The following is a 141,187-nucleotide window of genomic DNA, read 5'->3' as shown; positions in this document are numbered from 1 at the left end:
ACTGCTAGAAAGTGTAGCCGGTGCTCCATCCCAGCTTCTGAGACTTTGCCAGGCATTATCCACATATGTAAAACATTCCTCCTGTTGCATCAGGACTAGAAACTTGGCTAGATTTTGTTTTAAGTGCGCTGATTTGTGCATTGGGGTCTGGGCTTGTTGATTGGTCAGCTGTCCCTCGAACGAGGTCGGTCCTGACTCCTCCTCCACCTTCCTTTGCTGCGTGTCTGCAGATCTGTGAGAAGCTGAAGGTGGGGATCATTGGCGTGCGGCAAGAGATGGACCTGGTGAATCAGGTGGCAAAGGCAAAGGCTTGCCTGGAAGCAGGTGAATGGCTAATTGCAGAGTCTTAATGGCGAACGTCATATTTTTAACCAAAAATGTTACATTTGGGCTTTGGAGACAGGCTTGCAGAAGTGTGCTGATCTCTGTAGGAAGGTGTGGAGGCTTAGACCTCAAGTGGTCCTCTAAGAAGAGATGTTGATGAACACAAGAAGCTGCCTTCTACTGAATCAGACCCTTGGTCCATCAAAGTCAGTATTGTCTACTCAAACCAGCAGCAGCTCTCCAGGGTCTCAGGCAAAAGTCTTTCACATCACCTACTTGTCTGATCCCTTTAACTGGAGATGCTGGAGATTGAACCTGGGTCCTTCTGCATGCCAAGCAGATGCTCTACCACTGAGCTACAGCCTCCTTCTCAAAGTTAGCCCACCGGTTCCCCCATGTCTCCCTCCCTTCAAGTATTCAGCACTTCTTGTTCCTGAGATGCAGGATGCTGGGATCACTCCACCAACCCTTGGTCCATCAAAGTCAGTATTGCCTACTCAGCCCGGCAGGGGCTCTCCAGGGTTTCAGGCAGACGTCTTTCACATCACCTACTTGTCTGGTCCCTTTAACTGGAGATGCCAGGGACTGAACCTGGGATCTTCTGCATATCAAGCAGATGCTCTACCACTGAGCCACAGCCCCTCCCCCCTTGCTTTGGCAGCAAGCCAGATTGCAAAGAGCCTTCTGCCACCAGCTCTTTCCTGGGATCTGTGCAGTCCCTCTTTCCCCCCTGCAACTCAGGCCAAGAGGAGTGGAAAGGAAGTTGGGGACATCAGTTACCTTGCAGAATGTATTGATTTATTTGATATACTTTTGTTATCTATTTTCTGTCATATGCTCAAAGCGGTCACGCCTTTTTTCCTTTGCTCCAAAGCCCTGTCAATATATGGGTGCAGTTTGCAGTGGACATACAGCCATTTGGAAGTTGAATTAGTAATGTCATTTTTGTGTTGTTCCCAGTTCATTTTTGTCTGGGACTTCCCTACAGCTTTGTCCCACTCCCATAGTTGCTTGGTCCGCTGATGAACGACTTACTGTCACATGGATGCTTCTGAAATTGTTCTCTTGATGCTGGGATGCTTTGGGTAGAATCCTATGCCCCTAATCTAGACTGGTTTAATTTGCGACAGGGGGTTATGGATACCGAGGACTGCCAAGCAGACAAATGAGTTCTAGATCAAATCAAGCCTGAATTCTCCCTAGAAGCTAAAATGACTAAACTGAGGCTATTGTCTTCTCATAATGTGACCAAAGTACAAGAGTCACCGGAAAAGACAATCGTGCTAGGAAAAGTTGAAGACAGCAGGAAAAGAGGAAGACCCAACAAGAGATGGATTGACACAGTCAAGGAAGCCACAGCTCTCAGTTTGCAAGACTGGAGCAAGGCTGTTAAAGGACATTTTGGAGGACATAGATTCATAGGGTTGCCATGAGTTGGAAGTGACTTGACGGCACTTCACACACACAGGGGATTTTTTCCCCCCTGGGAAGCAGAGTGTGGCAAAAAATCCTTGCCCAAAAGTTCCCCGGGCTCTTTCAAAGTGACCGTTTTCTGGGGAGAGGGGAAGGTCTGTGGTGTACCTGTGCCCATCTGTACAGGATTTAGGGAGGGGGATGTTGCTTTCTGCAAAGGAGATCCCTGACCGTGGGCCTCTGTTACAGACTTGATATCCGCACTGCAGAAGGCAGCGGTTGCTATGAACAATGAACAGAGGCTGCTGCTCCAGCAAAATGAGCTCCTCTCCCAACAACTGGCGGCAAAAGAGGAACTTCTCGGGGAGATGGAAGAACAGATGACACAGTGAGTCTGCATGCTGATTCCCCCACCCTGAGTTTTTAAATTAATCTTTTTCATTATGTGTGTATTTGTGGAGAAATGCCCGCAACCCAAGAAGTCAGCCCAGTATTTCATTCATCGTAACTGCACTCTCTCTGTGTGTGTATTGTGTAGTTGTCAGGAAGGAGGGAAGTGGGGAATCATAGAGTTGGAAGGGACCACCAGGGTCATCTAGTCCAACCCCCTGCACAATGCAGGAAATTCACAACTTCCTCCCCCCACCACACCCCCAGTGACCCCCTACTCTATGGCCAGAAGATGGCCAAAAAAAATCTTGCAAGATCCCTGGCCAATCTGGCCTGGAGAAAGATTGTTTCCTGACCCCAGAGTGGCAATCAACATTTCCCTGGCCATGTAAGAAAAGGCCACGAGAGCCAAACATTGATGCAACCCTTTCCTGCCCTCACTCTCATAAACTGCCTAAGTTCACAGAATCAGTGTTGCTGACAGATGATCATCTAGCCTCTGCTTAAAAACCTCCAAAGAAGGAGAGCCCACCACCTCTCGAGGAAGCCTGTTCCACTAAGGAACTGCTCTGTCAGAAAGTTCTTCCTAATGTTTAGCCGGAAACTTTTGATTTAATTTCAACCCGTTGGTTCTGGTCTGACCTTCTGGGGCAACAGAAAACAACTCTGCACCATCCTTTATATGACAGCAAGTACTTGAAGATGGTTATCATATCACCTCTTAGTCATCTCCTTCAGGCTAAACATACCCAACTCCTTCAACCTTTCCTCATAGGACTTGTCTGCAGACCCCTCACCGTCTTTGTTGCCCTTGTCTAGACATGTTCCAGCTAGTCTATATCCTTCTTAAATTGTGGTGCCCAGAGCTGAACAAGTACTCTAGGTGATGTCTAACTAGAGCAGAGTAAAGCCATTATCATCACTTCACGTGATCTGGACACTGTACTTCTGTTGATACAGCCCAAAATCGCATTTGCCTTTTTAGCTACCACATTACACTGTGACAGATGACAGGTCGATTCCCCTGAAGCAAATGGCTGTTACGGAGGCTGCTATGGAGGGACTGTATGGCTCTACACCCTGCTGAGGTCCCTCCTCTCCCCAACCCCCCCCCCCCCGGGCTTCATCCCCAGATCACCAGGGATTTCCCTGGAGTTGGCAACCCTAGGGTTCCAGCCTCCCAGGGTCCGACCTGAAGGAATGGGGGCGGGTTCTTGGGAGTCCATTCCTTCACAATATCTACCTCCCACCTTAAAGAGTTCCGCAGGGCCTGCAAGACAGAGCTTTCCCACCAGGCCTACAGTTGAGGAGGAAAAGTAGGAAGAAAGTAAATTCCTTTGAAACTGGGTGTTGGAGGAGAGTGTTACGGATACCCTGGACCGCCAAAAAAACAAATCCGTGGGTTTTAGATCAAATCAAGCCTGAACTGACTCTAGAAGCTAAAATGACTAAACTGAGGCTGTTGTACTTTGGACGTATTATGAGAAGACAAGAGTCACTGGAAAAGACAATCATTCTAGGAAAAGTTGAAGGCAGCAGGAAAAGTTGAAGGCAGCAGGAAAAGAGGAAGACCCAACAAGAGATGGATTTGACTATAAAGGAAGCCACAGCCCTCAATTTGCAAGATCTGAGCAAGGCTGTTAAGGATAGGACACTTTTGAGGACATTGATCCATAGGGTTGGCATGAGTCGGAAACGACTTGACGGCACCTAACACACACAAACACAGTTGAGGACAGCCAGGGATACCATCCTCTGCTGGCCTCCCTATTCCCCCCCCTTGTTTCTATGTTACTCTCATTATTGAGGGGCGGGGCTTATTCCGGGCACTATGGGCTAAATTAGGCGCCATCTGGAGTTCTTAAGGTTTTTAATTGGGTTTTACTGTTCAATTTTGGAATTATTACTTATATTATTATTGATGCTTGATATGTTTGATGTTACCCGCCCTGAGCCTGGTCTTGAGCGGGGAGGGCGGGTTATACGTTGAATAAATATTTACATAAATAAAATAACGTGCCACCCTGAATCAGCACAATGTAACAACAACAACAACAAAAATGAACGAACACATTAAGAGTGGAAATCTAGGCCATTCACTTGCCAGCTAGCGAAATAGCCTAAAGCTGTAGCTCTGATATGATGAAAAGGACAAAGCAAAGCCCTGTCAATGCATTTTATCTAAAAACTCACCCAACTTGCTCAGTTAAAATATATTTCACCCCCCGCACATACACACAAATCCCACTGTCCAACACTATTATCTTAAAATCAGTCACAGAAAGCAGCTGTAAAGCCAGTGACGATCCGAGGAACAAATCAGGAAATGAAAGCAGAATGGGGTGTGTGGGGGGAGGATTTCTGCTAAGCCCCTTAAGCTCCTCATTTGGTGACTTGGAAGCTCCAGTTTGGCTGGAGGCGCCCCCTTCTGACCTCCAGGCAGAAGGTGGAAAGGGAGAAGAACCTGTCCTGATCTTCTGGGTTCTTGATCCCTGGCTAGCATGAATGAGCCAAACTGAGAGCCAGCATGGTATCCTGGTTAACAGCAGTGGGCTCTAATCTGGAGAACCGGTTCGATTCCCCACTCCTCCACATGAAGCCAGCTGGGTGACCTTGGGCTAGTCACACTGTCTCAGTCCCACCTACCTCACAAGGTGTCTATTGTGGGGAGAGGAAGGAGATTGTAAGCCGTTTTGATTCTCCTTAAAAGGCAGAGAGAGTTGGCATATAAAAACCAACTCTTCTTCTGCTAAGGATAGCACAGGCTATCCCTATCTCATGAGATCTCAGAAGCTAAGCAGGGTAAGCCCTGGTTAGAACTTGGGAGGGAGACCACCAAGGAAGTCCAGGGCTGCTAAGAAGAGTCAGGCAATGCAAAGCTGCCTCTGTCCATCTCTTGTTTGAAAACCCTACAAAGTCACCCTAAGTCAGCTGAGACTTGATGGCAAAACAAAAAAAGGAAGCCAGGAAATGGGCAGATGGTGCAAATAGATTGCATGAACTGAACTCCCTGCCTTTCCCAACCACCACCACCCAAAATCTGTGTTGCCTGAGCACCAAGAGGTTTTGCCTAAGCAAGGTGGGTTTTGTTTCTCAGGATGTCACAGGATAAAGAGCTGGTAGAGCAGGAGCGGGACACCAGTCGGCGGGAGCTACGGGAGTTATTGGACTGCCGAGAGGTGAGGTGGCTGGGTATGAACGGCAAAGGGGGCAGCTGGCATGGGAAGGGGGGATTTCATGCCAGAGGAGGTGTTCTCTGCTAAGTCGGGCCCTGCCGGTCCAGGTCTGTATGGGTGGCGGGCGTAAGAGCAAAAGGAGCCGTTCTGGTTGTGTAGATCTTTGCCAGACCCCCCCTTTTTTTGTCTCCTCCTCCCGACAGTTTATAGAGCAAGAGAATCGAGTCTGCCGGAGCCATCTCCGGGAGGTGGAGGAGGAGCTGAAGGCCAGCCGTTCGGCCCTGTGGGAGCGCAGCACCCAGCTAGAGGATCTGAAAGATGCCCACCAAAGCCTTCGGTGAGCTCTCGCCTGCGTCTCCTGGGGCACAGGCCCAGCGTGGTATAGTGGTTAAGAGCGGTGGTTTGGAGAGGTGGACTCTGATCTAGAGAACCGGGTTTGATTCCCCACTCCTCCACATGAGCAGTGGAGGCTAATCTGGTGAACTGGATTTGTTTCCCCACTCCTACACGTGAAAGCCAGTTGGGTGACCTTGGGCTAGTCACAGTTCTCTTAGAGCTCTCTCAGCCCCCCTACCTCACAGGGTGTCTGTTGTGGGGAGGGGAAGGGAAGATGATTGTAAGCCGGTTTGATTCTTCCTTAAGTGGTAGAGAAAGTTGGCATATAAAAACCAACTCTTCTTCATGTTCTCTTCTTTTGTGCTGCTAGAACATCACAGGCAGCATCTTCTGTGGGTGGCAGGTGCAGGTGGGTCAGACCCCTAGAACGCCATGTAGCCCGACACGCAAATGTTCTTGTTCTGTAGATACGGTGGAGATGATAGCACATATATTGTTCCATTGCGCACATTACGATGATGCCAGAAATCGTTTATTTACTCCCCTGCTGTCTCGGTTTGTACACTCTTACACCCCCGAGGCCTCTTTGGTAGAATATCTACTGGAAGACAGGGTGACCTTTATTTCACGCTCTGTGGCAACATTTTGCTCTTGTGTCTGTTGGAAACAGAAGGCATTAATGATGAACGAAGATCCTACGGGTAAATCTTCAGACTAGTAAGCACGGATGCGATGTTGTAAGTGGGAGCTGCATGGTTTTTATCATAGGGTGTGTATTTTATATTTTGTGCTGGCCTTTGGCTGTAATAAAGATTTGGAATTTGGCCATGTAGCCTGGCAACAGCCATCCAGACGCTCAAAAGCGGCGCGTGGAAGGAAGGAATTCCTCCTCCACGTTGCTTGCCTTCTTATTCCTATTTCTTGGCAAATCCTCATTTCTTAAGAGCTTCTTGCTAGACTAAATGCTAACCCTTCTTATGGCTATGCAAGGTAGATACATGAACTTACCATATTCGGAAAGGACCTGCCCACATTCTTCTAGTTCTATTTGGTTCTCAAGCACACGTGCTCCTGGAGTATAGTTTGTACAAGGATCTAAGATCAAGTTGAAGAGCCCTGTGGCGCAGAGTGGTAAGCTGCAGTGCTGCAGTCCAAGCTCTGCTCACGACCTAAGTTCGATCCCGACAGAAGTCAGTTCCAGGTAGCCGGCTCCAGGTTGACTCAGCCTTCCATCCTTCCAAGGTTGGTCAAATGTGTACCCAGCTTGCTGGGGGTAAAGGGAAGAGGACTGGGGAAGGCACTGGCAAACCACCCCGTAAACAAAGTCTGCCTAGGAAACGTCGGGATGTGACGTCACCCCATGGGTCAGGAATGACCCGGTGCTTGCATGGGGGACCTTTACCTTTTTATTATAAGATCAAGTTATATTATTCCTCTTCTAACAGTTTGGACAAGTACCTCTGTGTCTGGGTTAATACCCTGCTTAATAAGTGACAGCGATCCTAAAGTGACATTGGCAGTGGCAAAATTTATCTCAGTCCTTATATCCCTTAAACAATAGTTTTAGAATTATGCTGTTCAAGACTGATGAATCAAGGAACTTCTAAGGAAGGAAGAGCCGCCTTTTCTTCTCCCCTCCCTCCGTCGCAGTTTGGAGCTTTACAGCCTCTGAACATGGGAGGTTTGATTTCATAATCGGGGTCGATAATCCCTCTGGCCCTCTTCCGTGAATCAAAGAAGGAAGCAGGGAACAGTCTGAGTTGGGCTGAAGGTTTGCCCAGATTTTCCTTGGCTTCAGTGGGGGGAGGTCACGGTTGAGGGGGAAAGCCCCTCCCTCAGAAAGCAGTCCCCCACCCCCAGATTTGTCTCTACACTTTACATCCTGCCTCGCCTGCACAAGTTCCTCAGGTTAGTGCTACAGACCAGAGTATGTGCAGAGTTGGCCCTTTAGACCATCCTAGTATTTCTTTCTCATCTGACTGGCACCTGCCACCTGAGGTCCTTTCACTGGAGATGCCAGGGATTTAGACTAGAAGAAGAAGAATTGGCTTTTACATGCCGACTTTCTCTACCACTTAAGGAAGAATCAAACTGGCTTACAATCACCTTCCCTTCTGCTCCCCACAACAGACACCCTGTGAGGTAGGTGGGGCTGAGAAAGTGTGACTAGCCCAAGGTCTCCCAGCTGGCTTTGTGTGTAGGAGTGGGGAAACAAATACGGTTCACCATATTAGCCTCTGCCACTCATGAGGAGGAGTGGGGAATCAAACCCGGTTTTCCAGATCAGACTCCACCGCTCCAAACCACCCCTCTTAACCACTGCACTACATTGTGTACAGACTTCCAGTGTGAAAAATGTGTGTTCTTGCACCGGCTGTTGGCTCCTACCCAGAACATAGTGATGGACCCAAGCCCACCAAGCAAATTTCTTAGCTGAACAGAGATTTGAACCCGGATTTGAAATGCGTCATTCTGCATTTGGCACTCAAGCCATTATGCTATGCTGGCTTTTGCTGCATGCTGTAAAATTGCTCGCTTTGGGTAGAAGGGATGGTTGTATTTACTGCTCCAGTCTTCTCCAATTCCACCCCCCATCAAGAAAAACTGGGGGGGGGAATGAGGGGTCTTACATGGGGTGCTGGGGGTAGAAGGGATGGTTGTGTTTAACTGCTCCAGTCTTCTCCGATTCTCCCCCCACCCCAATCAAGAAAAGCTTGGGGGGGGGGGATGGGAGCTCTTCCGTGGGTTTCTGGTTTGCCCTGTACCAGCATGCAACATGTGCCCCCTTCCCAGGCAGGAACAGGAAGCTCTCTGCAGGGAGCTGGCCGCCTCCCAAGCTGAGCTCCAGCGCACTCAAGGCAGCCTGGAGAAGTTCTGTAAGGCACTGCCGGAGATTCAGAAGGTCCAGGCACAGTTCTTGGGACTCGTGGACTCGCTGGAAGAGGAGGAGGTAGGAGCCAGGAGGGGCTCTTCCCTCCGACAGCTGCTGCCCTCCTTTCCCAGAATGCCCGCCGGGAAATGGGTGCCCCATTTTGCTCCTCACACCCTTCTCTTCCTACTGTGTTGCAGGCAACAGACGGCACCCAGCAGAGTGCAATGTGCACTCCTGCACGGCAGGCGCTGCACAGCTTGGGGTCCTCCTTTGTAGACAGCATCTTGCGTGCGGTGGCGCAAAAAGGTGCGGCTCAAAGTCTCTCCTGTCAAATGGCTCTGGATTGCCACTGCAACTTTCCGCTGCTCAGGCTTCCTCCCTTGTGGCCAAGGCTGTTCCAGTCTCCCCTCCCCGGTGTCAAATCTTAGATTGTAAACTCACATGAACACACATGAAGCTGCCTAATGCTGAATCAGACCCTTGGTCCATCAAAGTCAGAGATGTCTGCTCGGACCGGCAGCGCCTCTCCAGGGTCTCAGGCAGAGGTCTTTCACATCACCTACCTGCCCTGTCTCTTGAACTGGAGGTGCTGGGGATTGAACCTGAGTCCTTCTGCATGCTAAGCAGATGCTCCACCACTGAGCCACAGCCCCTCCCCAACTCCTGGGCAGGGGGGCACAGGGAGTGTGCTATTTTCTAATTGCTCTTCCTTACCTGTATCTCGACACGGGATGCAGCCTGACGTTGAGCTGAGAGATGGAATTCCAGAGTTCAGGCCCCAGTGGGGTGTCCTCTAGTAAGCTGCTGGCTCTCTGTCTCCCTTCCCCCCCGCATGCGAAACCTGCAGGGCAGGTTTGAGGGAGGAGCTCTGGCTCAGTAGTAGAGCCTCTGCTTGGCATGCAGAAGGTCCCAGGTTCAATCCCCGGCGTCTCCAGTTAAAGGGACCAGACAAGTAGGTGGTGTGAAAGACCTCAGCCTGAGACCCTGGAGAACCGCTGCTGGTATGAGTAGACAATACTGACTTTGATGGGCCAAGGGTCTGTTTCAGTAGAAGGCAGCTTCACGTGTTCAGTTGAACAGGCTGAATAAATGTATCCCATGAAAGACACTGTAAGAGACCAGTGGGAAGCCCCTTCTCACCTGTGCTCCCGGTCTTCCAGGTGATGGCTTTCGCGGCTGCTTCCTCCTCCATGGGGCAAATGCTACGCTCAGACTTTTCTCTCTTGGCAGACCTGGAGACTCCTGGCATGGGGAGCGAGAGCAGCGCCTTTACGAAAACCACCGCAGCCGCTCTGCCCAAACCGGCAGGTACCAGCTCAGTTTCCCTTCCCTTGCTCAGAGCTGCCATGACGGGGGGGGGGGGGAATCTTATGGTCTGGGTGGTGCAGGAGGCTTCCAACCTCCGTCCCTTTCCAGAGGTCGAAGAGAGGCTCGCGGCCGGCATCCAGGAGCTGCAGGGAGTGGCGAACCAGATTTGCCATCTGAGTGCCCAGCGCCAGAAGGCTGCGCGAGAGGAGGTGCAAAGCTTGAAAGCGGAAATGTGAGTCTTGCTCTAGTCTGGCAGGGTGCAGGGCTGGGAAGAAGGTTGCCCTGGTTACCCTTCTTTTAAGGGACAAGGAAAGAGTTCAGAGGGTCCCCCCTTCACATAATAAAAAGCTTATTCTGGCAGAGAGGCAGGGTGGTGTAGCTGTTAAGAGCGGTGGGCTCTAATCTGGAGAACTGGGTTTGATTCCCCACTTCTCCACATGAGCGGTGGACCAGGTTCGTTTCCCCACTCCATGTGAAGCCAGCTGGGTGACCTTGGGCTAGTCATAGTTCTCTTAGAGCTCTCTCAGCCCCACCTACCTCACAGGGTGTCTGTTGTGGGAAGGGAAAGGCAAGTGGTAGAGAAAGTTGGCATATAAAAACCAACTCTTCCTCCTCTTCCTCCTCCTCCTCCACTCACACACACACACCGGCCTAGTGGAATGCTGTGCCCAGTGATGTTTGGGCCCGGCGAAACCTAAAGAAATTCCGCGGAGCCTGTAAAACAGCCGTTCCGCCAGGCATACAGTTGAGGTCAGCGACAGTTTCCATCGGGCTGGCCCTCCCCTCCTCCCAGCCTCTGTTTGTGCTTTACATTATGGTGCTATTATTTGTATTGTTGTATTGTTATTGCTGCTATGACCGAAGGCGCCAGTTTTATCTGATCGTTTTATCGACAATAGTCAGATGATAATCTTTAGCATTATGATAAAATGTCACTGTTTCAGTGTTGTAAGCTGCTCTGAGCCCGGCCCAGTCAGGAAGAGCAGCCCAGAAGCCCCGTAAAATAAATAAATTGGATAAACTACCTAGAATTAATGCCTCTCTACAAATGTGCAAAGGCATGGAGAGCTAGGAGTCTCTAATTGTTAAGGTCTGTGACCACAACATGAATAAATTTGATTGATTGATATTAAGTATAGCTGTCGAGCTGTTAGACTTGCGTCTGTGAAGTTGGCTTTCTCCTTGGAAAGATGGAAAGGCAATTGTGTCCTTGGCTGGCTTCCTTCTCAACCGTCTTAGATGGCCCTAGGAAAGGAAGGGGCAGCGTGATGTTAGCTCCGTAGCTACAGGCTTCTTCCATACTGAAAAATGAAATCCCTATTTGTCCAGGATTGTCACCGCTGTGATCTGTATTGTACAGCAGACAAGCTGTATGACAGAATCTTGGGGTACTATGCAGAGTTGGGAAGGAGAAGAAGAGTTGTTTTTTTATATGCCGACTTTCTCTACCACTTAAGGAAGAATCAAACCGGTTTACAATCCCCTTCCCTTCCTCTCCCCACAACAGGCACCTTGTGAGGTAGGTAGGGCTGAGAGAGCTCTAAGAGAGCTGTGACTAGCCCAAGGTCACCCAGCTGGCTTCATGTGGAGGAGTGGGGAATCAAACCTGGTTCTCCAGATAAGCATCCACCGCTCATATGGAGAAGAAGAGTTGGTTTTTATATGCCGACTTTCTCTACCACTTCAGGCAGAATCAAACCAGCTTACAATCACGTCCCCTTCCTTTCCCACAACAGGCACCCTGTGAGGTAGGTGGGGCTGAGAGAGCTGTGACTAGCCCAAGGTCACCCAATTAGCTTCATGTAGGAGTGGGGAAACAAATCCAGTTCACCAGATTAGCCTCCGCTGCTCATGTGGAGGAGTGGGGAATCAAACCCGGTTCTCCAGATTAGAGTCCACCGCTCCAAACCACTGCTCTTAACCACTACACCATGCTGGATTATGTACAACTTGGAGTCTAACAAGGGATTGTAAGGCTTTGTCGTATGATGACATTGGGACTTGAATGCAAAGAAAGACGTTTTTCTGGGTTAGGCATTTTATTCCCTTATGTATTCCCTTATTAAGAAGATGTTTGTCATGAAAGCTTCTTTTGAAAGTGTTATCCACCTCAGAAATTGATTCATGAAATCAAGTGCCGACTAGTAAGAGACGTGAAGGAATAGGCGAGATTTACTGTGAGAAATACCAGTGGAAAGACAGAGCTTGGGTCTAAGACGTTGTCCCAGCCCTTTGTGGAACTGAAAAGGGGACCTTTGTGTTCAAGACCCCTATAAATACATATTAGAGATTTCAGTTATTGTTCTGTGTCTGTGTTATACAGATACTGTGGGCTTCGGTGGTAAATTTGGGTCGGGTCCCATGGGACGCTAAGATCATTTTACTAAGTTACTTGGAGTGGGTGCTTGACGGTACAGCTAATGGAAATGATTCTGAATTTGTTATTTGCTGCATTTTGGAACAAGTGACATTTCTGTCAACTCCTGATGGGGCATGTTAAAGGCAGACTAGTCAAGAATGCAGTTCTCCATGTCCAGTCCAATCAGAAGTTGCAGCAGATCGTTTAGAAAAGATATACACACAAAGGTATTATGTAGATAAGTTTGTTGAAGTCTATGGGACAGTAAATATTAGGATAGAATTTCATGCTTTAAGGCATTATTCGCTTCTCTTCTTAGACTTTATCGATATATTTAACCAAATGTGTATTTTAAAAAAATTACTCCTGTTGTGGAGAAAGTAGAGAACTTTCCCGTCCCAAAATACTAAAAATGGAGGGGGGCACCCGATGAAATTGAGGTGGAATAGGATAGACTCAGGAAACTAAACAGAAGGACTCTCCTCTCACTAATGTTAGCAGATAAGATTCGAGAGATCACTTTTAAGGTTGCTAAATTTGGTTGAATAGTCTATAAGAATAGGGAATCTTGGGGAAGCCATATATAGGCTTTTTAGCTATAACTTTTAGCCTATAAGATTAGGGAATTTGGGTGAGCCATATATAGGCTTTTTAGCTATAGGTTTTATAAGATATTGCATAATTCTGTGATTCTACAATTTTAAATGTTTTTTTTTTTTTACCATGAGTTAGTTGATATTCTGGAAGTTTGAATTATTGTATTGATTCTAATTTTTATTGGTGTCGGACTGTATTAAATAAATTTGATTTGATTTGACTCAGGAAACTATGCACAGCAATCTCAAGCCCAGACACCCTTTGCATCCCGACCCAACCTGCTCTCCCTTCCTCCCCGCAGTTTGCAGCTTGAGCGCCATCGGGAGACGTTGGAGGCCCAGCTGAAGGCTGACCAAGACTCTCATGATGCTGTCGTAGCGGAGCTGAGCAAGACCCTGAGTATGCACAGGCAGGTGAGCAGGAGGGCAGCGGGGGTGGAGGGGGCGCACAAGTGATGTGGGTTAATTCAGGATATCCAGGAAGGGCTTGGTGGATCCAAGACACCCCCAGCCCACCATGCGTGATCCACAGTTCCTGGGGTCATTCTCCATGTCCTGCTAAGAGGTTGAAGATGGCCCCAGGCATGGAGAGAAGGGGGGGGAAGGGGGAGGGATTTTTGCTTGCAGTGGGGCAAGGACCGCTTTGCAAGGGTTGTGGAACCTTGTGAGAAGGGGGGGCTATGCTATATTGAAAGGTTGGCACCAGCCTTTGCCAGGATGTGGGGTGACTGCAGCAGCTGGCTTGGAGAAAGGGGGGGGGGAAGGAATGGAATAGAAAGTGCTGCCAATACGTAGTCGACTTATGGTGAGCCAGCCTGGTGTAGTGGTTAAGAGCGGTGGTTTGGAGCGGTGGACTCTGATCTGGAAAACCGGGTTTGATTCCCCACTCCACATGAGCGGCAGAAGCCAATCTGGTGAACCGGGTTGGTTTCCCCACTCCTACGCATGAAGCTAGCTGGGTGACCTTGGGCTAGTCACAGCTCTCTTAGAGCTCTCTCAACCCCACCTACCTCAGAGGGTGTGGAAAAGGAAAGGTGATTGTAAGCTGGTTTGATACTCCCTTAAGTGGTAGAGAAAGTCAGCATTTAAAAACCAACTCTTCTTTTTCATGGGGATTTCAAGGCAAGAGACTAACAGAGGTGGTTTGCCATTGCTTGCCTCCTCATAGCAGCCCTGGGTTTCCTTGGTTTCCCATCCAAGTACTAACCAGGGCTGACCCTGCTTAGCTTCCAAGACCAGGTTAGCCTGGGCCATCCAGGTCAGAAGGTGGTTGGTGGGGTTATAGGTGCCCTTAAAACATGGCTTGTGGGACGAGTTTGGGTGGGTTTGGTTTACGTACGACACCTCCCTGCTGTGATCGGTGATGGGGGGGGCTGTCTGGAACAGCTGCTCTGAATGCTTTCTCCTCCACCTGTGTCAGAACGAAAAGGAGCTGCAAGTAGCTATTTGCCAGCAGGATGAGAAGCTGCAGCGGCTGATCGACCAGCGTCGGGAAGTGATGGTAGGCCCCGTGTTGGGGGGAGGGCGTTGAGCTTGCACAGACGCCTCCTGCCTGGCTCCAGTGATCTTTCCTGCCTGCCCCTTCTCCTGCCGGGCAGGAAGGGCGGCCGCAAGGCAAGCGGTAAAGCCGGTCCTTTTCCCGTCGGGCTACCAGCCCTCTTTCTTCCGCTCCCCTCTCTCCAGCACCTGCAAGAAGAGGTATCCCAGCTGAAGCAGGCTGTGCGCAAGGCCGAGACGGAGGCGGCTGTGCTGTGGGAAGAGCTGAGGGGTGCCAGAGCGTCTGACGTGGGCTGGGTCCAGGAGAAAATCCAGCTATCTCAGGAGGTGGGGAGAAGCCGTCTCGTACCGGGAGGGGGGGTGCCTCCTCCCTCTCTTTGCCTTGGGGCCCTCTCCTCAGAAGTAGGCTGCTTCTCATTGGTCTCATTTGCAACACTTGAATCAGCTAATAGTGGGGCTTTGTCACTGGGGAGCAATGGCAAATGATGAGTTGAAAAGACAGTGTGAGAAGTGATATCTAGGAAGTCGTCCATTCTACTGTGTTTACTTTGGGGCGCTGAAAATTCCTCGAAATGGCCATTTCTTTTCCTCCCCGTAATAATAACCAGTTTCGTGCTCAATTTGAGCAGACAGCGGCTGTTACCACACTAGGCATTCCCAGCGATGTATTAAGAGTTTGGAAATGTTATAAAAAATACTGTTTGCACTTTCTATGTATTCCCACCGATGTAATAAGAGTTTGAAACTGTTATAAAAAATGCTGTTCGCACTTTGTTTGGCCCCTTTAGCTGTGAAGACGTCTTCCAACCATTTTTTAACAGTGGCATCAAAAACCCTTTTAAAGCGATGTTTTTTATAACATTTCCAAACTCTTGATACATCGCTGGGAATACCTAGTGCGGTAACAGCCAGCGTGAGAACTAATATCTAGGAAATTGTCCATTCTACTTCGTTTGTGGAGTTGAAAATTCCTCAAAAGGGCTTTCTTCCCCATGATAACCAGTTTCATGCTCAATTAGAGCAGATAGTGTGAGAACTGATATCTAGGAAATCGTCCATTCTACTTAGTTTGGGGCACTGAAAATGCCTCAAAAGGGCCATTTCTTTTCCTCCCCATAATAATGTGTGTGTGTAAAGTACCTTCAAGTCGCAGCCGACGTATGGCGACCCCTTTTGGGGTTTTCATGGCAAGAGACTAACAGAGGTGGTTTGCCAGTGCCTTCCTCTGCACAGCAACCCTGGACTTCCTTGGTGGTCTCCCATCCAAATACTAACCAGGGCCGACCCTGCTTAGCTTCTGAGATCTGACGAGATCAGGCTAGCCTGGACCATCCAGGTCAGGGCCCCCCATAATAATAACAACAACCAATTCTGTGCTCAGTTCATACCGAAACCCCTGATAGACTGCTTCTGCACATGGAAGTTCCCAGTTCATTGCTGACAGGCCCTGTCCTCCCTGCCATTTCGCCTAGTCCTACCGGTCCTTCCTTCCTTCCTTCCTTCCTTCCTTCCTTCCTTCCTTCCTTCCTTCCTTCCTTCCTTCCTTCCTTCCTTCCTTCCTTCCTTCCTTCCTTCCTTCCTTCCTTCCTTCCTTCCTTCCTTCCTTCCTTCCTTCCTTCCTTCCTTTCGAAAGATTATATCTGAGATGCTGCCGTACTTTGTGGCCACATGTTATTTATACATTACGGGAAGAAGTTTGACTGGGCTGAGCTGACCGCTTTGTGGTGGCTCTGAGAGAGTGAACTGAGCCATGCTTGGCGTGGCTCATCCTCTATCGATTGGCAGTTTCTGCTGCTTAAAAATAACTTGGCAATGCAGCAGCAGGAAGCTTTGGATTTGATCAGAGCTTCAGGTGGAGGGTGGTGGGAGGGTAACCATCTTCCCCCTGACCTTCCTTCTGCAGAAAAGAACTGAACGTAGAGATGATATCTTTGCCCCGGCATGGAGGATGTATACACCTAGGACTTTATGCCTTCATTCCATTCTTTATGCTTGTGGACCAACAGGTCATACGCAAAACAAATTCGATACATTCCATAATACATAAATATTCCATAATACATAAATAACCAAGCATACAAAAATATAATATCTAAACAGTACAGTTAAAAAGAGGTATCATTAAAAACCATAGATAAAAATTTTGCCACAGCAAAGGTTACATTTGGCTCAGTATCAGCCAATAGCTTTGCAACTATATCTTGCTTTAGGGCAGCCCCCCCACCTCTGAATGTGTATTGCGATCCATTTGTCTCTGGCGAGATCATGCTTTTTACAATCTACAAAAAAAATCCAGTCACAAAGTCATTCGGAAAAGGGAACCCCTGAAAATCTGCCTGCTAACTCCCCCAATGGCAGTGCATTTACCGGATTTTTCCGTGTATAAGACGACCTTTCTTTCTTAAAAATTTAGTCCCCAAATTAGGGGGGGGGGTCGTCTTATACACGGAAGGTGGCTGTTGCCGCTGGCCCTGCCCGTGACAGGCAGGGCTGGGGGCAACAGCCACCTCTTTCCCCGCCCATCAGCTGTTGGGCAGGGAAAGAGAGCGAGCCTATAGACGCCCCCATGTATAAGACGACCCCTATTTTTTCTTAACTTTAGGTTAAAAAAATAGGGGGTGTCTTATACATGGGGGCGTTTTATAGACGGGAAAATACGGGTAATCAGGCCTTAGAGAAGAGCACTCTGTATTTGGTGACAGTTAAAAACTTACAATAAGCAGGTAGAATCTTTGGAATGGGGAGGCCCAGATGGTACAAGTATACACCTAGGACTGGGAATGTCCCCCCTCCACAGCCACCGGTCTCTGAAGTTCTGCAATGAACGTTGGCATCAACCTCAGGAGATGCTCTGTGCAGTCTCGTGCTTCAGGGATGAGTTTGGCTCGCAGTCCCAAACTAAAATGTCACATCCCCACCCCATCCCCTGGCCCACCTGTGGTGGTAGAAAGTGCCGTCAAGTTGTAGCTGACTTATGGCAACCCTGTAGGGTTTTCAAGGCACATGAACACATGAAGCTGCCTTATACTGAATCGGACCCTTGGTCCATCAAAGTCAGTATTGTCTACTCAGACTGGCAGCGGCTCTCCAGGGTCTCAGGCAGAGGTCTTTCACATCACCTACTCGCCTAGTCCCTTTAACTGGAGATGGCAGGGATTGAAGCTGGGAACTTCTGCATGCCAACCAGATGCTCTACCACTGAGCCACAGCCCCTCCCCAAGGTAAGAGAGCAACAGGTGTGGTTTGCCATTGCCTGCCTCTGCATCACAACACTGGGCTTGTGTGGTGGTCTTCCAGGCAAATACTAACCAGGGCTGACCCTGCTTAGCTTCTGAGATCTGACGAGATCAGTCTTGCCTGGGCCATCCAGGTCAAGGCCAAAGACATTTAGAGGTGGTTTGCCATTGCCTGTCTCTTCCTAGCAATCTTGGACTTCCTTGATGGTCTCTCATCCAAATACAAGCCAAGGCTGATCTTGCTTAATTCCCCAAGGTCTGATGAGATCAGGCAAGCCTGGGCCAACCAGGTCAAGACCCAGATACATTCAGAGGTGGTTTCCCATTGCCTGCCTCTGCCAAGCAACCCTGGACTTCCTTGGTGGTCTCCCATCCAAATACTCACCAGGGCCGACCTTGCTTAGCTTCCAAGATCTGACGAGATCAGGCTAGCGTGGGCCATCCAGGGCCTTCTTCCTGCCCTTTACCTTTCCTTGAAGTCTCCCACACTCTTCCCCCCACCCTTTGTGCTTGAAATCCAGGGTTTGAGGGAGAAGATACAGCCTTGCTTTTCTTTCCTCAGGTGGGGAAACTGAGGGAGCTCCTCCTGGAGAAGGGCAGTGAAAATGCCGAACTCGTAAGTAGCTATCTGGTCATGCCTCCGAGGGGTGGTGAAGAGCGTCTTAACAGAGGGTGTCTCTCTCTCTCTCTTAGTGGGCTAGCAGTTCCAGGCTGAGACCTGCTCTGCCTTCCAGGATTCCTGGACTAGCCTCTCCTCCTTTGCTCTCAGGTGCCTCTCCTTCAGGAGCAGCTGTACCAGGCAAGGCAAAGGCTGAAGAGATGCAAACAGGCCGCAGCAACGATGCAGCAGGTGAGCCTGGGGTTGCTGCAGGTCGCATGGCCTGTCCCCTTCTCACGTGCTTCTCTTCTGTATTGCCCCGTGTCTCACAGGGGCTCTGAGCGCCAGCATGGTGTAGTGGTTAAGAGCGGCGGGCTCTCATCTGGAGGAATCGGCCTTGATTCTCCATTCCTCCACATGAGCGGCGGACTCTAACCTGGTGAACCAGGTTCAATTCCCCACTCTTCCACATGAAGGCTGCTTGAGTGACCTTGGACTAGTCACAGTTCTCTCCAAACTCCCCCAGCCTCACCTACCTCACAAGGTGTCTGTTGTGGGGAGGGGAGGCCAATTGTAAGCCAGTTTGAGACTCCTTAAAGGCAGAGAAAAAGCAGGGTATAAAAACCAACTGAGGAGCCCCGTGGCGCAGAGTGCTAAGCTGCAGTACTGCAGTCCAAGCTCTGCTCATGACCTGAGTTTGATCCCGATGGAAGTGGGTTTCAGGTAGCCGGTTCAAGGTTGACTCAGCCTTCCATCCTTCTGAGGTCAGTCAGATGAGTACCCAGCATGCTGGGGGTAAAGGGAAGATGACTGGGGGAGGCACAGTCTGCCTGGTAAACGTTGGGATGTGACATCACCCCATGGGTGAGGAATGGCCCGGTGCTTGCACAGGGGACCACCTTTACCTTTAAAAACCAACTCTTCTTTGGTGAAGGGTCGGATCTGCCCACTGGAAGTTGTCATGGCTGCTAGGCTTAGATGGCTTTTGGAAAGGGAGGGGGGTGTACTTGAAAGGTGGTCTAAAAATGTACTGAATAAAGAAGCTGGACACATCCATGGAGGAAGAGGTCGGCTAGTCATTATTAACTGCAATGGAACCTCCATGTTCAGAGGGACTGTACCCCTGAAGGCCAGTTACTGAGAGATGGGATGGATATTTTGTGGGGTCGTGCTAGGGCGTCGGGCCAGTGTGGGAAACAGGATGCCGGATGAGAGGGGCCCCACCTTGGCAGAATTCACCAGGGCTCTTCAGCGAGTGACATCCTTTCTGAAGACCAGCGAGGGGCCGTTCCAGTGTGCCTCCTTTTCCCCCATCCCGCGCAGGGACTCCTCTACATGGGATATGCTGCATTCATAGAATCATAGAGTTGGAAGGGACCACCAGGGTCATCTAGTCCAACCCCCTGCACAATGCAGGAAATTCACAAGTACCTCCCCCACACACCCAGTGATCCCCACTCCCTGCCCAGAAGATGGCCAAGATGCCCTCCCTCTCATCATCTGCTTAAGGTCATAGAATCAGCATTGCTGACAGATGGCCATCTAACCTCTGCTTAAATACCTCCAAGGAAGGAGAGCTCACCATGAACACATGAAGCTACCGTCTACTGAATCAGACCCTTGGTCCATCAAAGTCAATATTGTCTACTCAGACTGGCAGCGGCTCTCCAGGGTCTCAGGCAGAGGTCTTTTACATCACCTACCTGCCTAGTCCCTTGAACTGGAGATGCTGGGGATTGAACCTGGGACCTTCTGCATGCCAAGCAGATGCTCTACCACTGAGCCGCGGCCCCTCCTCACTGCCCAAGGAAGCCTGTTCCACTGAGGAACTGCTCAGTCACCCAGTGCAAGTATGCAGCAGGGTTTTTGCATTGCAACCATGCTCAGAGCACCCGTATAATTTGAAAGCAGGCAGAGACTGGCTTCTGGCACTTTGCCCAGCACAGCTCCAGTGTGCTTTGGAGTTGGGGGACGGCAGCTGAACTCCTACCCACTCTCTCCTTCCCCTTTTCTAGGCACTCGCCACGCTTCACACAGATGCGGCCGACCTTCCTGAGCTGCACCACCTCTTGGACTTATTGAAATGAACCTGGCTGTTGGGCTTATTGTACTGTAAATAAATGTGTTTGTTGTGAGCAGCACTTGGTGCCTTTGTGTTCTGGAGTCATTGTGGTGTATCTGGGACATGTGACACAGGAACCGTGTCTTTGCTGCAGGCCTCCCAATGATGTCTCCACCCCCTCTTTGGCAAGGGCATCAGAGCCATTCTAATGCACCAGTGGTTTGTCTGGCTGGCTTAGGCCCAATAGCCGGCAGAGGGGAAGGGAGGAAGACCTTGCTAGCCAAGTGGGAATGTACAGCTGCAGAGCCAGTGTGGTGTAGCAGCAGACTCTAATCTGGTGAACCAGGTTTGATTCCCCATTCCTCCACACGGGCGCGGGACTCTGATCTGAAGAATCAGGTTTTATTCCCCACTCCTACACGGCTGGTGGACTCTGATCTGGTGAGCCGGGTGGGTTTCCCCACTCCTTCACATGAAGCCAGCTGGGTGACCTTGGGCTAGTCACAGCTCTCTTTGAGCGCTCTCAGCCCCACCCACTTCACAGGGTGTCAGTTGTGGGGTGAGGAAGGGAAGGAGATTGTAAGCTGGTTTGATTCTCCTTGAAAGGTAGAGAGAGGCAGCATATAAAAACCAGCTCTTCTTCTCTTCCTCTCCCTGCAGCTCCTGTAACACTTGGATGTGGCCAGAGGCAGGAGCCAAAGAGCTCTTTCCCCTTTTCTTTGTGTCTGGTGTCCTAGTAAGAACAGGGCCTGAGCTTTTCAGGGTTGGGGCACTTGCTTATCTGGCTTATTTCTGTGTATGTTGTGTTGGGAGCAGCTTTGGGTCCCTTGCTGGGGCGGGGGGAAAAGGCTATCAATATTTAAAATAAAATGCAATCCAATGAAGCCCTGGAGTGCTGTAGCTGCTCTTGCCTTGAGCTGATTTTTTTCTGGGCCTTGTGTAGAGCCAGCGTGGTATAGTGGTTAAAAGCGGTGGTTTGGAGCGGTGGATCTGGAGAACCGGGTTTGATTCCCCACTTCACACGAGCGGCGGAGGCTAATCTGGTGAACTGGATTTGTTTCCCCACTCCTACACACGAAGCCAGCTGGGTGACCTTGGGCTAGTCACAGCTCTCTCAGCCCCACCTACCTCACAGGGTGTCTGTTGTGGAGAGGGGAAGGTGATTGTAAGCCAGTTTGATTCTTCCTTAAGTGATAAGGGAAATTAGCATATTAAAAACCAACTCTTTTCCCTCCTCCTCCTCCTCCGCCAGGCAGGGGCATTTTGCCTTGCCCCTAGTGCAATGGGGCCCACCCCACTCCTGCTTTTTGTTTCAGGCTCATAGGTTCTGGGCCTCCTCCTGCCTCTCCCTGGAGTGTTGAAGCTGCTCTTGCCTTGAACCGGTTATTTTTTTGGGCCTTGTATCTGCATCTCCCCTCTCCCATCCCTGCAGTGTTCTCCATGACGGTCACTGAGCTCCCCGTGGGCCAAGACCTAATTACGTTCTCTTCCTCCCCTACCCCCCACCCCCTCTACATTCCGCCTCTGCTGAGTGTCCTCTTTAGACCTACCTTTCATCAGAACTTACAGGGTGTTCTAGGAGCAAACAGCCAGGCTGTGATATGGGGGGTGGCATGCTAGCCTCTGGGAAGCCTTTTCAAATTGTTGCGTCAAGCATCGTGCAGAAGAGGGTGTTGATTCTCTTTATTCTTCTCTTTAAGAAGATAGAAATGACCTATTTGTAGCCTCTGTCTTGGGTGGGGGGGGAGAGTCGTAGAGTTGGAAGGGACCACCAGGGTCATCAAATCCAGTCCAATGCACAATGTAGGAAATTCACAACTACCCCCCATACCCTCAGTGACCCCCCTACTCCATGCTTAGAAGATGTCAAAAAACAAAAAAAAACCCTCCAGGATCCCTGGCCAATCTGGCCTGGAGGAAAATTGCTTCCTGGCCCCAAAGTGGTGATTGGCACTACCCTGGGCATGCAGGAAAGGGCCACGAGAGCCAAACATTGGCACAGCCCTTCCTGCCCTCCCTCTCAAGATCTGCCTAAGTTCACGGAATCAGCATTGCTGTCAGATGGCCATCTAGCCTCTCCCTCACCACCTCCCGAGGAAGCCTGTTCCACTGAGGAACCACTGTCACTGTCAGAAAGTTCTTCCTAATGTTTAGCTGGAAACTCATTTGATTTAAGTTCAAACTGGTTGGATCTGGTCCAACCTGGGGTAACAGAAAACAACTCCGCACCATCCTCTATACGACACCCCTTCGGGTACTTGAAGAGAAGGATGTGTGTTCTCTGTGTCGGCTAGAAGCGGCTCCAATGGAAGCTCTGGGTATTTTTTTGGGGGGGGGCTATGGCTCAGTGGTAGAGCATCTGCTTGGCATGCAGAAGGTCCCAGGTTCTATCCCCGGCATCTCGATAAAGGGACCAGGCAAGTAGGTGATGTGAAAGACCTCTGCCTGAGACCCTGGAGAGCTGCTGCCGGTCTGAGTAGGCAATACTGACTTTGATGGATGAAGGGTCTGATTCAGTATAAGTCAGCTTCATGCATGTGGGCCATGCGCTTTGTTCTGCATGTCGGTGTCCCTCCAAGGCTCCTGAAACTTCACTGAGCATTTTCCAAAATATTCAAGCACGTTCTCTGCCTTCGGATTGATCTGGAATTTTTCAAAATCAAAGTGAGGATTCTGATCTGTGTCTATCGCTTTCCGCTGCACCTCCCTGCCCTACCTACTGCCAGCAGGTCCCCTGCAGTCCTTTCATAAAATATTCTAGCCCTGCCCTTTCCTGCAGTGGTAGCCTCTCTTCTGTTTTCATCTTGAAAGGGGAGGCAAGCTTCACTGAGCCGTGGTTGGTCTGGCTCCCTTCCCCCAAGCCAGCCTAGCTGGACATAAAACTGGATCCTCTAGCCCAGCCACAAGGGGAAGGAGTCTGGCTGCCATTGAAAAGCACCTTCAGAACCACACAAAAGGGAAAAAAGAAGGCTGGGCTGGCCGCCAGTTCCTTACCCCTGTCAAAGCCAGCAGGGGCCTTCTTGGCTGGGAACCTATGCTTGTCCATAAGAGCCATTCCAGAGTCTCAGCCTCTCACCCGCCAGCTCTCATAAGAATATTAATTGAGGGGCCGTGGCTCAGCAGTAGAGCCTCTGCTTGGCATGCGGAAGGTCCCAGGTTCAAGCCCCGCATCTCTAGTTCAAGGGACCAGGCAAGTAGGTAATGTGAAAGACCCATGCCTGAGACCCTCGAGCCGCTGCCGGTCTGAGTAGACAATACTGACTTCGATGGACCAAGGGTCTGATTCAATATAAGGCAGCTTCATGTGTTCAATAGGACATTTTGAAGGGCTGAAGCTCAGTGGCAGAGCTTCTGCTTGGCCTGCAGAAGGTCCCAGGTTCAATCCCCTGGCATCCCCAGTTAAAAGAAGGACCTGGTGATGGGAAGGACCTTCCACCTTAAAGCCTGCAGAGCTGCTGCCAGTCTGAGTAGATAATACTGACATGGATGGACCAGTAGCCTGATTCACTATCAGGCAGCTTCATGTGTTCATTAGAAGAGTCCAATTGCCAAAGCGGCCATTTTCTCCAGGTGAATGGATCTTTATAGGCTGGAGGTCAGTTGTAACAGCAGATCTCCAGCTACTACTTGAGGTTGGCAACCCTAGCGGTTCACCAGGCATGGTTGTCTCATGGAGGTTGCTCTGTCTCTTGCGTACTCAAAAGCATGACAGTGCAGGAGAGGAGGCAATGTGGTACTCCTCTCCTCCTTGCGGCACCTCAGCGGGACAACCTCCAGTTCTTTGGCACATCCCTCGGCTCGCCACCTTGACGAAATGCTACGGCCGTTTCACAGTTATCTCCCTGCTGCCACAAAACATCAGGGTAAGGCTGCCCCAGGGTTGGGAGAGGACAGATTCCAATGCAAAGGTCAGAGCTTGTGGCTGTGATGCGCTGCACATGGACCCTTCTGGAAGAGACCTGCAATGCATGGACCCTCCTGGAAGATACCATAGAGTCCAATGGCCAAAGCAGCTACTTTCTCCAGGGGAACTGATCTCTATCGGCTGGAGATCAGCCGTAATAGCAGAACTCCAGCTAATACCTGGAGATTGGCAACCGTAGGCGTGATGTGAAGGCAGGCAATGGCAAACCACCTTCTCATGTCTAAAGAAGGGGAGGGGCCATGGCTCAGTGGTAGAGCCTCTGCTTGGCATGCAGAAGGTTCCAGGTTCAATCCCCAGCATCTCCAGTTAAAGGGACTAGGCAAGCAGGTGATGTGAAAGACTCCTGCCTGAGACCTGGGCCATTTATGCATGGGAGGTTTTGCCTTGGATTTGCCACTCTATAGGTGCACATTTTCCCCATCCGAATTCTCAAAACTCTGCATGGGGGCTTATTGTTGAGTTTTGAGAATTCGGAGGGGGGAAAAGTGCATCTAAAGATGGCAAATCCGAGGCAAAACCTCCCATGCATAAATGGCACTGGAGAGCCGCTGCCGGTCTGAGTAGGCAGTACTGACTTTGATGGACCAAGAATCTGATTCAGTATAAGGCAGCTTCATGCATTCAGGTGCGTCTCTTGCCTTGAAACCATAAGTCAGTAGTGACTCGACAGCCAAAAAAAAAAAAAAGTGCACAAGGTTTTATTTCACAGTGGATAGCCGTGTTAGTCTGTCTGCAGTAGTCAAAAAGGGCAAGAGTCCAGTAGCACCTTAAAGACTAACAAAAATATTTTCTGGCAGGGTATGAGCTTTCGTGAGCCACAGCTCACTTCTTCAGATACAGCTAGAATGTGAATCCATCTGTCTTTAAGTAGAGGAGAGTGAATTCAGACAAGCATTCGTATGTAAATGTTCACAGTATGTCAATGTGAATACCAGGCGTGATGGGATTAGGTGTGGTATGCAGAAGAGTCTGTGATGTCCAGGGGAGAGATGGGTGTGGAGAAATCAGCATTGGTAATGAGCCATGAATGCAAGGTCTTTATTCAGCCCAGATTGGAAAGAGACACTGCTGAATTACAGTTGAGATTCAAACTGAAGTCAATGCATTTATCTGGGCTGAATAAAGACCTTGCATTCATGGCTCATTACCAATGCTGATTTCTCCACACCCATCTCTCCCCTGGACATCACAGACTCGTCTGCATACCACACCTAACCCCATCACGCCTGCTGTTCACATTGACATACTGTGAACATTTACATACGAATGCTTGTCTGAATTCACTCTCCTCTACTTAAAGACAGATGCATTAACATTCTAGCTGTATCTGAAGAAGTGAGCTGTAGCTCACGAAAGCTCATACCCTGCCAGAAAATATTTTTGCTAGTCTTTAAGGTGCTAAAGCCATTTTCACATAACAAATATGTATTTTATCAAAAGTCCAGTAGCACCATAAAGACTAACAAAAATATTTTCTGGCAGGGTATGACCTTTTGTGAGCCACAGCTCCCTTCTTCAGATACAGCTAGAATGTGAATCCATTTGTCTTTAAGTAGAGGAGAGTGAATTCATACAAGCATTCGTATGTAAATGTTCACAGTATGTCAATGTGAATCGCAGGCGTGATGGGATTTGGTGTGGTATGCAGACGAGTCTGTGATGTCCAGGGGAGAGATGGGGGTGGAGAAATCAGCATTGGTCATGAGCCATGAATGCAAGGTCTTTATTCAGCCCAGGTAAGATTGGAAAGAGACACTGCTGAATTACAGTTGAGATTCAAACTGAAGTCAATGCATTTACCTGGGCTGAATAAAGACCTTGCATTCATGGCTCATGACCAATGCTGATTTCTCCACACCGATCTCTCCCCTGGACATCACAGACTCTTCTGCATACCACACCTGATCCCATCACGCCTGCCATTTGCACGTAACAAATATGTATTTTATCAAAAGTCCAGTAGCACCTTAAAGACTAACACATTAGTATGTAAATGTTCACAGTATGTCAATGTGAATCGCAGGCGTGATGGGATTCGGTGCGGTCTGCAGAAGAGTCTGTGATGTCCAGGGGAGAGAGGGGGGTGGAGAAATCAGCATTGGTCATGAGCCACGAATGCAAGGTCTTGATTCAGCCCAGGTAAATGAAATTGACTTCCGTTTGAATCTCAGCTGTAATTCCGCAGTTTCTCTTTCCAATCTCCCTTTGAAATTCCTTTGTAAGAGAACTGCCACTCTCAAATCTGCAACAGACTGTCCTGGAAGGTTGAAATGATGGATTCACATTCTAGCTGTATCTGAAGAAGTGAGCTGTGGCTCACGAAAGCTCATCCCCTGCCAGAAAATGTTTTTGTTCTTCTTTAAGGTGCTAAAGCCATTTGCACATAACAAATATGTATTTTATCAAAAGTCCAGTAGCACCTTAAAGACGAACAAAAAATATTTTCTGGCAGGGTGTGAGCTTTCGTGAGCCACAGCTCCCTTCTTCAGATACAGCTAGAATGTGAATCCGTCTGTCTTTAAGTAGAGGAGAGTGAATTCAGACAAGCGTTCGTATGTAAATGTTCACAGTATGTCAATGTGAATCGCAGGCGTGATGGGATTCGGTGCGGTCTGCAGAAGAGTCTGTGATGTCCAGGGGAGAGAGGGGGGTGGAGAAATCAGCATTGGTCATGAGCCACGAATGCAAGGTCTTGATTCAGCCCAGGTAAATGCATTGACTTCCGTTTGAATCTCAGCTGTAATTCCGCAGTTTCTCTTTCCAATCTCCCTTTGAAATTCCTTTATAAGAGAACTGCCACTCTCAAATCTGCAACAGACTGTCCTGGAAGGTTGAAATGCCCTGGCCCTTTGCAATGGCTGGCCTCGCGTCGTCGAGGGGCAAAAACCACCCGCCCCACTGTTGCTCGCGGCGGGAGGGGCCCGGGGAGGCCCCTCCCCTCTTATACCCCCTGGCCCCTCCCCGCCTCTCCCCCTCCCGGAGTCACGTAGCTCTGCGGCAGCGAAGAGCCTTTTTCGCAGCCGGAGCAGGAGACGCGCAATCCGGAGCAGCAGCAGCAGCAGCGACGCCGGCGAGAGAGAGAGACCCCCAAAGGTGGGCTGCAGGCTCAACCTGCGCGGTTCCATTCGAAGGGGGGCGCCTCCTTAATGGGTTGGGGGGTCTCCTGCCTTCGCAGCATCCCGCCCTTCGGCTGCAAGGGGCTCCGCAGCCGGAGCGCCCTGCTGCTGGAAAGGGGCGCAGAAGGGACGGGGGGATCCCCGATCGGGCGATCCGGGTCTCGATCCCGATCGGGTGGAGTCACCGCGGCTCAGAGGCGCCCCCCTGATCCTAGGAAGGCGGGGAGGGGCTGGGTTGAGGCGCCCGCCCTCGTCGCAGGCTCCGGGTGCCTTTTTCTCCGGGTGCCTTGAAAACCCTATAGGGTCAACGTCAGTTGGCCATGGCCATTCATGCATGGGAGCTTTTGCCTTGGATCTGCCACTCTTTAGATGCCCATTTTCCCCATCCGCATTCTCAAAACTCAATAAGCCCCCATTCAGAGTTTTGAGAATTCAGATGGGGAAGGCCGGGGCGGGGGGCTGGGTTGAGGCGCCCACCCTCGTCGCAGGCTCAGAGGCATCTGCCTCCCCCCAAAACGAGACGCTCCGCGTTTGCAGTTAGGTTATTCGCTTGGGCTGGGAGGCTTGGGCCGTTTGTGCATGGGAGGTTTGGCCTTGGGTTCGCCGCTCTCTGGATGCGCCTTTCCCCCATCCGAATCCTTAAAACTCAACAATCAGCCCCCATGTAGAGTTTTGAGAATTCGGATGGGGAAAATGGGCATCTGTAGAGTGGCAAACCCAAGGCGAAACCTGCCATGCATAAATGGCCCTGGGTTGCGTGCATGCATCAAATCGCTTGGGCAGGAGTTCGATGCCCGCTCGCGTCCAGTCTGTCATTATTCTGTCAAGCGAGAACAGAAGGGCAGGGAGCCCCTTCGAGGCGCCTGCTGCTGCCCACCATACCAGCCTGTTCTCGGGCACCTGCTGTCTAACCCCTTTGGTGGCAGTAGAAAAGAGTCCAGAGTGGCACCTTAAAGACGAACAAAATTTCTGGTAGGGTGCCCTCTTCTGTACTTAAGGATAGGTGGACTCGCGCTCTAGCTGTATCTGAAGAAGTGAGCTGTGACTCCCGAAAGCTCACCCCCTGCCAGAAATTTTGTTAGTCTTTAAGGTGCCACTCTGGACTCTTGCTCTTTTCTACTGCTGCAGACAGACTAACACGGCTACGCATTGTGATCAATCCCCTTTGGTTGCATCTAGCTGGCTAGTTTCATTTAGCAGGGTGATTATTCCACCGGCTTATTCTGGCACCAGCTGTTCGGTGACCTTGGGGGCATCAGATGGGCGGGGGGCAGGTGGGCAGCTGCCCTTTGCTCAATCCCCAGATCTGGTCCTAAGTGGTTCTTCTGTTGCTGTAGTTTATTCACAGTTTATTCTCGCTCCACCAGGGAAGAAGGTGTCTGGGGCTTGGTTGGCGCTCTTGCATGACTCCTAGAAAGAGAAAATTATTTGCTTAGCGGGATCAGGCCCTGACCTAGATAGATCAGGGTAGCCTGATATCGCAAGCTAAGCAGGGTTGGGCCTGGCTAGTACTTGGACGGGAGACCACCAAGGAAGTCCAAGGTTGCTACGCAGGCAACAACAAACCAGGTTTTTTTTTCTCCTGGTGCCTTGAAAACACTTTAGGGTCAACGTAAGTTGGCTATGGCCATTTATGCATGGGAGCTTTTGCCTTGGATTTGCCACTCTTTAGATGCACATTTTCCCTATCTGAATTCTCAAAACTCAGCCCCCATTCAGAGTTTTGAGAATTCAGATGGGGAAGGCCGGGAGGGGGGCTGGGTTGAGGCGCCTGCCCTCGTCTCAGGCTCAGAGGTATCTTCCTCGCCCAAAACGAGACACTCCACATTTGCAGATAGGTTATTCGCTTGGGCTGGGAGACTTGGGCCGTTTGTGCATGGGAGGTTTTGCCTTGGATTCGCCGCTCTCTAGATGCACATTTCCCCCATCCGAATTCTCAAAACACTATAATAAGCCCCCCCCACCCACCCATGCAGAGTTTTGAGAATTCAGTTGGGGAAAATGGGCATCTGGAGAGGGGCAAATCCAAGGCAAAACCTCCTGTGCATAAACAGCCTACAACTTGATGGCCAAAAAAGCCAAAGCAAAAAAAGGGGCTCCTCCAGTCCAGTCTGGTTTTGACAGGGGTCCTTTCGGTGTCTCTGGGAGCTGTCAGGTAAAGGGGCCGCTTTCCCTACAATTGTTCATCCCAACTAGCTGGCCGCCTCTGAAGGCGGAGGCTCCGTTTAGTCTGGCAGGGGTAATGTCTGCTCATTGCCCTTTCCTCTCCGCCTGATGTAAGGCCAGTGGGGAGGCCTTGAAGACAAACGTCCCTGCCTGCCTCTGAGGCTCTCTCTAGGCAGTCATTTGCCCCCTTTTGGTGAGGGAAGTGGCCCCTTCTGCCTGGTCGATGGTTTGCTGTGGTAGCTCGCTTTGGCAAGGTGCAGCAGAGCTGACGTTGACATGGCTTTCAGACTACGCCATGAGTGCGTCTCCCAAAAGGGACAAGGATGAGCTGGGTGGGGCATGCAGCGGACGTGCCAAGGACATGGGGGGGGGCTGGCAGAGCTGGGCACAATCTGAGCCGGTGCCTGATGTCTGAAGTTGGAGCAACGGGGAGGTCACTGTTGAGGAGAGGAGAAGCAGCCCCATGGTTAGAGTTGCCAGGTCTCTTTTCACCATCGGCGGGAGGTTTTTGGGGCGGAGCCTGAGGAGGACAGGGTTTGGGGAGAGGAGGGGTTCAATGCCCTAGAGTCCAGTTGCCAAAGCGGCCATTTTCTCCAGGTGAACTGATCTCTATTGGCTGGAGATCAGTTGTAATAGCAGGAGATCTCCAGCTGTTGCCTGGAGGTTGGCAACCCTACCCATGGTGCTGGAGGCTAAGGGGCTCGAGCCCTTTTTTTTTTTTCCCTTCCTTGGGGGTGGTTGGCCTTTGCTGATGGGGAGGCCGCTGCCCTTCCATCTCAGGGGATGGAGGCGGGGGAATGACAAGGCTGTAAAGCCACCTCTTCACACACCATTGTTGTTTTTCCTCATCCAAGGCTGCATTTGGGCGGGTCACGGGGCTCCATGAGAAAGCGGCAGCTGCCATCATCAAATGGCTGAGCCTAGGGTTGCCAACCTCCAGGTACTGCAAAGCAATTCACAGTGCGATGCTAGTTGGCGATGCAAAAATAATCAACACTAGGCTCAGTTCTATACATATATTCAAAAGGAGATAAATACAAAAAGTAGTGCAAGCAATATCTACAAGTGAGTGATAGTCAAACAAGAGAACATAGTACAACAAGTATCAAAGAACAAGTCAAAGAACAATATATACAACAAATCTATGTCTAATGTTTCTTTCTAGGTCTGTAAGACTTTCCAGTTATAATATCAGTCTTTGTAGGAGCTGGTTCAGGAAGTGGAAAAGATTCCTGTAGATTTTTCATAGGGTCCGTGTTAGGAATCAGACTCTTTAATCCGCTGGCCGTGTGCTGCGGGAGATTCAAACGAGGACCAAGCTGGCGCTTAATGTTAAATGGAAACGTCTTCCAGGTAATAGACGCTTTCACCAATAATGGCTTCTTCAGCCTAAGTGCCCAATATATTATAATATATGATTACTAAAATTTCTATTGCCAAACACACAGTGGTAAGTAAAATGAAGTAGCTAGGCTTTGCTAGGAGGGAGGGGGGCTCTATTCCTCACGTGGGCTGCTAACAGAAGCCCCCAGCTGCCTGTGGAACGTCTGCGCATGCTTGCGTGCTGCCATCTGGCTGGGAGTACCACGGGGCCGGACACGTGGTAGCCCTTGTAGGCTGGCCGTGGGTTACGTAACATAGGCTGGTGGGGTGGTTACGGCTGGGGAGGGGCCTTTCAAGTCCCAGAGCCTGATCTCAAGGCTGGGGGTTGTGCCCACCACCACGTGAAGATGAGCGATGGCTGTGCCCCGGAGTATATGTCAATGTGGTGTGAGAGCCAGCGGGGTGTAGTGGTTAAGAGCGGTGGTTTGGAGCGGTGGATTCTGATCTGGAGAACCCGGTTGGATTCCCCACTCCCCCACATGAGTGGCGGAGGCTATTCTGGTGAACTGGATTTGTTTCCCCACTCCTCCACATGAGGCCAGCTGGGTGACCTTGGGCTAGTCACACTCTCTCAGCCTCACCTACCTCACAGGGTGCCTCTTGTGGGGAGGGGAAGGGAAGGCTATTGTAAGCTGGTTTGATTCTTCCTTAAATGGTAGAGAAAGTCGGCATATAAAAACCAACTCTTCTCCTTCCTTCACCCACTGCTTACCAGATATACAACGGACTTGAAGCTTCTGTGGGAGAGGAGGTTATTTTCTGGCTGGCCAGAGAAGCCCTAGCAACACTTGTTTCCGAAACCGGGCATGTCCTGTAGAGATGGGGAATTTTGTGTGAGGGCCAGGGGGTGTGTGCAGCATCTTCTTGCTAGCACAGGCTGTCTCTCCATGTTTTGATAGGCTTGCCAGGTCCCTCTTCGCCACTGGCGGGAGGTTTTTGGGGCGGACCCTGAGGAGGGCAGGGTTTGGGAAGGGGAGGGAGTTCAATGCCATAGAGTCCAATTGCCAAAGTGGCCATTTTCTCCAGGGGAACTGACCTCTATCGGCTGGAGATCGGTTGTAATAGCAGGAGAACTCCAGCTAGTACCTGGAAGTTGGCAACCGTATCTCACGGAATTACAATTAATCTCCAGACCAGACCAGCAGTGCTTATTGGGATTACACCTCAGAGCCTGTTAAAGAAAAAAGTGCCTCTGGGCATGTGCAGAGTCCCTCTCTCTTACCACTGCATAGATGTGGCCTCATGAGTTCTGGGAAGAGCCCCCCCCCTCTATATACTCCCTTCAGTCCCCCTCCTCACTTACTTTGTGGGGGGTTTGTTATTCTCAGGAGTCTGCTCTGCTGGGAACTTAGGGTGCCATCTTGTTTGTATTTTATGGATTTCATAGAATCATAGAGTTGGAAGGGACCACCAGGGTCATCTAGTCCAACCCCCTGCACAATGCAGGAATGTCACAATTACCTCCCCCCCCACACCCAGTGACCCCTACTCCATGCCCAGAAGATGCCCAAGATGCCCTCCCTATCATGAACTGCCTAAGGTGATAGAATCAGCATTGCTGACAGATGGCCACCTTGCCTCTGCTTAAAAACCTCCAGGCAAGGAGAGCTTACCACCTCCCAAGGAAGCCTGTTCCATTTTAATCTATTTTAATTGCTTCTGTTTGCAAATGCATTTGATTTGTTGTTACCTACCCCAAGCCCCATTGTAGTGTGGGAGGGGGGGATAGAAATCTAAAATATGAGCAAATATAAATAAATAAAGGAGAGGGAGGTGCCTTCTCTCTCAGAAAAAGCTGGAACCAGCTATGCTACTGAAAACAGGGCTCAGGGACCAGCATGACCCTGGCTCTGCCGGGTCCTTTTCTTTAGAAATGAAGCGCTGACAGGCAACAGCGTTGCAGGTCTCTTCCAGAAGGGTCCATGCGCAGCGCATCACAGCCACGAGGTGTGACCTTTGCATTGGAATCTGAACTCTCCTAACCCTGGGGCAGCCTCACCCGGATGTTTGGTGGCAGCAGGGAGGTGATTGTGAAACGGCCGCAGCACACCGTCAAGGTGGCGAGCCCAGGGACGTGCCAGAGAACTGGGGGTTGCCCCGCTGAGGTGCCGCAAGGAGGAGAGGAGTACCACATTGCCTCCTCTCCTGCGCTGGCGTGCTTTTGAGTGCACAAGAAACAGAGTGGCCTCCATGAGACAACCATGCCTGGTGGACCGCTGGGGTTGCCAATCTCCAGGTACTAGCTGGAGATCTCCTGCTATTACAACTGATCTCCAGCCAATAGAAATCAGTTCCCCTGGAGAAAATGGCCATTTTGGCAATTGGACCCTATGGCTGAAGTCCCCAATCAGTGGAATTTCCGTTTGTCCGCGGCAAGAAGATCTGCCTTAGCCCGGCTGCCTTCCGACGTCATCGTTGTTTTGCGCAGGACTGTTACACTGGGACAGCTTCGGCATCCTCCGGACTTTGGCGCTCCACGTCTTCTCAGGGTGACAGATGATTATTTGGTCACAGTTGATAGAAAGATGTTTCTGTGCCTTCTACTTTGCAATTGTATAACTGTACTTAATATTTAAACGTTGTAATTTAGACAACGAATACACAGAGCCTTGTGCTGTATATTTGATGGGTTGAACCGCCAGGTACTAGCTGGAAATCTCCTGCTATTACAACTGATCTCCACCCGATAGACATCAGTTCCCCGGGAGAAAATGGCCGCTTTGGCAATAGGACTCTATGGCATTGAAGTCCCTCCCCTCCCCAAACCCCGCCCTCCTCTGCTCCAAAAACCTCCCACCGGTTGCAAATAGGGACCTGGCAACCCTAGGGACTGCTAAGCGGAGTCATCCATCGATCGCCAGTGTGGGAGGCATCTGGGCACGACCGCTGGGGGTGCGTGGCCATCTGCCTTGGGTATAGAGGTCCAAAGGGATGCAGGGTTCTAACGGCATTCTTTGTGCGGTCCACTACCCTTGCAGGGAAAAGCGGCCGAGATGACTCACCAGTACCCTGCCCTCACCCCCGAGCAGAAGAAGGAACTGTCGGATATCGCCCAGCGCATTGTGGCCCCGGGCAAAGGCATCCTAGCAGCTGATGAATCTGTGGGTAGGTCGACCTCATGGTCAAGGCACGCGTGACGTATAGGGATGCGACGGGATTTCCCAGCCTGGATGTTTCGCAGCACAAATCCCTGCTTTGGTTGCGCTGCTCGCTTGGGCAAATCAAGCCCGCGAGTCTTTTATTTTCATGCCGTCCTCTTCGCGCGGAATCTCTTTTGTGAAACGTACATCGCGATTGATGCTGTTTCTGCATGAATAATGACGTAGGAGAAACAAAATTAAAACGGCTGGGAATGACCACACTGGGAAAAGGGCAGATTCATACATGCCTAACTGAGGTCTATATAAGCATATACTGAATAATATCTACACTTCACAACACGGAAACTTACTTTGTTTGTGAACACTTATGTGACATTAATACTAGCCTCTCTCCTCCCTTTTCTTTTATACAACTGACATTATGGGGAGGGGGGATAACCGACTAGCTTGTTTTGTTCAGCAGTTCTTGCTACTGTGAGCACTACAGTACGGCGACCAGTGTGGTGTAGTGGTTAAGAGTGGTGGTTTGGAGCGATGGAGTCTGATCTGGAGAACCGGGTTTGATTCCCCACTCCTCCACATGAGCGGCAGAGGCTAATCTGGTGAACTAGATTTGATTCCCCACCCCTGTACGCGAAGCCAGCTGGGTTACCTTGGGCAAGTTACAGCTCTGTTAGAGCTCTCTCAGCCCCACCTACCTCCCAGGGTGTCTGTTGTGGGGAGGGGAAGGTGATTGTAAGCCGGTTTGAGTCTCCCTTAAGCGGTAGAGAAAGTCGGCATATAAAAACCAACTCTTCTTCTTCTTTTAATACTTGGAATGATGTTATGGTTCTAAATGTTTTAAAAGTTTTATTGCTATACCTTGTTTTTAATTATTGTTATCCACTCTGAGTCCGGCCTTGGCCGGAGAGGGCGGATCAAAAATATAAATAAATAAATAAACGTGTGTACTCTTCTTGCACATTCCTCGGGGAGCCAAGAGGGGTGGCTCTGGTTCCTTCTTCAGTGCCCCCTTGTTAATAGCAAAGTAGCACCGGTGTAGTGCCGGTGGTGCATAATATCTGGCCCACAGACTGTATGTGGTTGACGAAAGCACATGCTGCAGCCAGGGCCCCGCTTGGCACTCATTCACACACACCCTTTATTAAAATATCTCCAGCCAGTGTTAGTTGGATTTCTCAATGAATCTGACGCTGCTAAATTGGAATATCTGTTGTCCGATAAAAACCACTGGGTATCCAGACAAGTAGCTAAATTCTGTCTTGGGATATGTAAGACACAGGGGAACAATACTAAAGCTTTTATGCTGCCTTGCCTCCAATAGCCCAAAGTGGCTGATGGTTGCTTATTGACTCTTCTCCATCCTAAAAGGCCAGCGTTGCTTAGTGGCTAGTGGTGCACTGGTAAGTCTCTCTTGGCGTGGTGATGTCATGTTCGGGGCCCTAGTGGTGTTACAGGGCTTAGCCCAATAAGAAAGCTAGCGGACGAGGACATTCTGGCCCATGTTAACAGTCTGAGCTGCACACCCCGGTGTAGCTTGTGAACGGGTCCTTTTCTTTCTTTTTTAAATAACGAGAAGACATTCTTTTCCCTGTCCAGCTTTCTGACTTGTCCTTCTGAATGAGCAATTTAATGGGCAACCTTCTGCCTTCCTGAGCTGCCAAGCAGCAGCCCCTTGGCTGGAAAGAAAGCGCTTTGTTATGCACTGCGTAGCCTCGTTGCTGTGTAACCCCCATCGATCACACAGTAATGCCAACCTTTGTGTTCACTTACTCAGGCAGAGTACTGCCAATAAAACGATGCATCTCATGAATTGCACAGTATAACATGCAGTGGTTGTCTTGGAGGGAAAGCATCCCGAACCCTGGGTTGGTTGGGCAAGGGACTTGGGGTGGAACAAGGGGAACCCCTTCTCTCTCTTTCTGATCCAAAGTGGCGCCGAGTTGGGATCCAGCTACAGTTTTGTCCTATAAATTGCCTTTCAGTTTCCAGTATCCTTCCACTTGCTTGCAACTCCAGGTGGCAGGCAGCCGTCGTTCCCGTTTCCAAGATGGGGAACGGAGACTGAGGCTTGTGCAAGACCAAACAATGAGCAGAGGCAGGGCTTAAACCCGGGTCTGAATGGTCCAGGTCCCCTTGCCCTGCGACTGGACCATTGCTCTGGCCTCTTTCTGTGTGCATAACCCTCCTCCTCCGGCAGGCAGCATGTCCAAACGCCTGAACCAGATTGGGGTGGAGAACACAGAAGAGAACCGGCGGCTTTACCGGCAGCTCCTCTTCAGTGCTGACAGCCGAATCCAGAAGTGCATCGGCGGCGTCATCTTCTTCCATGAGACCATGTACCAGAAGGCGGATGACGGCACATCCTTTGTTGAGATGATCAAGGACAAAGACATCGTTGTGGGCATCAAGGTAGGATGTGGCTAAGTGTGAGGCTCTCTTGGGATGCTGCTGAGTTTTGCATTTGGACTTGGGAAAACCCAATCTGGGTTTCATGTGAATCAAACTCACAAGTCTCTATTCTCTATTACAACGGGAAACTCACACAACAGTTGACACAAAAATAATGTTAACAGCATTAAAAAAATATTTTATTGAAAGTTTAAACATTACAAACACGTAAGCAAACGCATACACATACGGATTAAAAGTTCTTCCAAGGAGATCAGTGAATAGTTGTTAATAAGACAATAAACAATCTAATATTGCTCTTTTATACAATCCCACTTAACAATAAACCCCTCTAAATTACATATATATCATATAAGCCTCTTACTCTTTAACTTTCTCACTAATTGATCAAAGCTGTAAATTCTAACATTACAAACAATATCTAATACTGCTACTCTTAGTCATGACTCTTAGTATGACTCTTAGTCATACTTATCACCCCTCCTTTAGCTCTAATAAAAATTCTTTCTCTCTAGTTTACTACCTACTTTCAACCCACTGTACATCAAATACAAATATCTTATTCTAAACTTTCAAATGAGCATAATCATAATAAATCTGCCATTTCTTTTGAAGATCATCCATAGATCTGCCTTTCAGCATTAAAATGGCATCAGAGAAACAGGGAGCTTCAAAGGTTGAGCTGGAAACTATACACTATAACAAAATAATTATATTTATTACAAGGTGTACACTAGAAATTTGTTAAAGACACAGGGCCTGGAATGCAGGCTACATATAACAACATCAGGTAAAAAAATATCATACACAGTTGATGTACATTCAATATAAATGACCAGTAAGGGGTCATACGCGTTTCGGCTTAAATAGGCTTTCCTCAGTGGTCATAAATACAAAAACTGATAATTAAAAGTCACTCTCAGTCACTCTCAGCCCCACCTATCTCACAGGGTGTCTGTTGTGGGGAGGGGAAGGGAAGGTGGTTGCAAGCTGGTTTAAGCCTTAAGTGGTAGAGAAAGTCGGCATATAAAAACCAACTCTTCTTCTTTTATCTGGAGATGCCAGGGATTGAACCTGGGACCTTCTACACGCCAAGCAGATGCTTTACCATTGAGCCACAGCTCGGGTTCCAGGCATGCCTGGAACAAAAAGGGGTGTCACTAGAAAAGGCTCACAATGCTCAGATTCACAACCAGAAAGGAATGGGAAAGGGCCCCTGCATCCATCCTAATGCCCACTTTGTAAGAAGTTGACAGGGGCACAGCCTCCCGCTCCTTTGCCCCTCCGGCATGAGTGAGTACTTACTACCCTGTCTGTCTGTCATCTGGGAGGCTTCTGTGGCCACGATCCCCCTCCTTGGTATGAACCAAGGACCAAAATGCTGGCGGGAGAGGCTGTTCTCAGTGTCTCATTGTTCCCTTAACAGGTGGACAAGGGTGTTGTGCCTCTCGCTGGGACCGATGGAGAAACCACGACTCAAGGTGCATTCAATTCGCATTCGTCTTACAAATGGAATCGGGGGGGGGGGATGAGAAATCTCCCCAGCAGAAGCTGGTGGAGGGGAAGATGAGGGGAAGGGTCCTGGGCACATCCTTGACTGAAGCTGAGGACTGAGAGATTTCCTAGAACCAGAGAGGGCTTATGAGAGAGACGTGAGTATTGTGGGAAGTAGGTCTTGGCAGAAGAGGCAGCAGCAGAGAGAATGGAAAGCCGGAGACCTCGGGAGGTCAGTACTGTCAGTGGGAGAGGAATCTGGGATGGCACCCGTTATACCCAGGACCCAGAGGTTTGTGCTCTGGTAAGGGTGAAACCCCACGAGCCGCCTGGCATGCAGTGGTAAGCTGGAGTACCGCAGTCAAAAGCTTGGCTCACGACCTGAGTTTGATCCCGACAGAAGTCAGTTTCAGGTAGTCGGCTCAAGGTTGCCTCCGCCTTCCATCCTTCCGAGGTCAGTCAAATGTAGGGTTGCCAGGTCCTTTTTTGCTACCAGCGGGAGGTTTTTTGGGTGGAGCCCGCGGAGGGCAGGGTTTGGGGAGAGGAATTCAATGTCATAGAGTCCAGTTGCCAAAGTGGCCATTTTCTCCAACTGAACTGATCTCTATCAGCTGGAGATCAGTTGTAATAGCAGGAGATCTCCAGCTAGTACCTGGAGGTTGGAAACCCTAGTAAAATGAGTACCCAGCTTGGTGGGGGTAAAGTGTAGACGACTGGGGGAAGGCACTGGCAAACCACCCCGTAAAACACAGTCTGCCTAGTAAACTTCGTGATGTGACATCACCCTATGGGTCAGTAATGACCCTGTGCTTGCAATGACCTTCACCTTTTAAGGGTGAAACAGGAGGCTTGTGGGTAAGAGCTGTGCCTTCCTCCGCCAGGTTTGGATGGGTTGTCGGAGCGCTGTGCTCAGTACAAGAAGGATGGAGCCGACTTTGCCAAGTGGCGCAGTGTCCTGAAGATCAGTGAGAACACTCCCTCCTCCCTGGCCATCATGGAGAACGCCAATGTGTTGGCGCGCTACGCAAGCATCTGTCAGCAGGTGGGCTTGGCTGAGAGAGCCAGCGTGGTGTAGTAGTTTGGAGCGGTGGACTCTGCTCTGGAGAACCGGGTTGGATTCCCCACTCCTCCACATGAGCGGCAGAGGCTAATTGGGTGAACCGGGTTGGTTTCCCCACTCCTCCACATGAAGCCAGCTGGGTAACCTTGTTCTAGTCACAGGTCTCTGAGCTCTCTCAGCCCCACCTACCTCACAGGGTGTCTGTTGTGGGGAGGGGAAGGGAAGGTAACCGTAAGCTGGTTTGATTCTTCCTGAAGTGGGAGAGAAAGTCGGCATATAAAAACCAACTCTTCTTCTTCTTGTCCTGGCTCTTGAGTGTTTTGAGTGGGGTAGGGGGTGGCTGGGTGGGGTACACCCCTTTCCTTAGGCAGCCAGAGAGCAAAACAACCTTCTTGGAACAATGGGGGGGTGTATCTCCTCTGTCTCAGTGATCCCTTTGGCTTTTCTCCTACAGAATGGCATAGTGCCGATTGTTGAGCCAGAGATTTTGCCGGATGGGGACCACGACTTGAAGCGCTGCCAGTATGTGACCGAAAAGGTGAAGCCTGTTCTGGGTGCATGTGGGGCACCATTTGGGGCTGGGGGGGGGGGAAATCTGGGCAAACCTGGGGGGAGGGGTTGTAGGAAGGGTCCCTGAGTGGCGTAGAGTTTCTCTGCCCCTTTCCACAGGCCGTTAAGAAAAAGAAACGTGTAGCTTTACAATGAAACCTCTCTTGCTGAGAGAATGTGCATGAAATCACGCTGGAAAGGAGCAGCTTTAACGCCAGGTTCTATTCGCTTTAACTGAAGCATTCTGCAGGGTCTCCTCTCCGTTCCCAGGGTGCACACTTGCTTAGAGGGTCTCTGGTCTGGTGCTTCCAGTTTAAGGAAAGGGGGGGTGCGCGATCAGGCTTGTGTGCCCTATGATGGGGGAGGAGTTCTGGAGTCTGCATGGTTCTACCCAGGGGCCACCACTGGGCAGGCTGTGCTGACCGCGGCCCCTGTGCCTCTTTCTAGGTCCTGGCTGCTGTGTACAAAGCACTTAGTGACCATCACGTCTACCTGGAGGGCACGCTGCTGAAACCCAACATGGTGACCCCCGGCCATGCCTGCCCCGCCAAGTACAGCCCTGAAGAGATCGCCATGGCAACAGTGACTGCTCTGCGTCGGACTGTACCACCTGCTGTTCCAGGTATTGCATCTCCTATTTCTCCCCTCCCTCCCGCACCATACACCAGTCTTGGCTGGGATGTCAAAAGGCCTTGTCTGTATTGAGCATGGGAGCTCGGAACCAGTTTACTATCGCTGTGTCTCTTAAGACGTGGGGCTTGCAACATACTGAGAGCCAGCGTGGTGTAGTGGTTAAGAGCGGTGGTTTGGAGCGGCGGACTTTGATATGGAGAACCGGGTTTGATTCCCCGCTCCTCCACGTGAGCAGCGGAGGCTAATCTGGTGAACTGCATTTGTTTCCCCACTCCTACGCATGATGCCAGCTGGGTGACCTTGGGCAAGTCCCACTCTCTCAGCCCCACCTATCTCACAGGGTATCTGTTGTGGGGAGGTGAAGGGAAGGTGATTGTAAGCCTGTTTGAGTTTCCCTTAAGTGGTAGAGAAAGTTGGCATATAAAAAACAGCTCTTCTTCTACTGATGGGCCTTGGACTTGTTCAGGTCCAGAAGCCATTTGGGCATACTCACTGCTGGAATATTCTTTTATCATGCAACAGAAAAAGAAATATATACATATACATGTGTAAATGATCCTCTTAATATCAAGAAGCTTTATTGGTAGCAGCTCCAATGTCCCTGACTAGCCTGTCAGTGCTCAGAAGCTAAGCAGGGTTAGTACTTGGATGGGACACCACCAAGGGAGATTGGGGCTGCTATGCAGAGGAAGGCAGTGGCAAACCACCTGTGCTCCTCTCTTGCCTTGAAAACCCCATGAGATGGAACTTTGCGGGGTCAACATGAGCCGGTTGCAACCCAGTGGCACACTTTACTTTAAGCTTCATTGAAACAGAAGTTTCTTTGTGCTTGAGAGAAACGGCCTCTTCCTCCTTCGCATCCTAAGGCTGCTACCTCTCTGCTACCTTCAGCCAGGTCTGATCTGGAGAACCAGGTTTGATTCCCCACTCCTCCACATGAGCGGCGGAGGTTAATCTGGTGAACTGAATTTGTTTCCCCACTCCCTACACACGCACCTACTGCTTTGCCCGCAGCACGTGAATGTGACTGAGGGCGGGGGAGGCAGGGAGCAAGCAAACCAGCCCTGCAAAGCTACAGCTCATACTCAAGGGTGCAGCCAGACATGGCTGGGGAGGGGGAGAGAGATACACAGGAGGTGGGTGGGTGACCTTGGGCTAGTCACAGCTCTCTTAGAGCTCTCTCAGCCTCACCTACCTTACAGGGTGACTGTTGTGGGGAGGGGAAGGGAAGGTGATTGTAAGCCAGTTTGATTCTTTCTTAAGTGGTAGAGAAAATCGGCACATAAAAATCAACTCCTCTTCTTTATTTTAATTTTAATTTTTTTGCTATTCTGGCTTTGGATTATAGTTGAAGACCTGCACGCTGTGTCTGTGCGGGGTGGGTGAAGACAAAACTCCCCGTCCAGCATTTGGTGTGTGTTTTGCAGCTATGTTGGATCACTCCACCTCCTCTCCCTTTCAGGTGTCACCTTCCTGTCTGGGGGGCAGAGCGAGGAAGAGGCCTCCATCAACCTCAATGCCATCAACAACTGCCCCTTGCCCCGGCCCTGGGCTCTGACTTTCTCCTTCGGCCGGGCCCTGCAAGCCTCAGCCCTCAACGCCTGGCGCGGCCAGCGGGAGAATGAGAACATGGCTACGGAGGAGTTCATCAAGCGGGCAGAGGTCAGGACGTGGCAGAGCCCCCCCCCCTCCGCTCATACTCATATACTCATATCATAGAGTTGGAAGGGGCCATACAGGCCATCTAGTCCAGCCCCCTGCTTAATGCAGGATCAGCCTAGAGCATCCCTGACAAGTGCTTGTCCAGCCACTGCTTAAAGACTGCCAGCGAAGGGGAGCTCACCACCTCCCTAGGAAGCCTATTCCACTGTCAAACAACTCTTACTATAAACATTTTTTTCCTAATATCCAGCCGGTACCTTTCCGCCCGCAATTTAAACCTATTATTGTGAGTCCTCTTCTCTGCTGCCAACAGGAACAGCTCTCTGCCCTTCACTAAGTGACAGCCGCTCAAATACCTAAAGAGAGCAAGCATGTCCCCCCTCAGCCCCCTCTTCTCCAGACTGAACATTTGCAACTCCCTCAGACTTTCCTCGTAGGGCTTGGTCTCCAGGCTCCTGATCATCCTTGTCTTACAGCGATAGGCAGCATAGGCCACAGTCCCTGTCCCTTTACCAATGCAGCTTTCTGACCATTTCATTACAGTACTGTCCTATTTATCTGTGCTTAAAAACCTTCTCGGATCACTCTGCTTGGCCCCAAGTGTGCTGAAAACAGGGTCATGTTCCACTTTGACCTGATTCGGCTCCCCACATTGCAAACCAATTGCACGGGCAGGGAGGGCATGTGAGTTGCTCTCCATGGTCCCTCGCAGGGCTTGGTCTCCAGGCCCCTGATCATCCTCGTCGTTCTTCTCTGCACTCGCTCAATTTTGTCCACATCCTTTTTGAAGTGAGGCACACAATACTCCAGGTGCGGCCTGACCAATGTAGTGTACCGCGGAACTATGACATCTTGCGATTTGGATGTTATGCCTCTGTTGTGCTCACCCCGGAGAGTTAAATACAAACAACATCCCCTATGCTGTACTCAGTCAAGCTTAAACAAAATAAACAGCATGTGGCTCACAATTCTTAAGTAGAAACACTTTGAAATTTTTACTATAGTGAACTAAAGAGATGAAATATAGTTATTACATGCAAAAAAAACCTTACAAGGTGCTGTACAATAAACCCCCATCAAAACACACACAAAAACACACACACAAAAAAACCCTATTTTGTCTCCATATATACAAGGATGAAAGAATCCAAATCAGCCTCAAAAGGGCCAGTTTTGCACTGGTAAACAAAGACTTTCACCAATAGCCAAAAGTACATCCAATAATGCTCAAAGCGTAAGTTATTGGCATAACTTGCATGAGTAACGTATCATTTTATTACAACACGTTAAAAGTACATTTCACTACTCCAATGTCGTGTGACTTGTGCAAACGACGTATCTTCAATTTTTATATCGCTGGATTCAGTGTTTAGCGTAGATCACAACTGCTTCCAAGTAGGAGTTATTCATGAAGCTTATAGGAATGTTCTTCCTAGGTATTGGTTCACGTTTCACCTTTAAGGCTTCTTCAGCCTAATAAGCATCTTTCGACCACTGAGGGTTCATACCCCGGAGAGTGGCAGATCCTGGGTTGGCGAGACCTGCAGGGCCCAGGCAGGAATCTGACAAAAGTCTCTTCCCCCCCACCCTGTTTTCCAGGTGAATGGTTTAGCCGCTCTCGGCCAGTACGAAGGCGGCGAGGACGGGTTTGGTTCAGCCGGACAATCCCTCTACATCGCAAACCATGCGTATTGAGCTTTCCCCGGGGAACTTCCCACGGAGAGACCCCCCCACTCTGCTACCTTCCATTCCAGTCACACCCAGCTTTTCGACTGTATCTGCAACCGGAGCTAAGTAGCCGTGGAGTGTCCAGCACCAGAGACGCGATGCATGAGAGAAGCTCGGAAGAAGAGGAACCAGCGGCATCCCCCCGTTTCTCGTGGAATCTTACTATTGGGAAACGAGAGGCCAGGCCTCCTTGAGCAGGGCTGCTGAGCAGGTCACCGAGAGGCTCTTTGAGGCTAGCAAAAGTGCGAGGAAACCACTAAGCGTGATTTTAAGGGCGGGGGGACCAACTGAAAGGGGCAAGAGGAGATCGAGGCAGGGTCAGTGTCATCTGAGAGACTCTCCTGTACTGATGGAGAGGAAGGTGTGGGGATGGTGGGGGCCCCGTGATCTTGCCAGCACTCTGCTGTGTGTTCCCACCCACCCACTTCCTGCGTATCTCTCTCCCCCTCCCCAGCTATGTTTGGCTGCGCCCTTGAGTATGAGCTGTAGCTTTGCAGGGCTGGTTTGCTTGCTCCCTGCCTCCCCCGCCCTCAGCCACACTCACGTGCTGCGGGCAAAGCAGTAGGTGCGGGGGTAGGGGCCGGCCTGCGTGTGTCGTTGTGTGTTTCGTGAGATCTGTGTGCACTTGACGATGTACTAACCAGGCCACTAACTAATAAAACAGTAGATGAGTGATCTTGCTGCTGCTGCTGCTTCCAAGGTGCAGTTATTCTTGTCCTTTATTGTTAAGCTCATATTACCAAAGATCTTGAGCATGAAGAATACATAAAAGATAAAACAACATGAAGGGTGCAATTATTTAAAAATTGATTACAAGGTATTGTCGAAGGCTTTCACGGTCAGAGTTCATTGGTTCTTGTAGGTTATCCGGGCTGTGTAACCGTGGTCTTGGTATTTTCTTTCCTGACGTTTCGGCAGCAGCTGCGGCAGGCATCTTCAGAGGAGTAAGATGCCTGCCACAGCTGCTGGCGAAACGTCAGGAAAGAAAATACCAAGACCACGGTTACACAGCCCGGATAACCTACAAGAACCAATGATTACAAGGTGTTTGGTCTATAGTTGGCCAGAGAGTGAGGTGAACCTTTCTTAAAGGTAAAAGTAGTCCCCTGCTCAAGCACCGGGTCATTCCTGACCCATGGGGGGACATCACATCCTGACGTTTACTAGGCAGACTTTGGTTATGGGGTGGTTTGCCAGTGCCTTCCCCAGTCATCTTCCCTTTACCCCCAGCAAGCTGGGTACTCATTTTACCGACCTCGGAAGGATGGAAGGCTGAGTCAACCTTGAGCCGGCTACCTGAAACCAACTTCCGTTGGGATCGAACTCAGGTCATGAGCAGAGCTTGGACTGCAGTACTGCAGCTTACCACTCTGTGCCACAGGGCTCAGTTACATATCAGAATAACAAATTCCCCCACTTTCCAGGGATTTTACTAGTTAGGTCTATCACAGTAAACAGGCTTTGTAAAATTGGAGACCACTGCTCACAGTATGTTTTTAAAAGTTCTGGAGGCATCCAATCTGGGCCTGGAGTCTAACTGGACTTTAGTCCTCTTGTTAAGGAAAAAAATTCCTCTAGTTTTACTGGTGACCATTTGGACGAATTATCCAGAGGTAAAGGATGGACATGTAGAGGGATATTTTTCATTTAAAAGGGCGTTGAATAGTTTCCCCAGAGTTCCATTGAAATATGTTGAGTTTTCTCATTGGTAAGTAATTTATTGCTTGTGTTTATCACTCGCCAAAAGGTCTGGTAATGATAAGGCTGTTGCTGTATCTGTAGTTTACTCTTTAACAGCCGCTTTGAAGATACTCCAAAAGTTATAATCAAGTTGTGCTTAAATGCTCATTTGCACACAGGCGCTCTTTTTACGCTGGAACTATTTTAAAATAACTTTTAAGTTTGCCTCTGTGGCTGCCTGACACTTCCCTGGCTAAAGCAGCTGCTTCTCTCTGGCCTGGCTCAGCGACTGGATCAAAGATAGCCACGTGTGGAACGGGATGCCACCAATGAAAAAGAGAAGGGAGTCAGCGTGGTGTAGGGGTTAACAGCAGTGGTTTGGAGCGGTGGAGTCTGATCTGGAGAACCGGGTTTGATTCCCCACTCCTACACATGAGCGGTGGAGGCTGATCTGGTGAACTGGATTTGTTTCCCCACTCCTGTACATGAAGCACTGAAGAATTATACATCAAGAATTATACATCAAGAATTGAACATCAAGAAGACAAAAGTAATGACTACAGGAGAATTACACAACTTTAAGGTTGACAATGAGGAAATTTAAATTGTCGAAGACTTTCTACTCCTTGGCTCCATCATCAACCAAAAGGGAGACTGCAGCCAAGAAATCAGAAGGAGATTGAGACTGGGAAGGGCAGCCATGAAGGAGCTAGAAAGATTCTGAAGTGTAAGGATGTGTCACTGGCCACCAAGATTAGGTTAATTCATGCCATCGTATTCCTTATTACTATGTATGGGTGTGAAAGCTGGACAATGAAGAAAGCTGACAGAAAGAAAGTAGACTCCTTTGAAATGTGGTGTTGGAGGAGAGTGTTACGGATTCCGTAGACTGCCAAAAAAATCAGTGGGTTATAGATCAAATCAAGCCTGAACTGACCCTAGAAGCTAAAATGACTAAACCGAGGCTATTGTATTTTGGTCACATTATGAGAAGGCAAGAGTCACTGGAAAAGACGGTCATGCTAGGAAAAGTAGAGGACTGCAGGAAAAGAGGAAGATCCAAAAAGAGATGGATTGACTCAATAAAGGAAGCCACAGCCCTCAATTTGGAAGATCTGAGCAAGGCTGTCAAAGACAGGACATTTTGGAGGACATTGATTCATAGGGTCGCCATGAGTCGGAAGTGACTTGATGGCACTTCACACACACACACACACACACACACACACACACACACACACACACACACACACACAAGCCAGCTTGGGTGACTTTGGGCTAGTCACACTCTCTCACCTACCCCACAGGTTGTCTGTTGTGGGGAGGGGAAGGGAAGGTGATTGTAAGCTGGTTTGATTCTCACAGGGTATCTGTTGTGGGGAGAGGAAGGAAAGGTGATTGTAATCTGGTTTGATTCTTTCCTCCTCTTTTCTCCTCTTCTTCTTCCTCCTCTCCCTCCTCCTCTCCCTGCCAGAACAAGGACCCAGGCATCCTGGCTCCTGCCTTGAACTGAATTCGGTTGGGATCGACGGATTTCGGATTGAATTTGATTGCTAGTTCAATCCGAATTGGCAATAAAGTCTCTATGGAGTGCTTTGCCTGTTTTCAGGAATCCGGCTGTCGTACTGCCTTTGTATTTTATGAGCATAAGAATTGCCATGCTGCTGGATCACATTAAGGTGGTCCCATCTAATCACAGTGGTTGTTCTTACTGGCTGACAGCAGTCGGGTAGCAATCTTTGCTGCCTAATTCCCTGAGCTGTAGAGAAGCTGCCCTCTTCCCCCTGCCCTTGTAAGGGGATGGACCCTGTGCTGCTTATAAGCCAGCTCTTCTGTGCTTTTGACCAAAGCAGTAACTGCAAACCCTTCTATAAATCCTCCTGCAGTCACACCGATAGCTCCTTGGAATCTGCACAGAAGGAAGCACTGGGAACATTACAGTGTGGTGTAGTGGTTAAGAGCGGTGGTTGGGAGCGGTGGACTCTAATCTGGAGAACCTGGTTTGATTCCCCACACCTCAACATGAGCAGCAGAGGCTAATCTGGTGAACTGGATTTGTTTCCCCACTCCTACACATGAAGGCAGCTGGGTGACCTTGGGCTAGTCACAACTCTCTTAGAGCTCTCTCAGCTCCACCTACCTCACAGGTGTCTGTTGTGGGGAGGGGAAGGGAAGGTGATTGTAAGCTGGTTTGATTCTTCCTTAAGTGGTAGAGAATGTTGGCATATAAAAACCAACTCCTCTTCTTCTTCAACCCCCAGCCCTGCATTTTCACATCATTCTCTGTTTCCTCATGATGAAATCTTCACAATCTGTTCATTATGCCCAGTTCTTGAATGAATAACGTGCCGTCGAGTGGCAACTGACTCCCGAGCAACCCCGTCTGCAGGGTGTTGCCGGCAGGAGATGAGCAGAGGTGGTTTGCCATTGCCTTCCTGTGCATAGCGACCCCAGTTTTCCTTGGCGGTCTCCCATCCAAATACTAACTGTAGCTGACCCTGTTTAGCTTAAGAACATAAGAAAGGCCCTGCTGGATCAGACCAAGGTCCATCAAGTCCAGCAGTCTGTTCACACAGGGGCCAACCAGGTGCCTCTAGGAAGCCCACAAATAAGACGACTGCAGCAGCACCATCCTGCCTGTTTTCCACAGCACCCAATATAATAGGCATGCTCCTCTGATCTTGGACAGAATAGGTATGCATCATGACTAGTATCCATTTTGACTAGTAGCCATGAATACCCCTCTCCTCCAATGAACATGTCCACTCTCCTCTTAAAGCCTTCAAGTTGGCAGCCATCACTACCTCCTGGGACAGGGAGTTCCACAGTTTAACTGTGTTGTGTGAAGAAATACTTAATTTTATCAGTTTTGAATCTCTCACCCTCCAGCTTCCGCAGATGACCCCGCGTTCTGGTATTATGACAGAGGGAGAAAAGCTTCTCCCGTCCACTCTCTCCATGCCATGCGTGATTTTATAGACCTCTTATCATGTCTCTCCTTAACTACCTTCTTTCCAAGCTAAACAGCCCTAAGAGTTTTAACCGCTCCTCATAGGGCAGTTGCTGTAGCCCCTTGATAATTTTGATTGCTCTTTTCTGCACCTTCTCAAGCTCTGCAATATCGTTTTTTAAGGTGTGGTGACAGCTTTCCAGCTGTCTGGCAATCTTAAGCTTAAGATGAGCCATTCAGGCTGCTGACCCAGTTCTTAGTGTTATTTATATGTCCGCTGAGTATTAATGGCATAAAAGAAACAAAACAGCTGAGAAATGCCAGCCACAAAAGTAGAGGGAACACAAAAGGACAATTTTTTGGCCAGATTATTTCTTAGTCAAGGTGGTATTTATTTTTCAAGTAGGTGGAGCTAGGAAGCTGCTCTACCTGGGAGAATCTTGGCCCAGCGTGGTTTAGGTTCCCGTTGCAAATGCAGATTCAACAGCCCCAGAGAAGCAGAAACAAAAGCCAACCGAGCAATCACAACACGCACGCATAATGCCACCCTCAGAGCACAGCATGCTGCTATTCACCATGCTGCAAAGGTATGAGTCAATGCACAATGCCTGCCTAGTAATCTCAGAGCATCCAACACAAACATGTTGCTTGCGCAGAATATACAACCGGCAGTCAGAAAGAGACCACAACACTTTCCATGGAACTGCCAACGGGAAGCCGGTCACTAAATAAGGGCTCAGATCCACATACCCATTTCCCAGGAGGTTGCACATATTTACGCTGTGTGAGGCATCCAGCATTTGGGTGGGGGGCGGGGGGGGGGAGAGAGAGAAGGCAGAAGAAAGCCACAAGAGCAAGACATGCTGCCATGGGGAGCCAGCGTGGGGTAGTGGTTAAGAGCGGTGGACTCTAATCTGGAGAACCAGGTTTGATTCCCAACTCCTCCCCACGAGCGGCGAACACTAAGCTGGTCAACCGGGTTGGTTTCCCCACTGCTGCACATGAAGCCAGCTGGGTGACCCTGGGCTAGTCACAGCTCCCTTAGAGCTCTCTCAGCCGCACCTACCTCACAGGGTGTCTGTGGTGGGGAGGGGAAGGTGATTGTAAGCCTGTTTGATTCTTCCTTAAGTGGGAAAGTTGGCGTGTAAAAACCAACTCTTCTTCAATTCAGTGGGAAAACGTAGTACAGTGGGAGGTAGGAAATACGGGTCTGAGCGTCACTCTGGGAAGGGCCCACAAGGCAAAACTCAACGTTTGGGGGTTCTGGCCACAGCAGTAATATTAGATGGGAAAAGATTGGTGGCGGGACCTGAGTCCAAGCCCTCCTCCAGCAAGCAACTAAGCACACAGCTGAAGACCTTTGCAGTCTCCAAGGGGCCAATGCTCAGAATGTGCTCCCTTCTCCCTTCCCAGTCTCTTATCGACCCAGCCATACAGACTAGTACCAAAGGAGCCTATGGAGAGCCATAGTTCAGGGGAAAGGCATGATTTTGCACTTGGGGTGGGCTGGGTTTGTTCTCGGTTGCAGCCTCCCAGGGAAAAGGCTAAGAAAACAAGTAGATGCCAGAGACAGTGCAGGCCAGTAGCCAACTAGTGTGTGCGTTAAGTGCCGTCAAATTGCTTCTGAATCATGGTGACCCTATGAATCCATAGGGTCCTATCTTTAGCAGCCTTGCTCAGGTCTTGCAAATTGAGGGCCTTGGCTTCCTTTATAGCGTCAATCCATCTCTTGTTGGGTCTTCCTCTTTTCCCGCTGTCTTCCCCTTTTCCTAGCATGATTGTCTTTTCCATGCTGAGAGCCAGCGTGGTGTAGTGGTTAAGAGCGGTGGTTTGGAGCGGTGGACTCTGATCTGGAGAACCGGGTTTGATTCCCCCACTCCTCCACATGAGGGGCGGAGGCTAATCTGGTGAACTGGATTTGTTTCCCCGCTCCTACACACGAAGCCAGCTGGGTGACCTTGGGCCAGTCACACTCTCTCCGCCCCACCTACCTCACAGGGTGTCTGACGGCTTCTGTAATTTAGGTTGGTTGGCACCCCAGGCTCAAGTGAGAACAGCAGAGTCAGCACAGTTTGCATAAGTGCTATTTACATTTATTTACAGGTGCAATAAATACATACAAGCAAGTTCTGGCATACTCTGACAAGGTGCTCCGCCAGACACTCTAGTTGTAGCAGAGTGAATACATGCATTCTTTGTACAGTTATATACAATTTTGCCTAGTCAATTAACCAATCAACTGGCAACTGCTGAGTCATCATTCTCAACCTGTTCAGGCCTGTTCTGACTACATCTTTTTACAGTCATGTGACTACAGCTGTCAATAAACTGTCAAGTAGATTATTTCCATGTGCTTACTGTCTGCAGTCTTTCAGTATATACTGTCAGTCTGTTGCGGGGAGGGGAAGGGAAGGCGATTGCCGGCCGGTTTGAGTCTCCCTTAAGTAGTAATGAAAAGTCGGCATATAAAAACCAACTCTTCTTCCAGTTACTCTTGTCTTCTCATGAAGTACGACAGCCTCAGTTTAGCCAATTAGAGCTATTGGCATACGTACTCATAGATCTGCTCGTGCCCCAGGACACGTTTCCTCACTCTCTGCTCCCTCGCCATCCGGTGGAGTGTCAGAAGCTGCCGTTGACCTTCTCAGGATACTGTTACCCTCCCGCCCCTAGCATTTCAGTGCCCAACTTGCAGCCTTTGTTGCCACATCAGTAGCTGCCCAAGTGGGGAGGGAAGAGGGCATTCCCTTTCATCTTCTCACTAGCGCCCCACTGGATAAGGCCATTGGCAGGATACACACTGGTGGCCCTGGTGGGGAGCGATTGTGGTGGAGCACCCAGTAGCCTGTCTTCCCAAGACGCATGCCGCCTTAGGGACAAGCTGGCCACTGTGATCCATGCTCTGATTGCATCTGGGTTAGATTACTGTAATGCACCCAAGGAAGGGCTGCCTCTGAATATGGACCAGAAATTTCAGCTAGTGCAACATGCAGCCGCTGGGCTATTATCAGGTGTGGGATAGAGTTCCGTTTCTGGGCACAATTAAAAGCCATTCCTTAAATGGGTTGGGGCCAGGTTACCTTGAGCCCTCCAGTTAAGATCTTCCTCTCAACCCCTGCTTTCTTTTTAACAATTTTATTATTTTATTTCTTAAATACAAAAACACACATGCACACCACATGGAGACAGCAGTTTCCCCCTCTTCTAAAAAGTGCCACTCCTCCACATGAGCGGCGGACACTAATCTGGGGAACTGGATTTGTTTCCCCGCTCCTACACATGAAGCCAGTGGGGGACCTTGGGCAAGTCACACTTTCTCAGCCCCACCTATCTCACAGGGTGTCTGTTGTGGGGAGGGGAGGGGCAGGCGTTTGTTAGCCAGTTTGATTCTTTCTTAAGTGGTAGAGAAAGTCGGCATATAAAAACCAACTCTTCTTCTTTTCATAGCATACAGCACTGTCTACTTAATTACTGAGACAACCCTGATTACAAAGACTATACTGAAAGTTCACTACAATCCCTATATAACACTTTCTATCTTCTAAATTTATACTTGCTTTTAATATTCTATTTAAAAAGCTATTCATTAATAAAGTAATTTTATTTACCTCTCTACTCTGACAACATCTATTATTCAGCTCTTATAAAATACTTAAATAATGTCTATATAGCAATAAATTCTCCATACAACATCCCCTGCTTTCTGCGCCTTCAGAGGTGAGGTGGGCGGAGACTAGAGACAGGGCTTTTTCAGTGGTTGCACCTCACCTGTGGAATACCCTTCCCCTTGAGGCTCACCTGACCCCTCACTACATTTTTTTAAGGCACCAGTTCAAAACAGTTTGGAGGAATGGGGTGGCCACGTTTGCCCCTGCAGCTGCCTGACAGACAGAGAAGCAACAGGTACAGCTTTCCCATCACTGCTCTCCGGAAGAGCAGATGAGCCTTGCTGGACCCTGAAGGTGGCAATCCTGCAGAAGCGCCGCTCCCATCCCTTGGAAGCGCTGGGAACCACGGGGGTGGCATAATACACATGAAGCTACTTTATACTGAATCAAACCCTTGGTCCATCAAAGTCAATATTGTCTACTCAGACTGGCAGCGGCTCTCCAGGGTCTCAGGCAGAGGTCTTTCACATCACCTACTCGTCTGGTCCCTTTAACTGGAGATGCCGGAGATTGAACCTGGGACCTTCTGCATGCCAAGCAGATGCTCTACCACTGAGCCACGGCCCCTCTCCATGGCTCTCCAGGGTCTCAGGCAGGGGTCTTCACATCACCTCCTTGCCTGGACCCTTTAACTGGAGATGCCGGGGATCGAACCTAGGACCTCCTGTTGCCAAGCAGATGCTCTACCACTGAGCCACTGCCCCTCTCCATGGGTCTCAGGCAGGGGTCTTTCACATCACCTATTTGCCCGGTCCCTTTAACTGGAGATACTGGGGATCGAACCTGGGACCTTCTGCATGCCAATCAGATGCTCTACCACTGAGCCACGGCCCCTCCCAAATAATAGCTGCCAGGAGGGTTCTGGGCAGCTCCGCCAATGAACAGTGCACTTGAAAAGCCCCACTGCGCATGAGCACGCCCTCGATCGCCTGCGCTACTCTTTATCCTCATCCATCGGCTAAGCCCCGCCCTGTCAGCCACCGGTGAGCGGCGCGATTGGGCATGGTCACTGCCGCTCACCTCTGTGGCGCTTGATTGGCTTGGCTCATGACGCCCGGAGACTCCGCCCTTTGAAGACGCTCGTCGCCAGGGGAAAAGATGGCGGCCTCCGCCGGCGCCATGGATTTGGCAGGTGCGAACGGAGAGCGGAGCTCCATCCGGGTCCCGGGAGCGGGGTGGGAAACAAGAAGCCCGACCCTCTCCCCGCCAGGGCAAGGACCCAGGGGTTCCGGCTCCTGCTCCGGAGCGAATTCGGTTGGGACCGACGGGTTTCGGATTGAATTCCGGTTCCTGGTTCAATCCGAATGGGCGATCAAGGACGAAAACGCACGGGAGGTTTTGCCTTGGATTTGCCGCTCCCTGGATGCACATATTCCCCCATCCAAATTCTCAAAACTGTGCATGGGGGCTTATTGTTGAGTTTTGAGAATTTGGCTGGGAAAAATAAGTACATTTTGAGACAGCAAGATAGACTTCCCTGACTATGGAAGATCCACTGATTTTGCAATTTGTAACAATCTCTTTTCTTTTCTGTAAATGTATTGAAATGCATTAGGACAGCAAGGGAATAGCTTGTTGCTGGGCAGGGTATCCAGGCCATTTATTCATGGAAGGTTTTGCCTTGGATTTACCACTCTTTGGTTCCCAACCTTTTTTTGACCAGGGACCACTAGGACTTTTTTGTTCGGTGCAGGGATCCCAAGGTTCAAAATAAAAATTCCGGGAATTTGAAAATAAACTTTTAGTTAAATAAACTATTAGTTAAACATTAAACTTAGAATTATATTTGAATATATATATTTTATAATAGAGAACGTTTAATTGAAAATATTAATTTATTATGGGTTTATAACTTTGTTTCGCGGAACTTAATTTAGTTCTCGCAGACCCCTGGGGGTCCATGGACCCCTGGTTGGGAACCAGTGCTTTAGATGCACTTTCCCCCCATCCATATTCTCAAAACTCAACAATGAGCCGCCATGCAAAGTTTTGAGAATTCAGATGGGGAAAATGTGCATCTATAGAGTGACAAATCCAATGCAAAACCTTCCATGAATAAATGGCCAATTCACGGAGGGCTACAGTAAACCATAACAAGAACTGGGTGAAACTGTTACTATACTGCCGCCTCTCTGTCTGTATTACAATCAGATATGCCCTGAATGTTGATGGCTGTCATATCTTGAATTTGGATAAATATCCCGTGCGTTTTCGCCAATAGTCTCTATGGAGCACTTTGCCTCTTCAGGGATCTGGCTGTCCTACTGCCTTTGAATTTTGTGAGCATAATAATTGCCATGCTGCCGGGTCATCTAGTCGTGCCCTGCCCAGCAAGGTGGTTCCATCTAGTCATGCCCTGCCCAGCAAGATGCCCAGATGCTGGAACACAGAGGCCAAAGCCTCCTCCTGTTGATGGTCCCCCAGCAACTGCACTCCAGATAGGGTTGCCAACCTCCAGGTACTAGCTGGAGATTTCCTGCTATTCCAACTGATCCCCAGCTGATAGAGATCAGTTCCCCTGGAGAAAATGGCCGCTTTGGCAATTGGACTCTATGACATTGAAGTCCCTCCCCAAACCCCTCCCTCCTCAGGTTCTGCCCCAAAAACCTCCCGCCGGTGGCAAAGAGGAACTTGACAACCCTACTCCAGATGTAGACTGCCTCTGAACATGCTGGTCTTATTTAACCTTAGCCGGCTCAATGTTGACTCAGCCTTCCATCCTTCCGAGGTCAGTAAAAGGAGTACCCAACTTGCTGGGGGTAAAGGGAAGATGACTGGGGAAGGCACTGGCAAACCACCCCGCAAACAAAGTCTGCCTAGTAAATGTCGGGATGTGACGTCATCCCATGGGTCAAGAATGACCCGGTGCTTGAGCAGGGGACCTTTACCTTTAATCTTCATGCATTTGACCAAAACTCTAGACTAGCCTGATCTTGTCAGATCTGGGAAGCGAAGTAGTGTCGGTCCTGGTTTTGGATGGGAGATCACCAAGGAACACAAGGGTCACTATGCAGAAGCAGACGATGGCAAACCACCTTTGTACGTCTCTTCCCATGTCAGCTGTGACTTGATGGCAAAAAAACAAAAACAAAACAAACAAAAACTGCCTCTCCAACTGTGTGTGCGCGTTAAGTGCTGTCAGGTCGCTTCCAACTCATGGCCACCCTATGAATGAAAGTCCTCCAAAATGTCCTATCTTTGACAGCCTTGCTCAGATCTTGCAAATTGAAGGCTGTGGCTTCCTTTATTGAGTCAATCCATCTCTTGTTGGGTCTTCTCCAACTGTAGTCCCCCCCCCTTTATCCAAAAAGCCCCAGTCTCTGGGCTTTTTTGTAGGGAAGGTGCTACAAACTGATTGGTCACTTTGGTGACCCTTTCCTGCTCCACAATACCCTTTTTGAGATAGGGTGACCAGAATGGGACATGGTATTCCAAATGAGGCCACACCATAGGTCTATTTAAGGGCATTATAACTTCAGACGTTTTATTTTCAACCTCTTTCCTAATAATCCCCACGAGCCTTGCCTTTTTCACTGCTGTTGCACACTGAGTTGACATTTTCATCTAGCTCTCCAAGATCCTTTTCCCGGACTCCCTTAAACCTCAGCCCATCAGTATATCTGTGAGGTTGGGATCTTTGCCAAAATATGGCCAAAATGTCATTTGTCACGTGGTTGCTCACTCAGTTGGAGAGAAGCCTTTTAGGGCTCTTTGGGATCTACTTTGGATCCAGATAATTTAGTACAGTCCACAAACCTGGTCCCTTATGAATCTGAAATTCCTAAAATGTCAGTCTTTCCTGGTACTTTTGGCTTGTGTTGGAAGGCAGCCCCTAAGCCTGGTCTCCTCACGAGAAAGGTCACATTGATTGCTGTGGGAGTAGCCTTTACCTTTTATCCCTTAGAAGCTCCTTGATCAATTGATCTTGAGCAGCATATATCTAATGTTGGAGGGATATAAGGACTGAAACAAATCTTGCCACTGACAATGTAGCCTTGGGGTCCCTATCACTTAGTAAAAAAGGCATTATGTCAGTCACAGAGGCATTGGATTTGTATATTAAAAGGGGGGAAATATAGTGCGATCGAAGTTCCTCGTAAAAGCGGCATTCCAAAAGGGCATGGGCTAATGAGTCAATAGAGCCAGAAGAGCAAGGGCAGATCCTGTCTGAGTATGATATATTCAGAATTCTGCCCTGCATTACCATAGAAGGGTTAGCATTCAATCTAGCCAAGCAAAAAGCTCTACAGAGACGAGGGGTTGTTAGATAATATGTATAGGCAGGCAAACCACGTGGAGGGGGTATTGCTGTGGGAGTAGCAGCAGCAGCAATAACAAAAATTGAATATCAGTTTAATGCAGCTGACTTTTGAAGCAATGGCTGAGATGCCGTACATTGGTCTATGGATACTTTATTTTTAAGTTCTGCACAATGCTGCATATTTTATAATTTGTTAGGGCTTTGATTAAACTTCTGATGCCCTATAGTAGACCTCCAGTGTCGCCAGATGAAATTGACAGATTGTTTTCACACGCTGTATGTTATCAGTATGCCCTGACCTGGATGGCCCAGCCTAGCCTAATCTCATCAGATCTCAGAATCTAAGCAGGGTTGGCCCTGGTTAGTATTTGGATGGGAGACCTCCAAGGAATACCAGGGTCGGGACATGGAGGCAGGCAATGGCAAACTACCTCTGAATGTCTTTTGCCTTGAAGACCCTAGGGGTCACCATCAGTCATCTGTGACTCGACGGCACACACACGTTATTAGTATATAGTATTGACTGCCACAGGACTTGGAAGTCACGATGCCTCCATGTTCAGATGCAGTCTACCACTGAATTAAATATTGGGCTCAGACATTGGCGGTGGGAGAGCTGTTGGCTGAGAAGGTATACTCTAGCAGGCCCTTCTGGTGTATGCTGTGATGCTGTGACAGTCTCCCTTTCCTTCCTTCCTTCCTTCGTGTGTCTAGAGAAGGCCAGAGGGAAATACGCCGCCCTCTCCTTTGCCACCATTGCTGTTGTGGTGGGGCTGCCCCTCTGGTGGAAAACAACAGAGACCAACCGGGCCTCGCTGCCTTACTCCGAGATCGCCAACCTGGACACCCTAATGGTTAGAGCAAGTCTTTGCCTCTTCCCTCGGGGCGGGGCGGGGGGTCACAGCAAAGCCTCCCTCTGGCAGCCTGTTAGCGGTGGTGGTGGGGAGGACGCATGGCAGCACATGGGCAGCCTGGGGTCCCACCTACTCGGTGCTTGTGGCAGGAAGAGCAGCCTTGCTGTGGGATGCGAGTGCCCTGGTGGGGGGCATCTGGGTGTGGGGCTCAGTGACTGGGGGGTGCCACTAACTTTGTGGATTCTGATTCAGTTCCAGCTGACTGTGCCAATCTCGGTTGTGTTTGCCAGAGGGGCTCTGCCAGGGGACCAGGAGAGGAAGCTCCCCTTCCGACAGAGTCAGAAGGCAGAGACTCCCTTAAACCGTAAGTTGGGGGGGGGCTGCCATGTGCCTTCTCGCAATGCACACCTCTCTTGGTTACCGAGCACTTGATGCCTGTGTACATTTGTGAACGTGAGAACTGACACTTGTTCAAAGGGGTGTTTGAGGCACGATGGAAGTCTTCTCTGATAAGGGGAATGGCCGTGGCTCAGTGGTAGAGCATCTGCTTGGCATGCGGAAGGTCCCTGGTTCAATCCCCAGCATCTCCAGTTAAAGGGACTAGGCAAGCGGGTGATGTGAAAGACCCCTGCCTGAGACCCTGGAGAGCCGCTGCCGGTCTGAGTAGACAGTACTGACTTTGATGGACCAAGGGTCTGATTCAGTAGAAGGCAGCTTCATGTGTTGATGTGTTCTTAACCTTTTAGGAGAGAGGTCATGGTTCGGTGGTAGAGCATCTGCTTGGCATGCAGAAGGTCCCAGGTTCAATCCCCGGCATCTCCAGTTAAAGGGACTGGGCAAGTAGGTGATGTGAAAGACCTCAGCCTGAGACCCTGGAGAGCTCCTGCCATTCTGAGTAGACAATACTGACTTTGATGGACCAAGGGTCTGATTCAGTAGAAGGCAGCTTCATGTGTTCAAGTGGGATGTGAGGTCCTGATTCGCGCTTGCAAGTTGCGACCCGAGGTTACCATCATTCAGGGATGAGCAGCTCTTTGTGCCCCTGGGCTGCCTCTGTGGGTCTCCTTTGGAGAAAGGGGATTATTGAATGGAAAGGGCTCTTCTTCATTTTAAGGGACAAGGTGAATTTCATGCCAGTGGGATGTTGACTATGACACGTGTATAGGATGGGGGTGGTATTGCTAATGGTGGTTCAGGGTTTGATGGAAGACCACCTCATCTGCTGTCTCATTCCTGCCCCCATTCCAGCGAAGACCAGCGTGACGGCCCACTATCAGATCTCCTATCGGCGTGCCACTCCTCAGGAAGAGCAGGCCCTGTCCCAGGCCTCTGGTCAAGGTAAATACTCTGCCAGGCATGCCAGGGGAGGTCTATGGGAGAGGGAGGGTGACAATGGTCGTATTCTCTCTGACCAGGCCGTCCGGCTACACTAGACACACATAGATCATAGTGCTCCATGATTAGAAGCACAATATAGACTTCTGGATGTTGAATCCAGGTGATAGGAAACACCTTCCGTTATTTTGTTTATTCAGTTAAGAATTTTTTTGTCCACTGTGAAGGATTCAATGCAGCAAGCAATGGTAGCTAAAAAAAATACATAAGTTCAGGCAATTTAAAAAAATTGCCAGAAAATGCAGCGTGGTGTAGTGGTTAAGAGTGGTGGTTTGGAGCTGCGGACTCTGATCTGGAGAACTGGGTTTGATTCCCCTCTCCTCTACGTGAGCGGTGGAGGCTAATCTGGTCAACTGGATTTGTTTCCCTACTCCTCCCCGTGAAGCCAGGTGGGTGACCTTGGGCTAGTCACACTCTCTCAGCCCCACCCACCTCACAGGGTGTCTGTCATGGGGAGGGGAAGGGAAGGGGATTGTAAGCCGGTTTGATTCTTCTTTAAGTGGTAGAGAAACTTGGCATATAAAAACCAGCTCTTCTTCTATTAGCCAAACGGCTTCTGAAACTGTTCACGTGCAGCTTGAACTTCAGAAGTATCAGGCTGGCCACTGTCAGAGATATAATGCAGGACTGTACCCAAGTTCATTCTGGCTTTGGAGTTTAGCTTTTCTCGCTTCTTTGTGGAACACTTCTCTCTCCTCTTTCCAGCTGCCGTGGAAAAGGAAGAGGTTGGCACTGCTGTATTGGCTGTGCTTCCCTTGCGCTTGATGCCAGCATCTTGGTGGTGGGATAGTGTCAGAGAGAATTTCTGAGCCGTGGGGAAGGAAGACCCTATGTGGTAGCTGGGAGACTGGCCACTATGTAGGGTGGCAGTGAAGCGGGTCAGTGCCTTTTGAGTGACTATGCTCTTAGAATTGACCCCTTCCTGAGAAGTGGTATGTTATCTTATTCAGTTAGTCACTTACTAAGCAGAAATCAACTACTTTACTCACTTAAAAAGTAAGTCTTTTTATTGATGTGCTCCAATGTAATTGTGTATATATGTGTGTATATATATTCAGTAACATTGTATATTTAGTAACAATGTATACAGTAAAGCAAGCAAGTTCTACATACTATTCAGTTTTAAAATCCAACACTTAAAATATAACAGTTAAAGAAGTCTGATTTAGTTCAAAGTATCGAATTCACACTCTAGAATAATATATTTGTAAAGCCATACATACCAACACCATCTTCTGAGACCCTCTGAGAGAGGTCTGAATTCTAGCCCTTTCCCTGCCTGTATTTATACTGTTTCAATCACCTTTAAAAGGGGCTGCCTTGAAAAATCTCCATGCATTGGAGTAACAGCGCTGGTGCACTGTTTTAGGAACGTTACTGCACATGCTCAGTTGCTCTACTTTAGATGGCCGTATATGGACATCCACTTCCTCTAGGCTAAGCATACTATTTCTTAAACAGTCAGTTTTGATTTTTGTTATACTCTATATGATCAATTTTATCATCATTCTCATCTCCAGAAAAATACGTTGAGGTTGAATCCATTGATTAATTTCTAGCATCTTATTTTCATGTTTAAATAATAAAATACAATATATTGTTTACATTACATCATTACATCTTAGTCAGCATTGAATACCCTTGGAATGGAGAGCATTTCTGCACTTGAAGACATTGGAAGGGCAGGAAGTGCGGCAAACATGCTGCTCTGTAGCTTAAAAAATATTAAAAGTGCTGCAAAGGCTTTGCTCTTCTCTATTGAAAAGGCTGGGGAAGGTCAGGAAAAAAGGGGGAAAGTGCATCGAGCAAATCTGCACTGACACTGAAATATTTGACAGAATAATTCAGAAACATAAGCCTTTGGCAAGAATATCCAGGCTTTCTTTTCCTTTTAAAAGGAAATTAAAACCCCTGCTGTATATTTTGCTTTTATATTGAATATTTCTGCATATGTACAACATTAATTCCATAGTTCATTTGCTTTAATATGTCAAAGCCTGTAACAGCAGGGTGTGTGCGTGCTGAAGGGATCCTGAAAATGGGAGGGGAGTCTTTTCAAGAGGGCCCCCAAAAGCTAGGTGGGCATTCCTAGTGACGCTCGGGACTTCCTTCTTTTCTGGCCAGGCGACGTGGTGCTGCCAGCGCAAGAGACCCCAGCAGGTTCACTCACCATCTATGTGATACCCCCAAGTTCTCATCTTTTGCCACAGGTATGCCACCCTCACCACCACCACCCAGCCTGCCTTTAACAGTGGGAAATACAATCTGTAGTCAGCCATTTGCGCTATTGGGTACAGCCAGAAAGTGACTCTGAGGGGGGGCAGCTCGGAAGAGAAATCTATGTGCTTGTCCATTCACAACTGTTAGCTCAGATAGCTAAGTAGAACCTCCATGTTCGGAGAAAGTATGTGGGGGGGGGGGTGCAACCAGCAAGGGAGGGGTTGCTAGCTCCATGTCTTGCTTGTGAGCTGTCTGGAGGGAGGGTGGATCTTTGCTCCTCATGTGATCTTTAAGTACTCTAAAGGTAAAGGTAGGAGCCTGTGGCGCAGAGTAGTAAGCTGCAGTACTGCAGTCCAAGCTCTGCTCACGACCTGAGTTCGATCCCAATGGAAGTTGGTTTCAGGTAGCTGGCTCAAGGTTGACTCAGCCTTTCATCCTTCCAAGGTTGGTCAAATGAGTACCTAGCTTGCTGGGGGTAAAGGGAAGATGACTGGGGAAGGCACTGGCAAACCATCCCGTAAAACAAAGACTGCCTAGAAAACGTCGGGATGTGACGTCACCCCATGGGTCAGGAATGACCCTGTGCTTGCACAGAGGACCTTTACCTTAAAGGTGTGCAAGCACCGGGCCATTACTGACCTGTGGGGTGACGTCACATCACAACGTTTACTAGGCAGACTGTGTTTATGGGGTGGTTTGCCAGTGCCTTCCCCAGTCGTCTGCACTTTACCCCCAGCAAGCTGGGCACTCATTTTACCGACCTCAGAAGGATGGAAGGCTGAGTCCACCTTGAGGCGGCTACCTGAAACCGACTTCCATCGGGATCGAACTCAGGTCGTGAGCAGAGCTCTGACTGCAGTTCTGCAGCTTACCGCTCTGCGCCATGGGGCAGCTATTGCAGCTGGGAAATGATTGCAGAGCTTTGTCCATTTTATGAGAAAGCAAATTGCAACCCCTCCTTATCCTGGGAAGCGTTCTGGATGTGGGGATTGTGTCTGGCATGTGGCCTGCAGGTGGTGCTTTTGGGGATCAGGATATTTTGTTGCACTTAGAAGATAGGGCAAAGCTCCCCTCCCCGCATGTTTCCTGCATGTGTTGCATGCAATCAGTCCAATGCATATGTATTTGTGGTGTAGTGGTTAAGAATGGTGGTTTGGAGCGGTGGAATCTGATCTGGAGAACCGGATTTGATTCCCCACTCCTCCACATGAGTGGCGCAGGCTAATCTGGTGGATTCGTTTCCCCCACTCCTACACATGAAGCCGGCTGGGTGACCTTGGGCAAGTCACTCTCTCTCAGCCTCCTTACAGGGTGCCTGTTGTGGGGAGGGGAAGGGAAGGTGCTTGTAAGCCGGTTTGATTCTCCCTTAAGTGGCAGAGAAAGTCAGCATATAAAAACCAACTCTTCTTCTTCTCCTCCTCCTCCTTCTCCTCTCATTCCTCTCATTCCAATGCACATTTAAAAAGTAAATGTTGGAAGTCACACAGGTGCTACTCTGTCAATCAAGCATGCATGAGTTGGGCTGACTGCAAAATTGTGGTGCATCTAATAATCATTTTTTTCCTGCAGGAGACGACTATGTACATCGGCAAGCATCGCAGTGCCGTAATTCGGGCCCCGCGAGGCGCGGCAGACCCCCTGGTAGCCGTGAGTGCACAAATACAGCAGGTGACCCGGGTCATGTCCTTCTCGGCGGAGTCCATCACCGGGGCCCTCTCTGACCGCATGCCCATCCTCCAGCCAGGGACTGAGTGGAAACGGCCCTTCAAATCCAGCTTAGGTAGGGGTTAAGATGGCTCCTCAGGAGAAGGAGCGGACCTCATGTTGCGGGGCTGCCAAGCTCAAAATCTTGGGATTGGGTGGCTGCTGCAGCTTTGGGGGCTCCCCGCTTCCAGCTTCCCTCCCAGCCATGGCCCAGATTTGCTCCCCAACATTCTCCTGGTTTAATAGTCCTGGTGGACAGACCCTGACATTCACTGGTATTTTAAGCCTGGAGGACACTGAATTTCCGGAGCTGTCTGTTCTATGTGAATATCCCCAAGGCTGGATGCAGACCAAATTGGCGATTTCCACCAGTTTCCACTTTTCCACCAATTTCGCCCTTGTGTCATTCATCGGGGCCTCTTGTCCCACCACAGGAGAACCATTTTGTGCAGATCAGAGGGTGGTTGTGGGAGAAGAGAGGGAAGATAATTTTGTCCCACTGATGGAAAAAATGTTTAGTCTGGGTCCAAACCCCACCTCAGTTTTGCCTCTTCCTTATATAATATAGATCACGACGGGTAGCCGTGTTAGTCTGTCACTAGCAGTAGAAAAGAGCAGGAGTAAATTTCTGGCAGGATGTGCGCTTTCGTGAACCACTGCTCACTTCTTCAGATATCTGTTACAACTGATCTCCAGGTGACAGAGATCAGGTCCCCTGAAGAAAATGGAAGGTGGACTCACTGGCATTACACCCCATTGAAGCCCCTCCCCAAACCCCGCCCTCCTCAGGCTCCACCCCCAAATCTTCAGGTATTTCCCAACCTGGAGTTGGCAGCCCTACTGGCAATCCCTGCGGAGGCTCCTGACCTGGGTCACCCCGGTTCCCCAGCCCAGGGTTGTCTGCCCTGCCTTGATCCGGAATGTCACCCAGTTCCTGGGTGGAATGTCTCAGCTTCTGGAGATCCTGGGGGCTGAACCTGGGACGTTTTGCATGCTGAGCCGGTGCTGAACCCATTGGACACAGGGAGGGGTTGGCAGCATGACCCAGGGGCCTCATCGTCCCCCCGCCCTTCAGCAGGAACAGGAGAAACGAGTTGCTGCTTCCTCCCCTTGCAGGGTACGAGATCACCTTCAGCTTGCTGAATCCAGATCCCAAAGCCCATGACGTCCACTGGGATATCGAGGGAGCCATCCGCCGCTACGTGGAGCCCCTCCTGGGCAAACTGAGATCAGTGGCAGAGATCTCCGTGGACTCGCAAGTGAGCACTAGGTGTTGGGAGCGGTGGGGGTCCTTGGTGTGTGGGGGGGCAGCAGGGACTGTTGTTCTCTACCAAATGTGCTTGCTTTCCTTCCTTGTCCCCAGATCCTCTACTATGCAGCGCTGGGGGTCACGCCCCGCTTTGATGCACCTTCCTCCAGCTACATACTCGGTGCACACAGCCTGCCCCACGTCATTAACCCCGTGGAAGCCAGGCTAGGTAAGCCCCTCTCGACATTCTCTCCTCTCTTCCTCAGCTGGCCCTCTGGCTGTCTGCTTTTCTCCCACAGAACATGCCGGTTGAGTCAAAACTATGCTAAAGGAAGGGACTCGGAGTGACTTGGCAGTTGCGCTTTGCCCATGGCCAGGCTCTGACTGGTCACTGTATCTAAGGTTGGGAATGTATTGCCTCTCCCTCCCCCAAGCATGCCGGCTATCAACCTAGGAAAGAAATCCTGTGTGGTTTGGCTTGCTTACTTGAGTCATCTGGTAACTTCTTCCCTCCCTGAGGGTAGACTTCCTGTATACACGGTCACCTTCGTTAGCTGTGTTACTGTGCCTTCTGCGGGTTGCTTTTGGAGGTCTTTGAGAAAGGTTCTTTGTAACCAGCCCTGTGCCCAGAGAATGATGCCAGAGGCTGTAGCTTGGCTTATTGGTCTTGGAAGGCTTTAAGAGGGGACTGGACATGTTAATGAAGGAGAGGGCTATTCATGGCTGCTAGTAAAAATGGATAGTAGTCATGATGCATACGTATTCTCTCCAGGATCAGAAGAGCATGCTTATTATATTAGGTGCTGTGGAACACAGGCAGGATGGTGCTGCTGCAGTCGTCTTGTTTGTGGGCTTCCTAGAGGCACCTGGTTGGCCACTGCGTGAATGGACTGCTGGACATTGGTCTGATCCAGCGTGGCCTTTCTTATGTTCTTATGCCAGGCAAAGTGCTGAGCTGGGGAGTTATGGCTGCCACCAGTGAGCCACAGTACAACTGCTGGGGGAGGTCGGCACCCCCTTGAGCAGCCTCCTTTCCCCTGGAAGTACTAGGCACTGAGGTTGGGCCTTCCAACATGTACTCTGCCTCAGAGCTGGTTGTTTCCTGGGCAGCACTGGCAACCCATGGATGGCCCATAGCCATGGACAGAGAAATCCTTAGTGGGCTGGCCTGGGAGCTCTGCCATGTTGGTATTTGGCTGTGTCAGGGCAGCCAGAAGGCCTCCTTCCCTTTCTGTCTCAGATCTGACCTGCTTTTGGACCGGGTTGGGTGTCTCCTGGCTGCTGACGGGGCGCATCCTTCTCTTTCTCTGTGCAAGGTTCCAGTGCTGCCTCGCTCTACCCTGTGCTCAACTTCCTGCTGTATGTGCCGGAGCGTTCACACGCGCCTCTCTACATCCAGGACAAGGACGGCACTGCCGTGCCAACCAATGCTTTCCACAGCCCACGCTGGGGTGGGATCATGGTAAGGGGGGAGGGCTGGGGTTACCGAGGGCTCTTCCCACATACCGGTCGAGGGCCTTTGTGCTGTGTCAAGACCTATGCTTAGAGCAGCGTTTCTCAACCTTTTTACCCTTGCGGAACCCTTGAAGTAATATTCATGTCTCAGGGAACCCCTACATATGATTACATATGATTAGCCATTCATCATTATTTCTCTCGGAACCCCTAGCGATTTCTCGCGGAATCCTAATTGAGAAACGCTGCTCTAGAGGCAGCAAAGAACAATCCATTGGAGAGTAGCTTCTTGGGAGGAAGGGGTTTGCGTTCCGCAAGATTTTTCCCCAATCAAAAGGAACCGCTTTAACTGGCAAGACTGGAATCTGCACCGGCAGGCTGCTGCACCAAGCAATTCAATTCAATTTATTACAGTCATTGACGAGCAAAGCAGATATACTAAAAAGACTGATTAAAAAGATAAAATATAGCAATATATATTTCCATAAAACACTAATTGGAAAAAAAGTTTACAATAAAATTAATATTTGCTTATTAAAACCCATTCAACAATATTTTCCGCCTCCCTTATCAGAATTAGACTAAGTACCTCTGGGCTTAATACATCCCCTTGCATAGTTGGCGACTTTATAAGTTAACTCATTATTCCTATCTGAAAGTATTTTCATTAGTTGGATGGATCTTTGTTTTGTTGGAAGGCCAGCCAAAATGAGTAATGTCAATTCTTGCCGAATTTGATTGTAAATCCTGCAATCAAATATCACATGTTCTGTTGTCTCTACACTACCATCTTGGCAGATGCACATACAGTATGTTACTGCGTCCAGCAAGTTGTTATTATTTACAAAATTTATATCTTGCCTTTCTGTCCTTACAAGGGCCGCCAAGGTGGCTAACAATTTGAACATACACAATAAAATTACATTATAAAACCATTAAAATAAACCCCTCCAAAACATACATAATCAATTTTTAAAGGCTTTAAAAACAGCATTAAACTGCATACAAAACACAAACATTGGTTAGGAAGGAGGGATCACTGAAGGAATGCCAAATGAAACATAGAAGTCTTCCCCCGTTGGTGGAAAACAGCAACAGAAGGGAACAGACAAATCTCCCTGGGAAGAGAATTCCTGAGCTTTGGCGCCATGACCAAGAAGGCCCTCTCCTGGGTTGCCACCTACTTTATCTTAGAAGGTGGGGGCACCCAAAGCAGGACCTCCAAAGATGACCGTAATGGTCAGGCAGGTTCATAAGGGATTAGGTGGTCCTTCTGGTATGTTGGTCCCAAACCATCTATCCATCTATCCATCCATCCACATACATGTATGTATATATATGTAGTAGTTAAGAGTGGTGGTTTGGAGCAGTGGAGTCTGATCTGGAGAACCAGATTTGATTCCCCCACACTTCCACATGAGTGGTGGAGGCTAATCTGGTGAACTGGATTTGTTTCCCCACTCCTACACAGGAAGCCAGCTGACCTTGGGCAAGTCACACTCTCTCAGCTCCACCTACCTCACAGGGTGTCTGTTGTGGGGAGGGGAAGGGAAGGTGATTGTAAGCTGGTTTGATTGTTCCTTAAATAGAGAAAGTCGGCATATAAAAACCAACTCTTTTTCTTCATCAGTACCTGGAGACCTGTGGATAGTGGGGAAGCCCCCCCCCCAAAAGCAGTGTAGGTGAATAACAAGGAAGATGAGGAGGATCCTTCTCTCCTTCTAAATTCCATTAATGTGCAAAGACCCGGGTGTGCATTATGGAACAGCACCAAGAATGCCATTCTGAAAGCATGTTGTACGAGTGAGGTTGCCAACACTCTTGTTCTAGCTGGGTGCCTGGGCCTTTGGAAGCAGCATAGTGGACACCAGGGTAATGGGTAGAGCTTTCCCCATCATTGCCCACCCAACTTAGGTATGGCTTTGACTGTCTGTTACAAGTCCAGAAGCCCTGCGAGAATAAGAGTTGGCAATCCCATGGAAGGACAGACAGCCACTGGCTGGCCTTGCTGCATGCTGCAGTGGCGGTCTGCTTTGTATGAGGAGTACGCAACCTCTTTCCCTCTGCCCCTGCCTGCTGAGAGCAGCGGGGATCAGTGTGACAGATGGAAGGTGTCTAAGGCTTTTCCAGATTCTCCCCACTCTTTCTGAGAAAGCAGCCAAGGGGAACAACTCCTTCCAGCTGCCCCCAGGACTTCACACATCCCAAGTTCCCTCAAGAGCTGGCGTGGTGTAGTGGTTAAGGTGGTTTGCAGCGGTGGACTCTGATCTGGAGAACCGGGTTCGATTCCCCACTCCTCCACATGAGTGGCGGAGGCTAATCTGGTGAACTGGATTTGTTTCCCCACTCCGGCACACGAAGCCAGCTGGGTGACCTTGGGCTAGTCACAATCTCTCAGCCCCACCTACCTCACAGGGTGTCTGTTGTGGGGAGGGGAAGGGCAGGTGATTGTAAGCCGGTTTGAATCTTCCTTAAGTGGTAGAGAAAGTCGGCATATAAAAACCAACTCTTCTTCTCCCCTTGGCCTATGAATGTGACCGCTTGGTCCTGAGATGCTGCCTTGCTCTTCCTCTCGCCAGGTGTACAATGTTGAGCCTGAGGCAGCCAGTGAGACTTCCTTCCCGAGGAGGGTAGACGTTGACATGGTTCAGGTGATGGAGGTGTTTCTGGCCCAGCTACGGTAAGTGCTTTGCGGCTGGGTCCTGGTAACCGTGGCTGATGCCCCTTGCTAGAGGTTGGTGGCTAGGGAACGTTTTCACTTCTATGAGGTGCGGGGATGCTTTCTGGCGTTTCAGGTTCTTTGGAGTTTCAGCATAGAAATTGTCTAAATAAATTCCTGGCTCAAAAATATATTTTTTCTCAGGCGCTGGCTACAGATGTCAGGAGTTAAACGGTCTTCTCCTCGGTGCCTTCTATGACAGTGGCTCTTTGCCAGCTGGTATTAAAAGTGGGTTCCTTCTACCCTGAAAGTACCTCTTCACATGTGTGTAATTACAGGATATAGTAATGGCTGCTAGGATAGATTGCTCCAAGAGAGCCGGCGTGGTGTAGTGGTTAAGAGCAGTGGACTCTGATCCAAAGAACCAGGTTTGAGTCCCCACTCCTCCACATGAGCGGCGGAGGCTAATCTGGTGAACTGGATTTGTTTCCCCATTCCTCCACATGAAGCCAGCTGGGTGACCTTGGGCAAGTTACAGCTCTGTTAGAGCTCTCTCAGCCCCACTTACCTCACAGGGTGTCTGCTGTGGGGAGGGGAAGGCGATTGTAGGCTGGTTTGATTCTGCCTTAAGTGGTAGAGAAAGTCGGCATATAAAAATCAACTCTTCTTCAAGAGGTGATGAGACAAGCATGTACCTGAGAGGTCCATCAAAGGCTGTTAACCATAATGACCGACTGGAACCTCCATAGTCAAAGACAGTATACCTCCAAAGTACAGTTACTGGGGGTCAACAATAGGGAGGAGACTGTGATCTCTGTATTCCTGTTTATGGGTAGAGCTTCCAAAAATATTAAACCCACAATGAAAGGTTTTTCCCCTTGTGTTTCCTAGGTGGGGACACACACACAGACATTTGGGGGAGAAATTAAAATGTATGCAGTACTTACTTTCCTATCAAACCTAAACATGCTTTACAACTTTAACAACATAAAATGCACTTTTTATAATTTAGTTAAGCATATCAAATGATACTAATTATCATATTTATGGCATTTAAATGCCTTCGATTTTTACAAGCAAAACTGCAGATACACTGGATACATGAGAGGTAAACTGCTGCACCCTAAGCTACCTTAGCACATTATCTTAGTTTTTGGCACCTGAGAGGTAGGAGGGGAAAGAAGATTAAAATAAAAACCACACATTTTGTCATAAAGAAAAATTCGTAAGAGTTTTTTCAATACATCCCAGATTGTCCCAGTTTTTTCAGTGCTTCCCAGAGAGCCAGTGTGGTGTAGTGGTTAAGAACGGTGGTTTGGAGTGGAGAAATCTAATCTGGAGAACCGGGTTTGATTCCCCACTCCTACACATGAGCGGTGGACGCTAATCTGGTGAACTGGGTTGGTTTCCCCAGTCCTACACATGAAGCCAGCTGGGTGACCTTGGGCTAGTCACACTCTCTCAGCCCCACCTACCTCACAGCGTGGGGAGGGGAAGGGAAGGCGATTGTAAGCCGGTTTGATTCTCCCTTAAGTGGTAGAGAATGTCAGCATATAAAAACCAACTCTTCTTCCAGCCTGAGGGCTGTTAAATGGATACTGTTTTAGGCTGCTGAAGGTGGTTTTTAGACATCTTCTGTGCTTCTGGCAGGCTTGTTTTAAAGATAAAGGTCCCCTGTGCAAGCACCAGGTCATTCCTGACCCATGGGGTGACGTCACATCCCGACATTTCCAAGGCAGACTTTGTTTGTGGGGTGGTTTGCCAGTGCCTTCCCCAGTCATCTTCCCTTTACCCCCAGCAAGCTGGGTACTCATTTTACGGACCTCAGAAGGATGGAAGGCTGAGTCAACCTTGAGCCGGCTACCTGAAACCGACTTCCGTCGGGATCAAACTCAGGTTGTGGGCAGAGCTTTTGACTGCAGTACTGCAGCTTAACTCTCTGCGCCACGGGGCTCCTAGGCTTGTTTTACTATTGCTAATTTTAATATTGGTTTTTATGATTTTATGGTTGTGTCTTTTTTACTTTGCGAGCAGCCTCAAGCAGGTTTCTGGCGAGGCAGCACGTACATTTTTACAAATAAAGCTCTGTGCAATTCAAATGTTTGCACACTCTTCCTTAGTCCAACAAAAGAGAATCCTCCATTCATGCAGGTCAGCCTCACGTAGAGTATTACACCCCTATCCCACCCAGAGCCAAAGCATCTGGAGCAACGGTTCCTGCCACACCTGCTGGGCGGCCTCCTCCACCCGGCCACGTGCTTCCCAGCTCCAATGCCAGGCTGTCCTCTTGTTTGCCCGTCCCCTCTCCTCAGGTTGCTATTCGGGATCCTGCCGGTTCCACTTCCAGAGGGGGCCGTGCTGGAAAGCTTTGGGAATGAGGGCCTCTCTACTTGGGAGCTGGATCGCCTCCTGTGGGCCCGCACCGTCGAGAACGTGGCCACGGTGGCCACCACCTTGACCTCACTGGCCCAGCTGCTGGAGAAGATTAGCAACATTGTGATCCAGGACGACGTGGCATCGCAGGTAAGAGGAGGGGCAGAGGGAGGCAGAAAAACGCACGCCGGGGTCCTCTCGCAGGGCACCGAGATCCTGTTGTGCGGCTTCCACACACTGGTGCGCTCTTCTCTACTGCTTTTCAACTTCCTCCTCTCTGGCTTGCTTCCAGCATGGTGTAGTGGTTAAGAGCAGTGGACTCTGATCTGGAGAACCGGGTTTGATTCTCGACTCCTCCACATGAGTGGCAGACGCTAATCTCACGAACTGGATTTGTTTCCCTGCTCCTCCACATGAAGCCAGTTGGGTGACCTTGGGCTAGTCACAGCTCTCAGAGCTCTCTCAGCCTCACCTACCTGTTGTGAGGAGGGGAAGGGAAGGTGATTGTAGGCCGGTTTGATTCTCCCTTAAGTGGTAGAGAAAGTCGGCATATAAAACCCAACTCTTCTTCTTCCCTCTGGTGCTTTTGTCCCTCTCTCAACCGCTAGATCAGATCACCTGGGCCATTAATTCCTTTGCTGCTCCTTCTGTGCCTGAGGCCAAGCCAACAGGGTGTAGCGGTTAAGTGGTGGACTCTAATCTGGTAAACTGGGTTTGTTTCCCCACTCCTCCACATGAAGCCTGCTGGACTTCTGGAGTGGACTTCTGGAGTCCTAGGAAATAGGAAGGGGCTGTGGCTTAGTGGTAGAGCATCTGCTTGGCATGCAGAAGGTCCCATGCTCAATCCCTGGCATCTCTAGTTAAAAGGACCTGGCAGAAGGTGATGGGAAAGACCTCTGCCTGAGACCCTGGAGAGCAGCTGCCAGTTTGAGTAGACAAGACTGATCTTGATGGGTCTACTTCAGTGTAAGGCAGCTTCATGTGTTGGGGGCTCCTATTAATTGCCAGTCTTTGTTTAGTCAAAATGGACATGATCTTGGCATGCTTGATAATTAAACCCCCTCCCCTTATTTGAATGCCTTGTCCATGGGGTGGTAACAAAGTCTGACCACTCGACTCTTAATTCTGTATTGAAAACGTAGGGCAAGAATCCCATTTTCCCACCTTCAACATCATTTTAGTTTCAAAGGAAAGCTGAACACCTGACTACAGGAAATCAGATTTACCATTGTGCAGATCCTAAACTGACAGGCATGAGAGTCTAGCCCTCTTGGGATCACACAAGTCTTTCAAAGGCAGATTTTTGCTCTTGGAAGCTGGAATTTCCCCCTCTCCTTTTGACTGCTGCTTTTCTTTGATACCGTTATCTCGTCCTAGCTTTAGGGGTGGATTGCCTTTCTGGTTTTTAAAAAATACTCTCGTCTGGTGGTCTTTCAAACTGAAATCCGTCCAGCTACATGCACTATGGAAGAGTGCTGTTGGAAGAGTGTTACGGATACTGTGGACTGCCCCCAAAAAACAAATCGGTGGGTTCTAGATCAAATCAAGCCTGAACTCTCCCTAGAAGCTAAAACGACTACACTGAGGCTATTATACTTTGGTCACATTGTGAGAAGATAAGAGTCACTGGAAAAGACAATAAAGCAAGGAAAAGTGGAAGGCAGCAGGAAAAGAGGAAGACCCAACGTGAGATGGATCGACTCCATCAAGGAAGCCATGGCCCTCAGTTTTGCAAGACATTGATTCATAGGGTCATCATGAGTCAGAAGTGACTTGATGGCACTTAACACACCCAGTAGTTGTTTGAACACTGCTGACCTAAGAGAAGGGGGGGGGAGTGCTAGCAGCCCTGGGGAATGAGGGGTTTAGAGGCCACCCTGAAAATATATCCTCTGCAGCAACTCCTTCTGTGATCAAGGGAAGAGAAACACCTCTTGTGGGGGATCCCCGAGGATTCTTTTAAAGTCAGGACCGAGGATTCTTTTAAAGTCAGGACCGTCAGACCCTTCAGTGAAAAGGGGTGTGAGGGATTATAGATAAATGTTCTGATGATTAGGCTGGGCCAGGGCTAAAAAGGGGGCAATCTTTTTACCTTGGGAGACCTCAAATGGATGTTGGACCGGCTAAGGGGAACAAAACAGGAAGGCAGGAGTCTGCTGATAGCAGAGGGACCTTCCCAGGCCGCTCTGTCTTTGGCATATCCATGATACTGTAGCTCAGAAATGCAGCTTCACAAGAAACTTGGCCTTTTATCCTCTTGTCCCGAGCCTGGAAAAAGCAGGCATCTTGCTCTTCTGTTGCAAAGATCAGCTTCCAGGAAGGCAGGTGTGGCGGGCATTGCAGGATGTCAAGAAAGAAAGGTATGACTTGGAGGCCATTTTTGGAAGCTGTTTTGAGAACAACGAGGGCCGAACTACACAACATTTCTGTGAACCCGGTATGGGTTCCCCTGTCCTGACTAGTTTTCCCCGCAGTCACACAGTAGCTGTGGGGAAAGGAATTTTTCAGGGGGGGAGGGAAAGGGTATACTTAGGCTAAAGAGTGATATACCTCCCCCCCAAAAAATAGTGTTTTAATTTTATTAGGATGTTATCAATGCAAAATATTAATCATGTGTCATTACGGGCTTAGGAGGGAAAGCTCTGCCAAGAAATTTCTTTTTCTAGAAACTAGAAAAATGATATAAATATATTTAAAAGTTGAAAAATCTGTACCGACATCCTAGACCTCCAATAATCATTTTTCAGAAAACAGTAAATTGGTGGGGAATGAGCATCATTATTATTCACAAGGAACAGGCCAGGATGCTGACCAAAAGAACCATCTATGGGATGTGTGGGAGAACTGGGTTCAATTCTTCATACAGCTGTAGCCCTTACCAGGTAACCATGACTCAGCCATCCCCTCTCCATCTAGCTGACCTCACAGAGCGATATAAAGATAAAACAAGGTTGGAAGAAAGATCCCTGGTCTCCACCTGCTGCCTCAAGCCCCACCTACCTCACAGGTTGTCTGTTGTGGGGTGGGGAAGGGAAGGGATCAAAATGCAGTTTTCTGGAGAACCGGGTTTGATTCCCCACTCCTCCACATGAGCGGCAGAGGCTAATCTGGTGAACTGGATTTATTTCCCCACTCCTACACATGAAGCCAGCTGGGTGACCTTGGGCTACTCACACTCTCTCAGCCCCACCTACCTCACAGGGTGTCTATTGTGGGGAGGGGAAGGTGATTATAAGCCAGTTTGATTCTTCCTTAAGTGGTAGAGAAAGTCAGGATCTAAAAACCAACTCTTCTTCTTTTCCCTGCTTTCTCACCCGGCCTGCGCCTCTTCCCTTCCGCCCAGGTGTTTTGTGCGGTGGAGTCGGCCCAGAAGGCGCTGCTGGACCTGGGCGTGGGCCGCCTGGAGTCTGCCTTCCAGGCCAGCAAAGAGGCCATCATGTCCTCCGAGCGGGCCTTTTTCGACCCGTCGCTCCTGCACCTCCTGTATTTCCCCGACGACCAGAAGTTTGCCATCTACATCCCCCTCTTCCTCCCGATGGCTGTCCCCATCCTGCTGTCCCTGGCGAAGATCGTGCGAGAGGCCAGGGAGAGCAAGAAGGCTGCCACCAAAATGGACTGAGCCTCCTCCTCGACTCTTGTGCATGCCGTGGGGGGGAGGGTTTGGGGGATGCTGGGCGCAGAGGGGGTGGGGAGCGCTCTCTGTCCAACGAACGGGAGTTGTGGGGCACCAGGCAGGCGAGCATGGCCATAACCTCAAAGAGTTTGGCCTGGTCTCTTAAGAAGGCTCCTTGTGGGGCAATACCCTCCAGTAGAGAAACTGCAGCTCAGCCTTTGCTGGAGGGGGCAAGAAAGAGTGGGCCTTTTTGGGAGGGGGCACCCAAAGCGGGCTTTGCTGGCACTTCTGTGATTTGCTGCTGCTTTCCCCTGCAGGGGTCTGCAAAGGAAGGGAGGGGCGCAGTGGGTGGGTGGGGCTGCCTCCTTTCCAGCCCAGCAAGAGTCACGGAGGGAAGCTGCTTGGTGCATAGGTGCTTATGTAAAAGCTCGGGGGGGGGGGGGGAGATCATTTTCCAGCCCCCCTCCCCGAGGAACGGGCTGGCTCTGGGGAAGGAGGACTGTTAGCCTAAGCCTGCCATCTAGCCCAGAGGATCAGGCTAGTGGGAAGGGGGCTGCCCCTCCTGTATCGACATACCTTGGGTTTGCAATAAAAGTCCCACTGTCTGGAAGCCTTGGCCGATTCCGACTCCTCTGTGGTTTTGGTGCTGGGGGTAGGGTTGCCAACCTCCAGGTACTAGCTGGAGACCTGCTATTACAACTGATCACCAGCCGGTAGAGATCAGTCCCCCTGGAGAAAATGTCCGCTTTGGCAATTGGACTCTACGGCATTGAAGCCCCTCCCCAACCCCCCCAGGCTCCACCCTGAAAACCTCCGCCGGTGGGGAAAAGGGGCCTGGCAACCCTAGTTGGGGGTAAATGGGGGGGGGGAGGAAGGGCGCGCGTGTCGAAGGGCACGCAGGAGAGGGGACGCTGCAGCCGTCGCCCACTAAAATTCAACTCTGGGGTAGATTTAGAAGCAGGGGCGGGGGAAGGTTCAGCCTCGCTGGCATTTGCCGCTCTGCGGGCAGGCCAGAGCCGCCGGTGAGGGGGCCAGGGGGCCAACCCCGGGGGAGGCGGGGGAGGGCTCACCTGATATATGGAAAGATAAGCTTTATGAAATGCCGAATAAGTTGGATTGTATTATTTTTTGAAAAACCAATTTTTATATATGTATATATATATATATATATATAAATTGGTTTTTCAAAAAATAATACAATATATATATATATAATATATATATAATATAATAATACAATATATATATAATACAATATATATAAAATAAATTAAATATATATATATATATATTTATATATATATTATATATATATATATAAATTGGTTTTTCAAAAAATAACACAATGTATATATATATATATATAATATATATATATAATATAATACTATGTATATATAAATATATTTTTATATATATATATATAAATTGGTTTTTCAAAAAATAATACTATATATATATATATATATATATATATATATATATATATATATATATATATATATATATATATATATATATATATATAAATATATATATATAAATATAAATATATAAAAATTAAATATAAATATATAAAATAAAATTCAACTCCGGGGTAGATTTAGAAGCGGGGGCAGGGGAAGGTTTAGCCTCGCTGGCATTCGCGGCTCCGGCGAGGGGGCCAGGCTGCCAACCCCGGGGGAGGGGAGGGCTCACCTAGCGGGGCTCGCATCGCTCGACCGGCTCCGCGCGGGACAAAGCGGGTCCACCCGACGCGCGATCCCGACGCCGTGCCCGGGCGGGGCGGGACCCCGAGGGCGGCCAGGCGGCGGCCGCCGTCCGCCTTCCCCGGCGCGCCTCCTCTCCTCTCCTCTCCGCCCGCCCCCGCCGCCGCCGTCCCTGGGGCGGAGCCGCGCCGGGCCGGGCCGGGGATGCGGGGCTGGCGAGGCGCGCTGCCGGGCGGGCGGGCATGAGCCGGGCAGCCTCCGCCTGTCGCTCCCCGGGCAGCCGCGGCGAGGCCATGAAGGTGAAGAAGGGCGGCGGCGGAGGGGCGGCCGCCGCCGCCGCCGCCGCGCCCGCTTGCACCGAGGAGGAGCTGCGGGGACGCCGGAGCGGCATCAGCCCCGACGACGTGCTGGGGCTGCAGAAGATCACGGCCGGTGAGCCCCTTCCCCGCCGGGGGCCGGAGGGGGAGGGCGGGCCGGGCTTCTCGGAGCAAGCGGCTGCAGGGTCAGCCATCGCGCCCTCTTTGCGGCCCCCCCCTCTATTGGGGGTGCCGAAGGGATCCCGGCCGTTTGCATCGCCCCGGGAAGGGGTTCTCTCCCCCCCCCCCGCCCCGGTTTCCTAAAGAGTAGCCGGCGATGGCGTTCCGGGTGGGTTCCGGGCCTTTGGAACTCCCGGCCACAAGGTAGTTCTTCCTAGGCCTAGAAAGGGTGTTGTTGGTAGAGATTAACTCCCTGCCTGCCCCGGGATGGGGTGATGGTTGCCAACTTGGAAGGCTTGAAGAAGGGAGTGGACGTGCGCATGGAGGAGAGGGCTATCCATGGCTACTAGTCAAAAGGTCTACTGGTCATGCTGCATACCTATTCTCTCTAGGATCAGAAGAGCAGGCCTATTATATTAGGTGCTGTGGGACACAGGCAGGATGGGGCTGCTGCAGTCGTCTTGTTTGGGGCTTCCTGGAGGCACCTGGTTGGCCACAGTGTGAACAGACTGCTGGACTTGATGGGCCTTGGTCTGATCCAGCAGGGCCTTTCTTATGTTCTTATTATAATTATAATATATATATTAGGTGCTGGGGAACACAGGCAGGATAATGCTGCTGCAGTCGTCTGGTTCATGGGCTTCCTAGAGGCACCTGGTTGGCCACTGTGTGAACAGACTGCTGGACTTGATGGGCCTCCGTCTGATCCAGCATGGCTTTTCTTATGTTCTTATAAAAGGCTTTAAGAGGGCAGTGGACGTGTTCATGCTAGGGCTATCCATGGCTACTAGTCAAAATGAATACTAGTCATGATGCATGCCTATTCTCTGCAGGTTCAGAGGAGCATGCCTATGATATGAGATGCTGTGGGAACACAGGCAGGATGGGGCTGCTGCAGTCGTCTTGGTTGTGGGTTTCCTAGAGGCATCTGGTTGGCCACTGTGTGGACAGACTGCTGGACTTGATGGGCCTTGGACTCACCCAGCATGGCCTTTCTTGTGTTCTTATCATGGGGGGTCTTGCCTTTAAGCGCATGCAAAGTTGGCGAAGCTTACAGCTTTGATAAACCAGAGTGATAATGTACAATTTTGGGGGGGAATGGGAGGCTTGGAGAATTTCCTGTGAAAAGCAATTTTCAGTGGGATCATTTAAAGGATATTCTTTGATCTAATCCCTTATCTGTACTTTGTGATAATTTTATATTAGGTGTTGATTTAATAATGTTGGATAGGATAAGAACAGGTTAAAAATAATATCGGGATTAGCTCCGTTAGCAAACGTTTATACAATTTATTTTTAGATGGAAGAGGGAGAGGGGGAAGTCATTTTATTGTTAAATTAGTGATATTATTTGTTTTTTATTTTCAATATTACTATTGGATATTGTTTTTATGTTGATATATTAAATGATGAAAATAACAAAAAAATATTATTTATTTATTTTAAACGCACGTGCAAAGTTTGCCCGCAGTCGCTGCACCGGGGCCCTCTGAGTAGGGTGCAGATCCCATGCTGGAGTGGGGGTGGGGCGAATAAGGTTGTCCCCAGGACCGAACCGAGTCGAATCTGGAAGCCTGTGGCCCTGGCCCTGGCCATAACCTGCTTTTGGGCCACAGGCTTTCCATGGGAACGCTTTCCAACTGGGCTGGCTGTTGCATCGAAGACTAAACCAGAGTCCCATGGCCCCTGCACCTATCTCTCCCCAGGTGGTTACGGTTTGATAAATTCCGTACTTTCAGGTACCACCGGACTCTGTTGTTCCCGATGTGTGGGACAGACGGTGCGCCAATTCTTTGCTAACTTCGAGCACATCTAAAGAGCGATGCCGGTGAGATTAAAGTCCCTTTTGTTCCATGTGCTCCGCTTCCCACAGCTTTTGATACCAGCTCAAATTCCTCTCCATCTCTTTGTGAGAATGCCACCGGGGTCACCTTTCATTCCAGGTTTTTGATTTTAGGCAGCGGCTGCCTGTTGTGAACACAGCCTTGGAATTTCTCTGCCTCTTGGAAGGCCGCCAGCCGCACGCTTATTTTTTGGGCATCCCAACAGTTTGGGGCCGAAAATGTAAACCACGGAAAGAAAGGCAGCCTGTCCAGCAGCAGGAGACCGGCTGTCACAGTGAGAGCAAAATGGCTGCCAGAGGCTCAAGCAAGCCAGCCAAGCCCAACGGCCAGCTAGGCAGCAAGGAAGTGGGAAGAACCCTAAGGCTGTGGCCGTATGGCATGCATGGTGTAGTGGTTAAGAGTGGTGGTGTGAAGCGGTGGACTCTAATCTGGAGAACCGGGTTGGATTCCCCGCTCCTCCACATGAGCGGCGGACACTAATCTGGTGAACCGGATTGGTTTCCCCACTCCTACACATAATCCATAAAGCTGTCTTATACAGAATCAGACCCTTGGTCCACCAAAGTCAGTATTTTCTACTCAGGCCGGCAGCGGCTCTCCAGGGTCTCAGGCTGGGGTTTTTCACATCGCCTACTTGCCTAGTCCCTTTAACTGGAGATGCCGGGGATTGAACGTGGGACCTTCTGCATGCAAAGCAGAGGCTCTTCCACTGAGCCATAGCCCCACCCAGGCCAGCTGGGTGACCTTGGGCTAGTCACAGCTCTCTCAGCCCCACCTACCTTACAGGGTGTCTGTTGTGGGGAGGGGAAGGGAAGGTGATTGTAAGCCGGTTTGATTCTCCCTTAAGTGGTAGAGAAAGTTGGCATCTAAAAACCAACTTCTTTCATCTCAAGGGGGCATCTTTTTCACAAAGCAACCAGGATCTTTAAGTCTCGCCTGGGCAGAATTCACCCCCTTGAAAGCTGGGAGTTTGTCAGGCTGGCTGATGGGCACAACCATTGTGGGACTGCATCCTGCCCTCTCAAGGGGCTTCTCTTCAACAGGCCCCATGGCCCCTGTTCTTAGTGGTGGGCAGTTCCATCGGGGGGGCCTTGGGTGTCTTTCCACTCCCAGGGGTTAGCACATGCACACACACCCCGGCTTGTACAGCTGCTTTCTATTCTCATGGCCGAACCCTAGGAGCAGAGTTTAGCAGAACTTTTCCAAAGTGTGGACGAGGAATGTTGCTCCAGGATGAGAATGGGTGATCCACTCTGAACCTTGCTTGTGTGGATCAAACGACCAAGCGACTGGATCCGTCCAGGGCTTTGGTCTTCCTGGACGGGCATTTGCCAGTTGGTGGCATGGGACAAAGAGCAGAGTTAGTCTCTGGCCTTGCTGGAGACCTGGTGGAGGGAGCTGTTCCCTCAGCCCCCCTACCCTGCCAGCTCCTGGTTTTCTTGAGAACTTTCTGAGATGTTCTGCCACCCTAGTTGCGATTTCCTTGCTCCCTGCCATTGGCATGGGCGTCTTCCAAACTCTGAATTAAGCAGGAGGGGAACTCTTTGTCAGGGTTCTTGCCGCCTCTGCTAGAAGAAAAAGAAAAAGAGCAGGTTTTTATATGCCGACTTTCTCTACCACTTAAGGAAGAATCAAACCGGCTTACAATCACCTTCCCCTCCCTACAACAAATACCCTGTGAGATAGGTGGGGCTGAAAGAGCTCTAAGAGAGCTGTGACTAGCCCAAGGTCACCCAGCTGGCTTCATGTGGAGGAGTGGGGAAACCAACCCGGTTCACCAGATCAGAGTCCACCGCTCATGTGGAGGAGCGGGGAATCGAACCCGGTTCACCAGATCAGAGTCCACCGTTCCAAACCACCACTCTTAACCACTACACCACATGCTAGTCCATGTGCAAGAGGCCATCCCCCAAAGAACCTGACGAGGTAGGATTACCCAAGAGAAAGAGTAGGCTGATCCCATGGCCGCTTGATTGTGGTTATTCAGTGCCATCTGGATAGCACCGTGCTCGTTGACCGCACTACGGTATTAATAATTAAGTAATGTAATTAATTCATGCTTTGTCGAGTGGGGGCGGTCATGGCCGTCTCCTGTTAGGATGGTTTACATGAAGCTTTCGCAGAGTTTCTTTGGCTTCTTCTTGTATCAGCCTGGCCATATCAGTTTGGTAGCAAATTGCTCCCCCATCAAAATTAACAGCGGCCCCCTACCATCAAACAAACAAATGTATTTAATAAAGTCCAAGACCAATAAAAACAGATACAATAATTCAGACTCCCAGAGTATCAATTAGCTCATGGGGAAAAACGTTTAAAATTGTAGAATCACAGAATTATGTAATATCTTATAAAACATGTAGCTAAAAAGCCTATACTGTATATGGCTCACCCAAGTTTCCTAATCTTGTAGGCTAAAAGTTATTGCTAAAAAGCCTATATATGGCTTACCCAAGTTTTCCTAATCTTATAGGCTATCCAACCAAATTTGGCGACCTTAAAAGTAATCTCTAGAATAGTGAGAGGAGAGTCCTTCTATTTTTACCAGGATGGCGGGAAATTATGGGGGGAATTAGAGTTTCCCTAATACGACTATAGATCTTACAATCAAAAAAAGATATGCTCTAGTCTAGGGTCTCGATATTCCCATCTCCACATAAGCATGCACATCCTGTAGATGGTAACCCTCTAAATCTACCCTCAAGAAACGCTGATGGGCAGCATAACCCCCTACCATCAGCCTGAGGCGGCAGAGGCCGTTCGCCCGCCTCTCCTTGCCCCGGGTTGCCTTGTGTGTGTGTTGATCTGGCTTCGTATTTTGCCAGCCCCTATTGCCGAACGAGTCCTGGCAATGAAATTCCCTATAAGAAAGTTTGAAGTTGGGAGTCTGCAGACATAATCTAGAAGCTCGGGGTGCATTCGTAGAGCGACTTCTGGAAACAGGTTTTGGAGGGGTTTTGCTTAGCCCTGCCTAGCTGAAAGACGGAAAGTCCTGGGGATAATTGTGGGGGGTCCTAACTTCTGGGAGGCGCTTCAGAGCGATTAAATGGCCCCCCTTGACCCCTCCCTTTTTCTCCTTTGCAGATCAGCTTGCTGTTTATAGCTCTCCTGTTTCTGCCAGCAAACACGAGCTAATGAACTTAGCCAAATCCCCTGGGGTATAGGGTATGATCTAGTTCGGCAGGGGTGGGGAGGGTTTGTGACATTCTCCAGTTGTGCCCCCACATTGTTCAGGTGTATCTGGACCTTGTTGCCGGCTGGAAGCAACTTCCCCTGAACCCAAATGCAGATGCTTTGAGTAGAATATTCTGTGTTGCCTTTATATAAGCCGAGGGCTGCCTTGCAGAAGAAGAGTTGGTTTTCATGCGCCGACTTTCTCTACCACTTGAGGGAGAATCAAACCGGCTTACAGTCACCTTCCCTTCCCCTCCCCACAACAAACACCCTGTGAGGTAGGTGGGGCTGAGAGAGTTGTGACTAGCCCAAGGTCACCCAGCTGGCTTCATGTGGAGGAGTGTGTGTGTGTGGGGGAAATCCAGTTCACCAGATTAGCCTCCTCCGCTCACGTGGAGGAGCGGGGAATCAAACCCGGTTCTCCAAATCAGAGTCCACCGCTCCAAACCACCTCTCTTAACCACTACACCATGCTGGCAGTAAGCATTAGACTCCGTCAGGGATTTCCCACCCACCTACTCCCTGTCTCGGGGTCCTTCCCAGTTTGCAGAAGGCAGGCCTGAGGTTGAGAGACGGGGTGTGTGTGTGTCGCTTCCCGGGGAAGTTGCAACGGAGCTGCTGCTGTGTAGCCCCCGTGGCGTGTTAGGAGCTGTACGGGACACAGATGTGGGCAGGCCCCTGCTCAAAGAGAGGGAAAAAATCAGTGGTTAATAAACAAGCCATTTGAAGGACCCTTTTGCTGAGTCTACCCCAGGATGTTGTTGGTAGAGATTAACTCTCTGCCTGCCCCGGGATGGGGTGATGGTTGCCAACTTGGAAGGCTTGAAGAGGGGAGTGGACATGCGCATGGAGGAGAGGGCTATCCATGGCTACTAGTCAAAATGTCTACTGGTCATGCTGCATACTCTAGGATCAGAAGAGCAGGCCTATTATATTAGGTGCTATGGAACACAGGCAGGATGGGGCTGCTGCAGTCGTCTTGTTTGGGGGCTTCCTAGAGGCACCTGGTTGGCCCCTGTGTGAACAGACAGCTGGACTTGATGGGCCTTGATCTAATCCAGCATGGCCTTTCTTATGTAAGGCTTTAAGAGGGGAGTGGATATGTTCATGGAGGAGAGGGCTATCCATGGCTACTAGTCAAAATGGATACTAGTCCTGATGCATACCTATTCTCTCCAGGATCAGAGGAGCATGCCTGTTATATTAGGTGCTTTGGAACACAGGCAGGATAATGATGCAGTCGTCTTGTTTGTGGGATTCCTAGAGGCACCTGGTTGGCCACCTTGTGAACAGACTGCTGGACTTGATAGACCTCGGTCTGATCCAGCAGGGCCTTTCTTATGTAAGGCTTTAAGAGGGGAGTGGACACGTTCATGCAGGAGAGGGGTATTCATGGTTACTAGTTAAAATGGATACTAGTCATGATGCATACCTATTATCTCCAGGATCAGAGGAGCATGCCTGTTATATTAGGCGCTGTGGAACACAGGCAGGACGGTGCTTCTGCAGTCGTCTTGCTTGTGCGCTTCCTAGAGGCACCTGGTTGGCCCCTGTGTGGACAGACTGCTGGACTTGATGGGCCTTGGTCTGATCCAGCAGGGCTTTTCTTATGTTCTTATGGTCTGCCTGAGCTTTGCAGACGCTTTGGGCGCAAGCCTCCCCGAGGTGTGGTTTCCTTTTCCTCTGCCAGGCAGGCTTTGCTGTTCTGAGTTGACTCAAGCTGGGCTTCCTGTGAGCAAGCAGAGGGGCGGCGTTACTCCCTCCTGCTCTCGGCCCCGGCCTTCTGTCAGTCTCTGTCCTGAGTGCTAATCCCCTAATAGCCTCATCTGATACCTGGCTTATGTGGGTGGAAGCAGGTTTTAAAATAGTGCCTGACCTTATTGGTTCCTTATCCAAAGCTTGTTAAGAAACATACCTGGAAGGGGGGGGCGCTGCTGGGTAGAGAGGATCAGGAATGTGTTATGGGCTCTCCCCTGTTCTCCGCCCACCCTTTCTAGGTATTTGGCCATGGCATCTGAAACTGGGCAAACAGGGGTTAACCCTAACCCAGAACTCCCCCCCCCAAAACCAGAGTTTGCAAACCCATTGCCCAGCTTTTCAAGACAAGTCCTGGCTCAGGCTCATTTGTCCAGTTTAGATGTCATGAAAACCTGGTTCGGCAAGCTGGGAAGAGGGCACCTGCCCGTGGCACCTCCCTGACCCTTCCAAGCCATGGGTCGAAGCCTTGGCAATGAGCGAGCTGGCAGAACCGAACCCATCCGTTTATCCCAAGCCCACCTTTTTACTCCTGTCGGTTATAACAGATGAAGCTGCTCTGTGTCAAGTCTGGAGACCCTGGTTTGATTCCCCTCTCCTCCACATAAGCGGTGGAGTCTAATTTATTGCAGTGATTTGGATTTTATCATTTTAAGACATGTTTTCGACTCGGTTCTAATTGATGTTTGTGAATTTTAATGTTGTAACCCGCTCTGAGCCCGGCTTGCTGGGAATGAGGGCGGGCTATAAATGCAAAAACTAAATAAATAAATAAAATCATCTGCTGAACCGGGCTTGATTCCCCACTCCTCCACATGAGCGGCGGACTCTAATCTGATGAACCGGGTTTGATTCCCCACTCCACATGAGCGACGGACTCTAATACGGAGAACCGGGTTTGATTCCCCACTCCTCCACATGTGCGGCGGACCCTTATATGGTGAACTGGGTTTGATTCCCCACTCTACATGAGCGGCGGAAGCTAATCTGGAGAACCGGGTTTGATTCCCCACTCCTCCACATGAGCGGCGGAGGTTAATCTGGTGAACCAGGTTGGTTTCCCCACTCCTCCACATGCAGCCTGCTGGGTGACCTTGGGCTAGTCACAGCTCTCTCCGAACCCTCTCAGCCCCACCTACCTCACAAGGTGTCTGTTGCAGGGAGAGGAAGGGATGGAGCTTGTAAGCCGGTTTGAGTCTCCTTAAAGGTAGAGAAAATCCGGGTATAAAAACCAACTCTTCTTCTCTCGTGAACTATTGGCGTTTCACTGCCCCTCTCCAGGCTCTTGGGCAAAGATCTTCTTGAGAGTTGCTGCGGGCTGAGTCTGGGCACGTGGCGTGGCAGGGTGGCAAGTGTCCTTTGCTGAAGGTGGGCGCTGAAGGGAACAGGGTGCTGTTCTTTTCCCGTTCTCCAAGTCCGAGCTTGGACAATCCATCACGCTTTGGATCTGAGGTCCGGTGGTTGTTCCACATGTTCCATACAGGAAACGTCACCTCTCCTGCCAGGAAGCCACCGCTGGTCCAACAAGCACCCCAACAAGAGTTGCTTCAGATGGAGTCCTTCCGAGGTCCTTCTGTGGTTCTGGAGTCTGTGGGGCAGAGGTTCTGCAGGAAAGGAAAGAAGAGCTGACACCCCCCCCCAGGAGCTCTTTTCTGGAGACTCTGCATCTCTCTCTTTCTCTCTGTTTCTATAGCAACCCTCCCTGCCTGGGAAAGGGAGAAGATAATTGCCATGACTGCAGGCGGGAAGGGGTGTGTGCACCCAAGAGAGCATGCCAGCTGGTCAAGAGAAGCGCCAACCTTGGCAGTAGCCCGACACGGGTGAACGTCCCAGGCAGCGGGGAGCACGCGGCTGTCCTGCGGGAGCGGGCACCTCTTTCTCTCCACTGCCTGGAGCCCGGCCAAGGGAGCAGGGGGCCCGGCTTCCTCCCTTGCCAGTTTGGTCGCCCCCTGGCATGCCTCCTTGTGGTCCTCTGGAACTCGTGCCGCTCTTTTTCTCTCGGGCGAGTTTTTGCAGGATTGGTGCCGTCTCCGCTTCCGTCTCTGGCCTGTCCATTTCTGGGCTTCTGGGTAGGCAGGGTCAGGAGGCTGTTGCTGACCTGCCCAGGATGGCATCTCTGTGGCTCTTGTGGTTGCTGCTGATCCTCTGCTACTCTGAGGACTTTTATTTTCACGCTGAGAGCCAGTGAGGTGTAGTGGTTAAGAGCGGTGGACTCTGATCTGGAGAACCGGGTTGGATTCCCCACTCCTCCACATGAGCGGCAGAGGCTAATCTGGTGAACTGGGTTTGTTTCCCTGCTCCTACGCCTGAAGCCAGCTGGGAGACCTTGGGCTAGTCACAGCTCTCTCTGAACTGTCTCAGCCCCACCTACCTCACAGGGTGTCTGTTGTGGGGAGGGGAAGGTCCTTAAGAGAAGGTCTGCATATAAAAAACCAACTCTTTCTTCATTTACTGATTTTTTTTTAAATGGTTTCTGATCTTGCAGCAGGGAAGCAGCAGAGAAAAGTGTGCAAAGATATGATACGAATACTTCTAAGAATGGGATTGGCCTAGCCAACACAGGACTTGGGTCATGCACAGAAGCCGGTGGGGGGCAGGGTTGGGGTGTGCTCTGACCGTCAGTCCTTTGAGCTAAGGGGAGGAGAGACCCAAGCCAGTGTTCGCAGTCTTGGTGGGGTGCAGCTCTTGTCAATTGCTTTGCCTTCGTTCTCCAGGCGTACCAATGCTTCGCTGACAGCTATGGATGAAATGAACATCTCACTTGATTTTAATGAGCAAGCGAACCAGTCTTGCTTTTTCCTGGCCTTTTACAGCTTCACGCATGAATATCTTTCTTCCTGTGTGGTGCAGTGGTTAGAAGCGGTGGACTCTAATCTGGAGAACCGGATTTGATTCCCCCCTCCTCCACATGAGCGACGGACCCTGATCTGGCGAACTGGATTGGTTTCCCCACTCCTGCACGTGAAGCCAGCTGGGTGACCTTGGGCTAGTCACCTTTCTCTTCGAGCTCTCTCAGCCTCACAAGGTGTCTGTTGTGGGGAGGGGAAGGGAAGGAGACTGTAAGCCGGTTTGATTCTCCTTAAAAGGTAGAGAAAATCAGCATATAAAAACCAACCCTCCTTCTTCTGTGCCCCTTGTTCTATCAACAATAGCAGTCAATGTAAAATAGATTCAGTAACAATTACAGTTTTTTTTTAAAACAATCAAAAAGGAACAGGAAACAAATGCCTGTTGCCGGATGCAAGGAGAGCCTAATGGGAAGGAACTGCTCTGGCTGAGCTGTGCAAAGCAAAATACAAGCTGGTCACCGTGCAGGACAGGAGTGCCCTGGAGAGGGAGGCCAGCTCTTGTTCCTCAAATGGACCCCCCATGCACTGGCATTCCTCCCCCTTCCCCCAAGGAGCTGGAGGCATTCTTTGGCAGTTCTTTGCAGCTGTATAGCCAGGCACTGCTGTTATTTTCAGGCAACCTGGAGGAAGGCAGAGCCTTTGGAGAAGGGGCGTGTCTCTCCGTGGTGGTCCTCATATGATGCTGGCGGCCCTGACTGCATGCCCTGGATATTGACACTCGTCTAGCCCATGAAGGTGTCAAACTGCAGTGTGGTGGTTAGACTCCTTAGCCATGTGTGCTGGAGGGAGGGGTACATGAACACACGAAGCTGCCTTCTACTGAATCAGACCCTTGGTCCATCAAAGTCAGTATTGTCTACTCAGACTGGCGGCGCCTCTCCATGGTCTCAGGCAGGGGTTTTTCACATCACCTACTTGCCTAGTCCCTTTAACTGGAGATGCCGGGGATTGATCCTGGGACGTTGTGCGTGCCAAGCAGATGCTCTACAAACTGAGCCACGGCCCCTCTCCTAAAAGGTTAAGAACACATGAAGCTGCCTTACACTTAATCAGACCCTTGGTCCATCAAATTCAGTATTGTCTACTCAGACTGGCAGCAGCTCTCCAGGGTCTCTGGTCAAAGTCTTTCCCCCTCCCCTCCCTCTGTAGCCCATGCATGAAGCTGCCTTATACTGAATCAGACTGTTAGCGCCACCCGTGGGTTACGCTAAGGTTCGGGCCTTGGTGCTTTGTCCCAAGACAAAAAGCCAGACACACAAACTAGTTAAATGAAAAGATTTATGGTACACAATAAGACCCAGGCCAGCAAAAACAAAAGATGCTAATGACCATAAGCCAGCGACCATCTTATATACCCTTTTTGCAGTGTTTACTGACATCAAGTATGACATGCAGTGCTCAGGTTTATAACATATAACAGTTGCCTAATGTAATGATATTAGTACAATAATGAGTGTAGCTAAAAGAGTGGCACATGCCACTCTAACCTTCTTGCATGAAGGGCCGGGTACAAAAGGCACTCGAGCTGTGCTGCCCAGGCCCTCTGCTAGGGCTCCAGACCCAGTGCCCAGGTGCCAGGGATCTGAGCTGCTGCTTTGGCAGGCCTGTATGGGGGCTTCGCACCTTCGCCCAGCTCTTGTCCGGCAGCTGCTGACCCTGGTGGAGGGGTGGCCATGTGGAGCGCCAGATGGCCCTTCAGCAGGCTCCCCTGGTCCCTTCCAGATCCACTTGGCGAGGCGAAGCTTTGTGAGGACTTAAGACAAACTAGGGATGGGGGGGGGGGGTCGGTCGTCTCCTTCCTAGGAGCAGAGCAGGAACAGAGGGTTACTTTGGGGAGGGGGGTGGCGTCTGCTGTCTGTAAGGTTTTCAGAGCAGCTTATTCTGCCAGAAGGCCAAGCCTTTTGGAGCTGCAAAAGACCTTTTTTTTGGGGGGGGGGGGGACACGGAGATGCTGCCAGATTCCTCTGCGTTGGTTTGAGGGTCCTAGAAAGCACCAACTTCAGGTGAGGCTTTGGCTCAGCAGTGCATCTGTGAGATTGTGAGGTCGCGCCCTGTGTCCTTCCCCCCCACCCCCCAGTTGTGTGTTGTGGTCACTTTAGGCATTTTTACATAGATTATCCATATAGAAGCTGAATCTTGCAACCTGCATACATGTGCATAATTTGCATTGTTTCTGCTGGCAATGGGAGAAGGGGGGAAAAGACCCTGAAACATGGGAAATTCACTGGGTGTTGTCTGAATACTTTGACGCCTGTTTTTGCGGCCATGAGGGCTAGCAACTTTTATTTTAAGGAATGGATCTTGTGCCTTCCGTCTTTCCTGGACCTGTGTGCGAGATGCTGCCCTGCCACAAAGGCTTTTTCCACCACTCAACAAGGGCTTGGCCAGAGTGTGAACACGGGCCTCTGATGATCAAAAGGGCGCCTCCAGTTCGGGCTTGTCAAGGCCGTTCCTCCTAACTCTGTGACTTCTCCTCCTGCAGATTATTTGTGCACTCTCGAGGAGAACGTGTACAAGATCGATTTCACCCGGTTCAAAATCCGAGACATGGAGTCGGGCACTGTGCTGTTTGAAATCACCAAGCCCCCGGTTTCAGGTGAGTGAGCAGAGCAGGTGAGCCTGCCCACGGCTCCCTCCCCTCACTTCTTGACAGCCCCTTTTCACAGAATCAGAGAGTTGGAAGGGACCGCCAGGGTCATCTAGTCCAACCCCCTGCACAATGCCAGAAATTCACAACTGCCTCCTCCCACACCCCCAGTGACCCCTACTTCATCCCCAGAAGATGGCAAAAAAAAGTGGCAATTGGCATTTCCCTGGGCATACCAGAAAGGGCCACAAGAGCCAAACACTGACACAACCCTTCCTGCCCTCCCTCTCATGATCTGCCTAAGTTCACAGAATCAGCAGTGCTGACAGATGGCCATCTAGCCTCTGCTTAAAAACCTCCAAGGAAGGAGAGTCCACCAACTCCCGAAGAAGGTTGTTCCTCAGCGGATCCTGACCTTTCCAACAGGCCCTGAGAAAGGAAGTTGGCTGATGCTGACAGCAGGCAGGTTGCTTTGGCCTGTCTTGGCACAGCCGGGCTGCCTTGCCAGGTACTTCATCCGCCGGGGACGGCCAGCCTGTTCCTTTTTCCTGCTCTTTGGCCTGGTTCACACACGCAGGAGGTGGGAGCTCAGGCTGCTGCCCCCTTTCATCCTGTGGGGGTGGATTCTAACCTTGAATCTTCCTGTACATCAGTGGTTCCCAAACCTTTTGGGCCACCACCCCCTTGGTTCCACAAACCCCAGAGCCCCCTACCCCTATTGTATAAAAAGCATTATTCAAAATAGGGGTTTGCGTGATGCACTAAAGAAGATAATAATCTTTTTTCAAAACAGTAACAATTAATTGCACATCTATGCAAAATCAAATTAAAACTTTTCAGTTGAGATTTATTCAACAAAACTGATGAACTTAATCCAGTGGTCCCAGCTCTTCAAAGTCTGGAAAAAAATTCTGATAGTTTCCACCAAATTTGCCAGCATGGTGCCATGGCTTGATCTATTGTAAATTAGTGAACAACACAGTTGAAGGGGCCCACCTCTCATGCCCCCCCTGCTGCCCCCTTGCCTCTTAGTGCCCCCCTAGGTAATCCCACTGCCCCCCAGGGGGTGGTACTGCCCCCTTTGGGAACCACTGCTTCACATTAAAGAAAAACTCCTTGCAAATAGAAAATGAGCAGAGCAGGGAAAGATGTTCTATCCCCTCCGGGCTTGTGTTACTAGTTTTCTATTTCTTTTTAACCTACAGGAGCATTCCTAACTGTACCTAGGGTTGCCAACCTCCAGGTACTATCTGGAGATCTCCTTCTATTACAATTGATCTCCAGCCGATAGAGATCAGTTGACCTGGAGAAAATGGCCGCTTTGGCAATTGGACCCGATGGCATTGAAGTCCCTCCCTTCCCCAAGCCCCACCCTCCTCAGGCTCTGCCTCCAAAATCTCCCAACCTGGAGCTGGCAACCGTAACCATACCCTCCACACACTTGCGGTCTGAAGTGCCCAGATCATTGCTTTACCCCCCTGGTTCCTTTGCATGCCTGAAATGGGCCTGTCGTCTTCTTGCTTGCCTGCTTGGGGGATTTTAGACCTGATCCTGGTAATCATCCTAGGTATGAATGCCAGGGCCTGCCTAGGACCCACCGTGCCCTTTATTCCTGACTGTCAGAGGGGTGCCAGAAATAGCTTTTGTCAAAAGCAAAACCAACCAACCAACAAACCCTATTTCATAGAATCGTGGAATCATAGAGTTGGAAGGGACCACCAGGGTCATCTAGTCCAACCCCCTGCACAGTGCAGGAAATTCACAACTACCTCCCCCACACATCCCCAGTGACCCCCACTCCATGCCCAGAAGATGGCCAAGATGCCCTCTCTCTCATGAACTGCCTAAGGTCATAGAATCAGCATTGCTGACAGATGGCCATCTAGCCTCTGCTTCAAAACCTCCAGGGAAGGAGAGCTTACCACCTCCCGAGGAAGTCTGTTCCACTGAGGAACCGCTCTTACTGTTAGAAAATTCTCTCTAGTGTCTAGATGGAAACTCTTTTGATTTAATTTCAACCCATTGGTTCTGGTCCGACCTTCTGGGGCAACAGAAAACAACTCGGCACCCTCCTCTATATGACAGCCCTTCAGGTACTTGAAGATGGTTATCATATCCCCTCTCAGTCTTCTCCTCTTCAGGCTAAACATACCCTTATCAGCAAATGTCGATTGCTATGCCCAAGTTCCTGCCTTTTGGGGCAAACAAAGAGCTTTTCAGCTGACGCCCTTTCACGATGAAGAGGGAGCCAGGGAAGGGTGCCTTTGTGTTGCATACTTCCAAATGTTTTGGATGAGGAGCAAGTAGGCCAACTGCATTTATTTACTGCATGTATTTATAGTCTCCGTGGTGTTGTGTATGTCCAGAGATCAGGCTTGGAGCATTCAAAGTATAAGAGTTTAATAAATGTACAAAAAGAATACAACTGGTTTGTTCAAGTATTCCGGCTGAGCAAGGGTACAAAGGAAACGTGAAACACCCAGTCCTCTTTCCCTGCAGTCACTACTTATTCTAAATAATGTCTAAATAGGCCAGGATGGTATTACTTGAAGTTGCCGTAGTTTATGGGAGCGTTCTATGCACTTTGCTCTGTCTGCCATTATTTTTCCCTGCCATGCCACTGTTGGACTTCTTAAGGGCTTAAAAAAATTGGCAATTGCTAGAATGATCGCCCAAGAGCCCCGTGGTGCAGAGTGGCAGTACTGCAGTCCAAGCTCTGCTCACGACCTGAGTTCGATCTCAACGGAAGTCTGTTTCAAGTAGCCAGCTCAAGATTGACTCTGCCTTCTGTCCTTCTGAGGTCAGCAAAATGAGTACCCTGCATGCTGGGTGTAAAGTGCAGACGAATGGGGAAGGCAATGGCAAACCACCCGTAAACATAGGCCATTTATGTTTGGTAATTAGCAGTTCCAGGCTGAAGTGCCTGGTATATTTTTTTGAGTTCTTCATGCCAAACCGTCGTTCCAGAAGTCACCGCGAAGCCGGCACATACCTGCTTCGCATTTCTTAAGAGCCCCTTTAACACGACCTTTTGTGTTTGCTCTGCCCCCGCCTCGAAGAATCCCCTCAAGGAAGCATGCAAAATCACAGCCTCTCGTTAGCTATGCAAACGGCGGTTGCTAATGGAAGGAACGAAGGAGCAGGCGAGTGGGGGTGGTGGAATTTCTCCTTTTGCGTCGGGACTGTGAATAGGCATTTTAAAGGTCGCATTTAAAAAAAGAGCTTTGAGCTAGCATCAGAATTGACCCTGCATAAATGGCCACAGTCTGCCTAGTAAACATTGTGATATGACGTCACCCCATGGGTCAGGAATGGCCCGGTGCTTGCACAGGGGACTACTTTACCTTTGACCCTTAAAATGATTGCCCACATTTCTTTAAAAAGCCTGCCAGTGATGTGGGGAGGGAAATGGCGGCCACAACAGGCTGTCAAGGTGGGAAAATGGCGCTGATGTGGGTGGGATCCTTAAAAATGTGCACCTTCCCATCCAGACAGCCTGATAATATGCTTGGACTGAATTCTTCCCCCCAAAATGGCAAAAGGTTTGGGAAAGAGCGTATTGAGGATGGGGAAAAGACAACTTCAAGCACCATTGGAGAGTGACAGTATGTGGATGCTCAGAAAAAAACCTGTTCCCGTTTGGAAGCCAAAACACAGGCACCTGTTGGTAAAGGTTTGGATTGTCTGAGCACCAGTTGCTCAAAGCATGCTTGTCTAAGCCCTTTGATTCTGAGCTCTCGGAGTTTCTGGTTGTGGAATTCAAGGTTTAAAGGGTTGCATCCATAAATGGGCCGCAGACAACTGGGTTATTCCCCCCCCCCCAGCCATAATTTTCATGGCGAGGGAGTTCTGGGCTACCAGCAGAAGCTGCATTTGTGGTTGTGCCTGTTATATATCGTTCCAGAACGAGAGCACGACGACAAGAAGGACATCGACCCCAATGCGGGACGCTTTGTGCGCTACCAGTTCACGCCAGCGTTCCTTCGACTGCGCCAGGTTGGAGCCACGTAAGTTTGTGCAGACTTTGGTGGGGAACAGGGAGCCTCTGGTCCCTGGTGAGTTTGTGCAAAGCATCTTTTTGTTCTGTTGGTGCCAGGTGTGGTGCTCCAGAGAAGCCTGTTCCACCTTCGTGAGTCTGGGCTTGGAGGCTCTCCAGATGCATTACTCTGCAACAAGCTTCAGGGTTGCAGAGCCAGCGTGGCGTAGAGGTTAAGAGCAGTGAGCTCTAATCTGGAGAACCGGGTTTGAGCAGCAGACTCTAATCTGGTGAACTGGGTTGGTTTCCCCGCTCCTACTTATGAAGCCAGCTTGGGCCAGTCACAGTTCTCTCAGAACTCTCTCGGCCCCACCTATCTCACAAGGTGTCTGTTGTGGGGAGGGGGAGGGAAGGTGATTGTAAGCCTCTTTGAGACTCCTTTAAAAGGTTAAGGTAAAGGTCCCCTGTGCAAGCACCGGGTCATTCCTGACCCATGGGGTGATGTTACATCCCGTCGTTTACTAGGCAGACTTTGTTTGCCACTGCCTTCCCCAGTCATCTTCCCTTTACCCCCAGCAAGCTGGGTACTCATTTTACCGACCTTGGAAGGATGGAAGGCTGAGTCAACCTTGAGCCGGCTACCTGAAACCGACTTCCGTCGGGATCGAACTCAGGTCGTGAGCAGAGCTTTTGACTGCAGAACTGCAGCTTAACACTCTGCGCCACGGGGCTCCTTAAGACTCCTTTAAAGGTAGAGAAAAGCAGGGTATAAATACCAACTCTTCTTCCTCCTCTCCTCTCCTCTGCTGGGGCTTTGAGATTGTAGAGGCCTCAGGATTTCTGCTGCTGCAGCCGTCTTGTTTGTGGCTTCCTAGAGGCATCTGGTTGGCCACGATGTGAACAGACTGCTGGACTTGATGGGCCTTTGGTCTGATCCAGCAGGGCTTTTCTTATGTTCTTATGTTCTGGCAGAAGAAGCACGTTTTTTTTTTTTTTTAATGCTTGAGGAAGGAGGGATTGACTTACCCCTGGCCTCATGTTCCCAATTTACTCCCCCACCTCCTGATCTTGTTTCCTCCCCCCTCCCCCCACCAGGGAGCTCATTTCAGAACTGTTGGTGGTCTTGGACAGTTTATTACTTATTTAGGTTATTTATAGTCTGCCATACTCACAGAGACTCGAGGCGGATGACATAGTGTAAGTCCAAGTACAAGCAAAAGGAAGGGACATCCAGTGAACAGTTACGATAGGGTTTGGACTGCGGACATCTGTAAACAAACAGAAATATCAAACAGAGCTGGAACAAAGCCTGAGCTTTTAAATATGATACATTAACTGGGGTAGAAACTAATTGAGCATGCTTAGAAACATAGAATCACAGAGTTGGAAGGGGCCAAACAGGCCATCTAGTCCAACCCCTTGCTCAATGCAGGATCAGCCTAGAGCATCCCTGACAAGTGTTTGTCCAGCCTCTGCTTGAAGACTGCCAGTGAGGTGGACCTCACCACCTCCCTAGGAAGCCGATTCGACTGTCAAACAACTCTTACTGTAAACATTTTTTTCCTAGTATCCAGCCGGTACCTTTCCACCCGCAATTTAAACCTATTATTGTGAGTCCTATCCTCTGCTGCCAACAGGAACAGCTCTCTGCCCTTCAGTGACAGCCATTCAAATACTTAAAGAGAGCAATCATGTCCCCCCTCAACCCCCTCTTCTCCAGACTGAACATTCACAACTCCCTCAACCTTTCCTCATAGGGCTTGGTCTCCAGGCCCCTGATCATCCTCGTTTTACAGCGATAGGCAGCAATGCAGCAGCATAGGCCACAGTCCCTGTCCCTTTACCAACACAGCTTTCTGACCATTTCATTACAGTACTGTCCTGTGCATAACAACCCTCTCGAGTCATTCTGCTTGGCCCCAAGTGTGCTGAAAACAGGGTCATGTTGACCTGATTTGGCTCCCCGCATTGCAAACCAATTGCACGGGCAGGGAGGGCATGCGAGTTGCTCTCCCTGGTTCTGTGGGAGGGGGCTTGTGGCTGCCCCTTGCCCCTTTCCCCCTTTATCAGGTGCCACACGGCAGCAGAGTGAGTGGGGAATCAAACCTGGTTCTGCAAATTAGCCTCCGCTGCTCATGTGGAGGAGTGGGGAATCAAACCCAGTTCTCCAGATTATCCTCTGCCACTTATGTGGAGGAGTGGGGAATCAAACCCAGTTCTCCAGATTATCCTCTGCCGCTTGTGTGGAGGAGTGGGGAATCATACCTGGTTCTCCAGATTATCCTCTGCCGCTTGTGTGGAGGAGTGGGGAATCAAACCCTGTTCTCCAGATTATCCTCTGCTGCTTGTGTGGAGGAGTGGGGAATCAAACCCGGTTCTCCAGATTATCCTCTGCCGCTTGTGTGGAGGAATGGGGAATCAAACCTGGTTCTCCAGATCAGAGTCCACCGCTCCAAACCACCGCTCTTAATCACTCCACCATGCTGGCTCTCTAGCGTTCCAGAAGTCCTGAAAGGCGACAGGAGGGAGGAAAGATGCACTAGGTGGGGCTGAGGGGTGGGGGGGAATCCAAGGCCTGGTGGCCTTGTAGCACTACCTTACTGGCTGTCCTGAGTGAGGGGTCTCGGCCCTGGGACCATACAGTTCTTCCTATTGTCCTCTCTCCGTCACAGGGTGGAGTTCACAGTCGGCGACAAACCCATAAATAACTTCCGCATGATTGAGAGGCACTATTTTCGGGACCAGCTGCTGAAGAGCTTTGATTTCGAATTTGGGTTCTGCATCCCCAGCAGTAAAAATACTTGTGAGCACATCTATGAATTCCCACAGCTCTCCGAGGACCTCAGTAAGTGGGGGCTGGGGGGGGGGGCAGGGGCGCGGTCAGCCATGTGGAGACCTTTTGGTGGATCCTTCCTTTTCTAAGGGAGCAGCGGGTGTTCTTTGAAAAGGAGAGGGGGTTTCCCTGTAAGGCAGCTCACAATTAAAAACAACAGTATTAAAAACACAAGCTATTCAAAACTATCCATAAAACAGAACTGGGCCGGACTATGGGAGGGGTCACAGTTGTATTGGTTGGGCACATCTGTCCAACCCGTCTGGTTATTTCACAAGGTACTAAGCTGATGAGCTGCAAGCCTGCATCAAATGGTCATAAACTTGGAGTAGTGTCCAAAAATCCTGCCAGAGGAAAAATATACCGTATTTTTCAGTGTATAAGACACTCCCATGTATAAGACGACCCCTATTTTTTTGAAGGCAAAATTAGGAAATCAGGGTCGTCTTATACATGGGGGAGTTTTAGGAAAAATACCGGCGGGGAAGAGAGCGGGGACCTTTTGAAGGCTGGCTGGCCAGGGCGACGGGGCTCTTCCCCGCCCACTCTCTTCCCCACCCATCAGCTGACGGGTGGGGAAGAGAGTGGGGAGGGGGCAGAGGGAAGAGCCCCATCACCCTGGCTGGCTGGTGGCCAGTCGCCGCTCTCGATGGGCGGGGAAGAGAGCAGCGTCTGGCCACTGGCCAACCAGGGCAAAGGGGCTCTTCCGTGCCTTCAGCTGACGGGTGGGGAAGAGAGCTGGTGGGGAAGAGCCCCGTCACCCTTGCCGGCTGGCAGCCGGTCGCCGCTCTCTTTCTCGCCATATATAAGACGCCATGTATAAGACGACACCCAATTTTTTTCTAAAATTTAGAAAAAAATATTGTCTTATACACGGGGGAATACGGTAATTGTACAAATTACTGGTTATGCTGTGTGTATGTTAAGCGCCATCAAGTCGCTTCCGACTCATGGCGACCCTATGAATCAATGTCCTCCAGAACGTCCTATCTTTAACAGCCTTGCTCAGAACTTGCAAACTGAGGGCTGTGGCTTCCTTTATTGAGTCAACCCATTTCTTGTTGGGTCTTCTTCTTTTCCTGCTGCCTTCCACTTCTCCTAGCATGATTGTCTTTTCCAGTGACTCTTGTCTTCTCATAAAGCTTAGTCATTTTAGCTGCTAGGGAGAGTTCAGGCTTGATTTGATCTTCTGTTTTTTTGCCTTGGGTTTCTTGCCATAGCACTTTCCCTAGAGGCAAGTATTTGTTTGCCGTGAAGCCAAAAGAAGGGCGGGATCTTGATTACGCCTCTCTCTTCTCCCCCCTCCCCACCACCGCAGTCCAGGAGATGATCCTTCACCCCTACGAAACGCAGTCGGACAGTTTCTACTTTGTAGACAACAAACTGGTGATGCACAACAAGGCGGACTATTCCTACAGCGGCGGACCCTGAGAAGAGCCGTGGCCACTTTCTGGATCCTGGCGGGATGGCCCCCGGGGATTCCGCCTTCCTGCTGGCGTGGGCAGCCAGACACAAGGACTCTGCCTCTGCCGGAGTTTCATGACTAAATTAGTGACATCTTGACTCTTCCCATGAGCTGCGAGGCAACCTCCCCCTCCCCAGCCTTCCAGGGCGGATCTCTTTACCCTACTGGGTACTTCTTAGTCGCTTAAGGCTCTCAAAATAGCTTTGGGTAGTAACTTCTGCCTAGCAAGGCACGCATTTTGCACCAGATTGCGGCCTGGTCCCTGGTTTGGATTGCTAAGCGTTCTTTATGTGCGCTTGCTTGTGGGGGCTCTAAGATGTGCACTCTTGATCAGATGGGACGTGGTCAGCGGTCCTTGGTGGAGGGGGGCCCCACATTCTTTATCAGCAACAGCTCCTGACTTGCCGTTCAGAGAACTGATGTGTTGTGATTTTGTGGCATTCGCACTTGAGATGGTTAGCTGAGAGCCAGCGTGGCGTAGTGGTTAAGAGCAAAAGACTCTAATCTGGAGAGCTGGGTTGGTTTCCCCACTCCTCTGCATGAAGCCTGCAGGGTGACCTTGGGCTAGTCACAGTTCTCTCTGAACTCTCTCAGCCCCACCTACCTCACAGGGTGCCTGTTGTGGGGAGGGGAAGGTAAGACGCTTTGAGACTCCCTTAAAGGGAGAGAAAAAGTGGGGTATAAAAATCAACTCTTCTTCTGGATCAAGGGAAGCAGGATGGGTTCACTGCAGAATGGCTTTTTCTTAAAGAGATCAGGGGTCTACAGTGTCAAGAAGACTTCTGGTACCAGAGGGTATTTGTTGTGTAAGGGGAGGGGCTGGGGGGGGGGCTTTTCGCCCTCCCTTGGTCAGATGCCAAGCTAGGAAGGTCCTTCTCTGCTGGGCTGTTTCTTTCTTTGCAGACTTGGCCCTCCTCCACACCCAAATACACTTTGCACAACACTGGAGCGTTGCTGCCAAGGTGGGGACCCAACTAGATTTCCAGCTTGGAGGGGGCAGTCAAGGGGCGCATGCTTATCCTGGGTCATGGGAGCTTGGGAGAAATGACTTTCCATCGGCTCTGTCTTGTGTCTGCTCCTGAAACATTTTCTGTGTGTTTTTCCCCTCTCCTTTTTGGTTACCTTGTGTGAATCCTTTGGAACTAACCCTACTAAGACACATGAATTTAAAGACCTAGGATGGGAACTGCTGTCGGTATTTCACCTGGGGCTGTTCTGGAAGTTCTCCTCAAAGGCAGCAACATCAACAGTGAGGTTGATGGAAGAGGGACTGTGGCTCAGTGGTCAAGAGCCTCTGCTTTGCGTGCAGAAGTTCCCAGGTTCAATCCCCAGCATCTCCTGGGGACCAAGCAGTAGTTGATGTGAAAGACCTCAGAGCCACTGCCAGTCTAACGAGACAATACTGACCTTGATGGATCAATGGTCTGATTGAATATAAAGGCAGCCTCATGTGTCATGGAACCTGGTGGGAACAACAGAGAATAACACCTTGGAGCTAAAAAAAAGAGTCTCCCCTGGACGAGCATCTTCCTCTGCGTTCCCCGTCTCCAAATGGTTTGGCAGCTGCCGTTTGTAGATAGTTCTCTAAATTCTTGGCGTCTACGTGTCAGATTCTGTGAGTTCTGTGGAACTGTTGTACCCGACGAGTGGAACCGTAGAGATTTAGTTGCAAAATGCCGTGTTTCGTTGTGGTCGATCACTCCCTGGTCATAACCCTCGTTGCGGATGCCAGCAACTGAGGGTTCTTCAGGCGCTTTTTGGCCCAGTCTTCCAGAGGCCGAGTTCTCCCAAATGTCATTCCCGTAAAGATGGCTTTGAGAACGAAGGGGGGAGTAATGGGGCTGCTCTCAGCGTGTAATTATTTGCCTTGATGGGGAGGTAGGAATTGTTTTTTGTTTTTTAAAAAAGCCATTCTGGATTGAAGGCAGGCGCACAGAAAACGACTTTAACAAAAAACCCTGCCTTGCAATGGCGGATCTATCTAGCAGAAATCCTCGCTGCCTTGGGGCAGGGGAAAGAATCCTTTTCACACCTGCAGCCCGTGGCTGAGTTGACAAAATGTCGATGTCCATTTTAAGATGGCTATAGAGAATTGTCATGGTTATTTTTATAATATTGAGGCCCTGTTGCAGAAAGTAGAATTACTCATTGTAGGCTGCAAATAGTTTATCTGTCACACGTTGCCCATTCTGTAGATTTTGTAGCCTGGTTTCTGTAAGTACACCGATGCTGGACTCAGAAACTTGTCATCGGGCCTTGTCCCCGCCTGACCTGTTGTGGCACACGGAAGTGAGAGGAAGCAGACGAGGGGAGGTTGGGAAAGATGCTTCCAAAGTGAAAGAAGTTCCCACAGAGTGGGAGGAAATATGGCAGCAGCGGAAAGCCGAGTCAAGGGCAGTGGAGCTGAAGGTAGCAAAGAAGACCATAGGCAGATCATGGAGGGCAGGAAGGTTTGCACAAGTGTTCGGCTCTCGTGGCCCTTTCTTGCACACCCAGGTTGGTGCCGATCACCACTTTGGAGTCAGGTCAGGAAGCAATTTTCCTCCAGGTCAGATTGGCCGGGGATCCTGGAGGGTTTTTTTTGCCATCTTCTGGGTGTGGAGTAGGGGTCACTGGGGTTGTGGCGGGGAGGCAGTTGTGAATTTCCTGCATTGTGTAGGGTTTTGGACTAGATGACCCTAGTGGTCCCTTCCAACTCTATGATTCTACGAGATTTCCTAGCTAGATAGGGAGATGCGTTTGGGCCCTGTGAGGTCCCAGGCTCGAGGGCACACTTCCACCCCTGTCTTTCTGACGATTCCTGAGCCATGAAACATCATAAGCGCCCTGCTGGATCAGACCAAGGCCCATCAAGTCCAGCAGTCTGTTCACACAGTAGCCAATCAGGTGCCTCTAGGAAGCCAACAAACAAGACAACTGCAGCAGAGTTATCCTGCCTGTGTCCCACAGCACCTAATAGAATAGGCATGCTCATAAAAACATAAGAAAAGCCCTGCTGGATCAGACCAAGGCCCCATCAAGTCCAGCAGTCTGTTCACACAGTGGCCAACCAGGTGCCTCTAGGAAGCCCACAAGCAAGACGACTGCAGCAGCATTATCCTGCCTGTGTTCCACAGCATCTAATATAATAGGCATGCTCCTCTGATCCTGGAGAGAACAGGTATGCATCATGACTAGTATCCATTTTGACTGGTAGCCATGGAAAGCCCTCTTCTCCATGAACACGTCCACTCCCCTCTTAAAGCCTTCCAAGCTGGCAGCCATCACCCCATCCTGGGGCAGGGAGTTCCACAATTTAACTATGCGTTGTGTGTGAATAAATGCTTCCTTTTATCTGTTTTTAATCTCTCACCCTCATCCGTTACTTAGGCCTACTACAAGGTGGTACTGATGGACTAATGTAGGATAACTCCTCTTGTATACATAAAGTGTCTTTCTGCTGTCTTCATTGCTATGATCCCCCTCTTCTGCCTGGCAGAGATCCGAGCCCCCTGGAGCTTGCCGCTTTGGAAACTAGGTTTGGACTGTAGTGGCATCTTCCTGGGGCTGAAGGGATCGGCTCTTGGGAGCAGCTCCTCAGTTGCTTTCCCCAAGCTGGAAACTACACAGTCATCAATGTCAGGTTCATCCCCCCGCCATGGTTCTTGTCTGCAGCCTGAAGTGGCAGAACACATCGATTTGAGTAGAAAAGGGCTTTGAGATCCAGCGTGGTGTAGTGATTAAGAGCGGTGGTTTGGAGCGGTGGACTCCGATCTGGAGAACTGGGTTTGATTCCCCACTTCTCCACATGAGCAGCAGAGGCTAATCTGGTGAACTGGATTTGTTTCCCCACTCCTCCACACGAAACCAGCTGGGTGACCTTGGGCTAGTCACAGCTCTCTTAGAGCTCTCTCAGCCCCACCTACCTCACAGGGTGCCTGTTGTGGGGAGGGGAAGGGAAGGTGATTGTAAGCAAAGTCGGCATATGAAAACGAACTCTTCTTCCTCTTCTTTGCTGTGATGGGACAATGGTTAAAATCAGTTGAGTTTCAGCAGAATAAGATCCGTCAAGGATTGTCTTGGCATTTTTGCAAATGAAAGAATCCTGTCTAGGTCAGAAAGGGGGCAACGGGCGAGGGCTGCTTTCGAGCCTGCAGGGTTTGTCTTTGGCGGGGATGATTTTGGGGGTATATGGCATCCAGTTTTGTGGCAGGGGGTCCCGAAGATGTCCCAAGGAGAACCGAGATGGCGACGTGTGCTTTGCTGTTTGCATCTCTGGCCTGAAGAGCGAAATCATTTCGATCCTCCGTCGTTTGATGTTTCTGTTGAGTCCAAGTTGTGATTAAAGGCTTCTGTCCCCAACGTTTTGTTTCACTGGAGTCTCCTTGCGGGCGGAAGCCCCTCTGGGCAGTGCTCGGCACGCTGAGTCAGTGGGAACCCCCTTTCCTGACAGTCGCTGACAACTGCTACAAATACAGAGACGATTCTGCAGCGTCCAAACAGACTCTGTATATCTCTGGAGAGCCAGCATGTAGTGGTTAAGAGCGGTGGCTTAGAGTGGTGGACTCTGATCTGGAGAACTGGGTTTGATTCCCCACTCCATATGAGGGGCGGAGCCTACTCTGGTGAACTGGATTTGTTTCCCCACTCCTACATATATGAAGGCAGCTGGGTGACCTTGGGCTAGTCACAGCTCTCTCAGCCCCACCTACCTCACAGGGTGTCTGTTGTGGGGAGGGGAACGGAAGGTGATTGTAAGCCAGTTTGAGCCAGCGGCGTGTAGTGGTTAAGAGGGGTGCTTTGGAGCGGTGGACTCTGATCTGGAGAACCAGGTTTGATTCCCCGCTCCTCCACGTGAGCAGCGGAGGCTAATCTGGTGAACTGGGTTTGTTTCCCCACTCCTACTACACATGAAGCCAGCTGGGTGACCTTGGGCTAGTCGCACTCTCTCAGCCTCACCTACTTCACAGGGTGTCTGTTGTGGGGAGGGGAAGGGAAGGTGATTGTAACCCGGTTTGAGTCTTCCTTAAGTGGTAGAGAAAGTCGGCATATAAAAACCAACTCTTCTCCTTCTCCTTCTCTCTCCTCCTCCTTCTCCTTCTCCTCCTCTGCTGATGTGCATCTGCCTGAAGGCAAGAGGGGTCAAATGCAGAGGTGCCTGCTCTCCACTCTGCCTGTTGGAGGCCTTTGGCAGCATCTGCCTCTCAGGACAGGCCTGGAGAATGGCCCCCAGTCCGAGGAGCCGAGCCTGGCCTGGATGGACCAGTGGCAGAAGGCCGCTTCACGTGGCCGTGTGAAGCGGCCTTCTGGGATGGTCCAGGTCACTCTTGCCTCCTTTCAGGCAGTGGCTCTCCCCAGGGCCCTTTACATCAAGTACGTCCTAGTCTTTTCTTTGACGGGAGGTGCCACTGGGGTTGGACCAGGGGCCTTCTGGAGGGCAACCACCGGCTCTGATCCAGAGGGACCACAGCAGTGCGCGGTATACATAATTTAAAGCTGGGATTGAGGACCATGGGAAGCCTATGCCCACGAACTTGGAGAGCTGCTGCCAGTCAGAGCCGGGATGGACCTTGGAGAGCTGCTGCCAGTCAGAGCCTATGTATATAAAGAAGAAAAAATGCCACTACACACCTGAATGTAATGGATTATATAATTTTCCAAAAAGGTGACTTATAATTTTTAATATCGATTTATAATTTCCAAAACACTTCTGTCGACACAAAGCAAACTATACAAGGTTTCGCGATTTATCCTTGTTTCGCATTATCAGCTTCATCCGAAGTCTGTTGCTGTGTATCTTGCCTTTACAGGAAAATCTTGACTGCTCCATGGAGTCTCTCACGACCTTGCTGCTGCCAATCAGAGCCTGGATGGACCTTGGAGAGCTGCTGCCAGCCAGAGCCTGGCTGAAAGCCGGGCCTCTCAGAGATCAAGACAGGCCCGGGCCACTTTTTTAAGGATCCCAGCATGTTAAAAAATGTTGCCCAGTAACGGAACATGTTTAAAGTTGTATGATGAATGGCATCTTCTTTCAGTCCTGTCAGTGTACCTCTGCAGTTGTATGCATAACCTCATTTGGGGATAATGTCAAAAGTCTAAATTTGAGGCCCAGGCCAAATGACCCTGCTGGTCCCCTCCTGTGATATGCCTTGAATAAGACTGAAAAGCAGATACAGCTCCCTCCCTTATCCTCACACTCCACTAAGAATATGCAATGCCAGTCTGAGGGAAGCTTGGCATCAGATTTTGGCCTTGAGGAGACATCTCTTGTGGGGCAAAAAGGAGAAGAGCCACCATTGAGAGCCAGCGTAGTGTAGTGGTTAAGAGCGGTGGTTTGGAGCAGTGGACTCTGATCTGGAGAACCGGATTTGATTCCCCTCTCCTCCACATGAGCGGCGGAGGCTAAACTGGTGAACTGGATTGGTTTCCCCACTCCTCCACAGGAAGCCAGCTGGGTGACCTTGGGCTAGTCACAGCGCTCTCAGCCCCACCCACCTCACAGGGTGTCTGTTGTGGGGAGGGGAAGGGAAAGTGACTGTAAGCTGGTTTGATTCTGCCTTAAATGGTAGAGAAAGTCGGCATATAAAAACCAACTCTTCTTCATTGAAACAAAATCTGCGCCATAGAGGATGGAAGGATTGGAAGAGTGACTGAGGGATCACTTGTAAAAAAAATAGTCTGAGTGACACGGCCTTTGAAGTGTACCCAAGCAGGTACCAGAGTGCATCTTCTTGGGCCAGCTCGCCATTTGGAAGGTGAATCGCTCCCTGCTTTCATTGGCTGTCTTCATAGAATCATAGAGTTGGAAGGGACCACCAGGGTCATCTAGTCCAACCCCCTCCACAATGCAGGAAATTCCAAACTATCCCCCCACATCCCCAGTGACCCCTACTCCATGCCCAGAAGATGGCCAAGATGCCCTCCCTCTCATGGTCTGCCTAAGGTCATAGAATCAGCATTGCTGACAGATGGCCATCTAGCCTCTGCTTAAAAACCTCCAGGGAAGGCGAGCCCACCACCTCCCGAGGAAGCCTGTCCAACTGGGGAACCGCTCGAACTTCCCAATACAGAGAATAACTTCACCACTGTGATGTTTTTTCTTTTTCAAGTTAACTCTCTCTCTCGATACTTGGGTGATAAAATACATGCTTGGGGAGGGGGGTAGAAATGAGGGCTTTTAACCCCGGGATGACGCATAGGCATCGCCTGGATGTTTCTGGATGTGTTGCTAGACACTAGAGACTGCCCTTGGTATTCTCTACAATAGGAGAGCTTTGCATTACTATGGGGGGGAGGGGGAACAAAGGTGGGGTGGGTGGATGCATTTTGGGGGGAGACGACTGTTTCCTTCCTTCAGCAGTCTAGTGCTGGAGATGGTACTTTCCTTGAGTGGCTGGTTCTGAAAAGAAGAAAGCAAGGAGAGAACCGGGAAGAGCGAAGGAAAGAGGAATCGTTCAGCGTGAAGCGCTAACAAAGGCAATGAATCCATCACTTGCGAGAACGGAGGTGTGACTGAAGTTCGATGGAACGTCGCCGACTGCAAAATCTTTGCTTCGAGATGGTTCCCGATTGCCGCTTCCTGTACGAATTAGGAAATGTGCTTTAATTGCCTCTTGTCTTGCAGGAGGGGACAAAAATATGCAGATAACTTTCATTAATGAGCATTTCTTTTCCAGTAGCAGGCTGAGAGCCTGCGTGGTGTAGTGGTGAAGAGCGGTGGTTTGGAACAGTGGACTCTGATCTGGAGAACCGGGTTTGATCCCCTACTCTTCCACATGAGCGGCGGAGGCGAATTTGGTGGACTGGATTTGTTCCCCCGCTCCTACACATGAAGCCAGCTGGGTGGCCTTGGGCTAGTCACATTCTCTCAGCCCCACCCACCTCACAGGGTGTTTGTTGTGGGGAGGGGAAGGGAAGGTGATTGTACGCCGGTTTGATTCTTCCTTAAGTGGTAGAGAAAGTCGGCACATAAAAACCAACTCCTCCTCTTCTTCTGAAAGGTGTGAAACAAAAAAACCCGCCTCCAAAAAAGCTTCACTGGCAGCAGGCTGGTGTTTTTCTGTATTTGGCATTCCACCTGAGTGGCTCATCTTGAGGTCCAGCATCCCCTTCGGTCACCTGGGAGTCCAGGTGCCAGGCTTCGCTCCTTAGCACTGACTCTTGCTGGCAGCCTTTGTTACCCAAGCTAACTTTATCTGTGTTTAGAAAGGCGACTTCCATATGGAGGAAGTATTTAATCTCTCTTTAGTAATATCCTTAAAATAGCTAATGCAAGAACCCTGGATGACAGCACAGACGCTGGCCAATGTGGGCCTCTCCCGGGCTTTGAGCTGAGGGCTTCAGCCAAGCTGTGAAGGTTTCCCTTGGCTGAAACCCTGCGGGAGCCACAAAATGGGGCGTGAAGCAACAACATTGTTGGCCAAGGATTTCCCATTGAAAATGGGCCTTGCAGAAGAGCATGGTGATAAGATCAGAAGGCAGCATGCTGCTTCTGCTGGGGTGTTTCCCTCTGGTCACTGGGCCTCATTTTTCGGAGGGCTTTGCACTGGAGGGTCTTAGATGGCCGTGCCCTTTGGCCTCACTTAGCATCTGGATGCCCTTCCTTGCTCCATTTTGCTGCTGCTGTTGTTAAAATGCTTTTTATGTGGCAATTGGGTTTTTTAGGGGGGAATTTTCTCTCACAGTAAGCACTACAAGTAAGCCAATTACAAAGCAGCATTTAAAGGGGCGGGGACTTGATTTGACCTTGGAGACATCTGGTGCGTAGATTCCCAACAGGAAAGTGTGGGTCAAGCGAGCAACAAACCTCAGGTAAAACTCCCATGCAAAAATGACGTGCGGCCATTTATGCTTGGTAATTAGCAGTTCCAGGCTGAAATGCCCTGCATATTTTTTTGAATTCTCCACGCCAAACTGTCATTCCAGAAGTCACTGCGAAGCCGACCTTTTTATTTGCCCCGTCCCTGCCTCAAAGCATCCACTCAAGGAAGCATGAAGAATCACAGCCGCAGGTTAGCTATGTAAACAATAATTGCTAATGGTGGCTATGCAAACGAAGGAGCGAAGGAGTGGGGTGGGTGGAATTTGTTTGACTTTCTCCTCTTGCATCGGGACCGTGAATAGGCATTTTAAAGGTCGGATTTTAAAAAGGAGCTTTGAGCGAGCATCAAAATCGACCCTGCATAAATGGCCAGTGTGACTGGCCTCCATCCCAGCCAAGCCAGGGAGAGGCTGCAAGCCAGAAGGTGCTCCCTTGAAAGAGATGCTTGGTCAGGGAGGCGTGGCTCAGCAGGCGACCAGATTTCCCTCTTAGCCTTGGAGCTGTCTGTGGTCCTGCAGGCCGTGTCCAGCCACAGCTGTGGCTCCCTGGCAGCTCTCTGTGACTCCTGCCTGCCCTCAGGGGGAAGTCATTCCCCCTCTGTGGGCCTCAGACAACCATGATCCCTGACACAGCCGCATTTCCATCGCATGGTCTGGCACAGCCATCCTCCCTCCAAAGTTTTACAGTGATTAAGCAAACGTCGAAGTTGATTAACAAAGGATTTCTTTTTTAGATGCAAAGGTGGCTGTGGCTCAGTGATAGAGCATCTGCTTGGCAGGCAGAAGGTCCCAGGTTCAGTCCCTGGCATCTCCACTTAAAAGAGTCAGGTAGGAGGTGATGTGAAAGAACCTCTGCCTGAGACCCTAAAGATCAGCCAGTCTGAGTGGACAGTACGGACCTTGATGGACCTACAGTCTGATTCAGTATCAGACAGCTTCAGGAGTTCATGTGCATTTCTCCTAATAGTAGCCTGATCTCCCAGCCTAGCCTGAGCTTGTCAGAGCTTGGAAGTTAAGCAGAAATGAGTCTGGTTAGTCCTTGGATGAGAGACTACCAAGGAAGTTCAGGGTTGCTATGCAGAGGCAGGCAATGGGAAACCATCTCTGTTCCTCTATTGTTTTGAAGATCCTACAGGGTCACAATGAGTTGGCTACAATTTGATGGCATACAATTAATATTATTAGTCATCCTAACAGTAACATCTTGTCCCCTCTGACCAGATTTATTTCCATTTTTCCATCATTCAAGTTATCATACAAAGATTGGGTTGCCTGGAACAGTCAACGCTTCTGTCCTGGAGCAATGAAGGAAAGCATACAAGGCTTTTGGTAAAAGGAGACCCTGTCTGCTGTTGGGCGGGAGGGAGAGCGGGGGTCATGTGAGGGATAGGAAGGCATGGATCCTGATTCCTGCTCCAGGGTGATCTTGAGCCAGACGCTCATCGTAGAGTACCTCACTGGGAGAAGGTATAATGTTAAGAAATAAAATGGAGAAGGAAGTATGATGCCCTTGGAGCAAGGGTGGATTAAAAAATATGATAGCCATAACCACCAACCAACCCACCCCTGGTAAACTGTGTAAGAGAGAAACTTGGGGGCAAATGCTTGGAGGCAAATGTTTAATTTGCACTCTGCCAGTGCTCCGAGGCAAGCCTGAAATGGTCCACAAAGCCCATGAGATACATTTCTTGAGTGAGACTTTGCTGGGGAATCTGCTTGTCTTGCCTGTAGACTGCACCCAAAGTTGCTCAGGATTCAAATTCAACACCTTCCAATCAGGAGCGTAGACTTCTCAATTTCCTGGGATGGGGCCACGGGGATGAATCTGGTCCAGGCCCATGTTTAATAATCTATATTAAATTATTTTAAGGTTAAATTGTTTATATTTCCAAAAAACCATACGCATCAACAATTAATCATGTGGTTTTTCAAAATATTATTTTTTTCACTCGTAAGCATCTAAATCTCAAAGAAAGAGGACTCTGTCAGAGGAGAGGAAAGATGTCACAAACTCCTTCACTGAGACAATCTGAGCACGTAGCTCTGTCACGTGTGGGGAGGATGGAATGAAAGGAAGAATGATAGAGGGAGAAGCTATCTTGTATCAGTCAACGACCTTTTATAAATAAAGAGCCAACAGACCTCAATTCAAAGAAAGGTCAACAGTTAACAGTTTAAGAAGCTTACTTGCATGACTGAAAAAATAATATTTAATTTTACTTCTAATTGATATAGTTTCCTAGGGAAGCCATGTGAGTCTGCAGCAGAAGAGCTAGATTCGAGTCCAGTGGCATCTTGGAGACCAACATGGATTTGAGGGGTATGAGCTTTGAGAGTATCTGACGAAGAGAGATTTGACTATTGTACATATGAATACATGAATCTGCCTTATACTGAACCAGACCCTTGGTCCATCAAAGTCAGTATTGTCTACTCAGACCAGCAGCGGCTCTCCGGGGTCTCAGGCAGAGGTCTTTCACATCACCTACTTGCCCGGTCCCTTTAACTGGAGATGTCGGGGATTGAACATGGGATCTTCTGCATGCAAAGCAGATGCTCTACCACTGAGCCACAGCCCCTCCCCAAGACAAGAATCTCTTATAATTGACATGTTGCTTAAGAGTCAATAAAGTTTCTGCAGCCCAATCACTGGCTCTTGGAGTCCTTTATACACCTGCCCAGTTGGCTCCTGCTCCACGGCCTGACAGCTCAGCTGGAATTGCCTTTCCAACATGCCAATGACTGTTCTCTTGGAATAGTTGAGACTTGCATTGTCTGAAAGTGACCGCTAGGAGTCAGTATAGCTCCAAATAATAACAATAATCTATGGTGTTTTATGAGTGGAGTGGATAGCTGCTCAGCAGCCTCTGGGTCTTACCTCTATCACATTAAATGATACTTTGGGGTGACTTTTCTTCTTATGTTGCACCATAAGGTAAAGGTAGTCCCCTGTGCAAGCACCGGGTCATTACTGACCCATGGGGTGATGTCACATCCCGATGTTTACTAGGCAGACTGTGTTTACGGGGTGGTTTGCCACGGCCTTCCCCAGTCGTCTGCACTTCACACCCAGCAAGCTGGGCACTCATTGGGCACTCATTTTACCGACCTCGGAAGGATGGAAGGCTGAGCCAGCTACCTGAAACCGACTTCTGTCCGGATCGAAGTAATACCGTGAGCAGAGCTTTTGACTGCAGTACTGCGGCTTACCACTCTGAGCCATGGGGTACCATGGGAGCCATTTATTCTCCGCCTTCCTCTTTTTAGATTCTAACTACTGGCTATCGGCTTCCGATGGCTTGACAGTCAGGCATTTCCCTGCCTGGCTGGTGATACCCCTCCTCGGTTGCCCTTGCGGTTCCTTCTCCAGCGTGAGGTGTGTGTTTGTGATAGGTTTGAAATGGGGACGTCCAAAGTCCCAGAGATTAGTTCCACGCTGGGAAGACACAGAATGAAACATGGAGGGGGGATTTTTGAGTCTAAACAATGGGGAGGACGGTTCACACGTCCTCCAGCGTGAATGTGTGTGTTGCCTTTGGAGGGAAGCAGCCCGGTGTGAGGGAACCTCTGTGTGTGTGTGCGTGCACGCCCATGTGCACAAAACACTTTTACAAGCAGAATCTGCAACATGTGCTGTGAACTGCAAGCATTGTGGTGGTAGAGAAGCCACTTGAAGCAAAGAGGCACAAAATCTTGCTTGGAACACTTTAATGTTTGGAAGAAAATAAAACTCCTACTACATAAGGGTATTCTTACTATGTATGAAAATGAAACTTTTCACCATTTGCTGGAAGAATACACCCGCTGCTGTGCTTGAATTAACAGGGCATAAATGGAGTCAGCTGACAATTACCACCCTATGAAATCTCACTCCTGGAATGGAGGGCGTTGAGACCTAGGTACATTTCCAGAAGTACAATGATTGACATTTTACAATTCTGGTCTTCAAAGAGCCTTTTAAAATATTTAAATAGTTTTTGCTCCAGTCAACATTTCAAATAGTATGAATTTATCCAGTCACCAGATGCTTTTCAGAATCTTCTGTCTGCATTTTCTTCCAGCATCTTGAAGGTTGTCTCCTGCGTTTTCCTTAATTATTGGGGTAAATTACAAGAATGCGTAGAGTTTTTGCATCCTGCAAAATGTGTTTTTATTGGTATGCTGTGTTCCAAAACTGAACAACCACGTTTCTTAAAATATGTGAATAAACTGGGGAAATGTGCAAACTACTGGAAATTATGCTACTAATCTTACAGCTAGATTCGAGTCCAGTAGTGCCTTAGAGACCAGCAAGATTTTCAGGGTATCTGACGAAGGGAGGTTTGACTCTCGAAAGCTTATACCCTGACAATCTTGTTGGTCTGATAGGTGCTTCTGGACTCGAATCTCCCTGTTCTACTGCTACCAACATGGCTACCCTCTAAAACTATTTTTTCAGGGGGCTGTGTATGATGTTTTTTGAAGCATCTTGCCCTCTTTTTTCCATTTATGGTTTTGCAGGGTGGTTCTGCACCTCCCTGCATGTTAAACTTACTTTGGGAAGCGTACTGCAAAATGGAGATTAATAGCGGCTTTCAGGGAAATATTGGCCATTTATGCTTGGCTGTTTCCTCGCAGTCACCCTGCCAACTACTTCAGGGCTTTGCTGTGATTATGCTTGCATCTTCCAACCATCAGAGATCACCTCACCCTCCCCGCCTGTTTCCATGCATTTTGCCCTCATTTTCTGGAAACGTGTTAAACCAGCATCCAGAAAACGGGGGAGACGCACGGGGAGAGCGAGGAAACTTCTGTCGGTCAGAAAATGCATAAAAATGAAAGCCAAGCCCCGAAGTAGTCAGCAGGGTGACCACGAGGAAACAGCCATGTATAATTGGCCATTGAGAGTGACTTGAGGGATCAGCTCATGTCCATTTTCATTCACTTCCTGCAGTTCCTCTGTTGAAGACCAGTAGGCTTGTGTGGTTGACTGAGGCAAACATCAGCTTGCCTTTTAAAGGTTGTGGCCAACCTTGGTCTGTGAGTGTGTGTTTTACAAATGCTTCAAGCCGTGTTTGGGTCTAGAAGACGCTGGTTTTGTTCTGACGGTTCTTCATGTATTTCAGAGGTGGTGGCTGAAAGTGCCGGAATTGAATCCAGCTCGACCGAGACGTAACAATCTTGTGTCTCAGACCAGAGCGACGGCTTTGGATCCGGGGGTATTCAGGTAGGAAGAAGGCGATCCTGTGTCCAACTCCATGAAAGCAGAGTAAAGAGTGGTCAGTTGCACATCGGGCGCACTGTGGTGCGGAGCCCCGCTGTGGCTGTCGAAGCTGTTGCTGCTGTCCATCAGGCCCTGAGAAGCAAAGCATGGGGTTGACGCTGGAGATGACACGAGAACAAGGGGGTCAACCGCCAAACTGTCGTCTTTCAGCTCCTCCCAAAGGTTTCCTGCAGCCATAATAACAAAACATTCATGTGGTCAATGCACTCAAACTTTTGTCCCCCGCCCCCCACAGCTTCAAGATCCTGAACTGGCATGAGTTTTGTTTGGGTTCATGTCTTGAAGCTGTAGCTAGGGTTACAGACCCCCAAGTGGTATTCAAAGTACGCCTTATGCTGCAATAATAGTTACTACAAAGAAACAGCACTAGTGGTCTAATGAACAAAAATAAGGTGTTACCAGATCTGTATATACTAATTCGAATTATTTATCCAATTGATTTTAGTTAACATGGATCCAAGATCCAACAGGATACAAAGTACACAGTTCACAAAGATTTTCAGTTGCAAAAAATTGCAGAATAATTTTACAGTTGTATTTGTGCATGTAATAATTCATTGCACCAAAGATGCCACTGGATTCCAAAAAAGATGGGTTTCCGGTATTTCTCTACCCATTTCACCTATTCAGACTTCATCAATCCAAGAAATCCTTGGGTGGCTGCAGGACAAGGAGCTTTATCCAACAGTGATAGTATATTTCACTGATTTAAATGGGCGTCACAGTAAGTCGTACAATCTCCAACAACAACTGATCTCCAAGCGATAGAGATCAATTTACCTGGAGAAAATGGCCGCTTTGGAAAGTAGATTTTATGGCATTATACCCTGCTGAAGTTCCTCCTCTCCTCAAACCCCACCCTCCTCAGGCTTCGCCCCCAAAATCTCCAGATATTTCCCAACCCAGAGCTGGCCACCACAGCTGTAGCCAGCATGGGACCTAGAGATGCATCACCCCACCTGGAACATCAATTTGCCTAAGTTTTCTTTTTTAAAACAAGAAATAGTTGTTAAAAAATTTGACAGCTTTCAGAAGGAGAGCTTGGTCTTAGACTACCAGAACAACTGGTTAAAAACAAAACAAGTCATTCTCTTGAACTCCTGTGAGCGTAAGGAAAGGGATAACCTGAAGGAAGTTAGGATTTATTTAAGGAAGGTATTCAGCTCCTGAACTTGGGCATTTCTAACAATGAGTACGCACTAAACTACAGAGACCCTTGAACTGGGCAACAAGATGCTGCATAATGCAGGAGGTTGGGGAAAATAATTGGTTTTCCCACTTGTTAGGTGCTGGTAAGACACTTTGAATGCAACCAGTTTTGCTTTGTGGTCCCAATCTCCAGGCTATTGAGATTTTCGGCGTTCTTTGAAAAGGTTAATGAGCAGGTGGACAAGGGTGATCTGTAGGGTTGCCAGCCTCCAGTTGGTGGCGAGAGATCTCCCGCTATTACAGCTGATCTTCAGGCAACAGAGATCAGCTCCCCTGGAGAAAATGGCCGCTTTGGCAATTGGACTTTATGACATTGCAGTCCCTCCCCTCTCCAAACCCCGCCCTCCTCAGACTCCACCCCCAAAATCTCCAGGTATTTCCCAACCCGGAGCTGGCAACCCTAGTGATCTGGTAGTAGATTCAGGATGGACAAAAGGAAATACTTCTTTATTCATTGAGTAATTAATCCGTGGAACTCACTGCCAATTGATGGAGTGATGGCCATGAGCAATATTTTTTTGCCATCAAGATGCAGCTGATTTATGGCAACCCCATAGGGTTTTCAATGCAAAAGGCATTCAGAGGTGGTTTGCCATTGCCTGCCTCTGCATAGCCATGAGCATACACAGCTTTAAAAGGAGGCTAGGCAGATTCATGGAGGAGAGGTCCATCAGTGGCTATTAGCTATGGTGACTAAAGGGAACCTTATATAGAGGCGGTAAACCTCTGAATGCCAGCGATAAAACGCAACATCAGAGGAAGGCCTTGGCCCCTATGCCATTTATTTGCCCTATAGGGCACCTTGATGGGAGAAGGAGAGGAAGAAGGAGGGGCAGTGGCTCAGTGGCAGAGCATCTGCTTGGCATACAGAAGGTCCCAGGTTCAATCCCCGGCATCTCCAGTTAAAGAGACTAGGCAGGTAAGTGATGGGAAAGACCTCTGCCTGAGACCCTGAAGAGCCGTTGCCAGTCTGAGTAGACAATACTGACTTTGATGGACCAAGGATCTGATTCAGTATAAGGCAGCTTCATGTGTTCATGCATTCAAGGATGAGGAGAAGGAGAAGCAGCAGCAGCTGCACTACCACCACTTAAGGAAGAGTCAAACCGGCTTGCAATTGCCTTCCCTTCCCCTCCCCACAACAGACACCCTGTGAGATAGGTTGGGGTGAGAGAGCTCTAAGAGAGCTGTGACTAGCCCAAGGTCACCCAGCTGGCTTCACTTGTAGGAGTGCATCCTGAATGTAACAAGATGTTGGATTAGATGGACCCCTGGTTTGATCCAGCTGGGCTCACCTTATGAGACCCTGTTTTCTGGGCCAGGGGCTGCTAGCAGAGAGCAGCAGAACCCCTGTTCTGATCACATTTCCCATATGTGTTCTTCGGAATGGGGCGGGGGAGCAGAATCTTTGCACTGTGTGTGTGTGGTGGATATCAGCAGTCCAGTAAATTTTGCCCCGTTCCTATAACATGCTTTGACAACTTCCCAGACAGAGAAAGCACTACTGGGCCTTTCAATACCTAGAACAAAACTTCCCGTTTTTTCCTCTAACATTGCTGAGCAGAAATCAAACTGAAGTCCAATTTAAATTTCTGACAGCATCAGATTCCAAATACGTCAAGTCGCAACTGATTTATGGTGACCCCAGCAAACGGCTTTCAAGGCAAGCGAGAAGCAGAGGTGGTTTGCCATGGCTTTCCTCCGCAGAGCCTTCCTTGGGGGATTCCCATCCATGTACAGACCTTGCTTCGCTTCCGAGATCAGACAAGGACGGGCTATACCATGCCACCTTTCCTCCCCAGATTCCAGAGGGGTGAAAAAAAATCTCCCCCAAAGTAGACAAACAGCCCGGGAATTTACCTTGGAGGTCGAAATCAGTGAGAGAAGGATTGAGGGCGTCAACGTCGTTGCTGAGATCTCCTTCTGGCATAAAGAAGTCATGCACAGTCCGAGTGGCTGCGTGGTCTTTCATGGCACGTCCCGGAGGGGGTTGAGCGGGCAAGGGAGGCTGGTGGGCTGTGCTGGACAGCGCCCTGTGCTCCCCCGGTGCATCTACAGGTGGGAGAAGCGCTTGAGGGCTGTCGGGTAACTGCTGTACAAAGGTGGGAGACAGTGGAGCAAAACCTGGTGCCGCTCGGTAGCAGGAAGTCTGTTGACCCCGGAGAATGTTTGGCACAGGGCTCTTGACCGGTGCTGGTCCTTGTCTGGAAAGAACATGTGCGGGCTGTGCTGCAGAGATGGGTGGCTCGCACAGAGAGGGATGCTGGAGCGGCACAGGCCCAGGGACCGGGGGAGTCAGGCTGCAACCCGCCAGGGAAGATCTCGACTTTTCATTCTTGCCTCTGATCAGTGTGTCCAGTTCTTCTGCGAGGCAAAATTGGAACAGAGGTTTTTTGTTTGTTTGTGCATTTGAAGAAGAAGAGTTGATTTTTATACCTGATTTTCTTTACCTTTAAGGATACTCAAAAAGGTAAAAAGGTTAAGGTCCCCTGTGCAAGCACCAGGTCATTCCTGACCCATGGGGTGACGTCACATCCCGACGTTTACTAGGCAGACTTTGTTTATGGGGTGGTTTGCCAGTGCCTTCCCCAGTCATCTTCCCTTTACCCCCAGCAAGCTGGGTACTCATTTTACCAACCTCGGAAGGATGGAAGGCTGAGTCAACCTTGAGCTGGCTACCTGAAACCAACTTCTGTCGGGATCGAACTCATGTCACGAGCAGAGCTGGGACTGCAGTACTGCAGCTTACCACTCTGCACCATGGGGCTCCCTAAGGATACTCAAACCAGCTTATAATTGCCTTCCCTTCCTCTCCCCACAACAGGCACCTTGTGAGGTAGGTGGGGATTGAGAGAGTTCGGAGAGAACTATGACTGGCCCAAGGTCACCCAGCAGTCTTCATGCGGAGGAACGGGGGAATCAAACCCGGTTCTCCTGATTAGAGTCTGTCACTCTTAACCACTATACCACGCTGGCTAATACCAAGCCCCGTGAGTGGAACAATTAAGAACCACACTAAATAAAACTGGCTCTACTTGAAAGCAGGAACCAGTGTGGCATAATGGGTGAAAGTGGTGGACTCTAATTTGGAGAACAGGGTTCGATTCCCCACTCCTCCACATGAAGTCTGCTGGGTGACTTTGGGCCAGTCACAGTTCTCTCAGAACTCTCTCAGCCCACGCGGAGGCAGGCAATGGCAAGCCACCTCTGAATGTCTCTTGCCTCGAAAACCCTACAGGGTTGCTGTAAGTCAGCTGTGACTTGACAGCACACACACACTACCTGAAAGTCCTGGCCACCAATATAGTCCAAACTGAGACTAATACATAAATGCTGTCAAGTCACAACAGAAAGCGGGGGGCTTTCAAGGCAAGTGGTCAAGTAGAGGTGGCTTTCCACTGCTTTCCCCTACAGAGTCTTCCTTGGTGGTCTCCCATTTAAACAGCAACCCTGCTTAGCTTCCGAGCTCTGATGAGATTGGACTATACCATACCATTCCACATAATGCAGTATCGCCAACCTGCGGCTGGGGCCTGGAGATCTCCTGGTATTACAACTGATCTTCAGACGAGACAGATCAGTTCTCCTTGAGGACATGGTAGTGTTGGCAGGTGGACTCTATGGTATTATAGCTGTTGAACTCCCTCCTCAAATTCCACCCTCCCCCAGGCTCCCCCCCCCAAATCTCCAGGTATTAGCATCAGGCATAACACCTTGACTGCACTAACTTCGGAAACATTCACAGCTCCTTTACATCTTTGGCAACGGCAGGCATCTTAGAATCATAGAGTTGGAAGGGGCCATACAGGCCATCTAGTCTAACCCCTTGCTCAATGCAGGATCCGCCTAGAGCATCCCTGACAAGTGTTTGTCCAGCCTCTGCTTGAAGACTGCCAGTGGAGGGGAGCTCACCACCTCCCTAAGTAGCTGATTCCACTGTCGAACAACTCTTGTGTGTGTGTGTGTGTGTGAAGTGCCATTAAGTCGCAGCTGACTTATGGCGACCCCTTTTGGGGTTTTCATGGCAAGAGACTAACAGAGGTGGTTTGCCAGTGCCTTCCTCTGCACAGCAACCCTGGTATTCCTTGGTGGTCTCCCATCCAAATACTAACTAGGACTGACCCTGCTTAGCTTCTGAGATCTGATGAGATCAGGCTAGCCTGGGCCATCCAGGTCAGGGCCGAACAACGCTTACTGTAAAAAAAATAAATGTTTCCTAATATACAGCCGGTACCTCTCTGCGTTGCATGAAGAAATACTTCCTTTTCTCTGTTTTGAATCTCTTACCCTCCAGCTTCAGCAGATGACCCCTCGTTCCAGTATTATGAGAGAGGGAGAAAAGCTTCTCCCTGCCCTCTCCCTCCCTGCCCAAAGGCTCTGTGGGCTGCAGCTGAGCAGGGTGCGAGCGTGCTCTCGCCTACCTGGCTTGGCCATGCTTTTCCTCACAGCCATCGGGTCTTTCCGCTTCCATTTCTGCAGCTCCTCCTGCATCTTATCGATCTTGGCAGGGTTCAGGGCCCACAGGCAGCCTTTTCGAGAGGAGCTGCCGGACTTATTTTCGACTTTTTCAAAGCACTTGTTCAGGGATAAGTTGTGGCGGACGGAGTTCTTCCAGCCGTCGGGAGCGGTCTAGGACAGCAAGCAGAAAGGGGTGTGAGTGCCCGGAGAAAAGGCCATGGCGCTGTGGCTCACAGGTCTTTTATGTTTGGTTGTTTCCCTCGCCGTCACCCCTCCGACAACTTCAGGTCTTTATTTTGATGATGCATGCCGTTTCCGACTTTCAGAGTTCGCCTTGCTCTCCCCCTGCCTTTCCCTGCGTTTTGCTCGAGTTTTCAGAGACCTGTTTTATCTCAAATTTGAAAACATGGGCAAAACGTGGGGAAACGCACGGGGAGAGTGAGGCGACCTCTGAGGGTTTGAAACGGCATGCATACTCAAAACAGACACCCAAAGCCGTCAGAGGGGTGACCACGAGGGAAACAGCCGTGCATAAAAGGAAGAGCCCCCACCCCTGCCCATTGAGTTATTATTCCTAAAATGTCATGGGATGAATGGTAATGTGTCTCGTAGACTAAAGCAAAGGAGAATTGGATGTGTCAAAAGAGAGAGCTTGCCAACCTCCAGGTGGGGCCTGGAAATCTCCCAGAATAACCATCGATCTCCAGATGACAGAGATCAGTTCCCCTGGGGAAAACGGCTGCTCTGGAGGGTGGATTCTATGTCAAATCCCTCGCTTACCGAAACCCTGCCTTCTCCAGCCTCCACTACCCAAAATCTCCAGAAATTGCCCAAGCTGGACTTGGCAACCCAAAGTGAGATTGACATGGTCCAGGTCCTGAGTTTTGTTTAGAGGAGTCTTGAAAACCTTCTCAGTTTGCATGAAAGGCTGCAGTACTGTGACATGAACGCAGGAAGCTGCCTTATATTGAATCAGCCCCTCGGTCCATCAAAGTCAGTATTGTCTACTCAGACGGCAGCAGCTCTCCAAGGTCTCAGGCAGAGGTCTTTCACATCATCTACTGGCCTGGTCCCTTTAACTGGAGATGCCAGGGATTGAACCTTTTGTGTTTCTTTTAGTTGTTGTGTGCAGTTGTTTGAGCTTTTTGAATCATCTTTTATTATTCCGGGGATTTCTAAGCATTTGTCTCTGTTATGACACTTGTATACAACTGAGTTAAAAATAGGCCCCAATTTTACCAGTGACATGTTTATCAAATTTCATTTGTCTGGTCCAGGGGAAAAAGCTGAACTCATGTCAGAAACTAGAACTTTTATGGGGCTGTGAAATTTGTAATAGATAAAAGGTGCCCCTCTGCCATGGAAGGGCATCGGCTGAATGTTTCAGCAGAGAAGAAAGAAACCCATAATGCTGTTTCTTGCCTCAATGGCATATGGTAAAAAGGTAAAGGTCCCCTGGGCAGGCACTGGGTCATGGGGTGACGTCACATCCCGACGTTTAGTAGGCAGACTATGTTTATGGGGTGGTTTGCCAGTGCCTTCCCCAGTCATCTACACTTTACCCCCAGCAAGCTGGGTACTCATTTACCGACCTCGGAAGGATGGAAGGCTGAGTCAACCTCGAGCCGGCTACCTGAAACCGACGTCTGTCGGGATCGAACTCAAGTCGTGAGCAGAGCTTTTGACTGCAGTACTGCAGCTTAACACTCTGCGCCACGGGGCTTCTAATGGCATATGGTGCAACCCCAAAAGGACCTATAACCACATTAAAATACCATGCTAATGAGCTGTGCCCTTTCTCGGTTGGAGTGACTCAGTTGTAGATTCAGGAAAAAGACACATATGATGAGCCATGTCAGTTTTATAAATAGGAATAACCCAGCTATACTTGGGGAACATGGAATCCTACGACGTGAAGTCATACAATTATAATCCATTAGGCAAATGATTGTTTTGGGTAAACACAACATCCCTGGGTCATTTAGGAGTGAGTTCTACACCACGAACATTATTCACCAGTGAAAAAGCAGCCTGTCCCTAAGACTCCAAAACAGAGTACCATTTATAAGTCCTGCAGCTCACTATTAATTTATAAAATATAATACATATTAAATCCCAAATGCTAAAGACAACAAAACCAGCCAAAACAACCAACCCTGGGAAATGAAGATCAACACATTTAAATTGTGCTTGGAAGATCCAGAGCGACCCTGGTACCAAAGGTACACATGAACACATGAAACTGCTGCCTTCTACTGAACCAGACCCCTGGTCCATCCAAGTCAGTATTGTCTACTCAGACCGGCAGCAGCTCTCCAGGGTCTCAGGCAGAGGTCTTTCACATCACCTACTTGCCCAGTGCCTTTAACTGGAGATGCTGGGGATTGAACTTGGGACCTTCTGCATGCAAAGCAGAGGCTCTACCACTGAGTCATAGCCCCTCACTGGTACAAAACATTGCTGGAGGAGGCAGGGCATAGTCCAGAAAGTTTCCTTGAGTAGAGGAGAGCAGCTGGACAATGCAATCTTCCTTGGCCAGTCAAGTTAAAAACTCAGACTCAAAACCAGGAAGTTACTTTGCCTGAGCAATACTAAGATAAAATAGAGAACGCTATAAGCCAATTTTTGGGGGAGGAAGGGCAGGGGATAAATAAAGAAAGTAAATAAATAATACACACCAATTATCTCTATAAAATAGCACACATTATCCCCCCAATCCCTTTTAATTCATATTCTCTGTGGTTATTAGATAAATAACAGTCCCTCCTTCCCCTCAGGGAAAGCTCACAAAGCAGTTAATGATGCAAGATTAGGATGGAAAATTGAAGGGAAAAAATCCATGCACAGACACAGAATTTTCGAAATACATGCTTGGAGCAACATAGCCGGTTGTGCGATTTTTGTGCCATCAAAGAAAGGTGTGCAGCAAGAGGTGTGTGCGTTCCACAGCCTCTGAACAATGTGAAGACCCTGTAGGATTGCTGGGGCTCAGTTGAACCCTAACCCTAACTCAAAACATGATGCCTTCCCCTAACAATTGCTTGATAGGTCCCATAATCCCTTGCAACTATTATAGATATATTGTTAGAACATTATATCTATATATATTATAACATATAACAATATGTGTTGCAGGTTTTCTGAATTCCATGCTTTCATTTTAGAAAATGTAAGTCTCTAATCCCCTCTATTGCAAAGCAGAAGAGGACAGAGACTTACTTTTAAAAAAGAAAAGAAAAGCTGGGATTCGGAGAACCTGTTGTATCATTATTTTGATATAACTATATTAAATGGTTAGTCTGTTAAACAATGTGAAAAAGCCCCAGCTAAGGTTGCCAGATCCCCCCTCGGCTCCGACGGGAGGTTTTTGGGATGGAACTGAGCCAGGGATTGCATGTGAGAGGCAAAAGGCCTGTTGCGATGCAGCGCTTCCAGGTGTAAACCGGAAGTGATGCGATGACGTTGGCGTGGCCACGTGTGCACGCAATCCCCGCTTCCAAGCTGGGCACTGGATTGGCGGGCAATTGCCCACCAATCGAAGGCCATTTTTACATGGTAATTAGTAGCGTGTTCCAGGCTGAATTTTGCACGCTGAACCGTCATTCCGGAAGTGACTGTGAAGCCGGCACAGACCTGCTTCGCATTACAAAAGAGCCCACTTAGCGTGAACTTTTGTCTTTGCTCCGCCGCTGCTGCGAAGAATAACCAGAGGGAACCATGCAAAACAACAGCGGTGCGTTACCTATGTCCATGCGAATGGCTATGCAAACGAACGAAGGAGCAGGCGAGTGTGTGTGTGTGTGTGTGTGGAATTTCTCCTTTTGCGTCGGGACCGTGAACAGGCATTTTTAAAAAGAGCTTTGAACGAGCTTCAAAATTGACCATGCATAAATGGCCTAAACAACCTGGCAATCCTAGCCTCAGCAGCCCAGAAAAGGCTGGCGGGATGGACGCTGCTGGGAGACTGGAGAGGAGGAAACTTGCCATGTGGAAGTCCCATCGCTGCCAAGCTATATAAACAATCGCACGAGCTACAAGGAAACCACACAAGCCAGTCCCCTTGTGGAAACCACTCGATAAGCAGAAAGGGGTTGAACTCAAACCCATAACTCACTTTTATTCTCCCAAGCACCTTCTCTTTGAGCCCGGCACCCTCTTGATCTTTAGAAAGTTATGGAATCTTGCACAATCCCTTCCCTTTTAAAGCTGGCTCTTACAGAGAAGGGAGAGGTACTTCAAAGAGCAGAGCTGTGTAAATTTCATTCCTTTTTTTTCCAGGGACGTGGGAGTTGGATTGTTGTGTTTCAACTAGAAAGGAGGCAGTTGCGTCATCCCGAGTTGCGAGGGCCGCGCACCCAAAGGTGAATTGGACAGTAGTTGTGTCACTGCTGTTTTCACAGTCTGTGGGGTGGTTGGACTGTATCATCCCAAATTAATTGCTGCCCCACCCCTTGGCTCTCTGCTCTGGGAGCGACCGAGTATTTTTCCTTGGTTCCTCAAGAAATTCGCAAGGCTTGGTTTCACAAGGTACCGAACGTAAGCAGGCGAGAGAACAGCCCAGGGGAACTGCCCACCTAGAAGGGGCAACCAAGATTTATTGTATGATGTAATTTTTTTAAAAAATTACCCCACATACTTAAAAATGGGTAAGTGGTCCATTTCGTGGACTGCCAAAAAAACAAAAAACAAATCAATGGGTTATAGATCAAATCAAGCCTGAACTGACCCTAGAAGCTAAAATGACTAAACTGCAGCTATCGTATTTTGGTCACACCATGAGACGACAAGAGTCACTAGAAAAGACAGTCATGCTAGGAAAAGTTGAGGGCAGCAGGAAAAGAGGAAGACCCAACAAGAGATGGATTGACTCAATAAAGGAAGCCACAGCCTTCAATTTGCAAGATCTGAGCAAGGCTGTCAAAGATAGGACATTTTGGAGGACTTTCATTCATAGGGTCGCCATGTCGGAAGCGACTTGACGGCACTTAACACACACACACAAGTGGTCCATAGGGGAAAAAATTAATCAGGAAAACAGGTCCACTAAATTTTCCTAAAGGAGCTGAGTGGGTCTCCTTGGCAGGGAGTCCAGATAAGGTTGTCAACCTCGAGGTGGGAGCCCAGAGATCTCCCAGAATTACAACTGATCTCCAACCCATGGGGATCAGTTCCCCTGGAGAAAATGGCGGAGGGTGGAATCTATGGCCTGGTATACCCTGCTGAGGTCCCACTCTTCCCAAACTCTGTCCTCTCCATCTGCAGATCTCCAGGAATTTTCCAACCCAGAGCTGGCAACCCTAAGTCCGCATCCCGACCTAGAAGACCTGGCTCTAAATCATGGTTTCTCTAAAATATGGTTTTTTTGAGCAGGACCCTACCCACTAGCATACATCAAGCGACTGGCTGGGGCTGAGGTGGCAGGACCGGTGGCGGATCTGCTATGACACTAATGAAGCTTAAGCTTCAGGGCCCCTAATCCTGGTGGTGCCCTGAAGCAACTTTTGTTTTAATGAGTGATTTTTTCAACAAAGTCGATGGAGGTTTTTTTTAACGTGTTTGTTATTAAAATAAGGCTATTTTAGTGATTGAATCATAAGCCAATGGGTTGAAGTACTTAACACTGACCTTAGAATATGCTCTAATAACCATTTCATATGGCCTCAAAATGTACTTAACACTGACCTTAGAATATGCTCTAATAACCATTTCATATGGCCTCAAAATGTCCCTGTAATTGGTCAAATTTCAAAATTTTCTTGGGGGTTTCCAGTGCCCCAAACCCCAGCTGTATGGGCTTGCTGAGTTCCCCAGAATCTATTCATAGCCTACATTTTGGCAGCTGGATCCTTGAATGGGATGGGATGGAATGGGAAATTACTGGAGATTTGGGGTGGCGTTTGGGGAGGGAAGGCAGCTCAGCTGGGATGTGATGCCATAGAGTTTGCCCTCTGCATCTGCCTTTCCTTCCAGGGGAACTGATCTCAGCAGTCTGGAGATCAATTGTAATTCCATGAGATAGGGTTGCCAACCTCCAGGTACTAGCTGGAGGTACTCCTGCTATTACAACTGATCTCCAGCTGATAGAGATCAGTTCCCCTGGAGAAAATGGCTGCTTTGGCAATTGGGCCCTATGGCATTGAAGTCCCTCCCCTCCTCAGGCTCCACCCCAAAAACCTCCCGCCGGTGGCGAAGAGGGACCTGGCAACCCTATTGCCTATATGAAGACCTCAGCCAGCAGCCTTTGGGATTCAGCCTGCTCTAGGGTTGCCAGGTCCTTCTTTGCCACCTGCGGGAGGTTTTTGGTATGGAGCCTGAGGAGGGCGGGGTTTGGGGAGGGGAGGGATGTCAATGCTATAGAATCCAATTGCCAGGGCAGCCATTCTCTCAGGGGGAACTGATCTCTATTGGCTGGAGATCAGTTGCAATAGCAGGAGATCTCCAGCTAGTACCTGGAGGTTGACAACCCTAGCCTGCACGGAGGCTTGGCTTGCTTCCAGTTGCCTGCAGTGCATTTGGGGTCAAGCGGTTGCATAAAGTGAACTCAACCAGACCAGCCCCCAAGAACCCAAACGCCTGTCTAAACAGGAATGATTTGGCTTACTTCCTAAAAGCCGAAGTGTCCTGTCAATCGGGGACTTTGACTGACGCACCCTCAGCCTTCAGGTCTGCCTCACCAGAAAGTATCAAAACACCGGCAGAGCAAGACGCAGCTTCAAGCAGCTCACCTTGAAGTAAGGAAAGTGTTCGGTCATGAAATTGTAGATCTCGCTGACGGGGAGGCTTCCGGTCTTGCTGTTCTTTAGTGCCATGAAGATGAGAATGCTGGGGAACAGGAGAAGGGGCCATCAGCACAGGCCAAAAATTGAAGGAGAACACCCCCCCCCCCGAGCTAAGGTTACGCCACAAAAGGGGAGTCCGCTGTAACAAAATATGACACAAATCCAGCAGCACCTTTAAAGACTACAACATAGGGTTGCCAACTTCCAGGTACTGTATAAAGCACTTGTTCCCAACCGGGGATCCGTGGACCCCCAGGGGTCCATGAGAACTAAATTAAGGTTCGCGAAACAAAGTTATAAACCCATAATAAATTAATATTTTCAATTAAAAGTTCTCTATTATAAAAATATATTCAAATATTATTCTAAGTTTAATGTTTAACAGTTATGATTAAAGTTTATTTTCAAATTCTCAGAATTTTTATTTTGAACGTTGGGTCCCTGCACTGAACAAAAAAGTCCTAGTGGTCCTTGGTCAAAAAAAGGTTGGGAACCACTGGTATAAAGTAATAGTATAAAGCTCTCAATGCTTATCAAAATGCTATATTATACTTGTTACAAACATGTGGTGAATACGTACAGAGTGTCCAAATTTATACAATTCTATACAGTGTGACAACTAAGACAATACAAAACATAAAGACAGAGAAACGAAGTAGCTATATCTCTTTGCTACAATAGTATCAAAATGAATTATATTTCAGTTCAGTTAATAACTTTTTCTTTTCTTTTATAAATTTTGTTTCAATCATCAACTTCTTCAAGGGAACATGGAAGGAAGCATATTGAAAAAAATGGAAACGCTCTCCGGATGAACAATCACGCTTTCACTACCAAAGGCAGCTTCTTCAGCCAATAGCTTCACATATATTGTTGTTCTTTATTTGCCATCAATTAAGGTATAGAATTATTCAGTGGTTCAGGTTCTCAGTGTGCCCGGCTGGCTGCTAATCTGTTTGTTGCTGTATACAATGTAGCAATGTAGATCTCCAGCCGATAGAGATCAGTTCACCTGGAGAAAATGGCCGCTTTGGCAATCAGACTCTATGGCATCGAAGTCCCTCCCCTCTCCAAACCCTGCCCTCTTCAGGCTCCGCCCCAAAAACCTCCCACCGGTGGCGAAGAGGGACCTGGCAACCCGACTACAACATGAGCTTTCGTGAGTCAGAGCTAGGGTTGCCAATCTCCAGGTGGTGCCTAGAGATCTCCCGCTATTATGCCTAATCTCCAGGCAATAGATATTAGTTCACCTGGAGAAAATGGCTGCTTTGGAAGGTGGACTCTATGGCATTATACCTTGCTGAAGTCCCTCCCTTCCCCAAACCCTGCATTCCCCAGGTTCCACCCACAAAATCTCCAAGTATTTCCCAACCTGGAGCTGGCCAGAGCTCACGTCTTCAGATACGTGGACAGCTAATCGTTTTAGGAATACTTATAGGGAAAGTTGCAGAAACGGGACAGGAGGAGCGGAGGCAGAGAGGGTCGGTGAAAATCCCCTCATGAACCTTTCAAGTGTAACTCTCTGTTGTTGGGAACGAAAAGGGAATTAAGAGAGAAGTCAGATGTCCAAGCCTCTCTAGGGATACAAATAAACCAACGAGGTAGGACAAATACAACTGCTCAAGGGAAAGGACTTTGCAATTTAAGAAAATTAACCAACAGCAATACAAGGCTAGGATTTTGGGGTATAGCCTGGGGAGGGAGAGGTTTGGTGAGGGGAGGGACCACAACGGGGTGCCATGCAATGTAGAGATCTGTTGTAATTCCAGGAGATCTCCAGGCCGCACTTGGAGACAGGTGACCCTATAAAGACCACAACACTGCTTGGCTTCAGCAGCATTGTGTGCCTTCCAAGTGTTCCACCAAGGGTTGCCAACCTTCAGGTGTGCCCTGGAGAACTCCATGAATTACTTCTGACATCCAGATAAGATGTATCAGTTCCCCTGGAGAAAATGGCTGCTTTGGAGGGTGGACTGTACGGCATTATACCTTCCCTAAACCTTGCTCAGGCGCTATCCCCCAATCCCCAGGAATTTCCCAGTCTAGTGTTGGCAACCTAGCATTATTTATAAATCTCGAGATTTCATCCAAAACATAGAATTAATAATTCTAAGTGTAACTAACAGAAGCAGCAGCATTAGGTTTGCCAACTTCCAGGTAGTAGCCAGAGATCTCCTGCTATTACAACTGATCTCCAGCCAACAGAGTTCAATTCACCTGGAGAAAATAGATGCCTTGGCAATTGGACTCTATGGCATTGAAGTCCTTCCCCTACCCAAACCATGCCCTCCTCAGGCTCTGCCCCCAAGACATCCCACCGGTGGCAAAGAGGGACCCAGCAGTCCTAAGCAGCATGGACACTCTTCTTACTAAACTGCATTGGTTTTGCTCCATTAAAACAAAACCCAAAAAAATCAGTAAAATTGGAACATAATTTGGCAGAACCAGCCAAGCCCCACAGAAGCCTCAGCCAAGTCTCTGTACATCTTTCACTAACATCCATGGGCCGCTAGAAGCCTCTCTGCAAGCTCTGGCCTAGCTGCTTCTGCTTGGGGCCTCCTGACCCCCTGGCTTGCAGGCTTCAGCTTGTGCCGAGCCCTCCATGCATGCAAGGACGCTGGCTAAAGACACTCAGGCCTTCAGGGAGGCCAAAAGCTTGTCCCAACACAGATGTTTTGGCCTGCTTCCTAACAGCTGAGAATGGTGAGCATTGGCCGGCTTCTCATTGCAACTCAAGTTACTCCTGCAGGGCGTGGGGTAGGGTTGCCAGTCTCTCTTTGCCACTGGCGGGAGGTTTTTGGGGTGGAGCCTGAGGAGAGTGGGGTTTGGGGAGGGACTTCAATGCCATAGAGTCCAATTGCCAAAGCGGCCATTTTCTCCAGGTGAATCGATCTCTGTTGGCTGAAGATCAGTTGTACTAGCAGGAGATCTCTAGCTAGTACCTGGAAGTTGGCAACCCAAGGGTGGGGGTAGGGTTGCCAGGTCCCTCTTCGCCAGCAGCGGGAGGTTTTGGGGGCAGAGCCTGAGGAGGGCAAGGTTTGGGGAGGGGAGGGACTTCAGTGCCATAGAGTCCCATTGCCAAAGCGGCCATTTTCTCCAGATGAACCAATCGCTATCAGCTAGAGATCAGTTGTAATAGTAGGAGATCTCCAGCTAGTAACTGGAGGTTGGCAACCCTCAGTGGGGGTGGCCTTTGGATTGGGGTCTTCTTACTGACTGATGGTAGGGTTGCCCACCTCCAGGTGCGGCCTGGAGATCTCATGGAATTACAATTGATCTCCAGACTGCTGAGATCAGGTCCCCTGGAGGGAATGGCAGATGCAAATTCTCTGGCATCACATCCCAGCTAAGCTCCCTTCCCTCCCCAAACTCCACCCCCAAATCTCCAGTAATTTCCCATCCCAGAGTTGGTAACCCTATTGAAAGGATAGGGCACTAGCCCATTCCTTTGTCAGTGTTATGGGTTTGTTTAGAGTTGCCAGGTTCCCCCGGCCTAGGGTTGCCAACTAGCTGGAGATCTCCTGCTGTTACAACTGATCTCCATCCAGTAGAGATCAGTTCACCTGGGGAAAATGGCTGCTTTGGCAACTGGACTCTATGGCATTGAAGTCCCTCCCCTCCCCAAACCCCACTTCCTCAGGCTCCGCCCCCAAAACCTCCCACCAGTAGCGACGGCGACTTGGCAACCCTACCCCTGCCACTGGTGAGGGATGGTGGAGTAGAATTGCCATATTAGGGTTGCCAGGTCTCCCCTGGCCACTGGCGGGGAATGGGGGTAGGGTTGCCAGCTCCAGGTTGGGAAACTCCTGGAGATTTGGGCCTGGGTTGGACAGGGACCTCAGTGGGGTACAATGCCGCAGAGTCCACCCTCCAAAGCATCCATTTTCTCCAGGAGAGCTGATCTCTGTAGTCTGGAGATGACCTGTAATTCCAGGGGATCCCCAGGTCCCACCTGGGGGCTGGCACCCCCAAGGTTTGTTGCCTCTCCCTGGTGCTGGGGTGAGGTGTCTGCTGCTTGACAAGGCAACTCCTGTTGGTTGGGAAGTCAAAATATTATGAAGAGGCAGAAGCCTTAGGGGGGGGGGGAAATGGTAATCTTTGAGGAAGAGGATGAAAGTGCAGACGACCTCTTACCTGTATGAGTAGATGGGCTTTGGAAACAGCAGCTGTTGGTGTTCCTGGTTGCTTTGAGGGGCTATTCTTTGGTAGGGGTAGTGAGATGCAGAGATGTAGGTCACAGGATAACTGCCTCCAGGGGAATACTGGCAAGAGAATGGAAAGCAATGCAAAGTGGTTTAGACTATGGGTATATATATGATCTCCAGACTGCAGGGATCAACTCTTTCCAGGCTTCGCTCCCAAATCTCCAAGAATTTCCCAACCCAGAGTTAGCAACCCTAACTGAAAGGGATGGTTAAGAATATTTTTTTACTTTTCATTTACTTATAAAATGCCTGGGTCATTTCCCGAGTTACTGGGGGGAAATTGACAAAGACAATTGACAAAGAAAGTAATTCTTAAACAGACTCAAGAAAACAAGCAATGTAGCAATGTGGCTTTAAAATTGTCAGTTCAGGCTGTGTGTAAACTTCCGAAAGAGGAGGAAAGTTGGAAATTCTTTTTCAAAAGCTGTCCTAAACCTTCCACCTTTTGGGTGCTCCTCAAGTCTAGTCTTCTGGGAGAAGAGAAAAAGTTCTTTCCCCTGATCCTCCTCCTCCTCATGCATCATATATCTACTTCCAAACTGGGCCATAGATTGTGCATCAAAAAATCCACAGAATGGAGCCTGAGACACACAAGATGATTTCTTTCCAAACCTGAAGGAGGCCCCAGGTTTGCAGAAAAATCTGATATCTTTTAAAAAAAATACATTGGGGGATTAAAATAGGGTTGTCAGGTCCCTCTTTGCCACTGGCGGGAAGTTTTTTGGGCAAAGCCTGAAGAGGGTAGGGTTTGGGGAGGGGAGGGACTTCAATGCCATAGAATCCAATTGCCAAAGTGGCCATTTTCCCCTAGGGGAACTGATCTGCATCAGCTGGAGATCAGTTGTAATAGCAGGAGATCTCCAGCTAGTACCTAGAGATTGGCAACCCTAGATTAAAATGTTCCCAAATATTTAAAAAAGTGCCCACTGGGGCTACGTCCTGAGATCTCAGGGCCACTGGTGGGGTGGGGGTTGTTGGGCCGAAACTCTATGGTTTACCATAGAGATTTGGGCAAATGCTAGAGCATCACCCCAATGTGTTGATACCACTTCCAGTTTTCACAGGAAGTGATGTTGTGACATTGGGGAGGATGCCCATTCCCCTCACCACCCCAGCAAGCAACAACAGGGGCATCAGGCTGCCAGTGGAAGAGACTTGGTATCGTTCAACTGCAACAAAACCTTGGTTTTGGTAAAGCAAAGCTGGGAGGGGAGTGTGGATTTGGAATCCAAAACCGCCCTGGAAAAGGTCCTGTCCCCCTCCATGGTCATGACCGCTAATGGAGGAGGCAGCAACCACCAGTGACTCAGTACACACACAACTCAGCTGGGCCTAGGGTTGCCAACTTTCAGGTACTGATCTAAATGAGACAGTAGTAGGCAATAATAATCAACCAATAGACCAAGATAGCAAATGGCATAGATAGCAGAACTATCACTGTATTACGATGATTATAAACATAAATAAACAAACCAAGCTAGGCAACCGAGGTTACAAAGCAAAAGTAGCAAGGACAATGTAGCGAAAAAATTCAGCAAAGGCTGACAATGAATATACAAAAGTTTGGAGCTCCCAAACGGGCTGCTATCTGGCTCTTAAAGGGGAAGTCAAATGAAACAAGATAAATCAACGGATTAAATACTGATTTTGATTTATCTTGTTTCATTTGACTTCCCCTTTAAGAGCCATGTTCCACCTTGCAGCTGTTTTCATTTGAGCTTTTCATTCGAGCCTTCTATTTGAGCTTGTCATTTCCAGTCTTTCTCACGTATGAACTTTGGGAGCTCCAAATTTATCCTAGGAATTGTATATTTAAGCCCTTGTGGTAAGTTATAATATTTATATGAAATAATTATAGTTCACTATAAAGGTTGTTATGCACTTTTGTATTCTTATGTATATATTTTGTATCAGCCTGATGAAGCTACCGTTTGTAGCGAAAACGCTAGAATACTTCCGGAGCCGTGTTACCATCTAGATCTCCGTCGCCTGAAGAAATTGAAACTGACTAGAATTTCATTCTGTGCTTCGCATGAACTTTTGTATATTCATTGTCAGCCTTTGCTGAATTTTTTCGCTACATTGTCCTTGCTACTTTTGTTTTGTAACCTCAGTTGCCTAGCTTGGTTTGTTTATTTATGTTTATAATCATTGTAATACAGTGATAGTTCTGCTATCTATGCCATTTGCTATCTTGGTCTATTGGTTGATTATTATTGCCTACTACTGTCTCATTTAGATCAATACTATTTACAGTAGAGTGAGTTATTTGTATAGCTAACTTTCAGGTACTAGCTGGAGACCTCCTGCTATTACAACTGATCTCCAGCCTAGAGAGATCAGTTCCCCTGGAGAAAATGGCCACGTTGTCAATTGGACTCTATGGCATTGATGTCCCTCCCCTCTCAAACCCCTCCCTTCTCAAGCTCCACCCCAAAATCTCCTGGTACTTCCCAACCAGGAGTTGACAATCCTCTTTGAGAGGTCTTGTATTTCACATGGGTGAGTGATGCCCTGATTGATGCGCCCATACATAGAGTTGCCAGGTCCCCCTTTGCCACCGGCAGGAGATTTTGGGGGGTGGAGCCTGAGGAGGGTGGGGTTTGGGGAGGGGAGGGACTTCAATGCCATAGAGTCCAATTGCCAAAGTGGCCATTTTCTCCAGGGGAACTGATCTCTGTTGGCTGGAGATCAGTTGTAATAGCAGCAGATCTCCTGCTAGTACCTGGAGGTTGGGAGAAAAATTGACCCCACTGTACTAGTATCAAGTAGATTAGGAGATCAGTACAGGAGCGCGAAGTAAATCAAGTGCAAAAATAGATTTATATATGCTACTTAACTTAATACAACTATGTAACAATACACAACATACAACAAACACAACAGCATGTGAGACCTACAATATAATGACAAAATACACCATATAGGTGACAAAATTGGAAGAAATTCATAAGGAATTCTTAAAAAGTCTCTGGTGAAGTTTACACATCATCAAAGCGTTGTTTCATGTAGTATTGTATAAAGGAAGCAAAGTTCACAATGAGGATACGGCCGTTTCAAATTCTTAAATATTTGTTCTTCATCAGTCCTTCAATAGAAATCCTTCTTAAAATTTCACATATTCATAAGTTCTCAGAATGCTGGTTACATTTTGCTTCCCACGAAGGGTAAGAGATAGACTTTTTAAGAATCCCTTATGAATTTCTTCCAATTTTGTCACCTATATGGTGTATTTTGTCATTATATTGTAGGTCTCACATGCTGTTGTGATTGTTGTATGTTGTGTATTGTTACAAAGTTGTATTAAGTTAAATAGCATATATAAATCTATTTTTGCACTTGATGTACTTCTCGCTCCTGTACTGAGTACCTGGAGGTTGGCAACCCTACCCATTCAGGGAAGTGACTTCAGAGCCCCTGACGCTTACACAGCTACTGGTCCAACAGCTGAGAGGCACAGGAATCCCACACTAGGTCCAATGGGATACCTGGCTGAGAGGACTTAACTGCAGTCCCGGAGGCTGCCCTGAAGGGCTTCTCCTGCCCTGCCCATCTGTGGTTAGCAGGTCAGGCAAAAAGGGATTGGTGTGGCAGAGTAATTTTGACTTTATTGGTTTCAGTGTCTCCTTGGAAGCCGGGGCTGGAGATGGCTGCAGTGTCATCACAGGTGCCGTTTTGAAGCTATTCCTATTTTATTGGTTTCAGGGAAATGAAGGCCGGGGAGGGTCTGATCGGGGAGCTGGGCGTTGGCACTTTTACAATGGCAGGGTTGGCATAAAGGAGGTCATTGTTCTGTGGCGGATGGGCAGGGGACTGGCTGCTTGGCTTGGTTGGGCAGGTCAGCAAGGAGATGGTTTCCTTCTGAGTCATTCTCCCCTTGCCCAATAATATGCAGGGTGCATCCATTTTTCATCAAGGGCAAAAGGGAGCTGACCTCCTCTTGTGAATGCAGAGGGATCGCCAGCTCGGTTGAGAACCCATGGGAGATAATTTGATGACAATCCAGGCGTCTGCTCCTCATACGTAGGGTTGCCAACCCAGGGCTGAGAAATACCTGGAGATATTGGGGGTGGAGCCTGAGGAGGACGGGGTTTGGGGAGGGGAGAAACTTCAATACCATAGAGTCCAATTGCCAAAGCAGCCATTTTCTCCAGGGGAACTGATCTCTACCGGCTGGAGATCACTTGTAATAGTGGGAGATCTCCAGCTAGTACCTGGAGGTTGGCAACCCTAGGTGCAGAAAAGAGCCATTTTGCCTTGAAAATTGCAAGCCAGAGAGATCCAAGGAAATACTTTTTCACACCCTCTATAGACATGCATAAAACTCATTGCCAGTTGATGCTGGGAAAAATACATCCATAGACAGCTTTGCAAATTACTTTTCATCAAGGAGGACATTGGCTGTAATAGCTAAGAAGAGACCCCCCCCCCGCCCCATTCAGATGTAGGTTTGCCAACCTCCAGGTTCTGAGCAAATGTAGCAACTATGGCTAAACAGTCTATTACAATACTACAGTTCTAGCTGGAGATCTCCCGCTATTACAACTGATCTCCACCAGCTAGAGATCAGTTCACCTGGAGAAAATGGCTGCATTGGCAATTGGACTCTATGGCACTGAAGTCCCTCCCCTTCCCAAATCCCTTCCTCCTCAGGCTCCGCCCAAAAAACCTCTCGCCAGTTGCGAAGGGGGACCTGGCAACCCTATTCAGATGCCTTCTTTCTGTGAGTCCTGGGACCTCTTGTAGCCTTCTCCATGGCATCTGGTTAGCCTATCTGGTTGGAAGAGAGCTGGACTTAGTGATGCCAACCTCCAGGTACAGACTGGAGTTCTCCCAGAATCACAAATTATCTCCAGAAGAAGAAGAAGAAGAGTTAATTTTTACATGCTAAATTTCTCTACCTTTTAGGGAGAATCCAACCGGCTTACAATTTCCTTCCCCTCCTCGCCCCACAACAGACACCTTGTGAGGTAGGTGAGGCTGAGAGAGTTTGGAGAGAACTGTGACTAGCCCAAGGTCACTCAGCTGCCTTCATCTGTAGGAGTGGGGAATCAAACCCGGTTCTCCAGATTAGAGTCCACCACTCCTAACCACTACACCATGCTGCCTCTCTAGACCACAGAGATCAGTTTTCCAAGAGAAAATGGCAGCTTTGGAGGATGGATGCTAGGGCAGTATACTCCCCTCGCCAAACCCTGCCCTCCCCGGGCTCCATCCCCACACCTCCAGGAATTTCTCAACCCGGTTGGCAACCCTAGCTGCACTAGACCGGGCTTTTTGCTTGACAAGCGAGGCCAAATGCCTGATGCATTCAGATTGGGGGCCAGGAATCCAGTTCAGGTCAGTGTCGGTGGAGTTTACCTGGGGGAAAGGGTGTGAGGAGCAATACATCTGCGGCACTTGAGGCTGGTAGCAGTACAGGTTTGGCTGCCCCTCCAGTGGGGACGTCTTCAGTTTGACCTCTGGATCCTGCTGGATGAGAGAGGTAGAACGTGAGAGAGGTATCAGGGGAACGTGAGGCAGGTTATTCTATTAGAACACAAACTATCTCTTGCAAAGGAAATACCCATCGCCTCTCCCACAGATGAAGGCTGCCTGCCGCCGTTTAATAGTTCTACGACAATATTAAGAAAACAAACCTATTCCTCCCAGAAACTCACTGCAGATGATATTATTCTCCCTGCCTCCATTTTGCCCTCACAACAATCCTGTCAGGTTAGGGTTGGTGGATGGAGATCTCCCACTATTATAACTGATCTCCAGCCGACAGAGATGAGTTCACCTGGAGAAAATGGCCACTTTGGCAGTTGGACTCTATGGCATTGAAGTCCCTCCCCGCTCCAAACCCTCCCCTCCTCAGGCTCCGCCACCAAAATCTCCAGGAATTTCCCAACCCAGACCTGGCAACCTTACGTCAGATAGGTTAGCAGGGTTGCCAGGTCTCTCTTTGACACTGGCAGGAGATTTTGGGGGGTGGAGCCTGATGAAGGCGGGGTTTGGGGAGGGGAGGGACTTCAATGCCATAGAGTCCAGTTGCCAAAGCAGCCATTTTCTCCAGGTGAACTGATTTCTATTGGCTGGAGATCAGTTATAATAGTGGGAGATCTCCAGCCACCACAGGAGCGAAACACTGCTTAAACAAAGTGCATATTACTTTATAAATAGCTACGTGCAATAACATACAATATAGGACAATATATACAATAGGACCTACAAAAATCTTTCATAAATATTCATATTTTCAATTGTCCCAAAACTGAGTACATAAAATTCTTCTTTCGCAGACGAATGTCATGTAGTATAATGGATGCCACTAGCAACGGAGGATACGGCCGTTTCAAATTCTTGGCTAATTAACAATCCTTCTTCAGTCCTTCAGAAGGCATCTTGCATAGATTTCTACACATTTTTCATTTCCAAATTGTAGGTTACATTATATATCCCACCAAGGGTGAAATTCTGATGCCGGTCCCACGTAGGGTAAGGAAGCTCAGTGTGGCTTTGCAAGAGATGGTTGGCAACCCTATAGGTTAGGCTGAATAACAGTGACGGGTCCAAGGTCAGCCTAGCAGAGTGAGGATTTGAACCCATGTCTTCCCACTTTCGGTCCAATATGCTAACCAGTATGCAGTGCTGGCTGTATTGCTTAGGCCTCTTGTGAAGACAGAACGTACTTGACTGTCAATTAACGTTCCTTCCCCTGCCCTCAATGATTAAAGTGTTACAGAGATAATTAAATAGAAACACTCGGGCGGCGGGGACGGCTGAGTGCGTACACACACAAATGGATGCATGACATTTTAGCCCCATCTTACAGGAAATTTATTGGAAGCACAGACCCTCACTAGTAAAATTAAACCTCATGGTGAAGATTTCTGTACATTTCTGTAGATTTGGCACCCATTGGAACCTGGAAGAGCTTAAAAATATTGTCGAAGGCTTTCACGGTCAGAGTTCATTGGTTCTTGTAGGTTATCCGGGCTGTGTAACCGTGGTCTTGGAATTTTCTTTCCTGACGTTTCGCCAGCAACTGTGGCAGGCATCTTCAGAGTAGTAACACTGAAGGACAGTGTTTCTCAGTGTCAAGTGTGTAGGAAGAGTAATATACCATACCCTCATTAGCACATTATCTTGATACTTACAGGACAATACTTTTGCAGGACAATACTCAGCTCAAACCCAACCCCTTTCTGACTATATATTACTCTTCCTACACCCTTGACACTGAGAGACACTGTCCTTCAGTGTTACTACTCTGAAGATGCCTGCCACAGTTGCTGGCGAAACGTCAGGAAAGAAAATTCCAAGACCACGGTTACACAGCCCGGATAACCTACAAGAACCACTGGAAGAGCTTAGTTCCCAAATTTTGCCTAGATTTGGGAGGTCTCCTCCCCTCTTTCCATGGATACAATTGAGATCTGCTACTTCTTAATGCATCAGACGTTACATTTAAAATGTGAGTTTCAATTGTCTGAGGACGTGTGACTAGGGTTGCCAACCTCCAGGTGGCACGTGGAGATCTCCCGCTATTACAATTGATCTCCAGACGACCAAGATCAGTTCCCCTGGAGAAAATGGCATCTTTGGAGGGCGGACTGTATGGCATTATCCCTTTATGAGGTCCCTCCCCTCCCCAAACCCTGCCCTCCCCAGGCTCCACCCTCAAAATCTCCAGGTATTTCCCAACCAAGACCTGGCAACTCTACGTGTGAAGTAACCCATGACTGCCTGATGGGCAGTAACTGCGTTCCTCGGGACAGTGCCAAAGAAAAAGAAGAAGAAAAGTTGGTTTTGATATGCCGACTTTCTCGACCACTTAAGGGAGACTCAAACCGGCTTACAATCACCTTCCCTTCCCCTCCCCACAACAGACACCCTGTGAGGTAGGTGGGGCCGAGAGAGCTGTGACTAGCCCAAGGTCACCCAGCTGGCTTCGTGTATAGGAGTGGGGAAACGAATCCAGTTTACCAGATTAGCCTCTGCCGCTCATGAAGAGGAGAGGGGAATCAAACCCGGTTCTCCAGATCAGACTCCACCGCTCTTAACCATTACACCCCGCTGGCTTGTTTTGTCCCAATAACAGGTATTCTTCCCATTCCTTTGGATCTCCTTCATATTCTAGGGACTCACCATCACTTGTGAGTGGTGTTCCTGCCCTGGATTATTATACTGTTGAGCGTTACACCAAGGTGGGTCTGAGGAGAGGTTGGGAACATGTGTGATGTACACCTCGGCCTCTCCGGCAACAGTGGGCCCAGACATCTCCTCAAAGCCATCCATGATGGCCATTTTGAAGGGGTGCATGTCCATTGGGGGGGTCTGGAGGGTCTCCTGGAAGGCTTCTTCTGTGAACTGCCTTTTGTACGGATGGAAGGGATTCCGGACGCTGTTTTTGAGGAACCGGCCGCAGGTCCCCGTGGCGGTTTCCTCATAGCTGTACCGCCGGAATTTCTCAGCCGCTGAAGGGACTTTGAATAAATCCTTCTCAGCATGAACTCCTCTCCTGTAGATATGATCAGAAGGTGAGGAAGAAGGGCTGGGGCTCTGGGAAGATTCTGAATTTGTCCTCTCCGTCCTGTTTTCTCCATCATATGGCTGGCAACAGAAGCTGGGGCTCTCCTGGAAGAATTATTATTATTATTATTATTATTGGTTTTTATATACCAACTTTCTCTAGCACTTAAGGGAGAATCAAACCGGCTTACAATCACCTTCCTTTCCCCACAACAGACACCCTGTGAGGTAGGTGGGGCTGAGAGAGTGTGACTAGCCCAAGGTCACCCAGCTGGTGTCATGTGTAGGAGTGGGGAAACCAACCCGGTTCTCCAGATTAAAGTCCACCGCTCCAAACCACCGCTCTTAACCACTACACCACGCTAGCTCTACACATACACAGTGAAAAACTGGGAGTTTTCGGAATACAGTACGTTATTGGGGTTCTATTCTGAATCTTTCAATTTCCTGAGCAAATTAGCAATTCAGCATTCAGTCTTCCACAGAAGCACCCTTGGAAGATGATGATGAAGATGATTTCCCCAGCATCTGCTTACAAGGTCCCATTGAAAGATTACAAGTGGGGAGACCTGTGAGGCCTCACGAGGTGGGTGTGTGGATCTAATTGCCCCTCTGCTTCTCCCCCTCTTGCTTTCCCTCTTTGCCTCCCTTGGGCAGCATCTACAGCTTCTTTTCTTTCCTTCATTCCCACCAACCTAACTTTTTTTTTTTTTTTTTTTTTTTGCTGTCTTACGGCAACCCTATAAGGTTTTCAAGGCAAGAGACGTTCGGGGTGGTTTGCCATTGCCTGCCTCTACATCAGGACCATGGGATTCCTTGGAGATCTCCCATCCAAATACTAGACAGGGTCAGGGCTGAGAGTATGTGACTGGCCCAAAGTCACCCAGCATGTTTCCATGGTACAGTGGGGATTCGAACCTGGGTTTCCCAGGTCCTAGTCCGACACTTTAATCACTACACCAAGCTGGCTCGCTCCAACCGACCTACCATTTTCTATTTCTTCTCCTCCCTCCTCCAATTTCAATTTCCCTCCCTCCTGTCTCTTATCTTTTTAAGCCTATCTCTCTCCCCCCCTCAGGCTGACAGTAACTGAAGCGTGGATTCCTTGGTAACGTGGGTTAGGGGGTGCCAGCCAACCCCCCAAAATGGTCACTGAGATCTCACACTTTAGTCTCATGAGATCTTGGAGGCATTCTTTTCTTTAAAAGCAGATATTCCTTCTAAGAAGTTAGGTTTTTTTTTTAAACCATAGAGTGTATTTTTGTCATGTTTCAGATTTTTCTGCAAATCTGTACCGTCCCCCCAGGCTTAAAAAAAAAAAAACCACCCTCTATCTGCACATGGCCCCATTATGTGGAATTTTTTTGATCCATGCTCTGAGGCCATTGCTTAGAATTAGATATAACAAGTGGGGACCCGTGAGAAACTCACACGGAAATTCCCTCAGTGGTCCCTGCTTTCTCCTCCGGCTTACGACACCTCCTCGCAGCTACCTTTCTCCAATCCCCCCTCCTATTGCCTCTGCCTCCCATTTCTTTCTTTCCACATCTTCCTTGATCTCCTCTCAGTTATCGCCTAAACTGGTACTCACTTTCCCCAGCCCTCCCCTCTTTTCTTGGCCCATCCTCCCTGCAACCACCCCTTCCTTGACATCAGGAGGGAATGAACACACATGAACCAATGAAGCTGACTTGTACTGAATCAGACGCTTGGTCCATCCAAGTCAGTATTGTCTACTCAGACCAGCAGCGGCTCTCTAGGGTCTCAGGCTGAGGTCTTCCACATCACCTACTTGCCTGGTCCCTTTAACTGGAGATGCCGGGGATTGAACCTGGGACCTTCTGCATGCCAAGCAGATGCTCTACCACTGAGCCACGGCCCCTCCCTAATGAAGTCATTGGCCGGAGGGGACAGGTGCTAAGTACTGACTAAGGGAGCCAAGCAGATGGTCTACCACTGAGCCACAGCCCCTCCCCACTTCTCTGTACATGGCCTTGTTTTGTCTGTTTTTCTAACCACTTTGTTTGGCCATGTTCAAAATGATATAAACTGATGAACGATTGACAGTATGCCGGGAACATTCTCTTTCTCTCTCGTCTTTCTTTGTTTGATAATCCCAGAAATTGGGATACCCAGGCAGTAGATACGGTACAGACAAAAGGATGTACTTAGCACTTAACTTATTACCACCTTGCAACATGGCTGACCTTTAGATGGCTTTTGGCAAGCTCATTGATAACTTTATAACATAAAACAAGCTGCCACAGCTGGGAATAGAAAGCAACAGGGTGGGTCATCCAACACACCTTCCTCATAAAAGTTGATAACTCTATCAGCAGTTGTACCATTGAATGAAACCTGCAGATTCTGTAGTACCAGAGGCCAGTTACAAGCCGTGGCTGGTGTGTTTTCACTGGACCCCTGGCTGGGCCCTGGTGCAAAGAGAAAGCTGAACTAGAGGGTCTCTGGGTTCCTCCAGCAGGGCACATCTGATGTTCTAAAGTAGGAGTCCCCAATGCAGCGCCCCAATGCAACCACCACCGCCTTTTCTGGTGCCCACCAAATATTTTCAGGAAGTGGGCAGAGCCAGGTAGGGCTTTTGCCCAGCAAGGCTTCTGGTTGACTATTGGAGATTTGATTAGCTGTGCAGATTTTTTTTTAATGTTGCTTTGGCAGAAATTGCCACTGCAGCACAAGGATCTACACTGTGGAACTGCATTTCATTCATTCATTCATTCATTCATTCATTCACTTATGTGTTTATGTTCCGTATTTATAGCCCGCCCTCATTCCCAATCAGACCAGGCTCAGGGCAGGTAACAACCTCTAAAATAATTTAAAAACCATAAAACATTGAATTAAAACCCACAGTGATACAACTATAAAAAAGATGGCATTCAGACAGACAACAGTAGCCACTATGGGCTGGACAAGCAAGTTGAACCCCCACAGATGGCAGTAGTGGGGGAGGAGAGATGGGGCATTCATTTTGTGGCTGGCTCTGCCTCCTGTGGCAGCCATTTTGTTGCTGCACCCACCATGCCGTGTCAGAAGTCCAAATGTGCCCGCAGGCTCAAAAAGGTTGGGGACCCCTAGAATCACAGAGTTGGAAGGGGCCATACAGGCCATCTAGTCCAACCCCCTGCTTAATGCAGGATAAGCCTAGAGCATCCCTGACAAGTCTTTGTCCAGCCTCTGCTGAAAGACTGCCAGTGAGGGGGGAGCTCACCACCTCCCTAGGTAGCCCGTTCCACTGTCGAACAACTCTTTACTGTAAAAAATGTTTCCCTAATATCCAGGTGGTACCTTTCCTCCCACAATTTAAACCCATTAGTGCGAGTCCTATCCTCTGTTGTCAACAGGAACAGCGCCCTGCCCTCTTCTAAGAGACCGCCTGTCAAATACTTCAAGAGAGCAACCATGTCCACCCTCAACCTCTTCTTCTCCAGACTAAACATTCCTAACTTCCTCAGCCTTTCCTCGTAGGGCTTGGTCTCCAGGCCCCTGATCATCCTTGTCGCGCTCCTCTGAACCCGCTCGATTCTGTCCCTCTTCTAAAGGATCGACTCTTTTAACAGCCAGGTACTCCCAACCATCACAACATCCTGTAGTTCAGCAGGTAGCCAGACTGGATTGGCCTTATCATATGCTTTTGCCAGGTCCAGGTTGGGAATTACCCGGAGATTTGGGAGTGGAGCCTGAGGAGGGGGGGGGTTTAGAGAGGGGAGGGATTTCAATGTCATAGAGTCCAATGGCCAAAGCGGCCATCTTCTCCAGGGGAACTGCTCTCTGTTGGCCGGAGATCAGTTGTAATAGCAGGAGATCTCCATCCACCACCTGGAAGTTGGCAACCATAATTCCTAGTAGGGTTGCCAACTCTGGGTTGGGAAATACCTGGAGATTTTGGGGGTGGAGCCTGAGGAGGGTGAGGTTTGGGGAGGGGATGGACTTCAATGCCATAGAGTTCAATGGCCAAAGCAGCCATCTTCTCCAGGTGAACTGATCTCTATCAGCCGGAGATCAGTTGTAACAGCAGGAGATCTCCAGCTGGTAGCTGGAGGTTGGCAACCCTATGTAAAGAGGGGTGCTTCCATTGCTTTGTCTTGGCCCTGCAGCCAATCCATTCAGTCTAGATTTATGCTGACTGAGAAAAGAAGACAAATGCAACTTACTTCCTGGACCGGGGAGCTGGAATCCTCATGTGTCTGCATGAGATCGCTGTGCTGTTCGTTCTCCAGACTGCCCGAAGAAGGAAATTTAATCTTGGATTGATCCTGGAGCAGTGAAACCATCACCAGAGCCCAGTGGGAATCCTGTTGTGATAGAGGGCAAAACATTTCAAGTCAAAATGACACAAACATCTATTATACATCTAGTTTGACAAGAGGCCTCCTACAAACTACAGTTAGGGTTGGCAAGCATCCTCCAGGTAGTAGCTGGAGATCTCCTGCTATTACAACTGCTCTCCAGCCGATAGAGATCAGTCCACCTGGAGAAAATGGCCGCTCTGGGAATTGGACTCTACGGCATTGAAGTCCCTCCCTTCCTCAAACTCTGTCCTCAGGCTCCGCCCCAAAAACCTCCCGCCCATGGCGAAGAGGGACCTGGCAACTATAAGGGTACCAGCTCTAATAGCCTGGATTAGCCCAATCTCATCAGAGTTTGGAAGCCAAGCAGGGTTGGTACTTGGATGGGAGACCACCTAGGAAGACTAGGCTGCTATGCAGAGGAAGGCAACAACAAACCATCTGCTCATCTCTTGCCTTGAACACCCTCGGAAGTGAACCTTCATGGGGTTGTCATAGGGTTGCCAAGTCCCTCTTTGCTACCAAGGGGAGATTTTTGGGGTGGAGCCTGAGGAAGGCGGGGTTTGGGGAGGGGAGGGACTTCAATGCCATGGAGTCCAATTGCCAAAGGGGCCATGTTCTCCAAGTGAATTGATCTCTATCGGCTGGAGATCAGTTGTAATATGAGGAGATCTTCAGATAGTACCTGGAGATTGGCAACCCTAGGTTGCCATGAGTCGGTTGCGACTTGACGGCACACTTTACTTTCTTTTTTCTTTTTTTTTTACAGTGGACAACATTTGGGTTTTGTATCATGGTCTGAGATATTCTTGGGTCTCAATCTAGCTGAGCTGTGCTCCGTTGAATTTGATGGGACAAACCTATTCAGTTGACTTCGTTGGGGTACATGCAGTCATTTCTTCTTGGCTGAAAGTCCAATCCCCTGTAGGAAGGGAGGATAGTAAGGATCCCCTTTGTGTATTGTGGCTGTAGCATCCAGAAGCAGTAGGGAAGCTGTTCTGCTCAGCAAACATGGCGCTGTTACCAAAGACAGCCGGGTGTTGTGTACCAGAGCTCTGACCTACAAACTCACCAACTCAGCACCCTCCACATTACACCCAAAGAAGAAGAGGAGGAGGAGGAGAAGTTGGGTTTCATATGCCCATTTTCTCTACCTTTTAAGGAGAATCAAACCGGCTTACAATCTCCTTCCCTTCCTCTCTCCACAACAGACACCTTGCGAGGTAGGTGGGACTGACAGAGTGTGACTAGCCCAAGATCACTCAGTTGGCTTCATGTATAGGAGTGGGGAAACCAACCCAGTTCACCAGATTAGAGTCCACCTCTCATGTGGAGGAGTGGGGAATCAAACCTGGTTCTCCAGATTAGTCTACTGCTCTGAACCACTATACCACACTGCCTCTCTGTGGAAGTTCCATGGTCATTTATCAGATTTTGATGCTACAAATATGTAGTGTTATAAAAACACTGTTTCTTTTGTAGTTCAAAAGGGAAAGGTAGCATCTGCT

At 49.3% G+C, this 141,187-nt stretch overlaps 4 protein-coding genes and 1 long non-coding RNA gene across 5 annotated transcripts; 4 read left to right on the top strand and 1 right to left on the bottom strand.

Annotated features, from left to right (window-relative positions):
• Positions 1-5,250: 5,250 nt before the first annotated feature.
• LOC130491797 (uncharacterized) lies at positions 5,251-8,452 on the top strand. Its single transcript, XR_008933863.1, has 3 exons — positions 5,251-5,306; positions 5,507-5,640; positions 8,433-8,452. It is a non-coding gene; the product is annotated as an uncharacterized LOC130491797 (long non-coding RNA).
• A 25,272-nt stretch (positions 8,453-33,724) lies between these two features.
• On the top strand, positions 33,725-43,551 carry ALDOC (aldolase, fructose-bisphosphate C). The gene is made up of 8 exons (XM_056865239.1): positions 33,725-33,862; positions 36,059-36,270; positions 37,697-37,751; positions 38,646-38,806; positions 39,279-39,362; positions 39,821-39,995; positions 41,469-41,668; positions 43,268-43,551. The coding sequence occupies exons 1-8, from the start codon at positions 33,751-33,753 to the stop codon at positions 43,361-43,363; spliced, it is 1,095 nt and encodes a 364-aa protein (XP_056721217.1). The 5' UTR covers positions 33,725-33,750; the 3' UTR covers positions 43,364-43,551.
• A 9,228-nt stretch (positions 43,552-52,779) lies between these two features.
• On the top strand, positions 52,780-73,502 carry PIGS (phosphatidylinositol glycan anchor biosynthesis class S). The gene is made up of 12 exons (XM_056865188.1): positions 52,780-52,826; positions 56,670-56,809; positions 57,062-57,173; positions 58,058-58,147; positions 60,329-60,414; positions 61,994-62,204; positions 63,245-63,387; positions 63,492-63,606; positions 64,694-64,839; positions 67,412-67,512; positions 69,804-70,014; positions 73,208-73,502. The coding sequence occupies exons 1-12, from the start codon at positions 52,793-52,795 to the stop codon at positions 73,481-73,483; spliced, it is 1,665 nt and encodes a 554-aa protein (XP_056721166.1). The 5' UTR covers positions 52,780-52,792; the 3' UTR covers positions 73,484-73,502.
• Positions 73,503-75,428: 1,926 nt separating this feature from the next.
• On the top strand, positions 75,429-96,164 carry UNC119 (unc-119 lipid binding chaperone). The gene is made up of 5 exons (XM_056865187.1): positions 75,429-75,618; positions 87,764-87,877; positions 91,773-91,875; positions 94,517-94,689; positions 95,996-96,164. The coding sequence occupies exons 1-5, from the start codon at positions 75,429-75,431 to the stop codon at positions 96,106-96,108; spliced, it is 693 nt and encodes a 230-aa protein (XP_056721165.1). The 3' UTR covers positions 96,109-96,164.
• Positions 96,165-110,108: 13,944 nt separating this feature from the next.
• On the bottom strand, positions 110,109-139,682 carry FOXN1 (forkhead box N1). Its single transcript, XM_056865186.1, has 8 exons — positions 139,545-139,682; positions 134,989-135,477; positions 132,217-132,327; positions 126,785-126,912; positions 122,597-122,693; positions 115,835-116,042; positions 113,274-113,777; positions 110,109-110,371 (listed from the first exon to the last, which is right to left on the bottom strand). The coding sequence occupies exons 1-8, from the start codon at positions 139,662-139,664 to the stop codon at positions 110,109-110,111; spliced, it is 1,920 nt and encodes a 639-aa protein (XP_056721164.1). The 5' UTR covers positions 139,665-139,682.
• Positions 139,683-141,187: the final 1,505 nt, after the last annotated feature.

The sequence above is a fragment of the Euleptes europaea genome, chromosome 19, assembly GCF_029931775.1.
Source record: "Euleptes europaea isolate rEulEur1 chromosome 19, rEulEur1.hap1, whole genome shotgun sequence".
NCBI classification, from domain to species: domain Eukaryota; kingdom Metazoa; phylum Chordata; class Lepidosauria; order Squamata; family Sphaerodactylidae; genus Euleptes; species Euleptes europaea.
The sequence above is the reverse complement of the archived record's forward strand: the minus strand, read 5'-3'. Positions and strand labels throughout refer to the sequence as shown.

What these genes read in the sequence shown, in the direction of transcription:
- ALDOC (XM_056865239.1), top strand. Translation starts at nt 33,751, where the DNA reads ATGACTCACCAGTACCCTGCCCTCACCCCCGAGCAGAAGAAGGAACTG. An exon ending in ACATCGTTGTGGGCATCAAG is followed by an intron (nt 36,271 to 37,696) that starts GTAGGATGTGGC and finishes TTCCCTTAACAG; the next exon opens with GTGGACAAGGGTGTTGTGCC. An exon ending in GCCAGTATGTGACCGAAAAG is followed by an intron (nt 39,363 to 39,820) that starts GTGAAGCCTGTT and finishes GCCTCTTTCTAG; the next exon opens with GTCCTGGCTGCTGTGTACAA.
- PIGS (XM_056865188.1), top strand. Translation starts at nt 52,793, where the DNA reads ATGGCGGCCTCCGCCGGCGCCATGGATTTGGCAG. An exon ending in GGCAGAGACTCCCTTAAACC is followed by an intron (nt 57,174 to 58,057) that starts GTAAGTTGGGGG and finishes CCCCCATTCCAG; the next exon opens with CGAAGACCAGCGTGACGGCC. An exon ending in GCCCTTCAAATCCAGCTTAG is followed by an intron (nt 62,205 to 63,244) that starts GTAGGGGTTAAG and finishes CTCCCCTTGCAG; the next exon opens with GGTACGAGATCACCTTCAGC.
- UNC119 (XM_056865187.1), top strand. Translation starts at nt 75,429, where the DNA reads ATGAGCCGGGCAGCCTCCGCCTGTCGCTCCCCGGGCAGCCGCGGCGAG. An exon ending in CACCAAGCCCCCGGTTTCAG is followed by an intron (nt 87,878 to 91,772) that starts GTGAGTGAGCAG and finishes ATATCGTTCCAG; the next exon opens with AACGAGAGCACGACGACAAG. An exon ending in ACAGCTCTCCGAGGACCTCA is followed by an intron (nt 94,690 to 95,995) that starts GTAAGTGGGGGC and finishes CCACCACCGCAG; the next exon opens with TCCAGGAGATGATCCTTCAC.
- FOXN1 (XM_056865186.1), bottom strand. Translation starts at nt 139,664, where the DNA reads ATGGTTTCACTGCTCCAGGATCAATCCAAGATTAAATTTCCTTCTTCG. An exon ending in CCTCACACCCTTTCCCCCAG is followed by an intron (nt 126,913 to 132,216) that starts GTAAACTCCACC and finishes TTCTCTTGCCAG; the next exon opens with TATTCCCCTGGAGGCAGTTA. An exon ending in AAGCCCATCTACTCATACAG is followed by an intron (nt 122,694 to 126,784) that starts GTAAGAGGTCGT and finishes CCTGTTCCCCAG; the next exon opens with CATTCTCATCTTCATGGCAC.